The following is a 144,179-nucleotide window of genomic DNA, read 5'->3' on the forward strand; positions in this document are numbered from 1 at the left end:
ATTCCTCTGACCATCGTATTGACGATGAAACACAGAAATTGAATCGGAATTAAATACAAAAGGCACAATGCCGACTTAAGAGCAAGAAAAGTGACTCTTCTTACTGTCTATGTTTTGATCCATTCCTGTGACACTAGTTATAGATTCCGATGCTTCACTTCAGGTTTACTGTATCCCTCTGACCTTCTTATTGACGATGAAACACAGAAATAACATCGGAGTTAAATACAAAAGGCATAACGCCGACTTAAGTACAAGAAAACTGACTCTTCTTACAGTCTATGATTTGATCCATTCCTGTGACACTAGTTATAGATTCCGATGCTTCACTTCAGGTTTACTGTATCCCTCTAACCTTCTTATTGACGATGAAACACAGATATTGCATCGGAATTAAATACAAATGGCACAATGACGACTTAAGTACAAGAAAAGTGACTGTTCTTACTGTCTATGTTTTTAACCATTCATGTGACACTAGATATAGATTCCGATGCTTCACTTCAGGTATACTGTATCCCTCTGAAAATCATGTTGACGATGAAACACAGAAATTGCATCGGAGTTAAATACAAAAGGCACAATGCCGACTTAAGTACAAGAAAACTGACTCTCCTTACTGTCTATGTTTGAACCATTCATGTGACACTAGTTATAGATTCGGATGCTTCAATGCAGGTTTACTGTATCCCTCTGACCTTGTTATTAACGATGTAACACAGAAATTGCATCGGAATGAAATACAAAAGGCACAATGCCGACTAAGTACAAGAAAACTGACTCTTCTTACTGTCTATGTTTAGAACCATTCCTGTGACACTAGTTATAGATTCCGATGCTTAACTTCAGGTTTACTGTATCCCTCTGACCTTCTTATTGACGATGAAACACAGAAATAACATCGGAGTTAAATACAAAAGGCATAACGCCGACTTAAGTACAAGAAAACTGACTCTTCTTACAGTCTATGATTTGATCCATTCCTGTGACACTAGTTATAGATTCCGATGCTTCACTTCAGGTTTACTGTATCCCTCTAACCTTCTTATTGACGATGAAACACAGATATTGCATCGGAATTAAATACAAATGGCACAATGACGACTTAAGAACAAGAAAAGTGACTGTTCTTACTGTCTATGTTTTGAACCATTCATGTGACACTAGTTATAGATTCCGATGCTTCACTTCAGGTATACTGTATCCCTCTGAATATCATGTTGACGATGAAACACAGAAATTGCATCGGAGTTAAATACCAAAGGCACAATGCCGACTTAAGTACAAGAAAACTGACTCTCCTTAATGTCTATGTTTGAACCATTCATGTGACACTAGTTATAGATTCGGATGCTTCAATGCAGGTTTACTGTATCCCTCTGACCTTGTTATTAACGATGTAACACAGAAATTGCATCGGAATGAAATACAAAAGGCACAATGCCGACTTAAGTACAAGAAAACTGACTCTTCTTACTGTCTATGTTTTGAACCATTCCTGTGACACTAGTTATAGATTCCGATGCTTAACTTCAGGTTTACTGTATCCCTCTGACCTTCTTATTGACGATGAAACACAGAAATAACATCGGAGTTAAATACAAAAGGCATAACGCCGACTTAAGTACAAGAAAACTGACTCTTCTTACACTCTATGTTTTGATCCATTCCTGTGACACTAGTTATAGATTCCGATGCTTCACTTCAGGTTTACTGTATCCCTCTAACCTTCTTATTGACGATGAAACACAGATATTGCATCGGAATTAAATACAAATGGCACAATGACGACTTAAGTACAAGAAAAGTGACTGTTCTTACTGTCTATGTTTTGAACCATTCATGTGACACTAGTTATAGATTCCGATGCTTCACTTCAGGTATACTGTATCCCTCTGAAAATCATGTTGACGATGAAACACAGAAATTGCATCGGAGTTAAATACAAAAGGCACAATGCCGACTTAAGTACAAGAAAACGGACTCTGCTTACTGTCTATGCTTTGAACTATTCCAGTGACACTAGTTATAGATTCCGATGCTTCACTTCAGGTTTACTGTATCCCTCTGACATTCTTATTGACGATGAAACACAGCAATTGCATCGGAATTAAATACAAAAGGCACAATGCCGACTTAAGTACAAGATAACTGACTCTTCTTACTGTCTATGTTTTGAACCATTCATGTGACACTAGTTATAGATTCCGATGCTTCACTTCAGGTTTACTGTATCCCTCTGACCATCTTATTGACGATGAAACACAGAAATTGCATCGGAATTAAATACAAAAGGCACAATGCCGACTAAAGAACAAGAAAACTGACTCTTCTTGCTGTCTATGTTTTGAACCATTCATGTGGCACTAGTTATAGATTCCGATGCTTCACTTCTGATTTACTGTATCCCTCTGACCTTTTTATTGACGATGAATCAGTGAAATGGCATCGGAATTAAATACAAAAGGCACAATGCCGACTTAAGTACATGAAAACTGACTCTTCTTACTCTCTATGTTTTGAACTATTCATGTGACACTAATTATAGATTCCGATGCTTCACTTCAGGTTTACTGTATCCCTCTGACCTTCTTATTGTCTATGAAACACCCAAATTGCATCGGAATTAAATACAAAAGGCACAATGCCGACTTATGTACGTGAAAACTGACTCCTCTTACTGTTTATGTTTGAACCATTCATGTGAGACTAGTTATAGATTCCGATGCTTCACTTCAGATTTATTGTATCCCTCTGACCTTCTTATTGACGATGAAACACAGAAATTGCATCGGAATTAATTACAAAAGGCACAATGCCGACTTAAGTACATGAAAACTGACTCTTCCTACTGTCTATGTTTGAACTATTCCTGTGACACTACTTATTGATCCGATGATTCACTTCAGGTTTACTGTATCCCTCTGACCTTCTTATTGACGATGTAACACAGAAATTGCATCGGAATTAAATACAAAAGGCACAATGCCGACTTAAGTACAAGAAAACTGACTCTTCTTACTGTCTATGTTTTGAACCATTCATGTGGCACTAGTTATAGATTCCGATGCTTCACTTCAGGTTTCCTGTATCCCTCTGACATTTTTATTGACGATGAAACACAGAAATTGCATCGGAATTGAATACAAAAGGCACAATGCCGACTTAAGTACAAGAAAACTGACACCTCTTACTATTTATGTTTGAACCGTTCATGTGACACTAGTTATAGGTTCCGATGCTTCACTTCAGATTTACTATATCCCTCTGACCTTCTTATTGACGATGAAACACAGAAATTGCATCGCAATTAAATACAAAAGGCACAATGCCGACTTAAGTACAAGAAAACTGACTCTTCTTACTGTCTATGTTTGAACCATTCCTGTGACACTACTTATTGATTCCGATGATTTACTTCAGGTTTACTGTATCCCTCAGACCTTCTTATTGACGATGAAACACAGATATTGCATCGGAATTAAATACAAAAGGCACAATGCCGACTTAAGTACAAGAAGACTGACTCTTCTAACTGTCTATGTTTTGAACCATTCCGGTGACACTAGATTCCAATGCTTCACTTCAGGTTTACTCTATCCCTCTGACCTTCTTATTGACGATAAAACACAGAAATTGCATCGGAATTAAATACAAAAAGCACAATGCCGACTTAAGTACAAGAAAACTGACCCTTCTTACTGTCTATGTTTGGAACCATTCATGTGACAAAAGTTATAGCTTCCGATGCTTCACTTCAGGATTACTGTATCCATCATACCTTCTTATTGACGATGAAACATAGAAATTGCATCGGATTTAAATACAAAAGGTACAATGCCGACTGATGTACAAGAAAACTGACTCTTCTTACTGTCTATGTTGGAACCATTCATGTGACACCAGTTATAGACTCCGATGCTTCACTTCAGGTTTACTGTATCCCTCTGACCTTCTTATTGACGATGTAACACAGAAATTGCATCGGAATGAAACACAAAAGGCACAATAGCGACTTAAGTACATGAAAACTGACTCTTCTTACTGCCTATGTTTTGAGCCATTCCTGTGACACTAGTTATAGATTCCGATGCTTCACTTCAGGTTTACTGTATCCCTCTGACCTTCTTATTGATGATGAAACACAGATATAACATCGGAGTTAAATACAAATGGCACAACGCCGACTTAAGTACAAGAAAACTGACTCTTCTTACGGTCTATGTTTTGAACCATTCCTGTGACACTAGTTATAGATTCCGATGCTTCACTTCAGGTTTACTGTATTCCTCTGACCTTCTTATTGGCGATGAAACACAGAAATTGCATCGGAATGAAATAAAAAAGGCACAATGCCGTCTTAAGTACAAGAATACTAACTCTTCTTACTGTCTATGATTTGATCCATTCATGTGACACTAGGTATAGATTCCGATGCTTCACTTCAGGTTTAGTGTATCCCTCTGACCTTCTTATTGACGATGAAACATAGAAATTGCATTGGAAATAAATAGAAAAGGAACAATGCCGACTTAAGTACAAGAAATTCTGACTCTTCTTACTGTCTATGTTTTGAACCATTCTTGTGACACTAGATATAGATTCCGATGCTTCACTTCAGGTTTACTGTATCCCTCTGACCTTCTTGTTGACGATGAAACGCAGAATTCGCATCGGAATTAAAGACAAAAGGCACAATGCCGACTTAAGTACAAGAAAACTGACTCTTCTTACTGTCTATGTTTTCAACCATTCATGTGACACTAGTTATAGCTTCCGATGCTTCAGTTCAGGATTACTGTATCGATCAGACCTTCTTATTGAAGATGAAGCACAGAAATTGCATCGGAATTAAATACAAAAGGCACAATGCCGACATATGCACAAGAAAACTGACACTTCTTACTGTCTATGTTTGAACCACTCATGTGACACTAGTTATAGATTCCGATGCTTCACCTCAGGTTTACTGTATCCCTCTGACCTTCTTATTGACGATGAAACACAGAAATTGCAACGTAATTAAATACAAAATGCACAATGCCGACTTAAGAACAAGAAAACTGACTCTTCTTACAGTCTATGTTTTGAACCATTCCTGTGACACTAGTTATAGATTCCGATGCTTCACTTCAGGTTTTCTGTATCCCTCTGACCTTCTTATTGACGATGAAACACAGAAATTGCATCGGAATTAAATACAAAAGGCACAAAGCCGACTTAAGTACAAGAAAACTGACTCTTCTCACTGTCTATGTTTGAACCATTACTGTGACACTACTTATTGATTCCGATGATTCACTTCAGGTTTACTGTATCCCTCTGACCTTATTGACGATGTAACACAGAAATTGCATCGGAATTAAATACAAAAGGCAAAATGCCGACTTAAGTACAAGAACACTGACTCTTCTTACTGTCTATGTTTTGATCCATTCCTGTGACACTAGTTATAGATTCCGATGCTTCACTTCAGGTTTACTGTATCCCTCTGACCTTCTTATTGACGATGAAACACAGAAATAACATCGGAGTTAAATACAAAAGGCACAACGCCGACTTAAGTACAAGAAAACTGACTCTTCTTACAGTCTATGTTTTGATCATTCCTGAGACACTAGTTATAGATTCCGATGCTTCACTTCAGGTTTACTGTATTCCTCTGACCTTCTTATTGGCGATGTAACACAGGAAATTGCAACGGAATTAAATACAAAATGCACAATGCCGACTTAAGAACAAGAAAACTGACTCTTCGTACAGTCTATGTTTTGAACCATTCCTGTGACACTAGTTATAGATTCCGATGTTTCAATTCAGGTTTTCTGTATCCCTCTGACCTTCTTATTGACGATGAAACACAGAAATTGCATCGGAATTAAATACAAAAGGCACAATGCCGACTTAAGTACAGTAAAACTGACTCTTCTTACTCTCTATGCTTTGAACCATTCATGTGACACTAGTTATAGCTTCCGATGCTTCAGTTCAGTATTACTGTATCGATCAGACCTTCTTATTGAAGATCAAGCACACAAATTGCATCGGAATTAAATACAAAAGGCACAATGCTGACTTATGTACAAGAAAACTGACTCTTCTTACTGTCTATGTTTGAACCACTCATGTGACACTAGTTATAGATTCCGATGCTTCACCTCAGGTTTACTGTATCCCTCTGACCTTCTTATTGACGATGAAACACAGAAATTGCAACGGAATTAAATACAAAATACACAATGCCGACTTAAGAACAAGAAAACTGACTCTTCTTATAGTCTATGTTTTGAACCATTCCTGTGACACTAGTTATAGATTCCGATGTTTCACTTCAGGTTTTCTGTATACCTCTGACCTTCTTATTGACGATGAAACACAGAAATTGCATCGGAATTAAATACAAAAGGCACAATGCCGACTTAAGTACAATAAAACTGACTCTTCTTACTCTCCATGCTTTGAACCATTCATGTGACACTAATTGTAGATGCCGATGCATCACTTCAGATTAACTGTATCCCTCTGACCTTCTTATTGTCGAAGAAACACAGAAATTGCATTGGAATTAAATACAAAAGGAACAATGCCGACTTAAGTACAAGAAAACTGACTCTTCTTACTGTCTATGTTTGAACCATTCCTGTGACACTAGTTATTGATTCCGATGCTTCACTTCAGGTTTACTGTATCCCTCTGACCTTCTTATTGACAATGTAACACAGAAATTGCATCGGAATTAAATACAAAAGGCACAATGACGACTTCAGTACAAGAAAACTGACTCTTCTTACTGTCTATATTTTGAACCATTTCTGTGAAACTAGTTATAGATTCTGATGCTTCGCTTCAGGTTCACTGTACCCCTCTGACCATCTTATTGACGATGAAACACAGACATTGCATCGGAGTTAAATATAAAAGGCACAACGCCGACTTAAGTACAAGAAAACTGACTCTTCTTACTGTCTATGTTTTCAACCATTCATGTGACACTAGTTATAGCTTCCGATGCTTCAGTTCAGGATTACTGTATCGATCAGACCTTCTTATTGAAGATGAAGCACAGAAATTGCATCGGAATTAAATACAAAAGGCACAATGCCGACATATGTACAAGAAAACTGAGACTTCTTACTGTCTATGTTTGAACCACTCATGTGACACTAGTTATAGATTCCGATGCTTCACCTCAGGTTTACTGTATCCCTCTGACCTTCTTATTGACGATGAAACACAGAAATTGCAACGTAATTAAATACAAAATGCACAATGCCGACTTAAGAACAAGAAAACTGACTCTTCTTACAGTCTATGTTTTGAACCATTCCTGTGACACTAGTTATAGATTCCGATGCTTCACTTCAGGTTTTCTGTATCCCTCTGACCTTCTTATTGACGATGAAACACAGAAATTGCATCGGAATTAAATACAAAAGGCACAAAGCCGACTTAAGTACAAGAAAACTGACTCTTCTCACTGTCTATGTTTGAACCATTACTGTGACACTACTTATAGATTACGAAGATTCACTTCAGGTTTACTGTATCCCTCTGACCTTATTGACGATGTAACACAGAAATTGCATCGGAATTAAATACAAAAGGCAAAATGCCGACTTAAGTACAAGAACACTGACTCTTCTTACTGTCTATGTTTTGATCCATTCCTGTGACACTAGTTATGGATTCCGATGCTTCACTTCAGGTTTACTGTATCCCTCTGACCTTCTTATTGACGATGAAACACAGAAATAACATCGGAGTTAAATACAAAAGGCACAACGCCGACTTAAGTACAAGAAAACTGACTCTTCTTACAGTCTATGTTTTGAACCATTCCTGAGACACTAGTTATGAATTCCGATGCTTCACTTCAGGTTTACTGTATTCCTCTGACCTTCTTATTGGCGATGAAACACAGAAATTGCAACGGAATTAAATACAAAATGCACAATGCCGACTTAAGAACAAGAAAACTGACTCTTCCTACAGTCTATGTTTTGAACCATTCCTGTGACACTAGTTATAGATTCCGATGTTTCAATTCAGGTTTTGTGTATCCCTCTGACCTTCTTATTGACGATGAAACACAGAAATTGCATCGGAATTAAATACAAAAGGCACAATGCCGACTTAAGTACAGTAAAACTGACTCTTCTTACTCTCTATGCTTTGAACCATTCATGTGACACTAGTTATAGCTTCCGATGCTTCAGTTCAGGATTACTGTATCGATCAGACCTTCTTATTGAAGATCAAGCACAGAAATTGCATCGGAATTAAATACAAAAGGCACAATGCTGACTTATGTACAAGAAAACTGACTCTTCTTACTGTCTATGTTTGAACCACTCATGTGACACTAGTTATAGATTCCGATGCTTCACCTCAGGTTTACTGTATCCCTCTGACCTTCTTATTGACGATGAAACACAAAAATTTGCAACGGAATTAAATACAAAATGCACAATGCCGACTTAAGAACAAGAAAACTGACTCTTCTTATAGTCTATGTTTTGAACCATTCCTGTGACACTAGTTATAGATTCCGATGTTTCACTTCAGGTTTTCTGTATCCCTCTGACCTTCTTATTGACGATGAAACACAGAAATTGCATCGGAATTAAATACAAAAGGCACAATGCCTACTTAAGTACAATAAAACTGACTCTTCTTACTCTCTATGCTTTGAACCATTCATGTGACACTAATTGTAGATGCCGACGCATCACTTCAGATTAACTGTATCCCTCTGACCTTCTTATTGTCGAAGAAACACAGAAATTGCATTGGAATTAAATACAAAAGGAACAATGCCGACTTAAGTACAAGAAAACTGACTCTTCTTACTGTCTATGTTTGAACCATTCCTGTGACACTAGTTATTGATTCCGATGCTTCACTTCAGGTTTACTGTATCCCTCTGACCTTCTTATTGACAATGTAACACAGAAATTGCATCGGAATTAAATACAAAAGACTCAATGACGACTTCAGTACAAGAAAACTGACTCTTCTTACAGTCTATATTTTGAACCATTTCTGTGACACTAGTTATAGATTCTGATGCTTCGCTTCAGGTTTACTGTACCCCTCTGACCTTCTTATTGACGATGAAACACAGAAATTGCATCGGAGTTAAATATAAAAGGCACAACGCCGACTTAAGTACAAGAAAACTGACTCCTCTTACTGTCTATGGTTTGAACCATTCCTGTGACACTAGTTTTAGATTCCGATGCTTCACTTCAGGTTTACTGTATCCCTCTGACCTTCTTATTGACGATGAAACACAGAAATTGCATCGGAATTAAATACAAAAGCACAATGCCGACTTAAGTACAAGAAAACTGACTCTTCTTACTGTCTATGTTTTGAACCATTCATGTGGCACTAGTTATAGAGTCCGATGCTTCACTTCTGGTTTACTGTATCCCTCTGACATTTTTGTTGACGATGAATCACAGAAATTGCATCGGAATTAAATACAAAAGGCACAATGCCGACTTAAGTACAAGAAAACTGACTCCTCTTACTGTTTATGTTTGAACCATTCATGTGACACTAGTTATAGATTCCGATGCTTCACTTCAGATTTACTGTATCCCTCTGACCTTCTTATTGACGATGAAACACAGAAATTGCATCGGAATTAAATACAAAAGGCACAAAGCCGACTTAAGTACAAGAAAACTGACTCTTCTTACTGTCTATGTTTGAACCATTACTGTGACACTACTTATTGATTCCGATGATTCACTTCAGGTTTACTGTATCCCTCTGACCTTATTGACGATGTAACACAGAAATTGCATCGGAATTAAATACAAAAGGCAAAATGCCGACTTAAGTACAAGAACACTGACTCTTCTTACTGTCTATGTTTTGATCCATTCCTGTGACACTAGTTATAGATTCCGATGCTTCACTTCAGGTTTACTGTATCCCTCTGACCTTCTTATTGACTATGAAACACAGAAATAACATCGGAGTTAAATACAAAAGGCACAACGCCGACTTAAGTACAAGAAAACTGACTCTTCTTACAGTCTATGTTTTGAACCATTCCTGAGACACTAGTTATAGATTCCGATGCTTCACTTCAGGTTTACTGTATTCCTCTGACCTTCTTATTGGCGATGAAACACAGAAATTGAATCGGAATGATATACAAAAGGCACAATGCCGTCTTAAGTACAAGAAAACTGACACTTCTTACTGTCTATGTTTTGAACCATTCCTGTGACACTAGATATAGATTCCGATGCTTCACTTCAGGTTTACTGTATCCCTCTGACCTTCTTGTTGACGATGAAACGCAGAATTCGCATCGGAATTAAAGACAAAAAGCACAATGCCGACTTAAGTACAAGAAAACTGACTCTTCTTACTGTCTATGTTTGAACCATTCCTGTGACACTAGTTATTGATTCCGATGCTTCACTTCAGGTTTACTGTATCCGTCTGACCTTCTTATTGACAATGTAACACAGAAATTGCATCGGAATTAAATACAAAAGGCACAATGACGACTTCAGTACAAGAAAACTGACTCTTCTTACTGTCTATATTTTGAACCATTTCTGTGACACTAGTTATAGATTCTGATGCTTCGCTTCAGGTTCACTGTACCCCTCTGACCTTCTTATTGACGATGAAACACAGAAATTGCATCGGAGTTAAATATAAAAGGCACAACGCCGACTTAAGTACAAGAAAACTGACTCTTCTTACTGTCTATGTTTTCAACCATTCATGTGACACTAGTTATAGCTTCCGATGCTTCAGTTCAGGATTACTGTATCGATCAGACCTTCTTATTGAAGATGAAGCACAGAAATTGCATCGGAATTAAATACAAAAGGCACAATGCCGACATATGTACAAGAAAACTGACACTTCTTACTGTCTATGTTTGAACCACTCATGTGACACTAGTTATAGATTCCGATGCTTCACCTCAGGTTTACTGTATCCCTCTGACCTTCTTATTGACGATGAAACACAGAAATTGCAACGTAATTAAATACAAAATGCACAATGCCGACTTAAGAACAAGAAAACTGACTCTTCTTACAGTCTATGCTTTGAACCATTCCTGAGACACTAGTTATAGATTCCGATGCTTCACTTCAGGTTTACTGTATCCCTCTGACCTTCTTGTTGACGATGAAACGCAGAATTCGCATCGGAATTAAAGACAAAAAGCACAATGCCGACTTAAGCACAAGAAAACTGACTCTTCTTACTGTCTATGTTTGAACCATTCCTGTGACACTAGTTATTGATTCCGATGCTTCACTTCAGGTTTACTGTATCCGTCTGACCTTCTTATTGACAATGTAACACAGAAATTGCATCGGAATTAAATACAAAAGGCACAATGACGACTTCAGTACAAGAAAACTGACTCTTCTTACTGTCTATATTTTGAACCATTTCTGTGACACTAGTTATAGATTCTGATGCTTCGCTTCAGGTTCACTGTACCCCTCTGACCTTCTTATTGACGATGAAACACAGAAATTGCATCGGAATTAAATACAAAAGGCACAAAGCCGACTTAAGTACAAGAAAACTGACTCTTCTCACTGTCTATGTTTGAACCATTACTGTGACACTACTTATTGATTCCGATGATGCACTTCAGGTTTACTGTATCCCTCTGACCTTATTGACGATGTAACACAGAAATTGCATCGGAATTAAATACAAAAGGCAAAATGCCGACTTAAGTACAAGAACACTGACTCTTCTTACTGTCTATGTTTTGATCCATTCCTGTGACACTGGTTATGGATTCCGATGCTTCACTTCAGGTTTACTGTATCCCTCTGACCTTCTTATTGCCGATGAAACACAGAAATAACATCGGAGTTAAATACAAAAGGAACAACGACGACTTAAGTACAAGAAAACTGACTCTTCTTACAGTCTATGTTTTGAACCATTCCTGAGACACTAGTTATAGATTCCGATGCTTCACTTCAGGTTTACTGTATTCCTCTGACCTTCTTATTGGCGATGAAACACAGAAATTGCAACGGAATTAAATACAAAATGCACAATGCCGACTTAAGAACAAGAAAACTGACTCTTCCTACAGTCTATGTTTTGAACCATTCCTGTGACACTAGTTATAGATTCCGATGTTTCAATTCAGGTTTTGTGTATCCCTCTGACCTTCTTGTTGACGATGAAACACAGAAATTGCATCGGAATTAAATACAAAAGGCACAATGCCGACTTAAGTACAGTAAAACTGACTCTTCTTACTCTCTATGCTTTGAACCATTCATGTGACACTAGTTATAGCTTCCGATGCTTCAGTTCAGGATTACTGTATCGAACAGACCTTCTTATTGAAGATCAAGCACAGAAATTGCATCGGAATTAAATACAAAAGGCACAATGCTGACTTATGTACAAGAAAACTGACTCTTCTTACTGTCTATGTTTGAGCCACTCATGTGACACTAGTTATAGATTCCGATGCTTCACCTCAGGTTTACTGTATCCCTCTGACCTTCTTATTGACGATGAAACACAGAAATTGCAACGGAATTAAATACAAAATGCACAATGCCGACTTAAGAACAAGAAAACTGACTCTTCTTATAGTCTATGTTTTGAACCATTCCTGTGACACTAGTTATAGATTCCGATGTTTCACTTCAGGTTTTCTGTATCCCTCTGACCTTCTTATTGACGATGAAACACAGAAATTGCATCGGAATTAAATACAAAAGGCACAATGCCTACTTAAGTACAATAAAACTGACTCTTCTTACTGTCTATGCTTTGAACCATTCATGTGACACTAATTGTAGATGCCGACGCATCACTACAGATTACCTGTATCCCTCTGACCTTCTTATTGTCGAAGAAACACAGAAATTGCATTGGAATTAAATACAAAAGGAACAATGCCGACTTAAGTACAAGAAAACTGACTCTTCTTACTGTCTATGTTTGAACCATTCCTGTGACACTAGTTATTGATTCCGATGCTTCACTTCTGGTTTACTGTATCCCTCTGACCTTCTTATTGACAATGTAACACAGAAATTGCATCGGAATTAAATACAAAAGGCACAATGACGACTTCAGTACAAGAAATCTGACTCTTCTTACTGTCTATATTTTGAACCATTTCTGTGACACTAGTTATAGATTCTGATGCTTCGCTTCAGGTTTACTGTACCCCTCTGACCTTCTTATTGACGATGAAACACAGAAATTGCACCGGAGTTAAATATAAAAGGCACAACGCCGACTTAAGTACAAGAAAACTGACTCCTCTTACTGTCTATGGTTTGAACCATTCCTGTGACACTAGTTTTAGATTCCGATGCTTCACTTCAGGTTTACTGTATCCCTCTGACCTTCTTATTGACGATGAAACACAGAAATTGCATCGGAATTAAATACAAAAGCACAATGCCGACTTAAGTACAAGAAAACTGACTCTTCTTACTGTCTATGTTTTGAACCATTCATGTGGCACTAGTTATAGATTCCGATGCTTCACTTCTGGTTTACTGTATCCCTCTGACATTTTTGTTGACGATGAAACACAGAAATTGCATCGGAATTAAATACAAAAGGCACAATGCCGACTTAAGTACAAGAAAACTGACTCCTCTTACTGTTTATGTTTGAACCATTCATGTGACACTAGTTATAGATTCCGATGCTTCACTTCAGATTTACTGTATCCCTCTGACCTTCTTATTGACGATGAAACACAGAAATTGCATCGGAATTAAATACAAAAGGCACAAAGCCGACTTAAGTACAAGAAAACTGACTCTTCTTACTGTCTATGTTTGAACCATTACTGTGACACTACTTATTGATTCCGATGATTCACTTCAGGTTTACTGTATCCCTCTGACCTTATTGACGATGTAACACAGAAATTGCATCGGAATTAAATACAAAAGGCAAAATGCCGACTTAAGTACAAGAACACTGACTCTTCTTACTGTCTATGTTTTGATCCATTCCTGTGACACTAGTTATAGATTCCGATGCTTCACTTCAGGTTTACTGTATCCCTCTGACCTTCTTATTGACGATGAAACACAGAAATAACATCGGAGTTAAATACAAAAGGCACAACGCCGACTTAAGTACAAGAAAACTGACTCTTCTTACAGTCTATGTTTTGAACCATTCCTGAGACACTAGTTATAGATTCCGATGTTTCACTTCAGGTTTTCTGTATCCCTCTGACCTTCTTATTGACGATGAAACACAGAAATTGCATCGGAATTAAATACAAAAGGCACAATGCCTACTTAAGTACAATAAAACTGACTCTTCTTACTCTCTATGCTTTGAACCATTCATGTGACACTAATTGTAGATGCCGACGCATCACTTCAGATTAACTGTATCCCTCTGACCTTCTTATTGTCGAAGAAACATAGAAATTGCATTGGAATTAAATACAAAAGGAACAATGCCGACTTAAGTACAAGAAAACTGACTCTTCTTACTGTCTATGTTTGAACCATTCCTGTGACACTAGTTATTGATTCCGATGCTTCACTTCAGGTTTACTGTATCCCTCTGACCTTCTTATTGACAATGTAACACAGAAATTGCATCGGAATTAAAGACAAAAAGCACAATGCCGACTTAAGTACAAGAAAACTGACTCTTCTTACTGTCTATGTTTTCAACCATTCATGTGACACTAGTTATAGCATCCGATGCTTCAGTTCAGGATTACTGTATCGATCAGACCTTCTTATTGAAGATCAAGCACAGAAAATGCATCGTAATTAAATACAAAAGGCACAATGCCGAATTATGTACAAGAAAACTGACTCTTCTTACTGTCTATGTTTGAACCTCTCATGTGACACTAGTTATAGATTCCGATGCTTCACCTCAGGTTTACTGTATCCCTCTGACCTTCTTATTGACGATGAAACACAGAAATTGCAACGGAATTAAATACAAAATGCACAATGCCGACTTAAGTACAAGAAAACTGACTCTTCTTACAGTCTATGATTTGAACGAGTCCTGTGACACTAGTTATAGATTCCGACGCTTCACTTCAGGTTTTCTGTATCCCTCTGACCTTCATATTGACGATGAAACACAGAAATTGCATCGGAATTAAATACAAAAGGCACAATGCCGACTTAAGTACAAGAAAACTGACTCTTCTTACTCTCTATGTTTTGAACCATTCATGTGACACTAATTGTAGATGCCGATGCATCACTTCAGGTTAACTGTATCCCTCTGACCTTCTTATTGTCGATGAAACACTGAAATTGCATTGGAATTAAATACAAAAGGAACAATGCCGACTTATGTACAAGAAAACTGACTCTTCTTACTGTCTATGTTTGAACCACTCCTGTGACACTAGTTATTGATTCCGATGCTTCACTTCAGGTTTACTGTATCCCTCTGACCTTCTTATTGACAATGTAACACAGAAATTGCATCGGAATTAAATACAAAAGGCACAATGCCAACTTAAGTACAAGAAAACTGACTCTTCTTACTTTCCATATTTTGAACCATTCCTGTGACACTAGTTATAGATTCTGATGCTTCACTTCAGGTTTACTGTACCCCTCTGACCTTCTTATTGACGATGAAACACAGAAATTGCATCGGAGTTAAATACAAAAGGCACAACGCCGACTTAAGTACAAGAAAACTGACTCCTCTTACTGTCTATGTTATGAACCATTCCTGTGACACTAGTTTTAGATTCCGATGCTTCACTTCAGGTTTACTGTATCCCTCTGACCTTCTTATTGACGATGAAACACAGAAATTGAATCGGAATTAAATACAAAAGGCACAATGCCGACTTAAGTACAAGAAGACTGACTCTTCTAACTGTCTATGTTTTGAACCATTCCTGTGACACTAGATTCCGATGCTTCACTTCAGGTTTACTCTATCCCTCTGACCTTCTTATTGACGATGAAACACAATCATTGCATCGGAATTAAATACAAAAGGCACAATGCCGAGTTAAGGACAAGAAAAGTGACTCTTCTAACTGTCTATGTTTTGAACCATTCATGTGGCACTAGTTATAGATTCCGATGCTTCACTTCTGGTTTACTGTATCCCTCTGACATTTTTATTGACGATGAAACACAGAAATTGCATCGGAATTAAATACAAAAGGCACAATGCCGACTTAAGTTCAAGAAAACTGACTCCTCTTACTGTTTTTGTTTGAACCATTCATGTGACACTAGTTATAGATTCCGATGCTTCACTTCAGATTTACTGTATCCCTCTGACCTTCTTATTGACGATGAAACACAGAAATTGCATCGGAATTAAATACAAAAGGCAAAATGCCGACTTAAGTACAAGAAAACTGACTCTTCTAACTGTCTATGTTTTGAAACATTCCTGTGACACTAGTTATAGATTCCGATGCTTCACTTCAGGTTTACTGTATCCCTCTGACCTTCTTATTGACGATGAAACATAGAAATTGCATCGGAATTAAATAGAAATGGAATAATGCCGACTTAAGTACAAGAAAACTGACTCTTCTTACTGTCTATGATTTGAACCATTCCTGTGACATAAGTTATAGATTCCGATGCTTCACATCATGTTTACTGTATCCCTCTGACCTTCTTATTAAAGATGAAACACAGATATTGCATCGGAATTAAATACAAAAGGCACAATGCCGACTTAAGTACAAGAAGACTGACTCTTCTAACTATCTATGTTTTGAACCATTCCTGTGACACTAGATTCCGATGCTTCACTTCAGGTTTACTTTATCCCTCTGACCTTCTTATTGACGATAAAACACAGAAATTGCATCGGAATTAAATACAAATAGCACAATGCCGACTTAAGTACAAGAAAACTGACTCTTCTTACTGTCTATGTTTTGACCCACTCATGTGACACAAGTTATAGCTTCCGATGCTTCACTTAAGGATTACTGTATCCATCAGACTTTCTTATTGGCGATGAAACACAGAAATTGCATCGGATTTAAATACAAAAGGCACAATGCCGACTTATGTACAAGAAAACTGACTCTTCTTACTGTCTATGTTTGAACCATTCATGTGACACTAGTTATAGACTCCGATGCTTCACTTCAGGTTTACTGTATCCCTCTGACCTTCTTATTGACGATGTAACACAGAAATTGCATCGGAATGAAATACAAAAGGCACAATGCCGACTTAAGTACGAGAAAACTGACTCTTCTTACTGCATATGTTTTGAACCATTCCAGTGACACTAGTTATAGATTCCGATGCTTCACTTCAGGTTTACTGTATCCCTCTGACCTTCTTATTGACGACGAAATACAGATATAACATCGGAGTTAAATACAAAAGGCTCATCGCCGACTTAAGTACAAGAAAACTGACTGTTCTTAGTGTCTATATTTTGAACCATTCCTGTGACACTAGTTATAGATTCCGATGCTTCACTTCAGGTTTTCTGTATCCCTCTGACCTTCTTATTGACGATGAAACACAGAAATTGCATCGGAATTTAATACAATAGGCACAATGCCGACTTAAGTACAAGAAAACTGACTCTTCTTACTCTCTATGTTTTGAACCATTCATGTGACACTAATTGTAGATGCCGATGCTTAACTTCAGGTTAACTGTATTACTCTGACCTTCTTATTGTCGATGAAACACAGAAATTGCATCGGAATTAAATACAAAAGGCACAATGCCGACTTAAGTACAAGAAAACTGACTCTTCTTACAGTCTATGTTTTGATCCATTCCTGTGACACTAGGTATGGATTCCGATGCTTCACTTCAGGTTTACTGTATCCCTCTGACCTTCTTGTTCACGATGAAACGCAGAATTTGCATCGGAATTAAATACAAAAAGCACAATGCCGACTTAAGTACAAAAAAACTGACTCTTCTTACTGTCTATGTTTTGAACTATTCATGTGACACTAGTTATAGCTTCCGATGCTTCACTTCAGGATTACTGTATCGATCAGACCTTCTTATTGACGATGAAGCACGGAAATTGCATCGGAATTAAATACAAAAGGCACAATGCCGACTTATGTACAAGAAAACTGACTCTTCTTACTGTCTATGTTTGAACCACTCATGTGACACTACTTATAGATTCCGATGCTTCACCTCAGGTTTACTGTATCCCTCTGACCTTCTTATTGACGATGAAACACAGAAATTGCAACGGAATTAAATACAAAATGCACAATGTCGACTTAAGTACAAGAAAACTGTCTCTTCTTACAGTCTATGTTTTGAACCATTCCCGTGACACTAGTTATAGATTCCGATGCTTCACTTCAGGTTTTCTGTATCCCTCTGACCTTCTTATTGACGATGAAACACGGAAATTGCATGGGAATTAAATACAAAAGGCGCAATGCCGACTTAAGTACAAGAAAACTGACTCTTCTTACTCTCTATGTTTTAAACTATTCATGTGAGACTAATTGTAGATGCCGATGCTTCACTTCAGGTTAACTGTATCACTCTGACCTTCTTATTGTCGATGAAACACAGAAAATGCATCGGAATTAAATACAAAAGGAACAATGCCGACTTAAGTACAAGAAAACGGACTCTTCTTACTGTCTATGTTTGAACCATTCCTGTGACACTAGTTATTGATTCCGATGCTTCACTTTAGGTTTACTGTATCCCTCTGACCTTGTTATTGAGGATGTAACACAGAAATTGCATCGGAATTAAATTCAAAAGGCACAATGCCGACTTAAGTACAAGAAAACTGACTCTTCTTACTGTCTATACTTTGAACCATTCCTGTGACACTATTAATAGATTCCGATGCTTTACTTCAGGTTTACTGTATTCCTCTGGCCATCTTATTGACGATGAAACAAAGATATTGCATCGGAAATTAAATACAAATGGCACAATGACGACTTAAGTACAAGAAAACAAACTCTTTTTAGTACCTACGTTTTGAACCATTACTGTGACACTAGTTATAGATTCCGATGCTTCACTTCAGGTTTACTGTATTCCTCTGACTTTCTTATAGACCATGAAACACAGATATTGCATCGGAATTAAATACAAAAGGCACAATGCCGACTTAAGTACAAGAAAACTGACTCTTCTTACTGTGTATGTTTTGATCCATTCCTGTGACACTAGTTATAGATTCCGATGATTCACTTCGGGTTTACTGTATCCCTCTGAGCGTCTTATTGACGATGAAACATAGAAATGGCATCGGAATTAAATAGAAAAGGAACAATGCCGACTTAAGTACAAGAAAACTGACTCTTCTTACTGTCTATGTTTTGAACCATTCCTGTGACACTAGTTATAGATTCCGATGCTTCACTTCAGGTTGACTGTATCCCTCTGACCTTCTTATTGAAGATGAAACACAGATATTGCATCGGAATTAAATACAAAAGGCACAATGCCGACTTAAGTACAAGAAAACTGACACTTCCTTTTGTCAATGTTTTGAAGCATTCCTATGACACTAGTTATAGATTCCGATGCTTCACTTCAGGTTTACTGTATCCCTCTGACATTCGTATTGACGATGAAACACAGAAATTTCATCGGAATTATATACAAAAGGCACAATGTCGACTTAAGTACAAGAAAACTGACTCTTCTTACTGTCTATGTTTGAACCATTCCTGTGACACTACTTATTGATTCCGATGATTCACTTCAGGTTTACTGTATCCCTCTGACCTTATTGACGATGTAACACAGAAATTGCATCGGAATTAAATACAAAAGGCAAAATGCCGACTTAAGTACAAGAAAACTGACTCTTCTTACTGTCTATGTTTTGAAACATTCCTGTGACACTAGTTATAGATTCCGATGCTTCACTTCAGGTTTACTGTATCCCTCTGACCTTCTTATTGACGATGAAACATAGAAATTGCATCGGAATTAAATAGAAAAGGAATAATGCCGACTTAAGTACAAGAAAACTGACTCTTCTTACTGTCTATGATTTGAACCATTCCTGTGACATAAGTTATAGATTCCGATGCTTCACTTCATGTTTACTGTATCCCTCTGACCTTCTTATTAAAGATGAAACACAGATATTGCATCGGAATTAAATACAAAAGGCACAATGCCGACTTAAGTACAAGAAGACTGACTCTTCCAACTGTCTATGTTTTGAACCATTCCTGTGACACTAGATTCCGATGCTTCACTTCAGGTTTACTTTATCCCTCTGACCTTCTTATTGACGATAAAACACAGAAATTGCATCGGAATTAAATACAAATAGCACAATGCCGACTTAAGTACAAGATAACTGACTCTTCTTACTGTCTATGTTTTGACCCATTCATGTGACACAAGTTATAGCTTCCGATGCTTCACTTAAGGATTACTGTATCCATCAGACTTTCTTATTGGCGATGAAACACAGAAATTGCATCGGATTTAAATACAAAAGGCACAATGCCGACTTATGTACAAGAAAACTGACTCTTCTTACTGTCTATCTTTGAACCATTCATGTGACACTAGTTATAGACTCCGATGCTTCACTTCAGGTTTACTGTATCCCTCTGACCTTCTTATTGACGATGTAACACAGAAATTGCAACGGAATGAAATACAAAAGGCACAATGCCGACTTAAGTACAAGAAAACTTACTCTTCTTACTGCCTATGTTTTGAACCATTCCAGTGACACTAGTTATAGATTCCGATGCTTCACTTCAGGTTTACTGTATCCCTCTGACCTTCTTATTGACGACGAAATACAGATATAACATCGGAGTTAAATACAAAAGGCACAACGCTGACTTAAGTACAAGAAAACTGACTGTTCTTACTGTCTATATTTTGAACCATTCCTGTGACACTAGTTATAGATTCCGATGCTTCACTTCAGGTTTTCTGTATCCCTCTGACCTTCTTATTGACGATGAAACACAGAAATTGCATCGGAATTAAATACAAAAGGCACAATGCCAACTTAAGTACAAGAAAACTGACTCTTCTTACTCTCTATGTTTTGAACCATTCATGTGACACTAATTGTAGATGCCGATGCTTAACTTCAGGTTAACTGTATCACTCTGACCTTCTTATTGTCGATGAAACACAGAAATTGCATCGGAATTAAATACAAAAGGCACAATGCCGACTTAAGTACAAGAAAACTGACTCTTCTTACAGTCTATGTTTTGATCCATTCCTGTGACACTAGGTATGGATTCCGATGCTTCACTTCAGGTTTACTGTATCCCTCTGACCTTCTTGTTCACGATGAAACGCAGAATTTGCATCGGAATTAAATACAAAAAGCACAATGCCGACTTAAGTACAAGAAAACTGACTCTTCTTACTGTCTATGTTTTGAACCATTCATGTGACACTAGTTATAGCTTCCGATGCTTCACTTCAGGATTACTGTATCGATCAGACCTTCTTATTGACGAAGAAGCACGGAAATTGCATCGGAATTAAATACAAAAGGCACAATGCCGACTTATGTACAAGAAAACTGACTCATCTTACTGTCTATGTTTGAACCACTCATGTGACACTACTTATAGATTCCGATGCTTCACCTCAGGTTTACTGTATCCCTCTGACCTTCTTATTGACGATGAAACACAGAAATTGCAACGGAATTAAATACAAAATGCACAATGTCGACTTAAGTACAAGAAAACTGTCTCTTCTTACAGTCTATGTTTTGAACCATTCCCGTGACACTAGTTATAGATTCCGACGCTTCACTTCAGGTTTTCTGTATCCCTCTGACCTTCTTATTGACGATGAAACACGGAAATTGCATGGGAATTAAATACAAAAGGCGCAATGCCGACTTAAGTACAAGAAAACTGACTCTTCTTACTCTCTATGTTTTAAACTATTCATGTGAGACTAATTGTAGATGCCGATGCTTCACTTCAGATTAACTGTATCACTCTGACCTTCTTATTGTCGATGAAACACAGAAATTGCATCGGAATTAAATACAAAAGGAACAATGCCGACTTAAGTAAAAGAAAACGGACTCTTCTTACTGTCTATGTTTGAACCATTCTTGTGACACTAGTTATTGATTCCGATGCTGCACTTTAGGTTTACTGTATCCCTCTGACCTTGTTATTGACGATGTAACACAGATATTGCATCGGAATTAAATTCAAAAGGCACAATGCCGACTTAAGTACAAGAAAACTGACTCTTCTTACTGTGTATGTTTTGATCCATTCCTGTGACACTAGTTATAGATTCCGATGATTCACTTCGGGTTTACTGTACCCCTCTGAGCGTCTTATTGACGATGAAACATAGAAATTGCATCGGAATTAAATAGAAAAGGAACAATGCCGACTTAAGTACAAGAAAACTGACTCTTCTTACTGTCTATGTTTTGAACCATTCCTGTGACACTAGTTATAGATTCCGATGCTTCACTTCAGGTTGACTGTATCCCTCTGACCTTCTTATTGAAGATGAAACACAGATATTGCATTGGAATTAAATACAAAAGGCACAATGCCGACTTAAGTACAAGAAAACTGACTCTTCCTACTGTCAATGTTTTGAAGCATTCCTATGACACTAGTTATAGATTCCGATGCTTCACTTCAGGTTTACTGTATCCCTCTGACATTCTTATTGACGATGAAACACAGAAATTTCATCGGAATTATATACAAAAGGCACAATGTCGACTTAAGTACAAGAAAACTGACTCTTCTTACTGTCTATGTTTTCAACCATTCCTGTGACACTAGTTATAGATTCCAATGCTTCCCTTTCGTTTTACTGCATCCCTTTGACCTTCTTATTGACGATGAAACACAGAAATTTCATCGGAATTAAATACAAAAGTCACAATGTCGACTAAAGTACAAGAAAACTGACTCTTCTTACTGTCTATGTTTTGAACCATTCCTGTGACACTACATATAGATTCCGATGCTTCACTTCAGGTTTACTGTATCCCTCTGACCTTCTTATTGACGATGAAACGCAGAAATCACATCGGAATTAAATACAAAAAGCACAATGCCTACTTAAGTACATGAAAACTGACTCTTCTTACTGTCTATGTATTGAACCATTCCTGTGACACTAGTTATAGATTCCGATGCTTCACTTCAGGTTTACTGTGTCCCTCTGACCTTCTTATTGACGATGAAAAACAGAAATTGCATCGGAATTTATTACAAAGGGACAATGCCGACTTAAGTACAAGAAAACTGACTCTTCTTACTCTCTATGTTTTGAACCATTCATGTGATACTGATTATAGTTTCCGATGCATCACTTAAGGTTTACTGTATCCCTCTGACCTTCTTATTGTCGATGAAACAGGGAAATTGCATCGGAATTAAATACAAAAGGCACAATGCTGACTTATGTACAAGAAAACTGATTCATCTTACTGTCTATGTTTGAACCATTCATGTGACACTAGTTATAGATTCCAATGCTTCACTTTAGTTTTACTGTATCCCTCTGACCTTCTTATTGATGATGAAACACAGAAATAGCATCGGAATTAAATACAAAAGGTTCAATGCCGACTTAAGTACAAGTAAACTGACTCTTCTCACTGTCAATGTTCGAACCATTCCTGTGACTCTAGTTATTGATTCCGATGCTTCACTTCAGGTTTACTGTATTCCTCTGACTTTCTTATAGACCATGAAACACAGATATTGCATCGGAATTAAATACAAAAGGTACAATGCGGACTTAAGTGCAAGAAAACTGACTCTTCTTACTGTGTATGTTTTGATCCATTCCTGTGACACTAGTTATAGATTCCTATGCTTCACTTCAGGTTGACTGTATCCCTCTGACCTTCTTATTGAAGATGAAACACAGATATTGCATCGGAATTAAATACAAAAGGCACAATGCCGACTTAAGTACAAGAAAACTGACTCTTCCTACTGTCAATGTTTTGAACCATTCCTATGACACTAGTTATAGATTCCGATGCTTCACTTCAGGTTTACTGTATCCCTCTGACATTCTTATTGACGATGAAACACAGAAATTTCATCGGAATTATATACAAAAGGCAAAATGTCGACTTAAGTACAAGAAAACTGACTCTTCTTACTGTCTATGTTTTCAACCATTCCTGTGACACTAGTTATAGATTCCGATGCTTCACCTCAGGTTAACTGTATCCCTCTGACATTCTTATTGAAGATGAAACACAGATATTGCATCGGAATTAAATACAAAAGACACAATGCCGACTAAAGTACAAGAAAACTGACTCTTCTCACTGTCTATGTTTTGAACCATTCATGTGACACTAGTTATAGATTCCAATGCTTCACTTCAGGTTTACTGTATCCCTTTGACCTTCTTATTGACGATGAAACACAGAAATTTCATCGGAATTAAATACAAAAGTCACAATGTCGACTTAAGTACAAGAAAACTGACTCTTCTTACTGTCTATGTTTTGAACCATTCCTGTGACACTACATATAGATTCCGATGCTTCACTTCAGGTTTACTGTATCCCTCTGACCATCTTATTGACGATGAAACGCAGAAATCACATCGGAATTAAATACAAAAAGCACAATGCCTATTTAAGTACATGAAAACTGACTCTTCTTACTGTATATGTATTGAACCATTCCTGTGACACTAGTTATAGATTCCGATGCTTCACTTCAGGTTTACTGTGTCCCTCTGACATTCTTATTGAAGATGAAACACAGATATTGCATCGGAATTAAATACAAAAGACACAATGCCGACTAAAGTACAAGAAAACTGACTCTTCTAGCTGTCTATGTTTTGAACCATTCATGTGACACTAGTTATAGATTCCAATGTTTCACTTCAGGTTTACTGTATCCCTTTGACCTTCTTATTGACGATGAAACACAGAAATTGCATCGGAATTAATTACAAAAGGCACAATGCCGACTTAAGTACATGAAAACTGACTCTTCCTACTGTCTATGTTTTGAACCATTCCTTTGATACTAGTTATAGATTCCGATGCTTCACCTCCGGATTACTGTATCCCTCTGACCTTCTTATTGACGATGAAACACAGAAATTGCATCGGAATTAAATACAAAAGGCACAATGCCGACTTAAGTACATGAAAACTGACTCTTCTTACTGTCTATGTTTTCAACCATTCCTGTGACACTAGTTATAGATTCCGATGCTTCACCGCAGGTTAACTGTATCCCTCTGACATTCTTATTGAAGATGAAACACAGATATTGCATCGTAATTTAATACAAAAGGCACAATGCCGACTTAAGTACAAGAAAACTGACTCTTCTCACAGTCTATGTTTTGAACCATTCATGTGACACTAGTTATGGATTCCGATGCTTCACTTCAGGTTTACTGTATCCCTTTGACCTTCTTATTGACGATGAAACACAGAAATTGCATCGGAATTAAATACAAAAGGCACAATGCCGACTTAAATGCAAGAAAACTGACTCTTCTTACTGTTTATGTTTTGCACCACTCCTGTGACACTAGTTATAGATTCCGATGCTTCACTTCAGGTTTACTCTATCCCTCTGACCTTCTTATTGAAGATGAAACGCAGAAATTGCATTGGAATTAAATACAAATGGCACAATGCCGACTTAAGTACAAGAAAACTGACTCTTCTTACTGTCTATGATAGAACCATTCCTGTGATACTAGTTATAGAATCCAATGCTTCACTTCAGGTTTACTGTATCCTTCTGACCTTCTTATTGACGATGAAACACAGAAATTTCATCGGAATTAAATACAAATGGCACAATGCCAACTTAAGTACAGGATAACTATCTCTTCTTACTGTCTATGATTTGAACCATTCCTGTGACACTAGTTATAGATTCCGATGCTTCACCTCAGGTTTTCTGTATCCCTCTGACCTTCTTATTGACGATGAAACACAGAATTTGCATCGGAATTAGATACAATAGGCACAGCGCCACCTTAAGTACAAGATAACTGACTCTTCTTACTGTCTATATTATGAACCTTTCATGTGACACAAGTTATAGATTCAGATGCTTCACTTTAGGTTTACTGTATCCCTCTGAACTTCTTATTGACGATGAAACACAGAAATTGCATCGGAATTAAATACAAAAGGCCCAATGCCGACTTAAGTACAAGAAAACTGACTCTTCTTACTGTCTATGTTTTTAACCATTCATGTTACACTAGTTATAGATTCCGATGCTTCACTTCAGGTTTACTGTATCCCTCTGACCTTTTTATTGACGATGAAACACAGAAATTGCATCGGAATTAAATACAAAAGGCCCAATGCCGACTTAAGTACAAGAAAACTGACTCTTCTTACTGTCTATGTTTTGAACCATTCCTGTGATACTAGTTATAGATTCCGATTCTTCACTTCAAGTTTACTATATCCCTCTGACCTTCTTATTGAAGATGAAACACAGAAATTTCATCGGAATTAAATACAAAGGGCACAATGCCGACTTAAGTACAAGAAAACTAACTCTTCTTACTCTCTATGTTTTGAACCATTCATGTGACACTGATATAGTTTCCGATGCTTCACTTAAGGTTTACTGTATCCCTCTGACCTTCTTATTGTCGATGAAACAGAGAAATTGCATCGGAATTAAATACTAAAGGCACAATGCCGACTTATGTACAAGATAACTGACTCATCTTACTGTCTATGTTTGAACCATTCATGTGACACTAGTTATAGATTCCGATGCTTCACTTCAGTTTTATAGTATCCCTCTGACCTTCTTATTGACGATGAAACACAGAAATAGCATCGGAATTAAATACAAAAGGCTCAATGCCGACTTAAGTACAAGAAAACTGACTCTTCTCACTGTCAATGTTTGAACCATTCCTGTGACACTAGTTATTGATTCCGATGCTTCACTTCAGGTTTACTGTATCCCTCTGACCTTCTTAATGACGATGAAACACAGAAATGTCATCGGAATTAAATACAAAAGATACAATGCCGACTTAAGTACAAGAAAATTATCTCTTCTTACTGTCTATGTTTTCAACCATTCCTGTGACACTAGTTATAGATTCCGATGCTTCACCTCAGGTTTACTGTATCCCTATGACCTTCTTATTGAAGATGAAACACAGATATTGCATCGGAATTAAATACAAAAGGCACAATGCCGACTTAAGTACAAGAAAACTGACTCTTCTTACTGTCTATGTTTTGAACCATTCCTGTGACACTAGTTATAGATTCCGATGCTTCACTTCAGTTTTATAGGATCCCTCTGACATTCTTATTGATGATGAAAGACAGAAATAGCATCGGAATTAAATACAAAAGGCTCAATGCCGACTTAAGTACAAGAAAACTGACTGTTCTCACTGTCAATGTTTAAACCATTCCTGTGACACTAGTTACAGATTCCGATGCTTCACCTCAGGTTTACTGTATCCCTATGACCTTCTTATTAAAGATGAAACACAGATATTGCATCGGAATTAAATACAAAAGGCACAATGCCGACTTAAGTACAAGAAAACTGACTCTTCTTACTGTTATGATTTGAACCATTCCTGTGACACTAGTAATAGATTCCGATGCTTCACATCAGGTTTACTGTATCCCTCCGACCTTCTTATTGACGATGAAACACAGAAATTGCATCGGAATTAAATAAAAAAGGCCCAATGCCGACTTAAGTACAGGAAAACTGACTCTTCTTAGTGTCTATGTTTTTAACCATTCATGTTACACTAGTTATAGATTCCGATGCTTCACTTCAGGTTTACTGTATCCCTCTGACCTTTTTATTGACGATGAAACACAGAAATTGCATCGGAATTAAATAGAAAAGGCACAATGCAGACTTAAGTACCAGAAAACTGACTCTTCTTACTGTCTATGTTTTGAACCATTCCTGTGACACAAGTTATAGATTCCGATTCTTCAGTTCAAGTTTACTATATCCCTCTGACCTTCTTATTGACGATGAAACACAGAAATTGCATCGGAATTAAATACAAAGGGCACAATGCCGACTTAAGTACAAGAAAACTGACTCTTCTTACTCTCTATGTTTTGAACCATTCATGTGACACTAATTATAGTTTCCGATGCTTCACTTAAGGTTTACTGTATCCCTCTGACCTTTTTATTGTCGATGAAACAGAGAAATTGCATCGGAATTAAATACAAAAGGCACAATGCCGACTTATGTACAAGAAAACTGACTCATCTTACTATCTATGTTTGAACCATTCATGTGACACTAGTTATAGATTCCGATGCTTCACTTCAGTTTTATAGGATCCCTCTGACCTTCTTATTGATGATGAAAGACAGAAATAGCATCGGAATTAAATACAAAAGGCTCAATGCCGACTTAAGTACAAGAAAACTGACTGTTCACACTGTCAATGTTTAAACCATTCCTGTGACACTTGTTATATATTCCGTTGCTTCACTTCAGGTTTACTGTATCCCTCTGACCTTCTTATTGACGATGAAACACAGAGAATTCATCGGAGTTAAATACAAAAGGCACAATGCCGACTAAAGTACAAGAAAACTGACTCTTCTTACTGTCTATGTTTTGAACCATTCCTGTGACACTAGTTATAGATTCCGATGCTTCACTTCAGGTTTATTGTATCCGTCTGACCTTCTTATTGACGATGAAACACAGAAATTGCATCGGAAGTAAATACAAAAGGCTAAATGCCGACTTAAGTACAAGAAATCTGACTCTTCTTACTGTCTATGTTTTAACCATTCATGTGCACTAGTTATACATTCCGATGCTTCACTTCAGGTTTACTGTATCCCTCTGACCTTTTTATTGACGATGAAACACAGAAATTGCATCGGAATTAAATACAAAAGGCACAATGCCGACTTAAGTACAAGAAAACTGACTCTTCTTGCTGTCTATGTTTTGAACCATTCCTGATACACTAGTTATAGATTCCGATTCTTCACTTCATGTTTACTATATCCTTCAGACCTTCTTATTGACGATGAAACACAGAAATTGCATCGGAATTAAATACAAAAGGCACAATGCCGACGTAAGTACAAGAAAACTGACTCTTCTTACTCTCTATGTTTTGAACCATTAATGTGACACTAATTATGGTTTCCAATGCTTCACTTAAGGTTTACTGTATCCCTCTGACCTTCTTATTGTCGATGAAACAGGGAAATTGCATCGGAATTAAATACAAAAGGCACAATGCTGACTTATGTACAAGAAAACTGATTCATCTTACTGTCTATGTTTGAACCATTCATGTGACACTAGTTATAGATTCCAATGCTTCACTTTAGTTTTACTGTATCCCTCTGACCTTCTTATTGATGATGAAACACAGAAATAGCATCGGAATTAAATACAAAAGGTTCAATGCCGACTTAAGTACAAGTAAACTGACTCTTCTCACTGTCAATGTTCGAACCATTCCTGTGACTCTAGTTATTGATTCCGATGCTTCACTTCAGGTTTACTGTATCCCTCTGACCTTCTTATTGACGATGAAACGCAGAAATTGCATCGGAATTAATTACAAAAGGCACAATGCCGACTTAAGTACAAGAAAACTGACTCTTCTTACTGTCTATGTTTTGGACCATTCCTGTGACACTAGTTATAGATTCCCATTCTTCACTTCAAGTTTACTATATCCCTCTGACCTTCTTATTGACGATGAAACACAGAAATTTCATCGGAATTATATACAAAAGGCACAATGTCGACTTAAGTACAAGAAAAGTGACTCTTCTTACTCTCTATGTTTTGAACCATTCATGTGACACTGATATAGTATCCGATGCTTCACTTAAGGTTAACTGTATCCCTCTGACCTTCTTATTGTCGATGAAACAGAGAAATTGCATCGGAATTAAATACAAAAGGCACAATGCCGACTTATGTACAAGATAACTGACTCATCTTACTGTCAATGTTTGAACCATTCATGTGACACTAGTTATAGATTCCGATGCTTCACTTCAGTTTTATAGTATCCCTCTGACCTTCTTATTGACAATGAATCACAGAAATAGCATCGGAATTAAATACAAAAGGCTCAATGCCGACTTAAGTACAAGAAAACTATCTCTTCTTACTGTCTATGTTTTCAACCATTCCTGTGGCACTAGTTATAGATACCGATGCTTCACCTCAGGTTTACTGTATCCCTATGACCTTCTTATTGAAGATGAAACACAGATATTGCATCGGAATTAAATACAAAAGGGTCAATGCCGACTTAAGTACAAGAAAACTGAATCTTCTTACTGTTATGTTTTGAACCATTCCTGTGACACTAGTTATAGATTCCGATGCTTCACTTCAGGTTTACTGTATCCATCTGACCTTCTTATTGACGATGAAACACAGAAATTTCATCGGAATTAAATACAAAAGGCACAATGCCGACTTAAGTACAAGAAAACTATCTCTTCTTACTGTCTATGTTTTCAACCATTCCTGTGGCACTAGTTATAGATTCCGATGCTTCACCTCAGGTTTACTGTATCCCTATGACCTTCTTATTGAAGATGAAACACAGATATTGCATCGGAATTAAATACAAAAGGCACAATGCCGACTTAAGTACAAGAAAACTGACTGTTCTTACTGTTATGTTTTGAACCATTCCTGTGACACTAGTTATAGATTCCGATGCTTCACTTCAGGTTTACTGTATCCCTCTGACCTTCTTATTGACGATGAAACACAGATATTGCATCGGAATTAATTACAAAAGGACAATGCCGACTTAAGTACAAGAAAACTGACTCTTCCTACAGTCTATGTTTTGAACCATTCCTGTGACACTAGTTATAGATTCCGATGCTTCACCTCAGGATTACTGTATCCCTCTGACCTTCTTATTGACGATGAAACACAGAAATTGCAATGGAATTAAATACAAAAGGCTCAATGCCGACTTAAGTACAAGAAAACTGACTCTTCTTACTGTCTGTGTTTTGATCCATTCCTGTGACACTAGTTAAAGATTCCGATGCTTCAATTCAGGTTTACTGTATCCCTCTGACCTTCTTATTGATGATGAAACACAGAATTTGCATCGGAATTAAATTCAATAGGCACAATGCCGACTTAAGTACAAGATAACGGACTCTTCGTACTGTCTATATTATGAACCATTCAAGTGACACTAGTTATAGATTCCGATGCTTCACTTCAGGTTAACTGTATCCCTCTGACCTTCTTATTGACGATGAAACACAGAAATTGCATCGGAATTAAATACAAAAGGTTCAATGCCGACTTAAGTACAAGAAAACTGACTCTTCTCACTGTCAATGTTTGAACCATTCCTGTGACACTAGTGATTGATTCCGATGCTTCACTTCAGGTTTACTGTATCCATCTGAGCTTCTTATTGACGATGAAACACAGAAATTGCATCGGAAGTAAATACAAAAGGCTAAATGCCGACTTAAGTACAAGAAAACTAGCTCTTCTTACTGTCTATGTTTTTAACCATTCAAGTGCACTAGTTATACATTCCGATGCTTCACTTCAGGTTTACTGTATCCCTCTGACCTTCTTATTGACGATGAAACACAGAAATTGCAGCGGAATTAAATACAAAAGGCACAATGCCGACGTAAGTACAAGAAAACTGACTCTTCTTACTCTCTATGTTTTGAACCATTAATGTGACACTAATTAAGGTTTCCGATGCTTCACTTAAGGTTTACTGTATCCCTCTGACCTTCTTATTGTCAATGAAACAGGGAAATTGCATCGGAATTAAATACAAAAGGCACAATGCCGACTTATGTACAAGAAAACTGATTCATCTTACTGTCTATGTTTGAACCATTCATGTGACACTAGTTATAGATTCCGATGCTTCACTTCAGTTTTACTGTATCCCTCTGACCTTCATATTGACGATGAAACACAGAAATAGCATCGGAATTAAATACAAAAGGTTCAATGCCGACTTAAGTACAAGAAAACTGACTCTTCTCACTGTCAATGTTTGAACCATTCCTGTGACACTAGTTATTGATTCCGATGCTTCACTTCAGGTTTACAGTATCCCTCTGGCCTTCTTATTGACGATGAAACGCAGAAATTGCATCGGAATTAGTTACAAAAGGCACAATGCCGACTTAAGTACAAGAAAACTGACTCTTCTTACTGTCTATGTTTTGAACCAATCCTGTGACACTAGTTATAGATTCCGATGCTTCGCTTCAGGTTTTCTGTACCTCTCTGACCTGCATATTGACGATGAAACACAGAGAATGCATCGGAGTTAAATACAAAAGGCACAATGCCGACTTAAGTACAAGAAAACTCACGCTTCTTACAGTCTACGTTTTGAACCATTCCTGTGACACTAGTTATAGATTCCGATGCTTCCCTTCAGGTTTACTGTAATCCTCTGACCTTCTTATTGACCATGAAACACAGATATTGCATCGGAATTATATACAAGAGGCACAATGCCGACTTAAGTACAAGAAAACTGACTCTTCTTACTGTCTATGTTTTGAACCAATCCTGTGACACTAGTTATAGATTCCGATGCTTCGCTTCAGGTTTTCTGTACCTCTCTGACCTTCATATTGACGATGAAACACAGAGAATGCATCGGAGTTAAATACAAAAGGCACAATGCCGACTTAAGTACAAGAAAACTCACTCTTCTTACAGTCTATGTTTTGAACCATTCCTGTGACACTAATTATAGATTCCGATGCTTCACTTCAGGTTTACTGTATCCCCCTGACCTTTTTATTGGCGATGAAACACAGAAATTGCTTCGGAATTAAATACAAAAAGCACAATGCCGACTTAAGTACAAGAAAACTGACTCCTCTTACTGTCTATGATTTGAACCATTGCTGTGACACTAATTATAGATTCCGATTCTTCAATTCAAGTTTACTGTATCTCTCTGACCTTCTTATTGACGATGAAACACAGAGAATGCATTGGAGTTATATACAAAAGGCACAATGCCGACTTAAGTACAAGAAAACTGACTCTTCTTACAGTCTATGTTTTGAACCATTCCTGTGACACTAGTTAGAGATTCCGATGCTTCACTTCAGGTTTACTGTATCCTTCTGACCTTCTTATTGACGATGAAACACAGAAATTGCATCGGAATTAAATTCATATGGCACAATGACGACTTAAGTAAAAGAAAACTGACTCTTCTTACTGTCTATGTTTGAACCATTCCTGTGACACCAGTTATAGATTCCGATGCTTCACTTCAGGTTTACTGTACTCCTCCGACCTTCTTACTGACGATGAAACACAGAAATTGTTTCGGAATTAAATACAAAAGGCACAATGCCGACTTAAGTACAAGAAAACTATCTCTTCTTACTGTCTATGTTTTCAACCATTCCTGTGACACTAGTTATAGATTCCGATGCTTCACCTCAGGTTTACTGTATCCCTATGACCTTCTTATTGAGGATGAAACACAGATATTGCATCGGAATTAAAAACAAAAGGCACAATAACGACTTAAGTACAAGCAAAAATGACTCTTCTTACTGTCTATGTTTTGAACCATTCCTGTGACACTAGTTATAGATTCCGATGCTTCACTTCAGGTTTACTGTATCCCTCTGAAATTCTTATTGACGATGAAACACAGAAATTGCATCGGAATTAATTACAAAAGGACAATGCCGATTTAAGTACAAGAAAACTGACTCTTCCTACAATCTATGTTTTGAACCATTCCTGTGACACTAGTTATAGATTACGATGCTTCACCTCAGGATTACTGCATCCCTCTGACCTTCTTATTGACGATGAAACAGAGAAATTGCATCGGAATTACATACAAAAGGCACAATGCCTATTTATGTACAAGAAAACTGACTCTTCTTACTGTCTATGTTTGAACCATTCATGTGACACTAGTTATAGATTCCGATGTTTCACCTCAGGTTTACTGTATCCCTCTGACCTTCTTATTGAAGGTGAAACACAGAAATTGCATCGGAAGTAAATACAAAAGTCACAATGCCGAATTAAGTACAAGAAATCTGACTCTTCTTACTGTCTATGTTTGAACCATTCCTGTGACACTAGTTATAGATTCCGATGCTTCACTTCAGGTTTACTGTATCCCTCTGACCTTTTTATTGACGATGAAACACAGAAATTGCATCGGAATTAAATACTAAAGTCACAATGCCGACTTAAGTACAAGAAAACTGACTCTTCCTACAGTCTATGTTTTGAACCATTCCTGTGACACTAGTCATAGATTCCGATGCTTCACTTCAGGTTTACTGTAACCCTCTGACCTTTTTATTGACGATGAATCACAGAAATTGCATCGGAATTAAATACAAAAGGCATAATGCCGACTTAAGTACAAGAAAACTGACTCTTCTTAAAGTCTATGTCTTGAACCATTCCTGTGACACTAGTTATAGATTCCGATTCATCACTTCAAGATTACTATATCCCTCTAACCTTCTTATTGACGATGAAACAGAGAAATTGCATCGGATTTAAATACAAAAGGTACAATGCCGACTTAAGTACAAGGAATCTGACTCTTCTTACTCTCTATGCTTTGAACCATTCATGTGACACTAATTATAGTTTCCGATGCATCACTTAAGGTTTACTGTATTCCTCTGACCTTCTTATTGTCGATGAAACAGAGAAATTGCATCGGAATTAAATACAAAAGGCACAATTCCGACTTATGTAGAAGTAAACTGTCTCATCTTACTCTCTATGTTCGAACCATTCATGTGACACTAGTTATAGATTCCGATTCTTCACTTCAGGTTTACTGTATCCCTCTGACCTTCTTATTGACGATGAAACAGAGAAATTGCATCGGAATGAAATACAAAAGTCACAATGCCGACTTAAGTACAAGAAAACTGACTCTTCTTACTGTCTATGTTTTGAACCATTCCTGTGACACTAATTATAGTTCCGATGCTTCACTTAAAGTTTAATGTATCCATCTGACCCTATTGTCGATGAAACAGAGAAATTGCATCGGAATTAAATACAAAAGGCACAATGCCTATTTATGTACAAGAAAACTGACTCTTCTTACTGTCTATGTTTGAACCATTCATGTGACACTAGTTATAGATTCCGATGCTTCACCTCAGATTTGCTGTATCCCTCTGACCTTCTTATTGAAGATGAAACACAGATATTGCATCGGAATTAAATACAAAAGGCACAATAACGACTTAAGTACAAGAAAACTGACTCTTCTTACTGTCTATGTTTTGAACCATTCCTGTGACACTAGTTATAGATTCCGATGCTTCACTTCAGGTTTACTGTATCCCTCTGAAATTCTTATTGACGATGAAACACAGAAATTGCATCGGAATTAATTACAAAAGGACAATGCCGATTTAAGTACAAGAAAACTGACTCTTCCTACAATCTATGTTTTGAACCATTCCTGTGACACTAGTTATAGATTACGATGCTTCACCTCAGGATTACTGTATCCTTCTGACCTTCTTATTGACGATGAAACATAGAAATTGCAACGGAATTAAATACAAAAGGCACAATGCCGACTTAAGTACAAGAAAACTAACCCTTCTTACTGTCTATGTTTTGAACCATTCCTGTGACCCTAGTTATAGATTCCGATGCTTCACTTCAAGTTTACTGTATTCCTCTGACCTTTTTATTGACGATGAAACACAGAAATTGCATCGGAATTAAATACAAAAGTCACAATGCCGACTTAAGTACAAGAAATCTGACTCTTCTTACTGTCTATGTTTTGAACCATTCCTGTGACAATCATTATAGTTCCGATGCTTCACTTAAAGTTTAATGTATCCATCTGACCCTATTGTCGATGAAACAGAGAAATTGCATCGGAATTAAATACAAAAGGCACAATGCCTATTTAGGTACAAGAAAACTGACTCTTCTTACTGTCTATGTTTGAACCATTCATGTGACACTAGTTATAGATTCCGATGTTTCACCTCAGGTTTACTGTATCCCTCTGACCTTCTTATTGAAGGTGAAACACAGAAATTGCATCGGAAGTAAATACAAAAGTCACAATGCCGAATTAAGTACAAGAAAAAAGACTCTTCTTACTGTCTATGTTTGAACCATTCGTGTGACACTAGTTATAGATTCCGATGCTTCACTTCAGGTTTACTGTATCCCTCTGACCTTTTTATTGACGATGAAACACAGAAATTGCATTGGAATTAAATACAAAAGTCACAATGCCGACTTAAGTACAAGAAAACTGACTCTTCTTACTGTCTATGTTTTGAACCATTCCTGTGACACTAATTATAGTTCCGATGCTTCACTTAAAGTTTAATGTATCCATCTGACCCTATTCTCGATGAAACAGAGAAATTGCATCGGAATTAAATACAAAAGGCACAATGCCTATTTATGTACAAGAAAACTGACTCTTCTTACTGTCTATGTTTGAACCATTCATGTGACACTAGTTATAGATTCCGATGCTTCACCTCAGGTTTACTGTATCCCTCTGACCTTCTTATTGAAGATGAAACACAGATATTGCATCGGAAGTAAATACAAAAGGCACAATGCCGACTTAAGTACAAGAAAACTGACTCTTCTTACTGTCTATGTTTGAACCATTCCTGTGACACTAGTTATTGATTCCGATGCTTCACTTCAGGTTCACTGTATCCCTCTGACCTTCTTATTGACGATGAAACACAGAAACAGCATCGGAATTAATTACAAAAGGACAATGCCGACTTAAGTACAAGAAAACTGACTCTTCCTACAGTCTATGTTTTGAACCATTCCTGTGACACTAGTTATAGATTCCGATGCTTCACTTCAGGTTTACTGTAACCCTCTGACCTTTTTATTGACGATGAATCACAGAAATTGCATCGGAATTAAATACAAAAGGCATAATGCCGACTTAAGTACAAGAAAACTGACTCTTCTTACTGTCTATGTCTTGAACCATTCCTGTGACACTAGTTATAGATTCCGATTCTTCACTTCAAAATTACTATATCCCTCTAACCTTCTTATTGACGATGAAACAGAGAAATTGCATCGGATTTAAATACAAAAGGTACAATGCCGACTTAAGTACAAGGAATCTGACTCTTCTTACTCTCTATGCTTTGAACCATTCATGTGACACTAATTATAGTTTCCGATGCATCACTTAAGGTTTACTGTATTCCTCTGACCTTCTTATTGTCGATGAAACAGAGAAATTGCATCGGAATTAAATACAAAAGGCACAATTCCGACTTATGTAGAAGTAAACTGTCTCATCTTACTGTCTATGATTGAACCATTCCTGTGACACTAGTTATAGATTCCGATGCTTCACTTCAGGTTTACTGTATCCCTCTGACCTTCTTATTGGCGACGAAACACAGAAATTTCATCGGAATTAAATACAAAAGGCACAATGCCGACTTAAGTACAAGAAAACTGACTCTTCTTAATGTCTATGTTTTGAATCATTCCTGTGACACTAATTATAGATTCCGATGCTTCACTTCAGGTTTACTGTATCCCTCTGACCTTCTTATTGACGATGAAACACAGAAATTGCACCGGAATTAATTACAAAAGGACAATGCCCACTTAAGTACAAGAAAACTGACTCTTCCTACAGTCTATGTTTTGAACCATTCCTGTGACACTAGTTATAGATTCCGATGCTTCACCTCAGGATTACTGGATCCCTCTGACCTTCTTATTGACGATGAAACACAGAAATTGCAACGGAATTAAATACAAAAGGCACAATGCCGACTTAAACACAAGAAAACTAACCCATCTTACTGTCTATGTTTTTAACCATTCCTGTGACCCTAGTTATAGATTCCGATGCTTCACTTCAGGTTTCGTGTATCTCTCTGACCTTCTTATTGACGATGAAACACAGAAATGGCATCGGAATTAAATACAAAAGGCTCAATGCCGACTTAAGTACAAGAAAACTGACTCTTCTCGCTGTCAATGTTTGAACCATTCCTGTGACACTAGTTATTGATTCCGATGCTTCACTTCAGGTTTACTGTATCCCTCTGACCTTTTTATTGACGATGAAACACAGAAATTGCATCGGAATTAAATACAAAAGGCACAATGCCGACTTAAGTACAAGAAAACTGACTCTTCTTACTGTCTATGTTTTGAACCATTCCTGTGACACTAATTATAGTTCCGATGCTTCACTTAAAGTTTAATGTATCCATCTGACCTTATTGTCGATGAAACAGAGAAATTGCATCGGAATTAAATACAAAAGGCACAATGCCTATTTATGTACAAGAAAACAGACTCTTCTTACTGTCTATGTTTGAACCATTAATGTGACACTAGTTATAGATTCCGATGCTTCACCTCAGGTTTACTGTATCCCTCTGACCTTCTTATTGAAGATGCAACACAGATATTGCATCGGAATTAAATACAAAAGGCACAATGCCGACTTAAGTACAAGAAAACTGACTCTTCTTACTGTCTATGTTTGAACCATTCCTGTGACAGTAGTTATAGATTCCGATGCTTCACTTCAGGTTTACTGTATCCCTCAGACCTTCTTATTGACGATGAAACACAGAAATTGCATCGGAATTAATTACAAAAGGACAATGCCGACTTAAGTACAAGAAAACTGGCTCTTCTTACTCTCTATGTTTTGAACCATTCATGTGACACTAATTATTGTTTCCGATGCTTCACTTAAGGTTTACTGTATCCCTCTGACCTTCTTATTGTCGATGAAACAGAGAAAATGCATCGGAATTAAATACAAAGGGCACAATGCCGACTTATGTACAAGTAAACTGTCTCATCTTACTGTCTATGTTTGAACCATTCATGTGACACTAGTTATAGATTCCGATGCTTCACTTCAGTTTTATAGTATCCCTCTGACCTTCTTATTCACGATGAAACACAGAAATAGCATCGGAATTAAATACAAAAGGCTCAATGCCGACTTAAGTACAAGAAAACTGACTCTTCTCACTGTCAATGTTTGAACCATTCCTGTGACACCAAATATTGATTCCGATGCTTCACTTCAAGTTTACTGTATCCCTCTGACCTTCTTATTGACGATGAAACACAGAAAATGCATCGGAATTATATACAAAAGGCACAATGCCGACTTAAGTACAAGAAAACTGACTCTTCTTACTGTCTATGTTTTGTACCATTCCTGTGACACTAGTTATAGATTCCGATGCTTCACTTCAGGTTTACTGTATCCCTCTGACCTTCTTATTGACGATGAAACACAGAGAATGCATCGGAGGTAAATGCAAAAGGCACAATGCCGACTTAAGTACAAGAAAACTGACTCTTCTTACTCTCTATGTTTTGAACCATTCATGTGACACTAATTATAGTTTCCGATGCTTCACTTAAGGTTTACTGTATCCCTCTGACCTTCTTATTGTCGATGAAACAGAGACATTGCATCGGAATTAAATACAAAAGGCACAATGTCGACTTACGTACAAGAAAACTGCCTCATCTTACTGTCTATGTTTGAACCATTCATGTGACACTAGTTATAGATTCCGATGGTTCACTTCAGTTTTATAGTATCCCTCTGACATTCTTATTGACGATGAAACACAGAAATAGCATCGGAATTAAATACAAAAGGCTCAATGCCGACTTAAGTACAAGAAAACTGACTCTTCTCACTGTCAATATTTGAACCATTCCTGTGACACTAGTTATTGATTCCGATGCTTCACTTGAGGTTTACTGTATCCCTCTGACCTTCTTATTGACGATGAAACACAGAAATACCATAGAAATTAAATACAAAAGGCACAATGCAGACTTAAGTACAAGAAAACGGACTCTTCTTACTGTCTATGTTTTGAACCTTTCCTGTGACACTAGTTATAGATTCAGATGCTTCACTTGCGGTTTACTGTATCCCTCTGACCTTCTTATTGACGATGAAACACAGAAATTGCATCAGAATTGAATACAATAGGCACAATGCCGACTTAAGTACAACAAAACTGACTCTTCTTACAGTCTATGTTTTGAACCATTCATGTGACACTATTTATAGATTCCGATGCTTTACTTCAGGTTTACTGTATCCCTCTGACCTTCTTATTGACGATGAAACACAGATATTGCATCGGAAATTAAATACAAATGGCACAATGACGACTTAAGTACAAGAAAAATAACTCTTCTTAGTGTCTATGTTTGAACCATTCCTGTGACACTAGTTATAGATTCCGATGCTTCACCTCAGTATTACTGTATCCCCCTGACCTTCTTATTGACGATGAAACACAGAAATTGCAACGGAATTAAATACAAAAGGCACAATGCCGACTTAAGTACAAGAAAACTGACTCATCTTACTGTCTATGTTTTGAACTATTCCTGTGACACTAGTTATAGATTCCGATGCTTCACTTCAGGTTTGCTGTATCCCTCTGACGTTTTTATTGACGATGAAACACAGAAATTTCATCGGAATTAAATACAAAAGGCACAATGCCGACTTAAGTACAAGAAAACTGACTCTTCTTACTGTCTATGTTTTGAACCATTCCTGTGACACTAGTTATAGATTCCGATTCTTCACTTCATGTTTACTATATCCCTCTGACCTTCTTATTGACGATGAAACACAGAAATTGCATCGGAATTAAATACAAAAGGCACAATGCCGACTTATGTACAAGAAAACTGCCTCATCTTACTGTCTATGTTTGAACCATTCATGTGACACTAGTTATAGATTCCGATGGTTCACTTCAGTTTTATTGTATCCCTCTGACATTCTTATTGACGATGAAACACAGAAATAGCATCGGAATTAAATACAAAAGGCTCAATGCCGACTTAAGTACAAGAAAACTGACTCTTCTCACTGTCAATGTTTGAACCATTCCTGTGACACTAGTTATTGATTCCGATGCTTCACTTGAGGTTTACTGTATCCCTCTGACCTTCTTATTGACGATGAAACACAGAAATAGCATAGAAATTAAATACAAAAGGCACAATGCCGACTTAAGTACAAGAAAACTGACTCTTCTTACTGTCTATGTTTTGAAACATTCCTGTGACACTAGTTATAGATTCCGATGCTTCACTTCAGGTTTACTGTATCCCTCTGACCTTTTTATTGACGATGAAACACAGAAATTGCATCGGAATTAAATACAAAAGGCACAATGCCGACTTAAGTACAAGAAAACTGACTCTTCTTACTGTCTATGTCTTAAACCATTCCTGTGACACTAGTTATAGATTCCGATTCTTCACTTCAAGATTACTATATCCCTCTGACCTTCATATTGACGATGAAACACAGAAATTGCATCGGAATTAAATACAAAAGGCACAATGCCGACTTAAGTACAAGAAAACTGACTCTTCTTACTCTCTATGTTTTGAACCATTCATGTGACACTAATTATAGATTCCGATGCTTCACTTCAGGTTTACTGTAACCCTCTGACCTTCTTATTGACGATGAAACATAGAAATTGCATCAGAATGAAATACAATAGGCACAATGCCGACTTAAGTACAAGAAAACTGACTCTACTTACAGTCTATGCTTTGAACCATTCATGTGACACTATTTATAGATTCCGATGCTTTACTTCAGGTTTACTGTATCCCTCTGACCTTTTTATTGTCGATGAAACACAGAAATTGCATCGGAATCAAATACAAAAGGCACAATGCCGACTTAAGTTCAAGAAAACTGACTCTTCTTACAGTCTATGTCTTAAACCATTCCTGTGACACTAGTTATAGATTCCGAATCTTCACTTCAAGATTACTATATCCCTCTGACCTTCTTATTGAAGATGAAACACAGATATTGCATCGGAATTAAATACAAAAGGCACAATGCCGACTTAAGTACAAGAAAACTGACTCTTCTTACTCTCTATGTTTTGAACCATTCATGTGACACTAATTATAGTTTCCGGATCTTCACTTAAGGTTTACTGTATCCCTCTGACCTTCTTATTGTCGATGAAACAGAGAAAATGCATTGGAATTAAATACAAAAGGCACAATGCCGACTCATGTACAAGTAAACTGTCTCATCTTACTGTCTATGTTTGAACCATTCATGTGACACTAGTTATAGATTCCGAAGCTTCACTTCAGTTTTATAGTATCCCTCTGACCTTCTTATTCACGATGAAACACAGAAATAGCATCGGAATTAAATACAAAAGGCTCAATGCCGACTTAAGTACAAGAAAACTGACTCATCTCACTGTCAATGTTTGAACCATTCCTGTGACACCAATTATTGATTCCGATGCTTCACTTGAGGTTTACTGTATCCCTCTGACCTTCTTATTGACGATGAAACACAGAAATACCATAGAAATTAAATACAAAAGGCACAATGCCGACTTAAGTACAAGAAAACTGACTCTTCTTACTGTCTATGTTTTGAACCTTTCCTGTGACACTAGTTATAGATTCAGATGCTTCACTTGCGGTTTACTGTATCCCTCTGACCTTCTTATTGACGATGAAACACAGAAATTGCATCAGAATTGAATACAATAGGCACAATGCCGACTTAAGTACAACAAAACTGACTCTTCTTACAGTCTATGTTTTGAACCATTCATGTGACACTATTTATAGATTCCGATGCTTTACTTCAGGTTTACTGTATCCCTCTGACCTTCTTATTGACGATGAAACACAGATATTGCATCGGAAATTAAATACAAATGGCACAATGACGACTTAAGTACAAGAAAAATAACTCTTCTTAGTGTCTATGTTTGAACCATTCCTGTGACACTAGTTATAGATTCCGATGCTTCACTTCAGGTTTACTGTATCCCTCTGACCTTCTTATTGACGATGAAACACAGAAATTGCATCGGAATTAATTACAAAACGACAATGCCGAATTAAGTACAAGAAAACTGACTCTTCCTACAGTCTATGTTTTGAACCAATCCTGTGACACTAGTTATAGATTCCGATGCTTCACCTCAGGATTACTGTATCCCTCTGACCTTCTTATTGACGATGAAACACAGAAATTGCAACGGAATTAAATACAAAAGGCACAATGCCGACTTAAGTACAAGAAAACTGACTCATCTTACTGTCTATGTTTTGAACTATTCCTGTGACACTAGTTATAGATTCCGATGCTTCACTTCAGGTTTACTGTATCCCTCTGACGTTTTTATTGACGATGAAACACAGAAATTGCATCGGAATGAAATACAAAAGGCACAATGCCGACTTAAGTACAAGAAAACTGACTCTTCTTACTGTCTATGTTTTGAACCATTCCTGTGACACTAGTTATAGATTCCGATTCTTCACTTCATGTTTACTAAATCCCTCTGACCTTCTTATTGACGATGAAACACAGAAATTGCATCGGAATTAAATACAAAAGGCACAATGCCGACTTAAGTACAAGAAAACTGACTCTTCTTACTCTCTATGTTTTGAACCATTCATGTGACACTAATTATAGTGTCCGATGCTTCACTTAAGGTTTACTGTATCCCTCTGACCTTCTTATTGTCGATGAAACAGAGACATTGCATCGGAATTAAATACAAAAGGCACAATGTCGACTTATGTACAAGAAAACTGCCTCATCTTACTGTCTATGTTTGAACCATTCATGTGACACTAGTTATAGATTCCGATGGTTCACTTCAGTTTTATAGTATCCCTCTGACATTCTTATTGACGATGAAACACAGAAATAGCATCGGAATTAAATACAAAAGGCTCAATGCCGACTTAAGTACAAGAAAACTGACTCTTCTCACTGTCAATGTTTGAACCATTCCTGTGACACTAGTTATTGATTCCGATGCTTCACTTGAGGTTTACTGTATCCCTCTGACCTTCTTATTGACGATGAAACACAGAAATAGCATAGAAATTAAATACAAAAGGCACAATGCCGACTTAAGTACAAGAAAACTGACTCTTCTTACTCTCTATGTTTTGAACCATTCATGTGACACTAATTATAGATTCCGATGCTTCACTTAAGGTTTACTGTATCCCTCTGACCTTCTTATTGACGATGAAACATAGAAATTGCATCAGAATTAAATACAATAGACACAATGCCGACTTAAGTACAAGAAAACTGACTCTACTTACAGTCTATGTTTTGAACCATTCATGTGGCACTATTTATAGATTCCGATGCTTTACTTCAGGTTTACTGTATCCCTCTGACCTTTTTATTGTCGATGAAACACAGAAATTGCATCGGAATCAAATACAAAAGGCACAATGCCGACTTAAGTTCAAGAAAACTGACTCTTCTTACAGTCTATGTCTTAAACCATTCCTGTGACACTAGTTATAGATTCCGATTCTTCACTTCAAGATTACTATATCCCTCTGACCTTCTTATTGAAGATGAAACACAGATATTGCATCGGAATTAAATACAAAAGGCACAATGCCGACTTAAGTACAAGAAAACTGACTCTTCCCACTGTCTATGTTTTGAACCATTCCTTGTGACACTAGTTATAGATTCCGATGCTTCACTTCAGGTTTACTGTAACCCTCTGACCTTTTTATTGACGATGAAACACAGAAATTGCATCGGAATTAAATACAAAAGGCACAATGCCGACTTAAGTACAAGAAAACTGACTCTTCTTACTCTCTATGTTTTGAACCATTCATGTGACACTAATTATAGTTTCCGATGCTTCACTTAAGGTTTACTGTATCCCTCTGACCTTCTTATTGTCGATGAATCAGAGAAAATGCATTGGAATTAAATACAAAAGGTACAATGCCGACTTATGTACAAGTAAACTGTCTCATCTTACTGTCTATGTTTGAACCATTCATGTGACACTAGTTATAGATTCCGAAGCTTCACTTCAGTTTTATAGTATCCCTCTGACCTTCTTATTCACGATGAAACACAGAAATAGCATCGGAATTAAATACAAAAGGCTCAATGCCGACTTAAGTACAAGAAAACTGACTCATCTCACTGTCAATGTTTGAACCATTCCTGTGACACCAATTATTGATTCCGATGCTTCACTTCAGGTTTACTGTATCCCTCTGACCTTCTTATTGACGATGAAACACAGAGAATGCATCGGAATTATATACAAAAGGCACAATGCCGACTTAAGTACAAGAAAACTGACTCTTCTTACTGTCTATGTTTTGAACCATTCCTGTGACACTAGTTATAGATTCCGATGCTTCACTTCACGTTTACTGTATCCCTCTGACCTTCTTATTGACGATGAAATACAGAGAATGCATCGGAGTTAAATACAAAAGGCACAATGCCGACTTAAGTACAAGAAAACTGACTCTTCTTACTGTCTATGTTTTGAACCTTTCCTGTGACACTAGTTATAGATTCAGATGCTTCACTTCAGGTTTACTGTATCCCTCTGACCTTCTTATTGACGATGAAACACAGAAATTGCATCAGAATTAAATACAATAGGCACAATGACGACTTAAGTACAAGAAAACTGACTCTTCTTACAGTCTATGTTTTGAACCATTCCTGTGACACTATTTATAGATTCCGATGCTTTACTTCAGGTTTACTGTATCCCTCTGACCTTCTTATTGACGATGAAACACAGATATTGCATCGGAAATTAAATACAAATGGCACAATGACGACATAAGTACAAGAAAAGTAACTCTTCTTAGTGTCTATGTTTTGAACCATTCCTGTGACACTAGTTATAGATTCCGATGCTTCACTTCAGGTTTACTGTATCCCTCTGACCGTCTTATTGACGATGAAACACAGAAATTGCATCGTAATTAATTACAAAAGGACAATGCCGAATTAAGTACAAGAAAACTGACTCTTCCTACAGTCTATGTTTTGAACCAATCCTTGACACTAGTTATAGATTCCGATGCTTCACCTCAGGATTACTGTATCCCTCTGACCTTCTTATTGACGATGAAACACAGAAATTGCAACGGAATTAAATACAAAAGGCACAATGCCGACTTAAGTACAAGAAAACTGACTCATCTTACTGTCGATGTTTTGAACCATTCATGTGACACTAGTTATTGATTCCAATGCTTCACTTGAGGTTCACTGTATCTCTCTGACCTTCTTATTGACGATGAAACACAGAAATAGCATAGGAATTAAATACAAAAGGCACAATGCCGACTTAAGTACAAGAAAACTGACTCTTCTTCCTGTCTATGTTTTGAACCATTCCTGTGACACTAGTTATAGATTCCGATGCTTCACTTCAGGTTTACTGTATCCCTCTGACCTTCTTATTGACGATGAAACATAGAAATTGCATCAGAATTAAATACAATAGGCACAATGCCGACTTAAGTACAAGAAAACTGACTCTTCTTACAGTCTATGCTTTGAACCATTCATGTGACACTATTTATAGATTCCGATGCTTCACTTCAGTTTTATAGTATCCCTCTGCCCTTCTTATTGACGATGAAACACAGAAATAGCATCGGAATTAAATACAAAAGGCTCAATGCCGACTTAAGTACAAGAAAACTGACTCGTCTCACTGTCAATGTTTGAACCATTCCTGTGACACCAATTATTGATTCCGATGCTTCACCTCATTTTTACTGTATCCCTCTGACCTTCTTATTGACGATGAAACACAGAAATGCATCGGAATTAAATACAAAAGGCACAATGCCGACTTAAGTACAAGAAAACTGACTCTTCTTACTGTCTATGTTTTGAACCATTCCTGTGACACTAGTTATAGATTCCGATGATTCACTTCAGGTTTACTGTATCCCTCTGACCGTCTTATTGACAATGAAACATAAAAATTGCATCGGAATTAAATAGAAAAGGAACAATGCCGACTTAAGTACAAGAAAACTGACTCTTCTTACTGTCTATGTTTTGAACCAATTCTGTGACACTAGTTATAGATTCCGATGCTTCACTTCAGGTTTACTGTATCTCTCTGACCTTCTTGTTGACGATGAAACATAGAAATTGCATCAGAATTAAATACAATAGGCACAATGCCGACTTAAGTACAAGAAAACTGACTCTTCTTACAGTCTATGCTTTGAACCATTCATGTGACACTATTTATAGATTCCGATGCTTCACTTCAGTTTTATAGTATCCCTCTGCCCTTCTTATTGACGATGAAACACAGAAATAGCATCGGAATTAAATACAAAAGGCTCAATGCCGACTTAAATACAAGAATACTGACTCTTCTTACTGTCTATGTTTTGAACCATTCCTGTGACACTAGTTATAGATTCCGATGCTTCACTTCTGGTTTACTGTATCCCTCTGACCTTCTTATTGACGATGAAACACAGAGAATGCATCGGAGTTAAATACAAAAGGCACAATGCCGACTTAAGTACAAGTAAACTGACTCTTCTTACTGTCTATGTTTTGAACCATTCCTGTGACACTAGTTATAGATTCTGATGCTTCACTTCAGGTTTACTGTATCCCTCTGACCTTCTTATTGACGATGAAACACAGAAATTGCATCAGAATTAAATACAATAGGCACAATGCCGACTTAAGTACAAGAAAACTGACTCTTCTCACAGTCTATGTTTTGAACCATTCATATGACACTATTTATAGATTCCGATGCATTACTTCAGGTTTACTGTATCCCTCTGATCTTCTTATTGACGATGAAACACAGATATTGCATCGAAAATTAAATACAAATGGCACAATGACGACTTAAGTACAAGAAAAATAACTCTTCTTAGTGTCTATGTTTTGAACCATTCCTGTGACACTAGTTATAGATTCCGATGCTTCACTTCAGGTTTACTGTATCCCTCTGACCTTCTTATTTACGATGAAACACAGAAATTGCATCGGAATTAATTACAAATGGACAATGCCGACTTAAGTACAAGAAAACTGACTCTTCCTACAGTCTATGTTTTGAACCAATCCTGTGACACTAGTGATAGATTCCGATGCTTCACCTCAGGATTACTGTATCCCTCTGACCTTCTTATTGACGATGAAACACAGAAAATGCAACGGAATTTAATACAAAAGGCACAATGCCGACTTAAGTACAAGAAAACTGACTCTTCTTACTGTTTATGTTTTGAACCATTCCTGTGACACTAGTTATAGATTCCGATGCTTCACTTCAGGTTTACTGTATCCCTCTGACGTTTTTATTGACGATGAAACACAGAAATTGCTTCGGAATTAATTACAAAAGGCACAATGCCGACTTAAGTACAAGAAAACTGACTCTTCTTACTGTCTATGTTTGAACCATTCCTGTGACACTAGTTATAGATTCCGATGCTTCACTTCAGGTTTACTGTATCCCTCTGACCTTCTTATTGTCGATGAAACACAGACATTGCATCAGAATTAAATACAATAGGCACAATGCCGACTTAAGTACAAGAAAACTGACTCTTCTTACAGTCTATGCTTTGAACCATTCATGTGACACTATTTATAGATTCCGATGCTTCACTTCAGCTTTACTGTATCCCTCTGGCCTTCTTATTGACGATGAAACACAGATATTGCATCGGAAATTAAATACAAATGGCACAATGACGACTTAAGTACAAGAAAACTAACTCTTCTTAGTGTCTACGTTTTGAACTATTCCTGTGACACTAGTTATAGATTCCAATGCTTCACTTCAGGTCTACTGTATTCCTCTGACCTTCTTATTGATAATGAAACACAGATATTGCATCGGAATTAAATACAATAGGCACAGTGCCGACTTAAGTACAAGAAAGCTGACTCTTCTTACTGTCTATGTTTTGATCCATTCCTGTGACACTAGTTATAGATTCCGATGATTCACTTCAGGTTTACTGTATCCCTCTGACCGTCTTATTGACGATGAAACATAAAAATTGCATCGGAATTAAATAGAAAAGGAACAATGCCGACTTAAGTACAAGAAAACTGACTCTTCTTACTGTCTATGTTTTGAACCATTTCTGTGACACTAGTTATAGATTCCGATGCTTCACTTCAGGTTTACTGTATCCCTCTGACCTACTTATTGAAGATGAAACACAGATATTGCATCGGAATTAAATACAAAAGGCACAATGCCGACTTAAGTACAAGAAACTGACTCTTCTTACTGTCTATGTTTGAACCATTTCTGTGACACTAGTTATAGATTCCGATGCTTCACTTGAGGTTTTCTGTATCCCTCTGACCTTCTTATTCACGATGAAACACAGTAATTCCATCGGAATTAAGTACAAAAGGCACAATGACGACTTAAGTACAAGAGAACTGACTCTTCTTACTGTCTATGTTTTGAACCATTCCTCTGACACTAGATATATATTCCGATGCTTCACTTCAGGTTTACTGTATACCGCTGACCTTCTTATTGACGATGAAGCGCAGAAATCGCATTGCAATTAAATACAAAAAGCACAATGCCGACTTAAGTCCAAGAAAAGTGACTCTTCTTACATTCTATGTTTTGAACCATTCATGTGACACTAGTTATAGATTCCGATGCTTTACTTCAGGTTTACTGTATCCCTCTGACCTTCTTATTGACGATGAAACACAGAAATTGCAACGGAATTAAATTCAAAAGGCACAATGCCGACTTATGTACAAGAAAACTGACTCTTCTTACTGTCTATGTTTGAACCATTCATGTGACACTAGTTATAGATTCCGATGCTTCACTTCAGGTTTACTGTATTCCTCTGACCTTCTTATTGACAATGAAACGCAGAAGTTGCATCGGAATTAAATACAAAAGGCTCAATGCCGACTTAAGTACAAGAAAACTGACTCTTCTTACTGTCAATGTATGAACCATTCCTGTGACACTAGTTACTGATTCCGATGCATCACTTCAGGTTTACTGTATCCCTCTGACCTTCTTATTGACGATGAAACACAGAAATTGCATCGGAATTAAATACAAAAAGCACAATGCAGACTTAAGTACAAGTAAACTGACTCTACTTACTGCCTATGTTTTGAACCATTCCTGTGACACTAGTTTTGGATTCCGATGCTTCACTTCAGGTTTACTGTATCCCTCTAACCTTCTTATTGACGATGAAACACAGAAATTGAATCGGAATTAATTACAAAAGGACAATGCGGAATTAAGTACAAGAAAACTGACTCTTCTTACTGTCTATGTTTTGAACCTTTCCTATGACACTAGTTATAGATTCCGATGCTTCACTTGAGGTTTTCTGTATCCCTCTGACCTTCTTATTGACGATGAAACACAGAAATTGCAACGGAATTAAATACAAAAGGCACAATGCCGACTTAAGTACAAGAAAACTGACTCATCTTACTGTCTATGTTTTGAACCATTCCTGTGACACTAGTTATAGATTCCGATTCTTCACTTCATGTTTACTATATCCCTCTGACCTTCTTGTTAACGATGAAACACAGAAATTGCATCGGAATTAAATAAAAAGGCACAATGCCGACTTAAGTACAAGAAAACTGACTCTTCTTACTCTCTATGTTTTGAACCATTCATGTGACACTAATTATAGTTTCCAATGCTTCACTTAAGTTTCACTGTATTCCTCTGACCTTCTTATTGTCGAAGAAACAGAGACATTGCATCGGAATTAAATACAAAAGGCACAATGTCGACTTATGTACAAGAAAACTGACTCATCTTACTGTCAATGTTTGAACCATTCCTGTGACACTAGTTATAGATTCCGATGCTTCACTTCAGGTTTACTGTATCCCTCTGACCTTCTTATTGACGATGAAACACAGAAAATGCATCGGAATTAAATACAAAAGGCACAATGCCGACTTAAGTACAAGAAAATTGACTCTTCTTACTGTCTATGATTTGAACCATACCAGTGACACTAGTTATAGATTCCGATGCTTCACTTCTGGTTTACTGTATCCCTCTGACATTCTTATTGACGATGAAACACAGAGAATGCATCGGAGTTAAATACAAAAGGCACAATGCCGACTTAAGTACAAGAAAACTGACTCTTCTTACTGTCTATGTTTTGAACCATTCCTGTGACACTAGTTATAGATTCAGATGCTTCACTTCAGGTTTACTGTATCCCTTCTGACCTTCTTATTGACGATGAAACATAGAAATTGCATCAGAATTAAATACAATAGGCACAATGCCGTCTTAAGTACAAGAAAACTGACCCTTCTTACAGTCTATGTTTTGAACCATTCATGTGTCACTATTTATAGATTCCGATGCTTTACTTCAGGTTTACTGTATCCCTCTGACCTTTTTATTGACGATGAAACACAGAAATTGCATCGGAATTAAATACAAAATGCACAATGCCGACTTAAGTACAAGAAAACTGACTCATCTTACTCTCTATGTTTTGAACCATTCATGTGACACTAATTATAGTTTCCGATGCTTCACTTAAGGTTTACTGTATCCCTCTGACCTTCTTATTGTAGATGAAACAGAGAAATTGCATCGGAATTAAATACAAAAGGCACAATGCCGACTTATGTACAAGTAAACTGTCTCATCTTACTGTCTATGTTTGAACCATTCATGTGACACTAGTTATAGATTCCGATGCTTCACTTCAGTTTTATAGTATCCCTCTGACCTTCTTATTGACGATGAAACACAGAAATAGCATCAGAATTAAATACAAAAGGCTCAATGCCGACCTAAGTACAAGGAAACTGACTCTTCTCACTGTCAATGTTTGAACCATTCCTGTGACACCAATTATTGATTCCGATGCTTCACTTCAGGTTTACTGTATCCCTCTGACCTTCTTATTGACGATGAAACACAGAAAATGCATCGGAATTATATACTAAAGGCACAATGCCGACTTAAGTACAAGAAAATTGACTCTTCTTACTGTCTATGTTTTGAACCATACCAGTGACACTAGTTATAGATTCCGATGCTTCACTTCTGGTTTACTGTATCCCTCTGACCTTCTTATTGACGATGAAACACAGAGAATGCATCGGAGTTAAATACAAAAGGCACAATGCCGACTTAAGTACAAGTAAACTGACTCTTCTTACTGTCTATGTTTTGAACCATTCCTGTGACACTAGTTATAGATTCCGATGCTTCACTTCAGGTTTACTGTATCCCTCTGACCTTCTTATTGACGATGAAACACAGAAATTGCATCAGAAATAAATACAATAGGCACAATGCCGACTTAAGTACAAGAAAACTGACTCTTCTTACAGTCTATGTTTTGAACCATTCATGTGACACTATTTATAGATTCCGATGCATTACTTCAGGTTTGCTGTATCCCTCTGACCTTCTTATTGACGATGAAACACAGATATTGCATCGGATATTAAATACAAATGGCACAATGACGACTTAAGTACAAGAAAAATAACTCTTCTTAGTTTCTATGTTTTGAACCATCCTGTGACACTAGTTATAGATTCCGATGCTTCACTTCAGGTTTACTGTATCCCTCTGACGATTTTATTGACGATGAAACGCAGAAATTGCATCGGAATTAAATACAAAAGGCACAATGCCGACTTAAGTACAAGAAAACTGACTCTTCTTACTGTCTATGTTTTGTACCATTCCTGTGACACTAGTTATAGATTCCGATTCTTCACTTCATGTTTACTATATCCCTCTGACCTTCTTATTGACGATGAAACACAGAAATTGCATCGGAATAAAATACAAAAGGCACAATGCCGACTTAAGTACAAGAAAACTGACTCTTCTTACTCTCTACGTTTTGAACCATTCATGTGACACTAATTATAGTTTCCGATGCTTCACTTAAGGTTTACTGTATCCCTCTGACCTTCTTATTGTCGATGAAACAGAGACATTGCATCGGAATTAAATACAAAAGGCACAATGCCGACTTATGTACAAGAAAACTGACTCATTTTACTGTCTATGTTTGAACCATTCATGTGACACTAGTTATAGATTCCGATGCTTCACTTCAGTTTTATAGTTTCCCTCTGACATTCGTATTGACCATGAAACACAGAAATAGCATCGGAATTAAATACAAATGGCTCAATGCCGACTTAAGTACAAGAAAACTGACTCTTCTTACTGTCTATGTTTTGAACCATTCATGTGACACTAGTTATAGATTCCGATGCTTCACTTCAGGTTTACTGTATCCCTCTGACCTTCTTATCGACGATGAAACACAGAGAATGCATCGGAGTTTAATACAAAAGGCACAATGCCGACTTAAGTACAAGAAAACTGACTCTTCTTACTGTCTATGTTTTGAACCATTCCTGTGACACTAGTTATAGATTCCGATGCTTCACTTCAGGTTTACTGTATCCCTCTGACCTTCTTATTGACGATGAAACACACAAATTGCCTCAGAATTAAATACAATAGGCACAATGCCGACTTAAGTACAAGAAAACTGACTCTTCTTACAGTCTATCCTTTGAACCATTCATGTGACACTATTTATAGATTCCGATGCTTTACTTCAGGTTTACTGTATCCCTCTGGCCTTCTTATTGACGATGAAATACAGATATTGCATTGGAAATTAAATACAAATGGCACAATGACGACTTAAGTACAAGAAAACTAACTCTTCTTAGTGTCTACGTTTTGAACCATTCCTGTGACACTAGTTATAGATTCCAATGCTTCACTTCAGGTCTACTGTATTCCTCTGACCTTCTTATTGACCATGAAACACAGATATTGCATCGGAAATAAATACAAAAGGCACAATGCCGACTTAAGTACAAGAAAGCTGACTCTTCTTACTGTCTATGTTTTGATCCATTCCTGTGACACTAGTTATAGATTCCGATGATTCACTTCAGGTTTACTGTATCCCTCTGACCGTCTTATTGACGATGAAACATAGAAATTGCATCGGAATTAAATAGAAAAGGAACAATGCCGACTTAAGTACAAGAAAACTGACTCTTCTTACTGTCTATGTTTTGCACCATTCCTGTTACACTAGTTATAGATTCCGATGCTTCACTTCAGGTTTACTGTATCCCTCTGACCTTCTTATTGAAGATGAAATACAGATATTGCATCGGAATTAAATACGAAAGGCACAATGCCGACTTAAGTACAAGAACCTGACTCTTCTTACTGTATATGTTTTGAACCATTCCTGTGACACTAGTTATAGATTCCGATGCTTCACTTGAGGTTTTCTGTATCCCTCTGACCTTCTTATTGACGATGAAACACAGTAATTCCATCGGAATTAAATACAAAAGGCACAATGACGACTAAAGTACAAGAGAACTGACTCTTCTTACTGTCTATGATTTGAACCATTCCTCTGACACTAGATATAGATTCCGATGCTTCACTTCAGGTTTACTGTATCCCTCTGACCTTCTTATTGACGATGAAACGCAGAAATTGCATCGGAATTAAATACAAAAGGCTCAATGCCGTCTTAAGTACAAGAAAACTGCCTCTTCTTACTGTCAATGTTTGAACCATTCCTGTGACACTAGTTATTGATTCCGATGCATCACTTCAGGTTTACTGTATAACTCTGACCTTCTTATTGGCGATGAAACACAGAAATTGCAACGGAATTAAATACAAAAGGCTCAATGCCGACTTAAGTACAAGAAAACTGACTCTTCTTACAGTCTATGCTTTGAACCATTCATGTGACACTATTTATAGATTCCGATGCTTTACTTCAGGTTTACTGTATCCCTCTGACCTTCTTATTGACGATGAAACACAGAAATTCCATCGGAATTAAATACAAAAGGCTCAATGACGACTTAAGTACAAGAGAACTGACTGTTCTTACTGTCTATGTTTTGAACCATTCCTGTGACACTAGATATAGATTCCGATGCTTCACTTCAGGTTTTCTGTATTTCTCTGACCTTCTTATTGACGATGAAACGCAGAAATCGCATTGGAATTAAATACAAAAAGCACAATGCCAAGTTAAGTACAAGAAAACTGACTCTTCTTATTTTCTATGTTTTGAACCATTCATGTGACACTAGTTATAGCTTCCGATGCTTCACTTCAGGTTTACTGTATCCATCAGACCTTCTTATTGACGATGAAACACAGAAATTGCATCGGAATTAAATACAAAAGGCACAATGCCGACTTATGTACAAGAAAACTGACTCTTCTCACTGTCTATGTTTGAACCATTCATGTGACACTAGTTATAGATTCCGATGCTTCACTTCAGGTTTACTGTATCCCTCTGACATTCTTATTCACGATGAAACGCAGAAATTGCTTCGGAATTAAATACAGAAGGCACAATGCCGACTTAAGTACAAGAAAACTGACTCTTCTTACTGTCTATGATAGAACCATTCCTGTGACACTAGTTATAGATTCCGATGCTTCACTTCAGGTTTACTGTATCCCTCTAACCTTCTTATTGACGATGAAACACAGAAATTTCATCGGAATTAAATACAAAAGGCACAATGCCGACTTAAGTACAAGAAAACTGACTCTTCTTACTGTCCATGTTTTCAACCATTCCTGTGACACTAGTTATAGATTCCGATGCTTCACTTCAGGTTTACTGTATCCCTCTGACCTTCTTATTGACGATGAAACACAGTAATTCCATCGGAATTAAATACAAAAGGCACAATGACGACTGAAGTACAAGAGAACTGACTCTTCTTACTGTCTATGTTTTGAACCATTCCTCTGACACTAGATATAGATTCCGATGCTACACTTCAGGTTTACTGTATACCTCTGACCTTCTTATTGGCGATGAAACACAGAAATTGCAACGGAATTAAATACAAAAGGCACAATGCCGACTTATGTACAAGAAAACTGACTCTTCTTACTGTCAATGTTTGAACCATTCATGTGACACTAGTTATAGATTCCGATGCTTCACTTCAGGTTTACTGTATCCCTCTGACCTTCTTATTGACGATGAAACGCAGAAATTGCATCGGAATTAAATACAAAAGGCTCAATGCCGACTTAAGTACAAGAAAACTGACTCTTCTAACTGTCAATGTTTGAACCATTCCTGTGACACTAGTTATTGATTCCGATGCATCACTTCAGGTTTACTGGATCCCTCTGACCTTCTTATTGACGATGAAACACAGAAATTGCATCGGAATTAAATACAAAAAGCACAATGCCGACTTAAGTACAAGAAAACTGATCTTCTGACTGTCTATGTTTTGAACCATTCCTGTGACACTAGTTATAGATTCAGATGCATTACTTCAGGTGTACTGTATCCCTCTGATCTACTTATTGACGATGAAACACAGAAATTGCATCAGAATTAAATACAATAGGCACAATGCCGACTTAAGTACAAGAAAACTGACTCTTCTTACAGTCTATGCTTTGAACCATTCATGTGACACTATTTATAGATTCCGATGCTTTACTTCAGGTTTACTGTATCCCTCTGACCTTCTTATAGACGACGAAACACAGATATTGCATTAGAAATTAAATACAAAAGGCACAATGCCGACTTAAGTACAAGAAAACTGACTCTTCTTACTCTCTATGTTTTGAAAAATTCATGTGACACTAATTATAGTTTCCGATGCTTCACTTAAGGTTTACTGTATCCCTCTGACCTTCTTATTGACGATGAAACACACAAATTGCCTCAGAATTAAATACAATAGGCACAATGCCGACTTAAGTACAAGAAAACTGACTCTTCTTACAGTCTATCCTTTGAACCATTCATGTGACACTATTTATAGATTCCGATGCTTTACTTCAGGTTTACTGTATCCCTCTGGCCTTCTTATTGACGATGAAATACAGATATTGCATTGGAAATTAAATACAAATGGCACAATGACGACTTAAGTACAAGAAAACTAACTCTTCTTAGTGTCTACGTTTTGAACCATTCCTGTGACACTAGTTATAGATTCCAATGCTTCACTTCAGGTCTACTGTATTCCTCTGACCTTCTTATTGACCATGAAACACAGATATTGCATCGGAAATAAATACAAAAGGCACAATGCCGACTTAAGTACAAGAAAGCTGACTCTTCTTACTGTCTATGTTTTGATCCATTCCTATGACACTAGTTATAGATTCCGATGATTCACTTCAGGTTTACTGTATCCCTCTGACCGTCTTATTGACGATGAAACATAGAAATTGCATCGGAATTAAATAGAAAAGGAACAATGCCGACTTAAGTACAAGAAAACTGACTCTTCTTACTGTCTATGTTTTGCACCATTCCTGTTACACTAGTTATAGATTCCGATGCTTCACTTCAGGTTTACTGTATCCCTCTGACCTTCTTATTGAAGATGAAATACAGATATTGCATCGGAATTAAATACGAAAGGCACAATGCCGACTTAAGTACAAGAACCTGACTCTTCTTACTGTCTATGTTTTGAACCATTCCTGTGACACTAGTTATAGATTCCGATGCTTCACTTGAGGTTTTCTGTATCCCTCTGACCTTCTTATTGACGATGAAACACAGTAATTCCATCGGAATTAAATACAAAAGGCACAATGACGACTAAAGTACAAGAGAACTGACTCTTCTTACTGTCTATGATTTGAACCATTCCTCTGACACTAGATATAGATTCCGATGCTTCACTTCAGGTTTACTGTATCCCTCTGACCTTCTTATTGACGATGAAACGCAGAAATTGCATCGGAATTAAATACAAAAGGCTCAATGCCGTCTTAAGTACAAGAAAACTGCCTCTTCTTACTGTCAATGTTTGAACCATTCCTGTGACACTAGTTATTGATTCCGATGCATCACTTCAGGTTTACTGTATAACTCTGACCTTCTTATTGGCGATGAAACACAGAAATTGCAACGGAATTAAATACAAAAGGCTCAATGCCGACTTAAGTACAAGAAAACTGACTCTTCTTACAGTCTATGCTTTGAACCATTCATGTGACACTATTTATAGATTCCGATGCTTTACTTCAGGTTTACTGTATCCCTCTGACCTTCTTATTGACGATGAAACACAGAAATTCCATCGGAATTAAATACAAAAGGCTCAATGACGACTTAAGTACAAGAGAACTGACTGTTCTTACTGTCTATGTTTTGAACCATTCCTGTGACACTAGATATAGATTCCGATGCTTCACTTCAGGTTTTCTGTATTTCTCTGACCTTCTTATTGACGATGAAACGCAGAAATCGCATTGGAATTAAATACAAAAAGCACAATGCCAAGTTAAGTACAAGAAAACTGACTCTTCTTATTTTCTATGTTTTGAACCATTCATGTGACACTAGTTATAGCTTCCGATGCTTCACTTCAGGTTTACTGTATCCATCAGACCTTCTTATTGACGATGAAACACAGAAATTGCATCGGAATTAAATACAAAAGGCACAATGCCGACTTATGTACAAGAAAACTGACTCTTCTCACTGTCTATGTTTGAACCATTCATGTGACACTAGTTATAGATTCCGATGCTTCACTTCAGGTTTACTGTATCCCTCTGACATTCTTATTCACGATGAAACGCAGAAATTGCTTCGGAATTAAATACAGAAGGCACAATGCCGACTTAAGTACAAGAAAACTGACTCTTCTTACTGTCTATGATAGAACCATTCCTGTGACACTAGTTATAGATTCCGATGCTTCACTTCAGGTTTACTGTATCCCTCTAACCTTCTTATTGACGATGAAACACAGAAATTTCATCGGAATTAAATACAAAAGGCACAATGCCGACTTAAGTACAAGAAAACTGACTCTTCTTACTGTCCATGTTTTCAACCATTCCTGTGACACTAGTTATAGATTCCGATGCTTCACTTCAGGTTTACTGTATCCCTCTGACCTTCTTATTGACGATGAAACACAGTAATTCCATCGGAATTAAATACAAAAGGCACAATGACGACTAAAGTACAAGAGAACTGACTCTTCTTACTGTCTATGTTTTGAACCATTCCTCTGACACTAGATATAGATTCCGATGCTACACTTCAGGTTTACTGTATACCTCTGACCTTCTTATTGGCGATGAAACACAGAAATTGCAACGGAATTAAATACAAAAGGCACAATGCCGACTTATGTACAAGAAAACTGACTCTTCTTACTGTCAATGTTTGAACCATTCATGTGACACTAGTTATAGATTCCGATGCTTCACTTCAGGTTTACTGTATCCCTCTGACCTTCTTATTGACGATGAAACGCAGAAATTGCATCGGAATTAAATACAAAAGGCTCAATGCCGACTTAAGTACAAGAAAACTGACTCTTCTAACTGTCAATGTTTGAACCATTCCTGTGACACTAGTTATTGATTCCGATGCATCACTTCAGGTTTACTGGATCCCTCTGACCTTCTTATTGACGATGAAACACAGAAATTGCATCGGAATTAAATACAAAAAGCACAATGCCGACTTAAGTACAAGAAAACTGATCTTCTGACTGTCTATGTTTTGAACCATTCCTGTGACACTAGTTATAGATTCAGATGCATTACTTCAGGTGTACTGTATCCCTCTGATCTACTTATTGACGATGAAACACAGAAATTGCATCAGAATTAAATACAATAGGCACAATGCCGACTTAAGTACAAGAAAACTGACTCTTCTTACAGTCTATGCTTTGAACCATTCATGTGACACTATTTATAGATTCCGATGCTTTACTTCAGGTTTACTGTATCCCTCTGACCTTCTTATAGACGATGAAACACAGATATTGCATTAGAAATTAAATACAAAAGGCACAATGCCGACTTAAGTACAAGAAAACTGACTCTTCTTACTCTCTATGTTTTGAAAAATTCATGTGACACTAATTATAGTTTCCGATGCTTCACTTAAGGTTTACTGTATCCCTCTGACCTTCTTATTGTCGATGAATCAGAGAAATTGCATCGGAATTAAATACAAAAGGCACAATGCCGACTTATGTACAAGAGAACTGACTCATCTTACTGTCTATGTTTGAACCATTCATGTGACACTGGTTATAGATTCCGATGCTTCACTTCGGTTTTATAGTATCCCTCTGACCTTCTTATTGACGATGAAACACAGAAATAGCATCGGAATTAAATACAAAAGGCTCAATGCCGACTTAAGTACAAGAGAACTGACTCTTCTCACTGTCAATGTTTGAACCATTCCTGTGACACTAGTTATTGATTCCGATGCTTCACTTCAGGTTTACTGTATCTCACTGACCTTCTTATTGACCATGAAACACAGATATTGCATCGGAATTAAATACAAAAAGTACAAGAATACTGACTCTTCTTACTGTCTATGTTTTGATCCATTCCTGAGACACTAGTTATAGATTCCGATGATTCACTGCAGGTTTACTGTATCCCTCTGACCGTCTTATTGACGATGAAACATAGAAATTGCATCGGAATTAAATAGAAAAGGAACAATGCCGACTTAAGTAAAAGAAAACTGACTCTTCTTACTGTCTATGTTTTGAACCATTCCTGTGACACTAGTTATTGATTCCGATGCTTCACTTCAGGTTTACTGTATCACAATGACCTTCTTATTGAAGATGAAACACAGATATTGCATCGGAATTAAATACAAAAGGCACAATTCCGACTTAAGTACAAGAAAACTGACTCTTCGTACTGTCTATGTTTTGAACCATTCCTGTGACACTAGTTATAGATTCCGATGCTTCACTTCAGGTTTACTGTATCCCTCTGACCTTCTTATTGACGATGAAAAACAGAAATTCCAACGGAATTAAATACAAAAGGCTCAATGACGACTTAAGTACAAGGGAACTGACTCTTCTTACTGTCTATGTTTTGAACCATTCCTGTGACACTAGATATAGATTCCGATGCTTCACTTCAGGTTTACTGTATCCCTCTGACCTTCTTATTGACGATGAAACGCAGAAATCGCATTGGAATTAAATACAAAAAGCACAATGCAAAGTTAAGTACAAGAAAACTGTCTCTTCTTATTTTCTATGTTTTGAACCATTCATGTGACACTAGTTATAGCTTCCGATGCTTCACTTCAGGTTTACTGTATCCATCAGACCTTCTTATTGACGATGAAACACAGAAATTGCATCGGAATTAAATACAAAAGGCACAATGCCGACTTATGTACAAGAAAACTGACTCTTCTCACTGTCTATGTTTGAACCATTCATGTGACACTAGTTATAGATTCCGATGCTTCACTTCAGGTTTACTGTATCCCTCTAACCTTCTTATTGACGATGGAACACAGAAATTTCATCGGAATTAAATACAAAAGGCACAATGCCGACTTAAGTACAAGAAAACTGACTCTTCTTACTGTCTATGTTTTGAACCATTCCTGTGACACTAGTTATAGATTCCGATGATTCACTTCAGGTTTACTGTATCCCTCTGACCGTCTTATTGACGATGAAACATAAAAATTGCATCGGAATTAAATAGAAAAGGAACAATGCCGACTTAAGTACAAGAAAACTGACTCTTCTTACTGTCTATGTTTTGAACCATTTCTGTGACACTAGTTATAGATTCCGATGCTTCACTTCAGGTTTACTGTATCTCTCTGACCTTCTTATTGACGATGAAACATAGAAATTGCATCAGAATTAAATACAATAGGCACAATGCTGACTTAAGTACAAGAAAACTGACTCTTCTTACAGTCTATGCTTTGAACCATTCATGTGACACTATTTATAGATTCCGATGCTTCACTTCAGTTTTATAGTATCCCTCTGCCCTTCTTATTGACGATGAAACACAGAAATAGCATCGGAATTAAATACAAAAGGCTCAATGCCGACTTAAGTACAAGAAAACTGACTCGTCTCACTGTCAATGTTTGAACCATTCCTGTGACACCAATTATTGATTCCGATGCTTCACCTCAGATTTACTGTATCCCTCTGACCTTCTTATTGACGATGAAACACAGAAATCCATCGGAATTAAATACAAAAGGCACAATGCCGACTTAAGTACAAGAAAACTGACTCTTCTTACTGTCTATGTTTTGAACCATTCCTGTGACACTAGTTATAGAGTCCGATGCTTCACTTCTGGTTTACTGTATCCCTCTGACCTTCTTATTGACGATGAAACACAGAGAATGCATCGGAGTTAAATACAAAAGGCACAATGCCGACTTAAGTACAAGTAAACTGACTCTTCTTACTGTCTATGTTTTGAACCTTTCCTGTGACACTAGTTATTGATTCCGATGCTTCACTTCAGGTTTGCTGTATCCCTCTGACCTTCTTATTGACGATGAAACACAGAAATTGCATCAGAATTAAATACAATAGGCACAATGCCGACTTAAGTACAAGAAAACTGACTCTTCTCACAGTCTATGTTTTGAACCATTCATGTGACACTATTTATAGATTCCGATGCATTACTTCAGGTTTACTGTATCCCTCTGATCTTCTTATTGACGATGAAACACAGATATTGCATCGAAAATTAAATACAAATGGCACAATGACGACTTAAGTACAAGAAAAATAACTCTTCTTAGTGTCTATGTTTTCAACCATTCCTGTGACACTAGTTATAGATTCCGATGCTTCACTTCAGGTTTACTGTATCCCTCTGACCTTCCTATTTACGATGAAACACAGAAATTGCATCGGAATTAATTACAAATGGACAATGCCGACTTAAGTACAAGAAAACTGACTCTTCCTACAGTCTATGTTTTGAACCAATCCTGTGACACTAGTGATAGATTCCGATGCTTCACCTCAGGATTACTGTATCCCTCTGACCTTCTTATTGACGATGAAACACAGAAATTGCAACGGAATTAAATACAAAAGGCACAATGCCGACTTAAGTACAAGAAAACTGACTCTTCTTACTGTTTATGTTTTGAACCATTCCTGTGACACTAGTTATAGATTCCGATGATTCACTTCAGGTTTACTGTATCCCTCTGACCGTCTTATTGACGATGAAACATAAAAATTGCATCGCAATTAAATAGAAAAGGAACAATGCCGACTTAAGTACAAGAAAACTGACTCTTCTTACTGTCTATGTTTTGAACCATTTCTGTGACACTAGTTATTGATTCCGATGCTTCACTTCAGGTTTACTGTATCCCTCTGCCCTACTTATTGAAGATGAAACACAGATATTGCATCGGAATTAAATACAAAAGGCACAATGCCGACCTAAGTACAACAAACTGACTCTTCTTACTGTCTATGTTTGAACCATTTCTGTGACACTAGTTATAGATTCCGATGCTTCACTTGAGGTTTTCTGTATCCCTCTGACCTTCTTATTGACGATGAAACTCAGTAATTCCATCGGAATTAAGTACAAAAGGCACAATGACGACTTAAGTACAAGAGAACTGACTCTTCTTACTGTCTATGTTTTGAACCATTCCTCTGACACTAGATATATATTCCGATGCTTCACTTCAGGTTTACTGTATACCGCTGACCTTCTTATTGACGATGAAGCGCAGAAATCGCATTGCAATTAAATACAAAAAGCACAATGCCGACTTAAGTCCAAGAAAAGTGACTCTTCTTACATTCTATGTTTTGAACCATTCATGTGACACTAGTTATAGATTCCGATGCTTTACTTCAGGTTTACTGTATCCCTCTGACCTTCTTATTGACGATGAAACACAGAAATTGCAACGGAATTAAATTCAAAAGGCACAATGCCGACTTATGTACAAGAAAACTGACTCTTCTTACTGTCTATGTTTGAACCATTCATGTGACACTAGTTATAGATTCCGATGCTTCACTTCAGGTTTACTGTATTCCTCTGACCTTCTTATTGACGATGAAACGCAGAAGTTGCATCGGAATTAAGTACAAAAGCCTCAATGCCGACTTAAGTACAAGAAAACTGACTCTTCTTACTGTCAATGTATGAACCATTCCTGTGACACTAGTTACTGATTCAGATGCATCACTTCAGGTTTACTGTATCCCTCTGACCTTCTTATTGACGATGAAACACAGAAATTGCATCGGAATTAAATACAAAAAGCACAATGCAGACTTAAGTACAAGAAAACTGACTCTACTTACTGTCTATGTTTTGAACCATTCCTGTGACACTAGTTTTGGATTCCGATGCTTCACTTCAGGTTTACTGTATCCCTCTAACCTTCTTATTGACGATGAAACACAGAAATTGAATCGGAATTAATTACAAAAGGACAATGCGGAATTAAGTACAAGAAAACTGACTCTTCTTAGTGTCTATGTTTTGAACCTTTCCTGTGACACTAGTTATAGATTCCGATGCTTCACTTGAGGTTTTCTGTATCCCTCTGACCTTCTTATTGACGATGAAACACAGAAATTGCAACGGAATTAAATACAAAAGGCACAATGCCGACTTAAGTACAAGAAAACTGACTCATCTTACTGTCTATGTTTTGAACCATTCCTGTGACACTAGTTATAGATTCTGATGCTTCACTTCTGGTTTACTGTATCCCTCTGACGTTTTTATTGACGATGAAACACAGAAATTGCATCGGAATTAAATACAAAAGGCACAATGCCGACTTAAGTACAAGAAAACTGACCCTTCTTACTGTCTATGTTTTGAACCATTCCTGTGACACTAGTTATAGATTCCGATTCTTCACTTCATGTTTACTATATCCCTCTGACCTTCTTGTTAACGATGAAACACAGAAATTGCATCGGAATTAAATAAAAAGGCACAATGCCGACTTAAGTACAAGAAAACTGACTCTTCTTACTCTCTATGTTTTGAACCATTCATGTGACACTAATTATAGTTTCCAATGCTTCACTTAAGGTTCACTGTATCCCTCTGACCTTCTTATTGTCGAAGAAACAGAGACATTGCATCGGAATTAAATACATAAGGCACAATGTCGACTTATGTACAAGAAAACTGACTCATCTTACTGTCTATGTTTGAACCATTCATGTGACACTAGTTATAGATTCCGATGCTTCACTTCAGTTTTATAGTATCCCTCTGACATTCTTATTGACGATGAAACACAGAAATAGCATCGGAATTAAATACAAAAGGCTCAATGCCGACTTCATTACAAGAAAACTGACTCTTCTCACTGTCAATGTTTGAACCATTCCTGTGACACTAGTTATTGATTCCGATGCTTCACTTGAGGTTTACTGTATCCCTCTGACCTTCTTATTGACGATGAAACACAGAAATAGCATCGGAATTAAATACAAAAGGCACAATGCCGACTTAAGTACAAGAAAACTGACTCTTCTTACTGTCTATGTTTTGAACCATTCCTGTGACACTAGTTATAGATTCCGATGCTTCACTTCAGGTTTACTGTATCCCTCTGACCTTCTTATTGACAATGAAACACAGAGAATGCATCGGAGTTAAATACAAAAGGCACAATGCCGACTTAAGTACAAGAAAACTGACTCTTCTTACTGTCTATGTTTTGAACCATTCCTGTGACACTAGTTATAGATTCAGATGCTTCACTTCAGGTTTACAGTATCCCTTCTGACATTCTTATTGACGATGAAACATAGAAATTGCATCAGAATTAAATACAATAGGCACAAAGCCGACTTAAGTACAAGAAAACTGACCCTTCTTACAGTCTATGTTTTGAACCATTCATGTGTCACTATTTATAGATTCCGATGCTTTACTTCAGGTTTACTGTATCCCTCTGACCTTTTTATTGACGATGAAACACAGAAATTGCATCGGAATTAAATACAAAATGCACAATGCCGACTTAAGTACAAGAAAACTGACTCATCTTACTCTCTATGTTTTGAACCATTCATGTGACACTAATTATAGTTTCCGATGCTTCACTTAAGGTTTACTGTATCCCTCTGACCTTCTTATTGTCGATGAAACAGAGAAATTGCATCGGAATTAAATACAAAAGGCACAATGCCGTCTTATGTACAAGTAAACTGTCTCTTCTTACTGTCTATGTTTGAACCATTCATGTGACACTAGTTATAGATTCCGATGCTTCACTTCTGGTTTACTGTATCCCTCTGACCTTCTTATTGACGATGAAACACAGAGAATGCATCGGAGTTAAATACAAAAGGCACAATGCCGACTTAAGTACAAGTAAACTGACTCTTCTTACTCTCTATGTTTTGAACCATTCATGTGACACTAATTATAGTTTCCGATGCTTCACTTAAGGTTTACTGTATCCCTCTGACCTTCTTATTGTCGATGAAACAGAGACATTGCATCGGAATTAAATACAAAAGGCACAATGCCGACTTATGTACAAGAAAACTGACTCATTTTACTGTCTATGTTTGAACCATTCATGTGACACTAGTTATAGATTCCGATGCTTCACTTCAGTTTTATAGTTTCCCTCTGACATTCGTATTGACCATGAAACACAGAAATAGCATCGGAATTAAATACAAAAGGCTCAATGCCGACTTAAGTACAAGAAAACTGACTCTTCTTACTGTCTATGTTTTGAACCATTCCTGTGACACTAGTTATAGATTCCGATGCTTCACTTCAGGTTTACTGTATCCCTCTGACCTTCTTATCGACGATGAAACACAGAGAATGCATCGGAGTTAAATTCAAAAGGCACAATGCCGACTTAAGTACAAGAAAACTGACTCTTCTTACTGTCTATGTTTTGAACCATTCCTGTGACACTTGTTATAGATTCCGATGCTTCACTTCAGGTTTACTGTATCCCTCTGACCTTCTTATTGACGATGAAACACAGAAATTGCCTCAGAATTAAATACAATAGGCACAATGCCGACTTAAGTACAAGAAAACTGACTCTTCTTACAGTCTATCCTTTGAACCATTCATGTGACACTATTTATAGATTCCGATGCTTTACTTCAGGTTTACTGTATCCCTCTGGCCTTCCTATTGACGATGAAACACAGATATTGCATTGGAAATTAAATACAAATGGCACAATGACGACTTAAGTACAAGAAAACTAACTCTTCTTAGTGTCTACGTTTTGAACCATTCCTGTGACACTAGTTATAGATTCCAATGCTTCACTTCAGGTCTACTGTATTCCTCTGACCTTCTTATTGACCATGAAACACAGATATTGCATCGGAATTAAATACAAAAGACACAATGCCGACTTAAGTACAAGAAAGCTGACTCTTCTTACTGTCTATGTTTTGATCCATTCCTGTGACACTAGTTATAGATTCCGATGATTCACTTCAGGTTTACTGTATCCCTCTGACCGTCTTATTGACGATGAAACATAGAAATTGCATCGGAATGAAATAGAAAAGGAACAATGCCGACTTAAGTACAAGAAAACTGACTCTTCTTACTGTCTATGTTTTGAACCATTCCTGTGACACTAGTTATAGATTCCGATGCTTCACTTCAGGTTTACTGTATCCCTCTGACCTTCTTATTGAAGATGAAATACAGATATTGCATCGGAATTAAATACAAAAGGCACAATGCCGACTTAAGTACAAGAACCTGACTCTTCTTACTGTCTATGTTTTGAACCATTCCTGTGACACTAGTTATAGATTCCGATGCTTCACTTGAGGTTTTCTGTATCCCTCTGACCTTCTTATTGACGATGAAACACAGTAATTCCATCGGAATTAAATACAAAAGGCACAATGACGACTAAAGTACAAGAGAACTGACTCTTCTTACTGTCTATGATTTGAACCATTCCTCTGACACTAGATATAGATTCCGATGCTTCACTTCAGGTTTACTGTATCCCTCTGACCTTCTTATTGACGATGAAACGCAGAAATTGCATCGGAATTAAATACAAAAGGCTCAATGCCGTCTTAAGTACAAGAAAACTGACTCTTCTTACTGTCAATGTTTGAACCATTCCTGTGACACTAGTTATTGATTCCGATGCATCACTTCAGGTTTACTGTATAACTCTGACCTTCTTATTGGCGATGAAACACAGAAATTGCAACGGAATTAAATACAAAAGGCTCAATGCCGACTTAAGTACAAGAAAACTGACTCTTCTTACAGTCTATGTTTTGAAAAATTCATGTGACACTAATTATAGTTTCCGATGCTTCACTTAAGGTTTACTGTATCCCTCTGACCTTCTTATTGTCGATGAAACAGAGAAATTGCATCGGAATTAAATACAAAAGGCACAATGCCGACTTATGTACAAGAAAACTGACTCATCTTACTGTCTATGTTTGAACCATTCATGTGACACTGGTTATAGATTCCGATGCTTCACTTCTGTTTTATAGTATCCCTCTGACCTTCTTATTGACGATGAAACACAGAAATTGCATCGGAATTAAATACAAAAGGCTCAATGCCGACTTAAGTACAAGAAAACTGACTCTTCTCACTGTCAATGTTTGAACCATTCCTGTGACACTAGTTATTGATTCCGATGCTTCACTTCAGGTTTCCTGTATCTCATTGACCTTCTTATTGACCATGAAACACAGATATTGCATCGGAATTAAATACAAAAAGTACAAGAATATTGACTCTTCTTACTGTCTATGTTTTGATCCAATCCTGAGACACTAGTTATAGATTCCGATGATTCACTGCAGGTTTACTGTATCCCTCTGACCGTCTTATTGACGATGAAACATAGAAATTGCATTGGAATTAAATAGAAAAGGAACAATGCCGACTTAAGTACAAGAAAACTGAGTCTTCTTACTGTCTATGTTTTGAACCATTCCTGTGACAGTAGTTATAGATTCCGATGCTTCACTTCAGGTTTACTGTATCTCACTGACCTTCTTATTGAAGATGAAACAAAGATATTGGATCCGAATTAAATACAAAAGGCTCAATGCCGACTTAAGTACAAGAAAACTGACTCTTCTTACTGTCTATGTTTTGAACCATTCCTGTGACACTAGTTATAGATTCCGATGCTTCACTTCAGGTTTACTGTATCCCTCTGACCTTCTTATTGACGATGAAACACAGAAATTCCATCGGAATTAAATACAAAAGGCTCAATGACGACTTAAGTACAAGAGAACTGACTGTTCTTACTGTCTATGTTTTAAACCATTCCTGTGACACTAGATATAGATTCCGATGCTTCACTTCAGGTTTTCTGTATTTCTCTGACCTTCTTATTGACGATGAAACGCAGAAATCGCATTGGAATTAAATACAAAAGGCTCAATGCCGACTTAAGTACAAGAAAACTGACTCTTCTTACACTCTATGTTTTGAAAAATTCATGTGACACTAATTATAGTTTCCGATGCTTCACTTAAGGTTTACTGTATCCCTCTGACCTTCTTATTGTCGATGAAACAGAGAAATTGCATCGGAATTAAATACAAAAGGCACAATGCCGACTTATGTACAAGAAAACTGACTCATCTTACTGTCTATGTTTGAACCATTCATGTGACACTGGTTATAGATTCCGATGCTTCACTTCTGTTTTATAGTATCCCTCTGACCTTCTTATTGACGATGAAACACAGAAATTGCATCGGAATTAAATACAAAAGGCTCAATGCCGACTTAAGTACAAGAAAACTGACTCTTCTCACTGTCAATGTTTGAACCATTCCTGTGACACTAGTTATTGATTCCGATGCATCACTTCAGGTTTACTGTATAACTCTGACCTTCTTATTGGCGATGAAACACAGAAATTGCAACGGAATTAAATACAAAAGGCTCAATGCCGACTTAAGTACAAGAAAACTGACTCTTCTTACAGTCTATGCTTTGAACCATTCATGTGACACTATTTATAGATTCTGATGCTTTACTTCAGGTTTACTGTATCCCTCTGACCTTCTTATAGACGATGAAACACAGATATTGCATTAGAAATTAAATACAAAAGGCACAATGCCGACTTAAGTACAAGAAAACTGACTCTTCTTACACTCTATGTTTTGAAAAATTCATGTGACACTAATTATAGTTTCCGATGCTTCACTTAAGGTTTACTGTATCCCTCTGACCTTCTTATTGTCGATGAAACAGAGAAATTGCATCGGAATTAAATACAAAAGGCACAATGCCGACTTATGTACAAGAAAACTGACTCATCTTACTGTCTATGTTTGAACCATTCATGTGACACTGGTTATAGATTCCGATGCTTCACTTCTGTTTTATAGTATCCCTCTGACCTTCTTATTGACGATGAAACACAGAAATTGCATCGGAATTAAATACAAAAGGCTCAATGCCGACTTAAGTACAAGAAAACTGACTCTTCTCACTGTCAATGTTTGAACCATTCCTGTGACACTAGTTATTGATTCCGATGCTTCACTTCAGGTTTCCTGTATCTCATTGACCTTCTTATTGACCATGAAACACAGATATTGCATCGGAATTAAATACAAAAAGTACAAGAATATTGACTCTTCTTACTGTCTATGTTTTGATCCAATCCTGAGACACTAGTTATAGATTCCGATGATTCACTGCAGGTTTACTGTATCCCTCTGACCGTCTTATTGACGATGAAACATAGAAATTGCATTGGAATTAAATAGAAAAGGAACAATGCCGACTTAAGTACAAGAAAACTGAGTCTTCTTACTGTCTATGTTTTGAACCATTCCTGTGACAGTAGTTATAGATTCCGATGCTTCACTTCAGGTTTACTGTATCTCACTGACCTTCTTATTGAAGATGAAACAAAGATATTGGATCCGAATTAAATACAAAAGGCTCAATGCCGACTTAAGTACAAGAAAACTGACTCTTCTTACTGTCTATGTTTTGAACCATTCCTGTGACACTAGTTATAGATTCCGATGCTTCACTTCAGGTTTACTGTATCCCTCTGACCTTCTTATTGACGATGAAACACAGAAATTCCATCGGAATTAAATACAAAAGGCTCAATGACGACTTAAGTACAAGAGAACTGACTGTTCTTACTGTCTATGTTTTAAACCATTCCTGTGACACTAGATATAGATTCCGATGCTTCACTTCAGGTTTTCTGTATTTCTCTGACCTTCTTATTGACGATGAAACGCAGAAATCGCATTGGAATTAAATACAAAAAGCACAATGCCAAGTTAAGTACAAGAAAACTGACTCTTCTTATTTTCTATGTTTTGAACCATTCATGTGACACTAGTTATAGCTTCCGATGCTTCACTTCAGGTTTACTGTATCCATCAGACCTTCTTATTGACGATGAAACACAGAAATTGCATCGGAATTAAATACAAAAGGCACAATGCCGACTTATGTACAAGAAAACTGACTCTTCTCACTGTCTATGTTTGAACCATTCATGTGACACTAGTTATAGATTCCGATGCTTCACTTCAGGTTTACTGTATCCCTCTGACATTCTTATTCACGATGAAACGCAGAAATTGCTTCGGAATTAAATACAGAAGGCACAATGCCGACTTAAGTACAAGAAAACTGACTCTTCTTACTGTCTATGATAGAACCATTCCTGTGACACTAGTTATAGATTCCGATGCTTCACTTCAGGTTTACTGTATCCCTCTAACCTTCTTATTGACGATGAAACACAGAAATTTCATCGGAATTAAATACAAAAGGCACAATGCCGACTTAAGTACAAGAAAACTGACTCTTCTTACTGTCCATGCTTTCAACCATTCCTGTGACACTAGTTATAGATTCCGATGCTTCACCTCAGGTTTACTGTATCCCTCTGACATTCTTATTGAAGATGAAACACAGATATTGCATCGGAATTAAATACAAAAGGCACAATGCCGACTTAAGTACAAGAAAACTGACTCTTCTCACTGTCTATGTTGTGAACCATTCATGTGACACTAGTTATAGATTCCGATGCTTCACTTCAGGTTTACTGTATCCCTCTGACCTTCTTATTGACGATGAAACACAGTAATTCCATCGGAATTAAATACAAAAGGCACAATGACGACTAAAGTACAAGAGAACTGACTCTTCTTACTGTCTATGTTTTGAACCATTCCTCTGACACTAGATATAGATTCCGATGCTACACTTCAGGTTTACTGTATACCTCTGACCTTCTTATTGGCGATGAAACACAGAAATTGCAACGGAATTAAATACAAAAGGCACAATGCCGACTTATGTACAAGAAAACTGACTCTTCTTACTGTCTATGTTTGAACCATTCATGTGACACTAGTTATAGATTCCGATGCTTCACTTCAGGTTTACTGTATCCCTCTGACCTGCTTATTGACGATGAAACGCAGAAATTGCATCGGAATTAAATACAAAAGGCTCAATGCCGACTTAAGTACAAGAAAACTGACTCTTCTTACTGTCAATGTTTGAACCATTCCTGTGACACTAGTTATTGATTCCGATGCATCACTTCAGGTTTACTGGATCCCTCTGACCTTCTTATTGACGATGAAACACAGAAATTGCATCGGAATTAAATACAAAAAGCACAATGCCGACTTAAGTACAAGAAAACTGATCTTGTGACTGTCTATGTTTTGAACCATTCCTGTGACACTAGTTATAGATTCAGATGCATTACTTCAGGTTTACTGTATCCCTCTGATCTTCTTATTGACGATGAAACACAGAAATTGCATCAGAATTAAATACAATAGGCACAATGCCGACTTAAGTACAAGAAAACTGACTCTTCTTACAGTCTATGCTTTGAACCATTCATGTGACACTATTTATAGATTCCGATGCTTTACTTCAGGTTTACTGTATCCCTCTGACCTTCTTATGGACGATGAAACACAGATATTGCATTAGAAATTAAATACAAAAGGCACAATGCCGACTTAAGTACAAGAAAACTGACTCTTCTTACTCTCTATGTTTTGAAAAATTCATGTGACACTAATTATAGTTTCCGATGCTTCACTTAAGGTTTACTGTATCCCTCTGACCTTCTTATTGTCGATGAATCAGAGAAATCGCATCGGAATTAAATACAAAAGGCACAATGCCGACTTATGTACAAGAGAACTGACTCATCTTACTGTCTATGTTTGAACCATTCATGTGACACTGGTTATAGATTCCGATGCTTCACTTCGGTTTTATAGTATCCCTCTGACCTTCTTATCGACGATGAAACACAGAAATAGCATCGGAATTAAATACAAAAGGCTCAATGCCGACTTAAGTACAAGAAAACTGACTCTTCTCACTGTCAATGTTTGAACCATTCCTGTGACACTAGTTATTGATTCCGATGCTTCACTTCAGGTTTACTGTATCTCACTGACCTTCTTATTGACCATGAAACACAGATATTGCATCGGAATTAAATACAAAAAGTACAAGAATACTGACTCTTCTTACTGTCTATGTTTTGATCCATTCCTGAGACACTAGTTATAGATTCCGATGATTCACTGCAGGTTTACTGTATCCCTCTGACCGTCTTATTGACGATGAAACATAGAAATTGCATCGGAATTAAATAGAAAAGGAACAATGCCGACTTAAGTAAAAGAAAACTGACTCTTCTTACTGTCTATGTTTTGAACCATTCCTGTGACACTAGTTATTGATTCCGATGCTTCACTTCAGGTTTACTGTATCACAATGACCTTCTTATTGAAGATGAAACACAGATATTGCATCGGAATTAAATACAAAAGGCACAATTCCGACTTAAGTACAAGAAAACTGACTCTTCTTACTGTCTATGTTTTGAACCATTCCTGTGACACTAGTTATAGATTCCGATGCTTCACTTCAGGTTTACTGTATCCCTCTGACCTTCTTATTGACGATGAAACACAGAAATTCCATCGGAATTAAATACAAAAGGCTCAATGACGACTTAAGTACAAGAGAACTGACTCTTCTTACTGTCTATGTTTTGAACCATTCCTGTGACACTAGATATAGATTCCGATGCTTCACTTCAGGTTTACTGTATCCCTCTGACCTTCTTATTGACGATGAAACGCAGAAATCGCATTGGAATTAAATACAAAAAGCACAATGCAAAGTTAAGTACAAGAAAACTGACTCTTCTTATTTTCTATGTTTTGAACCATTCATGTGACACTAGTTATAGCTTCCGATGCTTCACTTCAGGTTTACTGTATCCATCAGACCTTCTTATTGACGATGAAACACAGAAATTGCATCGGAATTAAATACAAAAGGCACAATGCCGACTTATGTACAAGAAAACTGACTCTTCTCACTGTCTATGTTTGAACCATTCATGTGACACTAGTTATAGATTCCGATGCTTCACTTCAGGTTTACTGTATCCCTCTGACCTTCTTATTCACGATGAAACGCAGAAGTTGCTTCGGAATTAAATACAGAAGACACAATGCCGACTTAAGTACAAGAAAACTGACTCTTCTTACTGTCTATGATAGAACCATTCCTGTGACACTAGTTATAGATTCCGATGCTTCACTTCAGGTTTACTGTATCCCTCTAACCTTCTTATTGACGATGGAACACAGAAATTTCATCGGAATTAAATACAAAAGGCACAATGCCGACTTAAGTACAAGAAAACTGACTCTTCTTACTGTCCATGTTTTCAACCATTCCTGTGACACTAGTTATAGATTCCGATGCTTTACCTCAGGTTTACTGTATCCCTCTGACATTCTTATTGAAGATGAAACACAGATATTGCATCGGAATTAAATACAAAAGGCACAATGCCGACTTAAGTACAAGAAAACTGACTCTTCTCACTGTCTATGTTGTGAACCATTCATGTGACACTAGTTATAGATTCCGATGCTTCACTTCAGGTTTACTGTATCCCTCTGACCATCTTATTGACGATGAAACACAGAAATTGCATCGGAATTAAATACAAAAGGCACAATGCCGACTTAAGTACAAGAAAACTGACTCTTCTTACTGTCTATGATTTGAACCATTCCTGTGACACTACATATAGATTCCGATACTTCAATTCAGGTTTACTGTATCCCTCTGACCTTCTTATTGACGATGAAACGCAGAAATCACATCGGAATTAAATACAAAAAGCACAATGCCGACTTAAGTACATGAAAACTGACTCTTCATACTGTCTATGTATTGAACCATTCCTGTGACACTAGTTATAGATTCAGATGCTTCACTTCAGGTTTACTGTATCCCTCTGACCTTCTTATTGACGATGAAACACAGAAATTGCAACGGAATTAATTACAAAAGGCACAATGCCGACTTAAGTAAATGAAAACTGACTCTTAATACTGTCTATGTTTTTAACCATTCCTGTGATACTGGTTATAGATTCCGATGCTTCACCTCAGGATTACTGTATCCCTCTGACCGTGTAATTGACGATGAAACACAGAAATTGCAACGGAATTAAATACAAAAGGCACAATGCTGACTTAAATACAAGAAAACTGACTCTTCTTACTGTTTATGTTTTGCACCACTCCTGTGACACTAGTTATAGATTCCGATACTTCACTTCAGGTTTACTGTATCCCTCTGACCTTCTTATTGACGATAGAACACAGAAATTGCATCGGAATTAAATACAAAAGGCCCAATGCCGACCTAAGAACAAGAAAACTGACTCTTCTTACTGTCTATGTTTTTAACCATTCATGTGACACTAGTTATAGATTGCGATGTCTCACTTCAGGTTTACTGTATCCCTCTGACCTTCTTATTGACGATGAAACACAGAAATTGCATCGGAATTAATTACAAAAGGCACAATGCCGACTTAAGTACATGAAAACTGACTCTTCCTACTGTCTATGTTTTTAACCATTCCTGTGACACTAGTTATAGATTCCGATGCTTCACCTTAGGATTACTGTATCCCTCTGACCTTCTTATTGACGATGAAACACAGAAATTGCAACGGATTTAATACAAAAGGCACAATGCCGACTTAAATACAAGAAAACTGACTCTTCTTACTGTTTATGTTTGCACCACTCCTGTGACACTAGTTATAGATTCCGATGCTTCACTTCAGGTTTACTGTATCCCTCTGACCTTCTTATTGACGATGAAACACAGAAATTGCATCGGAATTAACTACAAAAGGACAATGCCGACTTAAGTACAAGAAAACTGACTCTTCTTACTGTCTATGTTTTGAACCATTCCTGTGACACTAGTTATAGATTCCGATTCTTCACTTCAGGTTTACTGTATACCTCTGACCTTCTTATTGTCGATGAACTAGAGAAATTGCATCGGAATTAAATACAAAAGGCACAATACCTATTTATGTACAAGAAAACTGACTCTTCTTACTGTCTATGTTTGAACCATTCATGTGACACTAGTTATAGATTCCGATGCTTCACTTCAGGTTTACTGTATCACTCTGACCTTCTTATTGATGATGAAACGCAGAAATTGCATCGGAATTAAATACAAAACGCACAATGCCGACTTAAGAACAAGAAAACTGACTCTTCTTACTGTCTATGATTGAACCATTCCTGTGACACTAGTTATAGATTCCGATGCTTCACTTCAGGTTTACTGTATCCCTCTGACCTTCTTATTGACGATGAAACACAGAAATTTCATCGGAATTAAATACAAAAGGCACAATGCCGACTTAAGTACAAGAAAACTATCTCTTCTTACTGTCTATGTTTTCAACCATTCCTGTGACACTAGTTATAGGTTCCGATGCATCACCTCCGGTTTACTGTATCCCTCTGGCCTTCTTATTGACAACGAAATACCGAAATTGCATCGGAATTAATTACAAATGGACAATGCCGACTTAGGTACAGGAAAACTGACTCTTCCAACAGTCTATGTTTTGAACCATTTCTGTGACACTAGTTATAGATTCCGATGCTTTACTTCAGGTTCACTGTATCCCTCTGACATTCTTATTGACGATGAAACACAGAAATTGCATCAGAATTAAATACAATAGGCACAATGCCGACTTAAGTACAAGAAAACTGACTCTTCTTACAGTCTATGTTTTGAACCATTCTTGTGACACTATTTATAGATTCCGATGCTTTACTTCAGGTTTACTGTATCCCTCTGACCTTCTTATTGACGATGAAACACAGATATTGCATCGGAATTAAATACAAAAGGCACAATACCGACTTAAGTACAAGAAAACTGACTCTTCTTATTGTCTATGTTTTGATCCATTCCTGTGACACTAGTTATAGATTCCGATGATTCACTTCAGGTTTACTGTATGTCTCTGACCGTCTTATTGACGATGAAACATAGAAATTGCATCGGAATTAAATAGAAAAGGAACAATGCCGACTTAAGTACAAGAAAACTGACTCTTCTTATTGTCTATGTTTTGATCCATTCCTGTGACACTAGTTATAGATTCCGATGATTCACTTCAGGTTTACTGTATCCCTCTGACCGTCTTATTGACGATGAAACATAGAAATTGCATCGGAATTAAATAGAAAAGGAACAATGCCGACTTAAGTACAAGAAAACTGACGCTTCTTACTCTCCATGTTTTGAACCATTCATGTGACACTAGTTATAGATTCCGATGCTTCACTTCGGGTTTACTGTATCCCTTTGACCATCTTATTGACGATGAAACACAGAAATTGCATCGGAATTAAATACAAAAGACACAATGCCGACTTAAGTACAAGAAAACTGACTCTTCTTACTGTCTATGATTTGAACCATTCCTGTGACACTACATATAGATTCCGATGCTTCACTTCAGGTTTACTGTATCCCTCTGACCTTCTTATTGACGATGAAACGCAGAAATCACATCGGAATTAAATACAAAAAGCACAATGCCGACTTAAGTACATGAAAACTGACTCATCTTACTGTCTATGTATTGAACCATTCCTGTGACACTAGTTATAGATTCAGATGCTTCACTTCAGGTTTACTGTATCCCTCTGACCTTCTTAATGACGATGAAACGAACAAATTGCATCGGAATTATTTACAAAAGGCACAATGCCGACTTATGTACATGAAAACTGACTCTTCCTACTGTCTATGTTTTGAACCATTCCTGTGACACTAGTTATAGATTCTGATGCTTCACTTCAGGTTTACTGTATCCCTCTGACCTTCTTATTGACGATGAAACACAGAAATTGCATCAGAATTAAATACAATAGGCACAATGCCGACTTAAGTACATGAAAACTGACTCTTCTTACAATCTATGTTTTTGACCATTCATGTGACACTATTTATAGATTCCGATGCTTTACTTCAGGTTTACTGTATCCCTCTGACCTTCTTATTGACGATGAAACACAGATATTGCATCGGAAATTAAATACAAATGGCACAATGACGACTTAAGTACAAGAAAACTAACTCTTCATAGTGTCTACGTTTTGAACTATTCCTGTGACACTAGTTATAGATGCCGATGCTTCCCTTCAGGTTTACTGTATTCCTCTGAACTTCTTATTGACCATGAAACACAGATATTTCATCGGAATTAAATACAAAAGGCACAATGCCGACTTAGGTACAAGAAAACTATCTCTTCTTACTGTCTATGTTTTCAACCATTCCTGTGACACTACTTATAGATTCCGATGCTTCACTTCAGGTTTACTGTATCCCTCTGACCTTCTTATTGACGATGAAACGCAGAAATCACATCGGAATTAAATACAAAAAGCACAATGCCGACTTAAGTACATGAAAACTGACTCATCTTACTGTCTATGTATTGAACCATTCCTGTGACACTAGTTATAGATTCCGATGCTTCACTTCAGGTTTACTGTATCCCTCTGACCTTCTTATTGACGATGAAACACAGAAATTGCAACGGAATTAAATACAAAAGGCACAATGCAGACTTAAGTACAAGAAAACTAACCCTTCTTACTGTCTATGCTATGAACCATTCCTGTGACCCTAGTTATAGATTCTGATGCTTCACTTCAGGTTTCGTGTATCCCTCTGACCTTCTTATTGACGATGAAACACAGAAATAGCATCGGAATTTAATACAAAAGGCACAATGCCGACTTAAGTACAAGAAAACTGACTCTTCTCACTGTGAATGTTTGAACCATTCCTGTGACACTAGTTATTGATTCCGATGCTTCACTTCAGGTTTACTGTATCCCTCTGACCTTTTTATTGACGATGAAACACAGAAATTGCATCGGAATTAAATACAAAAGGCACAATGCCGACTTAAGTACAAGAAAACTGACTCTTCTTACTGTTTTGAACCATTCCTGTGACACTAATTATAGTTCCGATGCTTCACTTAAAGTTTACTGTATCCATCTGACCTTATTGTCGATGAAACAGAGAAATTGCATCGGAATTAAATACAAAAGGCACAATGCCTATTTATGTACAAGAAAACTGACTCTTCTTACTGTCTATGTTTGAACCATTCATGTGACACTAATTATAGATTCCGATGCTTCACTTCAGGTTTACTGTATCCCTCTGACCTTCTTATTGACGATGAAACACAGATATTGCATCGGAATTAAATACAAAAGGCACAATGCCGACTTACGTACAAGAAAACTGACTCTTCTTACTGTCTATGTTTTGAACCATTCCTGTGACACTAGTTATAGATTCCGATGCTTCACTTCAGGTTTACTATATCCCTCTGACCTTCTTATTGACGATGAAACATAGAAATTGCATCGGAATTAATTACAAAAGGACAATGCCGACTTAAGTACAAGAAAACTGACTCTTCCTACAGTCTATGTTTTGAACCATTCCTGTGACACTAGTTATAGATTCCGATGCTTCACTTCAGGTTTACTGTAACCCTCTGACCTTTTTATTGACGATGAAACACAGAAATTGAATCGGAATTAAATTCAAAAGGCACAATGCTGACTTAAGTACAAGAAAACTGACTCTTCTTACTGTCTATGTCTTGAACCATTCCTGTGACACTAGTTATAGATTCCGATTCTTCACTTCAAGATTACTATATCCCTCTGACCTTCTTATTGACGATGAAACACAGAAATTGCATCGGAATTAAATACAAAAGGCACAATGAAGACTTAAGTACAAGAAAACTGACTCTCCTTACTCTCTATGTTTTGAACCATTCATGTGACACTAATTATAGTTTCCGATGCTTCACTTAAGGTTTACTGTATCCCTCTGACCGACTTATTGTCAATGAAACAGAGAAATTGCATCGGAATTAAATATAAAAGGCACAATTCCGACTTATGTACAAGTAAACTGTCTCATCTTACTGTCTATGTTTGAACTATTCATGTGACACTAGTTATAGATTCCGATGCTTCACTTCAGTTACATAGCATCCCTCTGACCTTCTTATTGACGATGAAAGACAGATATAGCATCGGAATTAAATACAAAAGGCTCAATGCCGACTTAAGTACAAGAAAACTGACTCTTCTCACTGTCAATGTTTGAACCATTCCTGTGACACCAATTATTGATTCCGATGCTTCACTTCAGGTTTACTGTATCCCTCTGACCTTCTTATTGACGATGAAACACAGAAAATGCATCGGAATTAAATACAAAAGGCTCAATGCCGACTTTAGTACAAGAAACTGACTGTTCTTACTGTCTATGTTTTGAACCATTCCTGTGACACTAGTTATAGATTCCGATGCTTCACTTCAGGTTTACTGTATCCCTCTGATCTTCTTATTGACGATGAAACACAGAGAATGCATCGGAGTTAAATACAATAGGCAAAATGCCGACTTAAGTACAAGAAAACTGACTCTTCCTACAGTCTATGTTTTGAACCATTCCTGTGACACTAGTTATAGATTCCGATGCTTCACTTCAGGTTTACTGTAACCCTCTGACCTTTTTATTGACGATGAAACACAGAAATTGCATCGGAATTAAATACAAAAGGCACAATGCCGACTTAAGTACAAGAAAACTGACTCTTCTTACTGTCTATGTCTTGAACCATTCCTGTGACACTAGTTATAGATTCCGATTCTTCACTTCAAGATTATTATATCCCTCTGACCTTCTTATTGACGATGAAACACAGAAATTGCATCGGAATTAAATGCAAAAGGCACAATGCCGACTAAAGTACAAGAAAACTGACTCTTCTTACTCTCTATGTTTTGAACCATTCATGTGACACTATTTATAGTTTCCGATGCTTCACTTAAGGTTTACTGTATCCCTCTGACCTTCTTATTGTCGATGAAACAGAGAAATTGCATCGGAATTAAATACAAAAGGCACAATGCCGACTTATGTACAAGTAAACTGTCTCATCTTACTGTCAATGTTTGAACCATTCATGTGACACTAGTTATAGATTCCGATGCTTCACTTCAGTTTTATAGTATCCCACTGACCTTCTTATTGACGATGAAACACGGAAATAGCATCGGAATTAAATACAAAAGGCTCAATGCCGACTAAAGTACAAGAAAACTGACTCTTCTCACTGTCAATGTTTGAAACATTCCTCTGACACCAATTATTGATTCCGATGCTTCACTTCAGGTTTACTGGATCCCTCTGACCTTCTTATTGACGATGAAACACAGAAAATGCATCGGAATTAAATACAAAAGGCACAATGCCGACTTAAGTACAAGAAAACTGACTCTTCTTACTGTCTATGTTTTGACCATTCCTGTGACACTAGTTATAGATTCCGATGCTTCACTTCATGTTTACTGTATCCCTCTGACTTTGTTATTGACGATGAAACGAAGAAATTGCATCGGAATTAATTACAAAAGGCACAATGCCGACTTATGTACATGAAAACTGACTCTTCCTACTGTCTATGTTTTGAACCATTCCTGTGACACTAGTTATAGATTCCGATGCTTCACTTCAGGTTTACTGTATCCCTCTGACCTTCTTATTGACGATGAAACACAGAAATTGCATCAGAATTAAATACAATAGGCACAATGCCGACTTAAGTACAAGAAAACTGACTCTTCTTACAGTCTATGTTTTGAACCATTCATGTGACACTATTTATAGATTCCGATGCTTTACTTCAGGATTACTGTATCCCTCTGACCTTCTTATTGACGATGAAACACAGATATTGCATCGGAAATTAAATACAAATGGCACAATGACGACTTAAGTACAAGAAAACTAACTCTTCTTAGTGTCTACGTTTTGAACCATTCCTGTGACACTAGTTACAGATTCCGATGCTTCCCTTCAGGTTTACTGTATTCCTCTGACCTACTTATTGACCATGAAACACAGATATTGCATCGGAATTAAATACAAAAGGCACAATGCCGACTTAAGTACAAGAAAACTGACTCTTCTTATTGTCTATGTTTTGATCCATTCCTGTGACACTAGTTATAGATTCGGATGATTCACTTCAGGTTTACTGTATCCCTCTGACCGTCTTATTGACGATGAAACATAGAAATTGCATCGGAATTAAATAGAAAAGGAACAATGCCGACTTAAGTACAAGAAAACTGACTCTTCTTACTGTCTATGTTTTGAACCATTCCTGTGACACTAGTTATAGATTCCGATGCTTCACTTCAGGTTTACTGTATCCCTCAGACCTTCTTATTGAAGATGAAACACAGATATTGCATCGGAATTAAATACAAAAGGCACAATGCCGTTTTAAGTAGAAGAAACCTGACTCTTCTTACTGTCTATGTTTTGTACCATTCCTGTGACACTACTTATAGATTCCAATGCTTCACTTGAGGTTTACTGTATCCCTCTGACCTACTTATTGGCGATGAAACTCAGAAATTCCATCGGAATTAAATACAATAGGCACAATGACAACTTAAGTACAAGAGAACTGACTCTTCTTACTGACTATGTTTTGAACCATTCCTGTGAAACAAGATATAGATTCCGATGCTTCACTTCAGGTTTACTGTATCCCTCAGACCTTCTTATTGACGATGAATTGCAGAAATCGCATTGGAATTAAATACAAAAAGCACAATGCCGACTTAAGTACAAGAAAACTGACTCTTCTTACTTTCTATGTTTTGAACCATTCATGTGACACTAGTTATAGATTCCGATGCTTCACTTCAGGTTTACTGTATCCATCAGACCTTCTTATTGACGATGAAACACAGAAATTGCATCGGAATTAAATACAAAAGGCACAATGCCGACTTATGTACAAGAAAACTGACTTTTCTTACTGTCTATGTTTGAACCATTCATGTGACACTAGTTATAGCTTCCGATGCTTCACTTCAGGTTTACTGTATCCCTCTGACCTTCTTATTGACGATGAAACGCAGAAATTGCATCGGAATTAAATACAAAAGGCACAATGCCGATTTAAGTACAAGAAAACTGACTCTTCTTACTGTCTATGATTGAACCATTCCTGTGACACTAGTTATAGATTCCGATGCTTCACTTCAGGTTTACTGTATCCCTCTGACCTTCTTATTGACGATGAAACACAGAAATTTCATCGGAATTAAATACGAAAGGCACAATGCCGACTTAAGTACAAGAATACTGACTCTTCTTACTCTCTATGTTTTGAACCATTCATGTGACACTAATTATAGTTTCCGATGCTTCACTTAAGGTTTACTGTATCCCTCTGACATTCTTATTGAAGATGAAACACAGATATTGCATCGGAACTAAATACAAAAGGCACAAAGCCGACTTAAGTACAAGAAAACTGACTCTTCTCACTGTCTATGTTTTGAACTATTCATGTGACACTAGTTATAGATTCCGATGCTTCACTTCAGGTTTACAGTATCCCTTTGACCTTCTTATTGACGATGAAACACAGAAATTGCATCGGAATTAAATACAAATGGCACAATGCCGACTTAAGTACAAGAAAACTGACTCTTCTTACTGTCTATGTTTTGAACCATTCCTGTGACACTAGTTATAGATTCCGATGCTTCACTTCAGGTTTACTGTATCCCTCTGACCTTCTTATTGACGATGAAACACTGAGAATGCATCGGAGTTAAAAAAAAAGGCACAATGACGAGTTAAGTACAAGAAAACTGACTCTTCTTACTGTCTATGTTTTGAACCATTCCTGTGACACTAGTTATAGATTCCGATGCTTCACTTCAGGTTTACTGTAGCCATCAGACCTCTTATTGACGATGAAACACAGAAATTGCATCGGAATTAAATACAAAAGGCACAATGCCGACTTATGTACAAGAAAACTGACTCTTCTTACTGTCTATGATAGAACCTTTCCTGTGACACTAGTTATAGATTCCGATGCTTCACTTCAGGTTTACTGTATCCCTCTGACCTTCTTATTGACGATGAAACGCAGAAATCACATCGGAATTAAATACAAACAGCACAATGCCGACTTAAGTACATGAAAACTGACTCTTCTTATTGTCTATGTATTGAACCATTCCTGTGACACTAGTTATAGATTCAGATGCTTCACTTCAGGTTTACTGTATCCCTCTGACCTTCTTATTGACGATGAAACACAGAAATTGCATCGGAATTAATTACAAAAGCCACAATGCCGACTTAAGTACATGAAAACTGACTCTTCCTACTGTCTATGTTTTTAACCATTCCTGTGATACTAGTTATAGATTTCGATGCTTCACCTCAGGATTACTGTATCCCTCTGACCTTCTTATTGACGATGAAACACAGAAATTGCAACGGAATTAAATACAAAAGGCACCATGCCGACTTAAATACAAGAAAACTGACTCTTCTTACTATTTATGTTTTGCACCACTCCTGTGACACTAGTTATAGATTCCGATGCTTCACTTCAGGTTTACTGTATCCCTCTGACCTTCTTATTGACGATGAAACACAGAAAGTGCATCGTAATTAACTACAAAAGGACAATGCCGAGTTAAGTACAAGAAAACTGACTCTTCTCACTGTCAATGTTTGAACCATTCCTGTGACACTAGTTATTGATTCCGATGCTTCACTTGAGGTTTACTGCATTCCTCTGACCTTCTTATTGACGATGAAACACAGAAATTGCATTGGAATTAAATACAAAAGGCACAATGCCGACTTAAGTACAAGAAAACTGACTCTTCTTACTGTCTATGTTTTCAACCATTCCTGTGACACTAGTTATAGATTCCGATGCTTCACTTCAAGTTTACTGTATCCCTCTGACCTTCTTATTGACGATGATACACAGAGAATGCATCGGAGTTAAATACAAAAGGCACAATGGCGACTTAAGTACAAGAAAACTGACTCTTCTTACTGTCTATGTTTTGAACCATTCATGTGACACTATTTATAGATTCCGATGCATAACTTCAGGTTCACTGTATCCCTCTGACCTTCTTATTGACAATGAAACACAGAAATTGCATCGGAATTAATTACAAAAGGACAATGCCGACTTAGGTACAGGAAAACTGACTCTTCCAACAGTCTATGTTTGAACCATTTCTGTGACTAGTTATAGATTCCGATGCTTCACCTCAGGATTAGTGTGTCCCTCTGACCTTCTTATTGACGATGAAACACAGAAATTACAACGGAATTAAATACAAAAGGCACAAAGCCGACTTAAGTACAAGAAAACTGACTCTTCTTACTGTCTATGTTTTGAACCATTCCTGTAACACTGGTTATAGATTCCGATGCTTCACTTCAGGTTTACTGCATCCCTCTGACCTTCTTATTGACGATGAAACACAGAAATTGTATAAGAAATAAATACAATAGGCACAATGCCGACTTAAGTACAAGAAAACTGACCCTTCTTACAGTCTATGTTTTGAACCATTCATGTGACACTATTTATAGATTCCGATGCTTTACTTCAGTTTTACTGTATCCCTCTGACCTTCTTATTGACGATGAGACACAGATATTGCATCGGAAATTAAATACAAAAGGCACAATGCCGACTTAAGTACAAGAAAACTGACTCTTCTTACTCTCTATGCTTTGAACCATTCATGTGACACTAATTATAGTTTCCGCTGCTTCACTTAAGGTTTACTGTATCCCTCTGACCTTCTTATTGTCGATGAAACAGAGAAATTGCATCGGAATTAAATACAAAAGGCACAATGCCGAATTATGTACAAGATAACTGACTCATCTTACTGTCTATGTTTGAACCATTCATGTGACACTAGTTATAGATTCCGATGCTTCACTACAGGTTTACTGTATCCCTCTGACCTTCGTATTGACGATGAAACGCAGAAATTGCATCGGAATTAAATAAAAAAGGCACAATGCCGACTTAAGTACAAGGAAACTGACTTTTCTTATTGTCTATGTTTTGATCCATTCCTGTGACACTAGTTATAGATTCCGATGATTCACTTCAGGTTTACTGTATACCTCTGACCGTCTTATTGACGACGAAACATAGAAATTGCGTCGGAATTAAATAGAAAAGGAACAATGCCGACTTAAGTACAAGAAAACTGACTCTTCTTACTGTCTATGTTTTGAACCATTCCTGTAACACTTGTTATAGATTCCGATGCTTCACTTCAGGTTTACTGTATCCCTCAGACCTTCTTATTGAAGATGAAACATGTATATTGCATCGGAATTAAATACAAAAGGCACAATGCCGACTTAAGTACAAGAAAACTGACTCTTCTTACTGTCTATGTTTTGAACCATTCCTGTGACACTAGTTATAGATACCAATGCTTCACTTGAGGTTTACTGTATCCCTCTGACCTTCATATTGACGATGAAACTCAGAAATTCCATCGGAATTAAATACAAAAGGCACAATGACGACTTAAGTTCAAGAGAACTGACTCTTCTTACTGACTATGTTTTGAACCATTCCTGTGACACTAGATATAGATTCCGATGCTTCACTTCAGGTTTACTGTATCCCTCTGACCTTCTTATTGACGATGAACCGCAGAAATCGCATTGGAATTAAATACAAAAAGCACAATGCCGACTTAAGTACATGAAAACTGACTCTTCTTACTTTCTCTGTTTTGAACCATTCATGTGACACTAGTTATAGCTTCCGATGCTTCACTTCAGGTTTACTGTATCCATCAGACCTTCTTATTGACGATGAAACACAGAAATTGCAACGGAATTAAATACAAAAGGAACAATGCCGACTTATGTACAAGAAAACTGACTCTTCTTACTGTCTATGTTTGAACCATTCATGTGACAGTAGTTATAGATTCCGATGCTTCACTTCAGGTTTACTGTATCCCTCTGACCTTCTTATTGACGATGAAACGCAGAAATTGCATCGGAATTAAATAAAAAAAAGCACAATGCCGACTTAAGTACAAGAAAACTGACTCTTCTTACTGTCTATGATTGAACCATTCCTGTGACACTAGTTATAGATTCCGATGATTCACTTCAGGTTTACTGTATCCCTCTGACCGTCTTATTGACGATGAAACATAGAAATTGCATCGGAATTAAATAGAAAAGTAACAATGCCGTCTTAAGTACAAGAAAACTGACGCTTCTTACTGTCTATGTTTTGAACCATTCCTGTGACACTAGTTATAGATTCCGATGCTTCACTTCAGGTTTACTGTATCCCTCAGACTTTCTTATTGAAGATGAAACACAGATATTGCATCGGATTTAAATACAAAAGGCACAATGCCGATTTAAGTACAAGAAAACTGACTCTTCTTACTGTCTATGCTTTGTACCATTCCTGTGACACTACTTATAGATTCCAATGCTTCACTTGAGGTTTACTGTATCCTTCTGACCTTCTTATTGGCGATGAAACTCAGAAATTCCATCGGAATTAAATACGAAAGGCACAATGACGACTTAGGTACAAGAGAACTGACTGTTCTTACTGACTATGTTTTGAACCATTCCTGTGACACTAGATATAGATTCCGATGCTCCACTTCAGGTTTACTGTATCCCTCTGACCTTCTTATTGACGATGAACCGCAGAAATCACATTGGAATTAAATACAAAAAGCACAATGCCGACTTATGTACAAGAAAACTGACTCTTCTTACTTTCTATGCTTTGAACCATTCATGTGACACTAGTTATAGATTCCGATGCTTCACTTCAGGTTTACTGTATCCATCAGACCTTCTTATTGATGATGAAACACAGAAATTGCATCGGAATTAAATACAAAAGGATCAATGCCGACTTATGTACAAGAAAACTGACTCTTCTTACTGTCTATGTTCGAACCATTCATGTGACACTAGTTACAGATTCCGATGCTTCACTTCAGGTTTACTGTATCCCTCTGACCTTCTTATTGACGATGAAACGCAGAAATTGCATCGGAATTAAATACAAAAGGCACAATGCCGACTTAAGTACAAGAAAACTGACTCTTCTTATTGTCTATGTTTTGATCCATTCCTGTGACACTAGTTATAGATTCCGATGATTCACTTCAGGTTCACTGTATCCCTCTGACCGTCTTATTGACGATGAAACATAGAAATTGCATCGGAATTAAATAGAAAAGGAACAATGCCGACTTAAGTACAAGAAAACTGACTCTTCTTACTGTCTATGTTTTGAACCATTCCTGTGACACTAGTTATAGCTTCCGATGTTTCACTTCAGGTTTACTGTATCCATCAGACCTTCTTATTGACGATGAAACACAGAAATAGCAACGGAATTAAATACAAAAGGCACAATGACGACTTCAGTTCAAGAGAACTGACTCTTCTTACTGACTATGTTTGAACCATTCCTGTGACACTAGATATAGATTCCGATGCTTCACTTCAGGTTTACTGTATCCCTCTGACCTTCTTATTGACGATGAACCGCAGAAATCGCATTGGAATTAAATACAAAAAGCACAATGCCGACTTAAGTACAAGAAAACTGACTCTTCTTACTTTCTATGTTTTGAACCATTCATGTGACACTAGTTATAGCTTCCGATGCTTCACTTCAGGTTTACTGTATCCATCAGACCTTCTTATTGACGATGAAACACAGAAATTGCAACGGAATTAAATACAAAAGGCACAATGCCGACTTATGTACAAGAAAACTGACTCTTCTTACTGTCTATATTTGAACCATTCATGTGACACTAGTTATAGATTCCGATGCTTCACTTCAGGTTTACTGTATCCCTCTGACCTTCTTATTGACGATGAAACGCAGAAATTGCATCGGAATTAAATAAAAAATGCACAATGCCGACTTAAGTACAAGAAAACTGACTCTTCTTACTGTCTATGATTGAACCATTCCTGTGACACTAGTTATAGATTCCGATCCTTCACTTCAGGTTTACTGTATCCCTCTGACCTTCTTATGGACGATGAAACACAGATATTTCATCGAATTAAATACGAAAGCCACAATGCCGACTTAAGTACAAGAAAACTGACTCTTCTTACTCTCTATGTTTTGAACCCTTCATGTGACACTAATTATAGTTTCCGATGCTTCACTAAAGGTTTACTCTATCCCCTCTGACCTTCTTATTGACGATGAAACGAAGAAATTGCATCGGAATTAATTACAAAAGGCACAATGCCGACTTATGTACATGAAAACTGACTCTTCCTACTGTCTATGTTTTGAACCATTCCTGTGATACTAGATATAGATTCCGTTGCTTCACCTCAGGATTACTGTATCCCTCTGACCTTCTTATTGACGATGGAACACAGAAATTGCAACGAATCTAAATACAAAAGGCACAATGCCGACTTAAGTGCAAGAAAACTGACTCTTCTTACTGTCTAAGTTTAGAACCACTCTGTGACACTAGTTATAGATTCCGATGCTACACTTCAGGTTTACTGTATCCCTCTGACCTTCTTATTGACGATGAAACACTGAGAATGAATCGGAGTTAAAAAAAAAAGGCACAATGACGACTTAAGTACAAGAAAACTGACTCTTCTTACTGTCTATGCTTTGAACCATTCCTGTGACACTAGTTATAGCTTCCGATGCTTCACTTCAGGTTTACTGTATCCATCAGACCTCTTATTGACGATGAAACGCAGAAATTGCATCGGAAATAAATACAAAAGGCACAATGCCGACTTATGTACAAGAAAACTGACTCTTCTTACTGTCTATGTTTGAACCATTCATGTGACACAAGTTATAGATTCCGATGCTTCACTTCAGGTTTACTGTATCTCTCTGACCTTCTTATTGACGATGAAACGCAGAAATTGCATCGGAATCAAATACAAAAGGCACAATGCCTACTTAAGTACAAGAAAACTGACTCTTCTTACTGTCTATGATAGAACCATTCCTGTGACACTAGTTATAGATTCCGATGCTTCAATTCAGGTTTACTGTTTCCCTCTGACCTTCTTATTGACGATAAAACACAGAAATTTCATCGGAATTAAATACAAAAGGCACAATGCCGACTTAAGTACAAGAAAACTGACTCTTCTTACTGTCCATGCTTTCAACCATTCCTGTGACACTAGTAATAGATTCCGATGCTTCACCTCAGGTTAACTGTATCCCTCTGACATTCTTATTGAAGATGAAAAACAGATATTGCATCGGAATTAAATACAAAAGCCACAATGTCGACTTAAGTACAAGAAAACTGACTCTTCTCACTGTCTATGTTTTGAACCATTCCTGTGACACAAGTTATAGATTCCGATGCTTCACTTCAGGTTTACTGTATCCCTTTGAACTCCTTATTGACGATGAAACACAGAAATTGCATCGGAATTAAATACAAAAGGCACAATGCCGACTTAAGTACAAGAAAACTGACTCTTCTTACTGTCTATGATTTGAACCAGTCCTGTGACACTACATATAGATTCCGATGCATCACTTCAGGTTTACTGTATCCCTCTGACCGTCTTATTGACGATGAAACGCAGAAATCACATCGGAATTAAATACAAAAAGCACAATGCCGACTTAAGTACATGAAAACTGACTCTTCTTACTGTCTATGTATTGAACCATTCCTGTGACACTAGTTATAGATTCAGATGCTTCACTTCAGGTTTACTGTATCCCTCTGACCTTCTTGTTGACGATGAAACACAGAAATTGCATCGGAATTAATTACAAAAGGCACAATGCCGACTTAAGTACATGATAACTGACTCTTCCTACTGTCTATGTTTTTAACCATTCCTGTGATAGTAGTTATAGATTTCGATGCTTCACCTCAGGATTACTGTATCCCTCTGACCTTCTTATTGACGATGAAACACAGATATTGCAACGGAATTAAATACAAAAGGCACAATGCCGACTTAAATACAAGAAAACTGACTCTTCTTACTATTTATGTTTTGCACCACTCCTGTGACACTATTTATAGATTCCGATGCTTCACTTCAGGTTTACTGTATCCCTCTGACCTTCTTATTGACGATGAAACACAGAAAGTGCATCGTAATTAACTACAAAAGGACAATGCCGACTTAAGTACAAGAAAACTGACTCTTCTCACTGTCAATGTTTGAACCATTACTGTGACACTAGTTATTGATTCCGATGCTTCACTTGAGGTTTACTGTATCCCTCTGACCTTCTTATTGACGATGAAACACAGAAATTGCATCGGAATTAAATACAAAAGGCACAATGCCGACTTAAGTTCAAGAAAACTGACTCTTCCTACTGTCTATGTTTTGAACCATTCCTGAGACACTAGTTATAGATTCCGATGCTTCACTTCAGGTTTACTGTATCCCTCTGACCTTCTTATTGACGATGAAACACAGAGAATGCATCGGAGTTAAATACAAAAGTCACAATGCCGACTTAAGTACATGAAAACTGACTCTTCTTACTGTCTATGTTTTGAACCATTCCTGTGACACTAGTTATAGATTCCGATGCCTCACTTCAGGTTTACTGTATCCCCTCTGACCTTCTTATTGACGATGAAACACAGAAATTGCATCAGAATTAATTACAATAGGCACAATGCCGACTTAAGTACAAGAAAACTGACTCTTCTTACAGTCTATGTTTGAACCATTCATGTGACACTATTTATATATTCCGATGCATTACTTCAGGTTTACTGTATCCCTCTGACCTTCTTATTGACAATGAAACATAGATTTTGCATCGGAAATTAAATACAAATGGCACAATGACGACTTAAGTACAAGAAAACAAACTCTCTTAGTGTCGACGTTTTGAACCATTCCTGTGACACTAGTTATAGATTCCGATGCTTCCCTTCAGGTTTACTGTACTCCTCTGACCTTCTTATTGACGATGAAACATAGAAATTGCATCGTAATTAAATAGAAAACGAAACAATGCCGACTTAAGTACAAGAAAACTGACTCTTCTTACTGTCTATGTTTTGAACCATTCCTGTGACACTAGTTATAGATACCGATGCTTCACTTCAGGTTTACTGTATCTCTGACCTTCTTATTGAAGATGAAACACAGATATTGCATCGGAATTAAATACAAAAGGCACAATGCCGACTTAAGTACAAGAAAACTGACTCTTCTTACTGTCTATGTTTTGAACCATTCATGTGACACTATTTATAGATTCCGATGCTTTACTTCAGTTTTACTGTATCCCTCTGACCTCCTTATTGACGATGAAACACAGAAATTGCATCGGAATTAAATACAAAAGGCACAATGCCGACTTAAGTACAAGAAAACTGACTCTTCTTACTGTCTATGTTTTGAACCATTCCTGTGACACTACATATAGATTCCGATGCTTCACTTCAGGTTTACTGTATCCCTCTGACCTTCTTATTGATGATGAAACGCAGAAATCACATCGGAATTAAATACAAAAAGCACAATGCCGACTTAAGTACATGAAAACTGACTCTTCTTACCGTCTATGTATTGAACCATTCCTGTGACAGTAGTTATAGATTCTGATGCTTCACTTCAGGTTTACTGTATCCCTCTGACCTTCTTATTGACGATGAAGCACAGAAATTGCATCGGAATTAATTACAAAAGGCACAATGCCGACTTAAGTACATGAAAACTGACTCTTCCTACTGTCTATGTTATGAACCATTCATGTGACACTAGTTATAGATTCCGATGCTTCTCTTCAGGTTTACTGTATCTCTCTGACCTTCTTATTGTCGATGAAACACAGAAATTGCATCGGAATTAAATACAAAAGGCCCAATGCCGACTTAAGTACAAGAAAACTGACTCTTCTTACTGTCTATGTTTTTAACCATTCATGTGACACTAGTTATAGATTGCGATGTCTCACTTCAGGTTTACTGTATCCCTCTGACCTTTTTATTGACGATGAAACACAGAAATTGCATCGGAATTAATACAAAAGGCACAATGCCGACTTAAGTACAAGAAAACAGACTCTTCTTACTGTCTATGATTGAACCATTCCTGTGACACTAGTTATAGATTCCGATGCTTCAATTCAGGTTAACTGTATCCCTCTGACCTTCTTATTGACGATGAAACACAGATATTGCATCGGAAATTAAAGACAAAAGGCACAATGCCGACTTAAGTACAAGAAAACTGACTCTTCTTACTCTCTATTCTTTGAAACATTCATGTGACACTAATTATAGTTTCCGCTGCTTCACTTAAGGTTTACTGTATCCCTCTGACCTTCTTATTGTCGATGAAACAGAGAGATTGCATCGGAATTAAATACAAAAGGCACAATGCCGAATTATGTACAAGAAAACTGACTCATCTAACTGTCTATGTTTGAACTATTCATGTGACACTAGTTATAGCTTCCGATGCTTCACTTCACTTTTATAGTATCCCTCTGACCTTCTTATTGACGATGATACACTGAAATAGCATCGGAATTAAATACAAAAGGCTCAATGCCGACTTAAGTACAAGTAAACTGACTCTTCTCACTATCAATGTTTGAACCATTCCTGTGACACTAGTTATTGATTCACATGCTTCACTTCAGGTTTACTGTATCCCTCTGACCTTCTTATTGACGATGAAACACACAAATTGCATCGGAATTAAATACAAAAGGCACAATGATGACTTATGAACAACAAAACTGACTCTTCTTACTGTCTACGTTTTAATCCATTCATGTGACACTAGTTACACATTCCGATGCTTTACTACAGGTTTACTGTATCCCTCTGACCTTCTTATTGACCATGAAACACAGAAATTGCATCGGAATTAATTACAAAAGGACAATGCCGACTTAGGTACAGGAAAACTGACTCTTCCAACAGTCTCTGTTTTGAACCATTCCTGTGACACTAGTTATAGATTCCAATGCTTCACTTGAGATTTACTGTATCCCTCTGACCTTCTTTTTGACGATGAAACTCAGAAATTCCATCGGAATTAAATACAAAAAGCACAATGACGACTTAAGTACAAGAGAACTGACTCTTCTTACTGACTATGTTTTGAACCATTCCTGTGACACTAGATATAGATTCCGATGCTTCACTTCAGCTTTACAGTATCCCTCTGACCTTCTTATTGACGATGAACCGCAGAAATCGCATCGGAATTAAATACAAAAAGCACAATGCCGACTTAAGTACATGAAAACTGACTTCTTACTTTCTATATTTTGAACCATCCATGTGACCCTAGTTATAGCTTCCGATGCTTCACTTCAGGTTTACTGTATCCCTTTGACATTCTTCTTGAAGATGAAACACAGATATTGCATCGGAATTAAATACAAAAGGCACAATGCCGACTTAAGTACAAGAAAACTGACTCTTCTCACTGTCTATGTTTTGAACCATTCATGTGACACTAGTTATAGATTCCGAAGCTTCACTTCAGTTTTACTGTATCCCTTTGACCTTCTTATTGACGATGAAACGCAGAAATCACTTCGGAATTACATACAAAAAGCACAATGCCGACTTAAGTACATGAAAACTGACTCTTCTTACTGTCTATGTATTGAACCATTCCTGTGACACTAGTTATAGATTCAGATGCTTCACTTCAGGTTTACTGTATCCATCAGACATTCTTATTGACGATGAAACACAGAAATTGCATCGGAATTAAATACAAAAGGCACAATGATGACTTATGAACAACAAAACTGACTCTTCTTACTGTCCACGTTTTAATCCATTCATGTGACACTAGTTACACATTCCGATGCTTTACTACAGGTTTACTGTATCCCTCTGACCTTCTTATTGACCATGAAACACAGAAATTGCATCGGAATTAATTACAAAAGGACAATGCCGACTTAGGTACAGGAGAACTGACTCTTCCAACAGTCTCTGTTTTGAACCATTTCTGTGACACTAGTTATAGATTTCGATGCTTTACCTCAGGATTAGTGTATCCCTCTGACCTTCTTATTGACGATGAAACACAGAAATTACAACGGAATTAAATACAAAACGCACAATGCCGACTTAAGTACAAGAAAACTGACTCTTCTTACTGTCTATGATTGAACCGTTCCTGTGACACTAGTTATAGATTCCGATGCTTCACTTCAGGTTAACTGTATCCCTCTGACCTTCTTATTGACGATGCAACACAGAAATTTCATCGGAATTAAATACAAAAGGCACATTGCCGACTTAAGTACAAGAAAACTATCTCTTCTTACTGTCTATGTTTTCAACCATTCCTGTGACACTAGTTATAGATTCCGATGGTTCACTTCAGGTTTACTGCATCCCTCTGACCTTCTTATTGACGATGAAACACAGAAATTGTATCAGAATTAAATACAATAGGCACAATGCCGACTTAAGTACAAGAAAACTGACCCTTCTTACAGTCTATGTTTTGAACCATTCATGTGACACTATTTATAGATTCCGATGCTTTACTTCAGGTTTACTGTATCCCTCTGACCTTCTTATTGACGATGAAACACAGATATTGCATCGGAAGTAAATACAAAAGGCACAATGCCGAATTATGTACAAGAAAACTGACTCATATAACTGTGTGTTTGAACCATTCATGTGACACTAGTTATACATTCCGATGCTTTACTCCAGGTTTACTGTATCCCTCTGACATTCTTATTGAAGACGAAACGCAGAATTGCATCGGAATTTAATCCAAAACGCACAATGCCGACATAAGTACAAGAAAACTGACTCTTCTTGCTGTCTATGATTGAACCATTCCTGTGACACTAGTTATAGATTCCGATGCTTCACTTCAGGTTTACTGTATCCCTCTGACCGTCTTATAGACGATGAAACCTAGAAATTGCATCGGAATTAAATAGAAAAGGAACAATTCCGACTTAAGTACAAGAAAACTGACTCTTCTTACTGTCTATGTTTTGAACCATTCCTGTGACACTAGTTATAGATTCCGATGCTTCACTTCAGGTTTACTGTATCCCTCTGAACTTCTTATTGAAGATGAAACACAGATATTGCATCGGAATTAAATAGAAAAGGCACAATGCCGACTTAAGTACAAGAAAACTGACTCTTCTTACTGTCTATGTTTTGAACCATTCCTGTGACACTAGTTATAGATTCCAATGCTTCACTTGAGACTTACTGTATCCCTCTGACCTTCTTTTTGACGATGAAACTCAGAAATTCCATCGGAATTAAATACAAAAAGCACAATGACGACTTAAGTACAAGAGAACTGACTCTTCTTACTGACTATGTTTTGAACCATTCCTGTGACACTAGATATAGATTCCGATGCTTCACTTCAGGTTTACAGTATCCCTCTGACCTTCTTATTGACGATGAACCGCAGAAATCGCATCGGAATTAAATACAAAAAGCACAATGCCGACTTAAGTACAAGAAAACTGACTTCTTACTTTCTATATTTTGAACCATCCATGTGACCCTAGTTATAGCTTCCGATGCTTCACTTCAGGTTTACTGTATCCCTTTGACATTCTTCTTGAAGATGAAACACAGATATTGCATCGGAATTAAATACAAAAGGCACAATGCCGACTTAAGTACAAGAAAACTGACTCTTCTCACTGTCTATGTTTTGAACCATTCATGTGACACTAGTTATATATTCCGATGCTTCACTTCAGGTTTACTGTATCCCTTTGACCTTCTTATTGACGATGAAACACAGAAATTGCATCGGAATTAAATACAAAAGGCACAATGCTGACTTAAGTACATGAAAACTGACTCTTCTTACTGTCTATGTATTGAACCATTCCTGTGACACTAGTTATAGATTCAGATGCTTCACTTCAGGTTTACTGTATCCCTCTTACCTTCTTATTGACGATGAAACACAGAAATTGCATCGGAATTAATTACGAAAGGCACAATGCCGACTTAACTACATGAAAACTGACTCTTCCTACTGTCTATGTTTTTAACCATTCCTGTGATACTAGTTATAGATTTCGATGCTTCACCTCAGGATTACTGTATCCCTCGGACCTTCTTATTGACGATGAAACACAGAAATTGCAAGGAAATTATATACAAAAGGCACAATGCCGACTTAAATACAAGAAAACTGACTCTTCTTACTATTTATGTTTTGCACCACTCCTGTGACACTAGTTATAGATTCCGATGCTCCACTTCAGGTTTACTGTATCCCTCTGACCTTCTTATTGACGATGAAACACAGAAAATGCATCGTAATTAACTACAAAAGGACAATGCCGACTTAAGTCTAAGAAAACTGACTCTTCTTACTGTCTATGTTTTGAACCATTCCTGTGACACTAGTTATAGATTCCGATGCTTCACTTCAGGTTTACTGCATCCCTCTGACCTTCTTATTGACGAAGAAACACAGAAATTGCATCGGAATTTAATACAATAGGCACAATGCCGACTTAAGTACAAGATAACTGACTCATCTTACTGTCTATGTTATGAACCATTCATGTAACACTAGTTATAGATTCCGAAGCTTCACTTCAGGTTTACTGTATCCCTTTGACCTTGTTATTGACGATGAAACGCAGAAATCACTTCGGAATTAAATACAAAAAGCACAATGCCGACTTAAGTACATGAAAACTGACTCTTCTTACTGTCTATGTATTGAACCATTCCTGTGACACTAGTTATAGATTCAGATGCTTCACTTCAGGTTTACTGTATCCATCAGGCATTCTTATTGACGATGAAACACAGAAATTGCATCGGAATTAAATACAAAGGGCACAATGCCGACTTATGTACAAGATAACTGACTCTTCTTACTGTCTATGTTATGAACCATTCATGTAACACTAGTTATAGATTCCGAAGCTTCACTTCAGGTTTACTGTATCCCTTTGACCTTCTTATTGACGATGAAACGCAGAAATCACTTCGGAATTAAATACAAAAAGCACAATGCCGACTTAAGTACATGAAAACTGACTCTTCTTACTGTCTATGTATTGAACCATTCCTGTGACACTAGTTATAGATTCAGATGCTTCACTTCAGGTTTACTGTATCCATCAGACATTCTTATTGACGATGAAACACAGAAATTGCATCGGAATTAAATACAAAAGGCACAATGCCGACTTATGTACAAGAAAACTGACTCTTCTTACTGTCTATGATAGAACCATTCCTGTGACACTAGTTATAGATTCCGATGCTTCACTTCAGATTTACCGTATCCCTCTTACCTTCTTATTGACGATGAAACACAGAAATTGCATCGGAATTAATTACAAAAGGCACAATGCCGACTTAAGTACATGAAAACTGACTCTTCCTACTGTCTATGTTTTTAACCATTCCTGTGATACTAGTTATAGATTTCGATGCTTCACCTCAGGATTACTGTATCCCTCTGACCTTCTTATTGACGATGAAACACAGAAATTGCGAGGGAATTAAATACAAAAGGCACAATGCCGACTTAAATACAAGAAAACTGACTCTTCTTACTATTTATGTTTTGCACCACTCCTGTGACACTAGTTATAGATTCCGATGCTTCACTTCAGGTTTACTGTATCCCTCTGACCTTCTTATTGACGATGAAACACAGAGAGTGCATCGTAATTAACTACAAAAGGACAATGCCGACTTAAGTACAAGAAAACTGACTCTTCTTACTGTCTATGTTTTGAACCATTCCTGTGACACTAGTTATAGATTCCGATGCTTCACTTCAGGTTTACTGCATCGCTCTGACCTTCTTATTGACGAAGAAACACAGAAATTGCATCGGAATTAAATACAATAGGCACAATGCCGACTTAAGTACAAGATAACTGACTCTTCTTACTGTCTATGTTATGAACCATTCATGTAACACTAGTTATAGATTCCGATGCTTCTCTTCAGCTTTACTGTATCTCTCTGACCTTCATATTGACGATGAAACACAGGAATTGCATCGGAATTAAATACAAAAGGCTCAATGCCGACTTAAGTACAAGAAAACTGACTCTTCTCACTGTCTATGTTTTGAACCATTCATGTGACACTAGTTATATATTCCGATGCTTCACTTCAGGTTTACTGTATCCCTTTGACCTTCTTATTGACGATGAAACACAGAAATTGCATCGGAATAAAATACAAAAGGCACAATGCTGACTTAAGTACATGAAAACTGACTCTTCTTACTGTCTATGTATTGAACCATTCCTGTGACACTAGTTATAGATTCAGATGCTTCACTTCAGGTTTACTGTATCCCTCTGACCTTTTTATTGACGATGAAACACAGAAATTGCATCGGAATTAAATACAAAAGGCACAATGCCGACTTAAGTACAAGAAAACTGACTCTTCTTACTGACTATGTTTTGAACCAATCCTGTGACACTAGTTATAGATTCCGATTCTTCACTTTAGATTTACTGTATCCCTCTGACCTTCTTATTGACGATGAAACACAGAAATTGCATCGGAATTAAATACAATTGCACAATGCCAACTTAAGTACAAGAACACTGACTCTTCTCACACTCTATGTTTTGAACCATTCATGTGACACTAATTATAGTTCCGATGCTTCACTTAAAGTTTACTGTATCCCTCTGACCTTCTTATTGTCGATGAAACAGAGAAATTGCATCGGAATTAAATACAAAAGGTACAATGCCTATTTATGTACAAGGAGACTGACTCTTCTTACTGTCTATGTTTGAACCATTCATGTGACACTAGTTATAGATTCCGATGCTTCACTTCAGGTTTACTGTATCTCTCTGACCTTCTTATTGAAGATGAAACGCAGAAATTGCATCGGTATTAAATACAAAACGCAGAATGCCGACTTAATTACAAGAAAACTGACTCTACCTGCAGTCTATGATTTGAACCATTCCTGTGACACTAGTTATAGATTCCGATGCTTCACCTCAGGATTAATGTATCCCTCTGACCTTCTTATTGAAGATGAAACACAGAAATTGCAACGGAATTAAATACAAAAGGCACAATGCCGACTTAAGTACAAGAAAACTGACTCTTCTTGCTGTCTATGTTTTGAGCCATTCCTGTGACACTGGTTATAGATTCCGATGCTTCACTTCAGGTTTACTGCATCCCTCTGACCTTCTTATTGACGATGAAACACAGAAATTGCTTCAGAAGTAAATACAATAGGCACAATGCCGACTTAAGTACAAGAAAACTGACTCTTCTTACAGTCTATGTTTTGAACCATTCATGTGACACTATTTTTAGATTCCGATGCTTTACTTCAGGTATACTGTATCCCTCTGACGTTCTTATTGACGATATACCGCAGAAATCGCATTGGAATTAAATACAAAAAGCACAATGCCGACTTAAGTACAAGAAAAGTAACTCTTCTTACTTTCTATATTTTGAACCATTCATGTGACACTAGTTATAGCTTCCGATGCTTCACTTCAGGTTTACTGTATCCATCAGACCTTCTTACTGACTATGAAACACAGAAATTGCATCGGAATTAAATACAAAAGGCACAATGCCGACTTATGTACAAGAAAACTGACTCTTCTTACTGTCTATGTTTGAACCATTCATGTGACACTAGTTATAGATTCCGATGCTTCACTTCAGGTTTACTGTATTCCTCTGACCTTCTTATTGACGATGAAACGCAGAAATTGCATCGGAATTAAATACAAAAGGCACAATGGAGACTTAAGTACAAGAAAACTGACTCTTCTTACTGTCAATGATTGAACCATTCCTGTGACACTAGTTATAGATTCCGATGCTTCACTTCAGGTTTACTGTATCCCTCTGACCTTCTTATTGACGATGAAACACAGAAATTTCATCGGAATTAAATACGAAAAGCACAATGCCGACTTAAGTACAAGAAAACTGACTCTTCTTACTCTCTATGTTTTGAACCATTCATGTGACACTAATTATAGTTTCCGATGCTTCACTTAAGGTTTAGTGTATCCCTCTGACATTCTTATTGAAGATGAAACACAGATATTGCATCGGAATTAAATACAAAAGGCACAATGCCGACTTAAGTACAAGAAAACTGACTCTTCTCACTGTCTATGTTTTGAACCATTCATGTGACACTAGTTATAGATTCCGATGCTTCACTTCAGGTTTACTGTATCCCTTTGACCTTCTTATTGACGATGAAACACAGAAATTGCATCGGAATTAAATACAAAAGGCAAAATGCCGACTTAAGTACAAGAAAACTGACTCTTCTTACTGTCTATGATTTGAACCATTCCTGTGACACTACATATAGATTCAGATGCTTCACTTCAGGTTTGCTGTATCCCTCTGACCTTCTTATTGACGATAAAACGCAGTAATCACATCGGAATTAAATACAAAAAGCACAATGCCGACTTATGTACAAGAAAACTGACTCTTCTTACTGTCTATGTTTGAACCATTCATGTGACACTAGTTATAGATTCCGATGCTTCACTTCAGGTTTACTGTATTCCTCTGACCTTCTTATTGACGATGAAACGCAGAAATTTCATCAAAATTAAATACGAAAGGCACAATGCCGACTTAAGTACAAGAAAACTGACTCTTCTTACTCTCTATGTTTTGAACCATTCATGTGACACTAATTATAGTTTCCGATGCTTCACTTAAGGTTTAGTGTATCCCTCTGACATTCTTATTGAAGATGAAACACAGATATTGCATCGGAATTAAATACAAAAGGCACAATGCCGACTTAAGTACAAGAAAACTGACTCTTCTCACTGTCTATGTTTTGAACCATTCATGTGACACTAGTTATAGATTCCGATGCTTCACTTCAGGTTTACTGTATCCCTTTGACCTTCTTATTGACGATGAAACACAGAAATTGCATCGGAATTAAATACAAAAGGCCCAATGCCGACTTAAGTACAAGAAAACTGACTCTTCTTACCGTCTATGTTTTTAACCATTCATGTGACACTAGTTACATATTGCGATGTCTCACTTCAGGTTTACTGTATCCCTAGGACCTTTTTATTGACGATGAAACACAGAAATTGCATCGGAATTAAATACAAAAGGCACAATGCCGACTTAAGTACAAGAAAACTGACTCATCTTATGGTCTATGTTTGAACCATTCATGTGACACAAGTTATAGATTCCGATGCTTCCCTTCAGATTTACTGTATCCCTCTGACCTTCTTATTGACAATCAAACGCAGAAATTGCATCGGAATTAAATACAAAAGGCACAATGCCGACTTAAGTACAAGAAAACTGACTCTTCTTACTATCTATGATAGAACCATTCCTGTGACACTAGTTATAGATTCCGATGCTTCACTTCTGATTTACTGTATCCCTCTGACCTTCTTATTGAAGATGAAACACCGATATTGCATCGGAATTAAATACAATAGGCACAATGCCGACTTAAGTACAAGATAACTGACTCTTCTTAATGTCTATGTTATGAACCATTCATGTGTAACTAGTTATAGATTCCGATGCTTCTCTTCAGGTTTACTGTATCTCTCTGACCTTCTTATTGACTATGAAACACAGAAATTGCATCGGAATTAAATACAAAAGGCCCAATGCCGACTTAAGTACAAGAAAACTGACTCTTCTTACCGTCTATGTTTTTAACCATTCATGTGACACTAGTTACATATTGCGATGTCTCACTTCAGGTTTACTGTATCCCTAGGACCTTTTTATTGACGATGAAACACAGAAATTGCATCGGAATTAAATACAAAAGGCACAATGCCGACTTAAGTACAAGAAAACTGACTCTTCTTACTGTCTATGTTTTGAACCATTCCTGTGACACTAGTTATAGATTCCGATTCTTCACTTCAGGTTTACTGTATCCCTCTGACCTTCTTATTGACGATGAAACTCAGAAATTGCATCGGAATTAAATATAAAAGGCACAATGCCAACTTAAGTACAAGAAAACTGACTCTTCTTACACTCTATGTTTTGTAACATTCATGTGACACTAATTATAGTTCTGATGCTTCACTTAAAGTTTACTGTAACCCTCTGACCTTCTTATTGTCGATGAAACAGAGAAATAGCATCGGAATTAAATACAAAAGGTACAATGCCTATTTATGTACAAGAAAACTGACTCTTCTTACTGTCTATGTTTGAACCATTCATGTGACACTAGTTATAGATTCCGATGCTTCACTTCAGGTTTACTGTATCCCTCTGACCTTCTTATTGAAGATGAAACGCAGAAATTGCATCGGAATTAAATACAAAACGCACAATGCCGACTTAAGTACAAGAAAACAATCTCTTCTTACTGTCTATGTTTTCAACCATTCCTGTGACACTAGTTATAGATTCCGATGCTTCACCTCAGATTTACTGTATCCCTCTGAACTTTTTATTGAAGATGAAACACAGATATTGCATCGGAATTTAATACAAAAGGCACAATGCCGACTTAAGTACAAGAAAACTGATTCTTCTTGCTGTCTATGTTTTGAACCATTCCTGTGACACTAGTTATGGATTCCGATGCTTCACTTCAGGTTTACTGTATCTCTCTGACCTTCTTATTGACGTTGAAACACAGATATTGCATCGGAAATTAAATACAAAATGCACAATGCCGACTTAAGTACAAGAAAACCGACTCCTCTTACTCTCTATGCTTCAACCATTCATGTGACACTAATTATAGTTTCCGCTGCTTCACTTAAGGTTTACTGTATCCCTCGGACCTTCTTATTGTCGATGAAACAGATACATTGCATCGGAATTAAATACAAAAGGCACAATGCCGAATTATGTACAAGAAAACTGACTCTTCTTACTGTCTATGTTTGAACCATTCATGTGACACTAGTTATAGATTCCGATGCTTCACCTCAGGATTAATGTATCCCTTTGACCTTATTGACGATGAAAAACAGAAATTGCATTCGAATTAAATTCAAATGGCACAATGACGACTTAAGTACAAGAAAACTAACTCTTCTTAGTGTCTACGTTTTGAGCCATTCCTGTGACACTGGTTATAGATTCCGATGCTTCACTTCAGGTTTACTGTATTCCTCTGACCTTCTTATTGACGATGGAACGCAGAAATTGCATCGGAAATTAAATACAAAAGGCACAATGCCGACTTAAGTACAAGAAAACGGACTCTTCTTACTGTCTATGATTTGAACCATTCCTGTGACACTAGTTATAGATTCCGATGCTTCACTTCAGGTTTACTGTATCCCTCTGACCTTCTTATTGAAGATGAAATACAGATATTGCATCGGAATTAAATACAAAAGGCACAATGACGACTTAGGTACAAGAGAACTGACCCTACTTACTGACTATGTTTTGAACCATTCCTGTGACACTAGATATAGATTCCGATGCTTCACTTCAGGTTTACAGTATCCCTCTGACCTTCTTATTGACGATGAACCGCAGAAATCGCATTGCAATTAAATACAAAAAGCACAATGCCGACTTAAGTACAAGAAAACTGACTATTCTTACTTTCTATATTTTGAACCATTCATGTGACACTAGTTATAGCTTCCGATGCTTCACTTCAGGTTTACTGTATCCATCAGACCTTCTTATTGACGATGAAACACAGAAATTGCATCGGAATTAATTACAAGAGGCACAATGCCGACTTATGTACAAGAAAACTGACTCTTCTTACTGTCTATGTTTGAACCATTCATGTGACACTAGTTATAGATTCCGATGCTTCACTTCAGGTTTACTGTATTCCTCTGACCTTCTTATTGACGATGGAACGCAGAAATTGCATCGGAAATTAAATACAAAAGGCACAATGCCGACTTAAGTACAAGAAAACTGACTCTTCTTACTGTCAATGATTGAACCATTCCTGTGACACTAGTTATAGATTCCGATGCTTCACTTCAGGTTTACTGTATCCCTCTGACCGTCTTATTGACGATGAAACACAGAAATTTCATCGGAATTAAATACGAAAGGCACAATGCCGACTTAAGTAAAAGAAAACTGACTCTTCTTACTCTCTATGTTTTGAAAAATTCATGTGACACTAATTATAGTTTCCGATGCTTCACTTAAGGTTTACTGTATCCCTCTGACATTCTTATTGAAGATGAAACACAGATATTGCATCGAAATTAAATACAAAAGGCACAATGCCGACTTAAGTACAAGAAAACTGACTCTTCTCACTGTCTATGATTTGAACCATTCATGTGACACTAGCTATAGATTCCGATGCTTTACTTCAGGTTTACTGTATCCCTTTGACCTTCTTATTGACGATGAAACACAGAAATTGCATCGGAATTAAATACAAAAGGCACAATGCCGACTTAAGTACAAGAAAACTGACTCTTCTTACTGTCTATGATTTGAACCATTCCTGTGTCACTACATATAGATTCCGATGCTTCACTTCAGGTTTGCTGTATCCCTCTGACCTTCTTATTGACGATGAAACGCAGAAATCACATCGGAATTAAATACAAAAAGCACAATGCCGACTTAAGTACATGAAAACTGACTCCTCTTACTGTCTATGTATTGAACCATTCCTGTGACACTAGTTATAGATTCAGATGCTTCACTTCAGGTTTACTGTATCCCTCTGACCTTCTTATTGACGATGAAACGAAGAAATTGCATCGGAATTAATTACAAAAGGCACAATGCCGACTTATGTACATGAAAACTGACTCTTCCTACTGTCTATGTTTTGAACCATTCCTGTGATACTAGATATAGATTCCGATGTTTCACCTCAGGTTTACTGTATCCCTCTGACCTTCTTATTGTCGATGAAACACAGAAATTGCAACGAAATTAATAACCAAAGGCACAATGCAGACTTAAGTACAAGAAAACTGGCTCTTCTTACTGTCTATGTTTTGAACCATTCCTGTGACACTAGTTATAGATTCCGATGCTCCAGTTCAGGTTTACTGTATCCCTCTGACCTTCTTATTAACGATGAAACACAGAGAATGCATCGGAGTGTAAAAAAAAGCCACAATGCCGACTTAAGTACAAGAAAACTGACTCTTCTTACTGTCTATGTTTTGAACCATTCCTGTGACACTAGTTATAGCTTCCGATGCTTCACTTCAGGTTTACTGTATCCATCAGACCTTCTTATTGACGATGAAACAGAGAAATTGCATCGGAATTAAATACAAAAGGTACAATGCCTATTTATGTACAAGAAAACTGACTCTTCTTACTGTCTATGTTTGAACCATTCATGTGACACTAGTTATAGATTCCGATGCTTCACTTCAGGTTTACTGTATCCCTCTGACCTTCTTATTGAAGATGAAACGCAGAAATTGCATCGGAATTAAATACAAAACGCAGAATGCCGACTTAAGTACAAGAAAACTGACTCTTCTTACTGTCTATGCTTTCAACCATTCCTGTGACACTAATTATAGATTCCGATGCTTCACCTCAGGTTTACTGTATCCCTCTGACCTTTTAATTGAAGATGAAACACAGATATTGCATCGGAAATTAAATACAAAAGGCACAATGCCGACTTAAGTACAAGAAAACTGACTCTTCTTACACTCTATGCTTCAACCATTCATGTGGCACTAATTATAGTTTCCGCTGCTTCACTTAAGGTTTACTGTATGCCTCTGCCCTTCTGATTGTCGATGAAACAGAGAAATTGCATCGGAATTAAATGCAAATGGCACAATGCCGACTTAAGTACAAGAAAACTGACTCTTCTTACTGTCTGTGTTTTGAACCATTGATGTGACACTAGTTATAGATTCCGATGATTCACTTCATTTTTACAGTATCCCTCTGACCGTCTTATTGACGATGAAACATAGAAATTGCATCGGAATTAAATAGAAAAGGAACAATGCCGACTTAAGTACAAGAAAACTGACTCTTCTTACAGTCTATGTTTTGAACCATTTCTGTGACACTAGTTATAGATTCCGATGCTTCACTTCAGGTTTACTGTATCCCTCTGACCTTCTTATTGAAAATGAAACACAGACATTGCATCGGAATTAAATACAAAAGGCACAATGCCGACTTAAGTACAAGAAAACTGACTCTTCTTACTGTCTATGTTTTGAACCATTCCTGTGACACTAGTTATAGAATCCAATGCTTCACTTGAGGTTTACTGTATCCCTCTGACCTTCTTATTGCCGATGAAACTCAGAAATTCCATCGGAATTAAATACAAAAGGCCCAATGCCGACTTAAGTACTAGAGAACTGACTATTCTTACTGTCTATGTTTTTAACCATTCATGTGACACTAGTTATAGATTGCGATGTCGCACTTCAGTTTTACTGTATCCCTCTGACCTTTTTATTGACGATGAAACACAGAAATTGCATCGGTATTAAATACAAAAGGCACAATGCCGACTTAAGTACAAGAAAACTGACTCATCTTACTGTCTATGTTTTGAACCATTCCTGTGACACTAGTTATAGGCTCCGATGCTTCCCTTCAGGTGTACTGTATCCCTCTGACCTTCTTATTGACAATGCAACACAGAAATTGCATCGGAATTAATTACAAAAGACTATGCCAACTTAGGTACAAGAAAACTGACTCTTCCAACAGTCTATGATTTGAACCATTCCTGTGACACTAGTTACAGATTCCGATGCTTCACCTCAGGATTAATGTATCCCTCTGACCTTCTTATTGACGATCAAACACAGAAATTGCAACGGAATTAAATACAAAAGGCACAATGCCGACTTAAGTACAAGAAAACTGACTCTTCTCACTGTCTATGTTTTGAGCCATTCCTGTGACACTAGTTATAGATTCCGATGCTTCACTTCAGGTTTACTGCATCCCTCTGACCTTCTTATTGACGATGAAACACAGAAATTGCATCAGAAGTAAATACAATAGGCACAATGCCGATTTAAGTACAAGAAAACTGACACTTCTTACAGTCTATGTTTTGAACCTTTCATGTGACACTATTTATAGATTCCGATGCTTTACTTCAGGTATACTGTGTCACTCAGACCTTCTTATTGACGATGAAACACAGATATTGCATCGGAAATTAAATACAAAAGGCACAATGCCGACTTAAGTACAAGAAAACTGACTCTTCTTAGACTCTATGCTTCAACCATTCATGTGGCACTAATTATAGTTTCCGCTGCTTCACTTAAGGTTTACTGTATGCCTCTGCCCTTCTGATTGTCGATGAAACAGAGAAATTGCATCGGAATTAAATGCAAATGGCACAATGCCGACTTAAGTGCAAGAAAACTGACTCTTCTTACTGTCTGTGTTTTGAACCATTGATGTGACACTAGTTATAGATTCCGATGATTCACTTCATTTTTACAGTATCCCTCTGACCGTCTTATTGACGATGAAACATAGAAATTGCATCGGAATTAAATAGAAAAGGAACAATGCCGACTTAAGTACAAGAAAACTGACTCTTCTTACAGTCTATGTTTTGAACCATTTCTGTGACACTAGTTATAGATTCCGATGCTTCACTTCAGGTTTACTGTATCCCTCTGACCTTCTTATTGAAAATGAAACACAGACATTGCATCGGAATTAAATACAAAAGGCACAATGCCGACTTAAGTACAAGAAAACTGACTCTTCTTACTGTCTATGTTTTGAACCATTCCTGTGACACTAGTTATAGAATCCAATGCTTCACTTGAGGTTTACTGTATCCCTCTGACCTTCTTATTGCCGATGAAACTCAGAAATTCCATCGGAATTAAATACAAAAGGCACAATGACGACTTAAGTACAAGAGAACTGACTCTTCTTACTGACCATGTTTGAACCATTCCTGTGACACTAGATATAGATTCCGATGCTTCACTTCAGGTTTACAGTATCCCTCTGACCTTCTTATTGACGATGAACCGCAGAAATCGTATTGGAATTAAATACAAAAAGGACAATGCCGACTTAAGTACAAGAAAACTGACTCTTCTTACTTTCTATATTTTGAGCCATTCATGTGACACTAGTTATAGCTTCCGATGCTTCACTTCACGTTTACTGTATCCATCAGACCTTCTTATTGACGATGAAACACAGAAATTGCATCGGAATTAAATACAAAAGGCACAATGCCGACTTAAGTACAAGAAAACTGACTCTTCTTTCTGTCTATGATTTGAACCATTCCTCTGACACTACATACAGATTCCGATGCTTCACTTCAGGTTTGCTGTATCCCTCTGACCTTCTTATTGACGATGAAACGCAGAAATCATATCCGAATTAAATACAAAAAGCACAATGCCGACTTAAGTACATGAAAACTGACTCTTCTTACTGTCTATGTATTGAACCATTCCTGCGACACTAGTTATAGATTCAGATGCTTCACTTCAGGTTTACTGTATCCCTCTGACCTTCTTATTGACGATGAAACGAAGAAATTGCATCGGAATTAATTACAAAAAGCATAATGCCGACCTATGTACATGAAAACTGACTCTTCCTACTGTCTATGTTTTGAACCATTCCTGTGATACTAGATATAGATTCCGATGCTTCACCTCAGGATTACTGTATCCCTCTGACCTTCTTATTGACGATGAAACACAGAAATTGCAACGAAATTAAATACAAAAGGCACTATGCAGACTTAAGTACAAGAAAACTGGATCTTCTTACTGTCTATGTTTTGAACCATTCCTGTGACACTAGTTATAGATTCCGATGCTTCACTTCAGGTTTACTGTTCCCTCTGACCTTCTTATTAACGATGAAACACAGAGAATGCATTGGAGTTAAAAAAAAAGGCACAATGCCGACTTAAGTACAAGAAAACTGACTCTTCTTACTGTCTATGATTTGAACCATTACCTGTGACACTAGTTATAGCTTCCGATGCTTCACTTCAGGTTTACTGTATCCATCAGACCTTCTTATTGACGATGAAACACTGAAATTGCATCGGAATTAAATACAAAAGGCACAATGCCGACTTATGTACAAGAAAACTGACTCATCTTACTGTCTATGTTTGAACCATTCATGTGACACAAGTTATAGATTCCGATGCTTCACTTCAGATTTACTGTATCCCTCTGACCTTCTTATTGACGATGAAACGCAGAAATTGCATCGGAATTAAATACAAAAGACACAATGCCGACTTAAGTACAAGAAAACTGACTCTTCTTACTGTCTATGATAGAAACATTCCTGTGACACTAGTTATAGATTCCGATGCTTCACTTCAGGTTCACTGTATCCCTCTGACCTTCTTATTGACGATGAAACACAGAAAATTCATCGTAATTAAATACAAAAGGCACAATGCCGACTTAAGTACAAGAAAACTGACTCTTCTTACTGTCCATGTTTTCAACCATTCCTGTGACACTAGTTATAGATTCCGATGCTTCACCTCAGGTTTACTGTATCCCTCTGACATTCTTATTGAAGATGAAACACCGATATTGCATCGGAATTAAATACAAAAGGCACAATGCCGACTTAAGTACAAGAAAACTGACTCTTCTCACTGTCTATGTTTTGAACCATTCATGTGACACTAGTTATAGATTCCGATGCTTCACTTCAGGTTTACTGTATCCCTTTGACCTTCTTATTGACGATGAAACACAGAAATTGCATCGGAATTAAATACAAAAGGCACAATGCCGACTCAAGTACATGAAAACTGACACTTCTTGCTGTCTATGTTTGAACCATTCCTGTGACACTAGTTATAGATTCAGATGCTTCACTTCAGGTTTACTGTATCCCTCTGACCTTCTTATTGACGATGAAACACAGAAATTGCATCGGAATTAATTACAAAAGGCACAATGCCGACTTAAGTACATGAAAACTGACTCTTCCTACTGTCTATGTTTTTAACCATTCCTGTGATACTAGTTATAGATTTCGATGCTTCACCTCAGGATTACTGTATCCCTCTGACCTTCTTATTGACGATGAAACACAGAAACTGCAACGGAATTAAATACAAAAGGCACAATGCCGACTTAAATACAAGATAACTGACTCTTCTTACTATTTATGTTTTGCACCCCTCCTGTGACACTAGTTATAGATTCCGATGCTTCACTTCAGGTTTACTGTATCCCTCTGACCTTCTTATTGACGATGAAACACAGAAAGTGCATCGTAATTAACTACAAAAGGAAAATGCCGACTTAAGTACAAGAAAACTGACTCTTCTTACTGTCTATGTTTTGAACCATTCCTGTGACACTAGTTCTAGATTCCGATGCTTCACTTCAGGTTTACTGCATCCCTCTGACCTTCTTATTGACGAAGAAATACAGAAATTGCATCGGAATTAAATACAATAGGCACAATGCCGACTTAAGTACAAGAAAACTGACTCTTCTTACTGTCTATGTTTTGAACCATTCCTGTGACACTAGTTATAGATTCCGATTCTTCACTTCAGATTTACTGTATCCCTCTGACCGTCTTATTGACGATGAAACACAGAAATTGCATCGGAATTAAATACAAAAGGCACAATGCCAACTTAAGTACAAGGAAACTGACTCTTCTTACACTCTATGTTATGAACCATTCATGTGACACTAATTATAGTTCCGATGCTTCACTTAAGGTTTACTGTATCCCTCTGACCTTCTTATTGTCGATGAAACAGAGAAATTGCATCGGAATTAAATACAAAAGGTACAATGCCTATTTATGTACAAGAAAACTGACTCTTCTTACTCTCTATGCTTCATCCATTCATGTGGCACTAATTATAGTTTCCGCTGCTTCACTTAAGGTTTACTGTATGCCTCTGACCTTCTGATTGTCGATGAAACAGAGCAATTGAATCGGAATTAAATGCAAAAGGCACGATGCCGACTTAAGTACAAGAAAACTGACTCTTCTTACTGTCTGTGTTTTGATCCATTGATGTGACACTAATTATAGCTTCCGATGCTTCACTTAAGGATTACTGTATCCCTCTGACATTCTTATTGAAGATGAAACACAGATATTGCATCGGAATTAAATACAAAAGGCACAATGCCGACTTAAGTACAAGAAAACTGACTCTTCCCACTGTCTATGTTTTGAACCATTCATTTGACACTAGTTATAGATTCCGATGCTTCACTTCAGGTTTACTGTATCCCTTTGACCTTCTTATTGACGATGAAACGAAGAAATTGCATCGGAATTAATTACAAAAAGCACAATGCCGACTTATGTACATGAAAACTGACTCTTCCTACTGTCTATGTTTTGAACCATTCCTGTGATACTAGATATAAATTCCGATGCTTCACCTCAGGATTACTGTATCCCTCTGACCTTCTTATTGACGATGAAACACAGAAATTGCAACGAAATTAAATACAAAAGGCACTATGCAGACTTAAGTACAAGAAAACTGGATCTTCTTACTGTCTATGTTTTAACCATTCATGTGACACTAGTTATAGATTCCGATGCTTCACTTCAGGTTTACTGTATCCCTTTGACCTTCTTATTGACGATGAAACACAGAAATTGCATCGGAATTAAATACAAAAGGCACAATGCCGACTCAAGTACATGAAAACTGACACTTCTTACTGTCTATGTTTGAACCATTCCTGTGACACTAGTTATAGATTCAGATGCTTCACTTCAGGTTTACTGTATCCATCAGACCTTCTCATTGACGATGAAACACAGAAATTGCATCGGAATTAAATACAAAAGGCACAATGCCGACTTATGTACAAGAAAACTGACTCTTCTTACTGTCTATGTTTGAACCATTCATGTGACACTAGTTATAGATTCCGATGCTTCACTTCATGTTTACTGTATTCCTCTGACCTTCTTATTGACGATGAAACGCAGAAATTGCATCGGAATTAAATACAAAAGGCACAATGCCGACTTAAGTACAAGAAAACGGACTCTTCTTACTGTCAAAGATTGAACCATTCCTGTGACACTAGTTATAGATTCCGATGCTTCATTTCAGGTTTACTGTATCCCTCTGACCTTCTTATTGACGATGAAACACAGAAATTTCATCGGAATTAAATACGAAAGGCACAATGCCGACTTAAGTACAAGAAAACCGACTCTTCTTATTCTCTATGTTTTGAACCATTCATGTGACAATAATTATAGTTTCCGATGCTTCACTTAAGGATTACTGTATCCCTCTGACATTCTTATTGAAGAAGAAGCACAGATATTGCATCGGAATTAAATACAAAAGGCACAATGCCGACTTAAGTACAAGAAAACTGACTCTTCTCACTGTCTATGTTTTGAACCATTCATGTGACACTAGTTATAGATTCCGATGCTTCACTTCAGGTTTACTGTATCCCTTTGACCTTCTTATTGACGATGAAACACAGAAATTGCATCGGAATTAAATACAAAAGGCACAATGCCGACTTAAGTACAAGAAAACTGACTCTTCTTTCTGTCTATGATTTGAACCATTCCTGTGACACTACATATAGATTCCGATGCTTCACTTCAGGTTTGCTGTATCCCTCTGACCTTCTTATTGACGATGAAACGCAGAAATCACATCGGAATTAAATACAAAAAGCACAATGCCGACTTAAGTACATGAAAACTGACTCTTCTTACTGTCTATGTATTGAACCACTCCTGCGACACTAGTTATAGATTCAGATGCTTCACTTCAGGTTTACTGTATCCCTCTGACCTTCTTATTGACGATGAAACGAAGTAATTTCATCGGAATTAATTACAAAAAGCACAATGCCGACTTATGTACATGAAAACTGACTGTTCCTACTGTCTATGCTTTGAACCATTCCTGTGATACTAGATATAGATTCCGATGTTTCACCTCAGGTTTACTGTATCCCTCTGACCTTCTTATTGACGATGAAACACAGAAATTGCAACGAAATTAATAACAAAAGGCACAATGCAGACTTAAGTACAAGAAAACTGGCTCTTCTTACTGTCTATGTTTTGAACCATTCCTGTGACACTAGTTATAGATTCCGATGCTTCAGTTCAGGTTTACTGTATCACTCTGACCTTCTTATTAACGATGAAACACAGAGAATGCATCGGAGTGTAAAAAAAAAGCCACAATGCCGACTTAAGTACAAGAAAACTGACTCTTCTTGCTGTCTATGTTTTGAACCATTCCTGTGACACTAGTTATAGGCTCCGATGCTTCCCTTCAGGTTTACTGTATCCCTCTGACCTTCTTATTGACAATGCAACACAGAAATTGCATCGGAATTAATTACAAAAGGACAATGCCGACTTAGGTACAAGAAAACTGACTCTTCTTACAGTCTATGATTTGAACCATTCCTGTGACACTAGTTATAGATTCCGATGCTTCACCTCAGGATTAATGTATCCCTCTGACCTTCTTATTGACGATCAAACACAGAAATTGCAACGGAATTAAATACAAAAGGCACAATGCCGACTTAAGTACAAGAAAACTGACTCTTCTCACTGTCTATGTTTTGAGCCATTCCTGTGACACTAGTTATAGATTCCGATGCTTCACTTCAGGTTTACTGCATCCCTCTGACCTTCTTATTGACGATGAAACACAGAAATTGCATCAGAAGTAAATACAATAGGCACAATGCCGACTTAAGTACAAGAAAACTGACACATCTTACAGTCTATGTTTTGAACCTTTCATGTGACACTATTTATAGATTCCGATGCTTTACTTCAGGTATACTGTATCACTCAGACCTTCTTATTGACGATGAAACACAGATATTGCATCGGAAATTAAATACAAAAGGCACAATGCCGACTTAAGTACAAGAAAACTGACTCTTCTTACTCTCTATGCTTCAACCATTCATGTGGCACTAATTATAGTTTCCGCTGCTTCACTTAAGGTTTACTGTATGCCTCTGACCTTCTGATTGTCGATGAAACAGAGAAATTGCATCGGAATTAAATGCAAATGGCACAATGCCGACTTAAGTACAAGAAAACTGACTCTTCTTACTGTCTGTGTTTTGATCCATTGATGTGACACTAGTTATTGATTCCGATGATTTACTTCAGGTTTACAGTATCCCTCTGACCGTCTTATTGACGATGAAACATAGAAATTGCATCGGAATTAAATAGAAAAGGAACAATGCCGACTTAAGTACAAGAAAACTGACTCTTCTTACTGTCTATGTTTTGAACCATTTCTGTGACACTAGTTATAGATTCCGATGCTTCACTTCAGGTTTACTGTATCCCTCTGACCTTCTTATTGAAAATGAAACACAGACATTGCATCGGAATTAAATACAAAAGGCACAATGCCGACTTAAGTACAAGAAAACTGACTCTTCTTACTGTCTATGTTTTGAACCATTCCTGTGACACTAGTTATAGATTCCAATGCTTCACTTGAGGTTTACTGTATCCCTCTGACCTTCTTATTGACGATGAAACTCAGAAATTCCATCGGAATTAAATACAAAAGGCACAATGACGACTTAAGTAAAAGAGAACTGACTCTTCTTACTGACCATGTTTGAACCATTCCTGTGACACTAGATATAGATTCCGATGCTTCACTTCAGGTTTACAGTATCCCTCTGACCTTCTTATTGACGATGAACCGCAGAAATCGCATTGGAATTAAATACAAAAAGGGCAATGCCGACTTAAGTACAAGAAAACTGACTCTTCTTACTTTCTTTATTTTGTGCCATTCATGTGACACTAGTTATAGCTTCCGATGCTTCACTTCACGTTTACTGTATCCATCAGACCTTCTTATTGACGATGAAACACAGAAATTGCATCGGAATTAAATACAAAAGGCACAATGCCGACTTATGTACAAGAAAACTGACTCATCTTACTGTCTATGTTTGAACCATTCATGTGACACTAGTTATAGATTCCGATGCTTCACTTCATGTTTACTGTATTCCTCTGACCTTCTTATTGACGATGAAACGCAGAAATTGCATCGGAATTAAATACAAAAGGCACAATGCCGACTTAAGTACATGAAAACTGACTCTTCTTACTCTCTATGTTTTGAACCATTCATGTGACACTAATTATAGTTTCCGATGCTTCACTTAAGGATTACTGTATCCCTCTGACATTCTTATTGAAGATGAAACACAGATATTGCATCGGAATTAAATACAAAAGGCACAATGCCGACTTAAGTACAAGAAAACTGACTCTTCTTTCTGTCTATGATTTGAATCATTCCTGTGACACTACATATAGATTCCGATGCTTCACTTCAGGTTTGCTGTATCCCCCTGACCTTCTTATTGACGATGAAACGCAGAAATCACATCCGAATTAAATACAAAAAGCACAATGCCGACTTAAGTACATGAAAACTGACTCTTCTTACTGTCTATGTATTGAACCATTCCTGCGACACTAGTTATAGATTCAGATGCTTCACTTCAGGTTTACTGTATCCCTCTGACCTTCTTATTGACGATGAAACGAAGAAATTGCATCGGAATTAATTACAAAAAGCACAATGCCGACCTATGTACATGAAAACTGACTCTTCCTACTGTCTATGTTTTGAACCATTCCTGTGATACTAGATATAGATTCCGATGCTTCACCTCAGGATTACTGTATCCCTCTGACCTTCTTATTGACGATGAAACACAGAAATTGCAACGAAATTAAATACAAAAGGCACTATGCAGACTTAAGTACAAGAAAACTGGATCTTCTTACTGTCTATGTTTTGAACCATTCCTGTGACACTAGTTATAGATTCCGATGCTTCACTTCAGGTTTACTGTATCCCTCTGACCTTCTTATTAACGATGAAACACAGAGAATGCATTGGAGTTAAAAAAAAAAGGCACAATGCCGACTTAAGTACAAGAAAACTGACTCTTCTTACTGTCTATGTTTTGAACCATTCCTGTGACACTAGTTATAGCTTCCGATGCTTCACTTCAGGTTTACTGTATCCATCAGACCTTCTTATTGACGATGAAACACTGAAATTGCATCGCAATTAAATACAAAAGGCACAATGCCGACTTATGTACAAGAAAACTGACTCATCTTACTGTCTATGTTTGAACCATTCATGTGACACAAGTTATAGATTCCGATGCTTCACTTCAGATTTACTGTATCCCTCTGACCTTCTTATTGACGATGAAACGCAGAAATTGCATCGGAATTAAATACAAAAGACACAATGCCGACTTAAGTACAAGAAAACTGACTCTTCTTACTGTCTATGATAGAAACATTCCTGTGACACTAGTTATAGATTCCGATGCTTCACTTCAGGTTTACTGTATCCCTCTGACCTTCTTATTGACGATGAAACACAGAAAATTCATCGTAATTAAATACAAAAGGCACAATGCCGACTTAAGTACAAGAAAACTGACTCTTCTTACTGTCCATGTTTTCAACCATTCCTGTGACACTAGTTATAGATTCCGAAGCTTCACCTCAGGTTTACTGTATCCCTCTGAAATTCTTATTGAAGATGAAACACCGATATTGCATCGGAATTAAATACAAAAGGCCCAATGCCGACTTAAGTACAAGAAAACTGACTCTTCTCACTGTCTATGTTTTGAACCATTCATGTGACACTAGTTATAGATTCCGATGCTTCACTTCAGGTTTACTGTATCCCTTTAACCTTCTTATTGACGATGAAAGACAGAAATTGCATCGGAATTAAATACAAAAGGCACAATGCCGACTCAAGTACATGAAAACTGACACTTCTTACTGTCTATGTTTGAACCATTCCTGTGACACTAGTTATAGATTCAGATGCTTCACTTCAGGTTTACTGTATCCCTCTGACCTTCTTATTGACGATGAAACACAGAAATTGCATCGGAATTAATTACAAAAGGCACAATGCCGACTTAAGTACATGAAAACTGACTCTTCCTACTGTCTATGTTTTTAACCATTCCTGTGATACTAGTTATAGATTTCGATGCTTCACCTCAGGATTACTGTATCCCTCTGACCGTCTTATTGACGATGAAACACAGAAACTGCAACGGAATTAAATACAAAAGGCACAATGCCGACTTAAATACAAGATAACTGACTCTTCTTACTATTTATGTTTTGCACCCCTCCTGTGACACTAGTTATAGATTCCGATGCTTCACTTCAGGTTTACTGTATCCCTCTGACCTTCTTATTGACGATGAAACACAGAGAGTGCATCGTAATTAACTACAAAAGGACAATGCCGACTTAAGTACAAGAAAACTGACTCTTCTTACTGTCTATGTTTTGAACCATTCCTGTGACACTAGTTATAGATTCCGATGCTTCACTTCAGGTTTACTGCATCCCTCAGACCTTCTTATTGACGAAGAAACACAGAAATTGCATCGGAATTAAATACAATAGGCACAATGCAGACTTAAGTACAAGAAAACTGACTCTTCTTACAGTCTATGTTTTGAACCATTCATGTGACACTATTTATAGATTCCGATGCTTTACTTCAGGTATACTGTATCACTCTGACCTTCTTGTTGACGATGAAACACAGATATTGCATCGGAAATTAAATACAAAAGGCACAATGCCGACTTAAGTACAAGAAAACTGACTCTTCTTACTCTCTATGCTTCAACCATTCATGTGGCACTAATTATAGTTTCCGCTGCTTCACTTAAGGTTTACTGTATGCCTCTGACCTTCTGATTGTCGATGAAACAGAGAAATGGAATCGGAATTAAATGCAAAAGGCACGATGCCGACTTAAGTACAAGATAACTGACTCTTCTTACTGTCTGTGTTTTGATCCATTGATGTGACACTAATTATAGTTTCCGATGCTTCACTTAAGGATTACTGTATCCCTCTGACATTCTTATTGAAGATGAAACACAGATATTGCATCGGAATTAAATACAAAAGGCACAATGCCGACTTAAGTACAAGAAAACTGACTCTTCTCACTGTCTATGTTTTGAACCATTCATGTGACACTAGTTATAGATTCCGATGCTTCACTTCAGGTTTACTGTATCCCTCTGACCTTCTTATTGACGATGAAACACAGATATTGCATCGGAATTAAATACAAAAGGCACAATGCCGACTTAAGTACAAGAAAACTGACTCTTCTCACTGTCTATGTTTTGAACCATTGATTTGACACTAGTTATTGATTCCGATGCTTCACTTCAGGTTTACTGTATCCCTTTGACCTTCTTATTGACGATGAAACACAGAAATTGCATCGCAATTATATACAAAAGGCACAATGCCGACTTAAGTACAAGAAAACTGACTCTTCTTTCTGTCTATGATTTGAACCATTCCTGTGACACTACATATAGATTCCGATGCTTCACTTCAGGTTTACTGTATCCCTCTGACCTTCTTATTGCCGATGAAACGAAGAAATTGCATCGGAATTAATTACAAAAAGCACAATGCCGACTTATGTACATGAAAACTGACTCTTCCTACTGTCTATGTTTTGAACCATTCCTGTGATACTAGATATAAATTCCGATGCTTCACCTCAGGATTACTGTATCCCTCTGACCTTCTTATTGACGATGAAACACAGAAATTGCAACGAAATTAAATACAAAAGGCACTATGCAGACTTAAGTACTAGAAAACTGGATCTTCTTACTGTCTATGTTTTAACCATTCATGTGACACTAGTTATAGATTCCGATGCTTCACTTTAGGTTTACTGTATCCCTTTGACCTTCTTATTGACGATGAAACACAGAAATTGCATCGGAATTAAATACAAAAGGCACAATGCCGACTCAAGTACATGAAAACTGACACTTCTTACTGTCTATGTTTGAACCATTCCTGTGACACTAGTTATAGATTCAGATGCTTCACTTCAGGTTTACTGTATCCATCAGACCTTCTCATTGACGATGAAACACAGAAATTGCATCGGAATTAAATACAAAAAGCACAATGCCGACTTATGTACAAGAAAACTGACTCTTCTTACTATCCATGTTTGAACCATTCATGTGACACTAGTTATAGATTCCGATGCTTCACTACATGTTTACTGTATTCCTCTGACCTTCTTATTGACGATGAAACGCAGAAATTGCATCGGAATTAAATACAAAAGGCACAATGCCGACTTAAGTACAAGAAAACGGACTCTTCTTACTGTCAATGATTGACCCATTCCTGTGACACTAGTTATAGATTCCGATGCTTCATTTCAGGTTTACTGTATCCCTCTGACCTTCTTATTGACGATGAAACACAGACATCTCATCGGAATTAAATACGAAAGGCACAATGCCGACTTAAGTACAAGAAAACTGACTCTTCTTATTCTCTATGTTTTGAACCATTCATGTGACAATAATTATAGTTTCCGATGCTTCACTTAAGGATTACTGTATCCCTCTGACATTCTTATTGAAGATGAAACACAGATATTGCATCGGAATTAAATACAAAAGGCACAATGCCGACTTAAGTACAAGAAAACTGACTCGTCTCACTGTCTATGTTTTGAACCATTCATGTGACACTAGTTATAGATTCCGATGCTTCACTTCAGGTTTACTGTATCCCTTTGACCTTCTTATTGACGATGAAACACAGAAATTGCATCGGAATTAAATCCAAAAGCACAATGCCGACTTAAGTACAAGAAAAGTGACTCTTCTTTCTGTCTATGATTTGAACCATTCCTGTGACACTACATATAGATTCCGATGCTTCACTTCAGGTTTGCTGTATCCCTCTGACCTTCTTATTGACGATGAAACGCAGAAATCACATCGGAATTAAATACAAAAAGCACAATGCCGACTTAAGTACATGAAAACTGACTCTTCTTACTGTCTATGTATTGAACCACTCCTGCGACACTAGTTATAGATTCAGATGCTTCACTTCAGGTTTACTGTATCCCTCTGACCTTCTTATTGACGATGAAACGAAGAAATTGCATCGGAATTAATTACAAAAAGCACAATGCCGACTTATGTACATGAAAACTGACTCTTCCTACTGTCTATGATTTGAACCATTCCTGTGATACTAGATATAGATTACGATGCTTCACCTCAGGATTACTGTATCCCTCTGACCTTCTTATTGACGATGAAACACAGAAATTGCAACGAAATTAAATACAAAAGGCACTATGCAGACTTAAGTACAAGAAAACTGGATCTTCTTACTGTCTATGTTTTGAACCATTCCTGTGACACTAGTTATAGATTCCGATGCTTCACTTCAGGTTTACTGTATCCCTCTGACCTTCTTATTAACGATGCAACACAGAGAATGCATTGGAGTTAAACAAAAAGGCACAATGCCGACTTAAGTACAAGAAAACTGACTCTTCATACTGTCTATGTTTTGAACCATTCCTGTGACACTAGTTATAGCTTCCGATGCTTCACTTCAGGTTTACTGTATCCATCAGACCTTCTTATTGACGATGAAACACAGAAAATTCATCGTAATTAAATACAAAAGGCACAATGCCGACTTAAGTACAAGAAAACTGACTCTTCTTACTGTCCATGTTTTCAACCATTCCTGTGACACTAGTTATAGATTCCGATGCTTCACCTCAGGTTTACTGTATCCCTCTGACATTCTTACTGAAGATGAAACACAGATATTGCATCGGAATTAAATACAAAGGGCACAATGCCGACTTAAGTACAAGAAAACTGACTCTTCTCACTGTCTATGTTTTGAACCATTCATGTGACACTAGTTATAGATTGCGATGCTTCACTTCAGGTTTACTGTATCCCTTTGACCTTCTTATTGACGATGAAACACAGAAATTGCATCGGAATTAAATACAAAAGGCGCAATGCCGACTCAAGTTAATGAAAACTGACACTTCTTACTGTCTATGTTTGAACCATTCCTGTGACACTAGTTATAGATTCAGATGCTTCACTTCAGGTTTACTGTATCCCTCTGACCTTCTTATTGACGATGAAACACAGAAATTGCATCGGAATTAATTACAAAAGGCACAATGCCGACTTAAGTACATGAAAACTGACTCTTCCTACTGTCTATGTTTTTAACCATTCCTGTGATACTAGTTATAGATTTCGATGCTTCACCTCAGGATTACTGTATCCCTCTGACCTTCTTATTGACGATGAAACACAGAAACTGCAACGGAATTAAATACAAAAGGCACAATGCCGACTTAAATACATGATAACTGACTCTTCTTACTATTTATGTTTTGCACCACTCCTGTGACACTAGTTATAGATTCCGATGCTTCACTTCAGGTTTACTGTATCCCTCTGACCTTCTTATTGACGATGAAACACAGAAAGTGCATCGTAATTAACTACAAAAGGACAATGCCGACTTAAGTACAAGAAAACTGACTCTTCTTACTGTCTATGATTTGAACCATTCCTGTGACACTAGTTATAGATTCTGATGCTTCACTTCAGGTTTACTGCATCCCTCTGACCTTCTTATTGACGAAGAAGGACAGAAATTGCATCGGAATTAAATACAATAGGCACAATGCCGACTTAAGTACAAGAAAACTGACTCTTCTTACTGTCTATGTTTTGAACCATTCCTGTGACACTAGTTATAGATTCCGATTCTTCACTTCAGATTTACTGTATCCCTCTGACCGTCTTATTGACGATGAAACACAGAAATTGCATCGGAATTAAATACAAAAGGCACAATGCCAACTTAAGTACAAGGAAACTGACTCTTCTTACTGTCTATGTTTGAACCATTCATGTGACACTAGTTATAGATTCCGATGCTTCACTTCAGTTTTATAGTATCCCTCTGACCTTCTTATTGACGATGAAACACAGAAATAGCATCGGAATTAAATACAAAAGGCTCCATGCCGACTTAAGTACAAGAAAACTGACTCTTCTCACTGTCAATGTTTGAACCATTCCTTTGACACTAGTTATTGATTCCGAAGCTTCACTTCAGGTATACTGTATCCCTCTGACCTTCTTATTGACGATGAAACACAGAAATTGCATCGGAATTAAATAGAAAAGGCACAATGCCGACTTAAGTACAAGAAAACTGACTCTTCTTACTGTCTATGTTTTGAACAATTCCTGTCACACTAGTTATAGATTCCGATGCTTCACTTCAGGTTTACTGTATCCCTCTGACCTTCTTATTGACGATGAAACACAGAGAATGCATGGGAGTTAAAAAAAAGGCACAATGCTGACTTAAGAACAAGAAAACTGACTCTTCTTACTATCTATGTTTTGAACCATTCCTGTGACACTAGTTATAGATTCCGATGCTTCACTTCAGGTTTACTGTATCCCTCTGACCTTCTTATTGACGATGAAACACAGAAATTGCATCAGAATTAAATACAATAGGCACAATGCCGACTTAAGTACAAGAAAACTGACTCTTCTTACAGTCTATGTTTAGAACCATTCATGTGACACTATTTATAGATTCCGATGCTTTACTTCAGGTTTACTGTATCCCTCTGACCGTCTTATTGACGATTAAACATAGAAATTGCATCGGAATTAAATAGAAAAGGAACAATGCCGACTTAAGTACAAGAAAACTGACTCTTCTTACTGTCTATGTTTTGAACCATTCCTGTAACACTAGTTATAAATTCCGATGCTTCACTTCAGGTTTACTGTATCCCTCTGACCTTCTTATCGAAGATGAAACACAGATATTGCACCGGAATTAAATACAAAAGGCACAATGCCGATTTAAGTAGAAGAAAACTGACTCTTTTTACTGTATATGATTAGAACCATTCCTGTGACACTAGTTATAGATTGCGATGTATCACTTCAGGTTTACTGTATCCCTCTGACCTTCTTATTGACGATGAAACACAGAAATTTCATCGGAATTAAATACAAAAGGCACAATTCCGACTTAAGTACAAGAAAACTATCTCTTCTTACTGTCTATGATTTGAACCATTCCTGTGACACTAGTTATAGATTCCGATGCTTCACCTCTGGTTTACTGTTTCCCTCTGACCTTTTTATTGAAGATGAAACACAGATATTGCATCGGAATTAAATACAAAAGGCACAATGCCTACTTAAGTACAAGAAAACTGACTCTTCTCACTGTCTATGTTTTGAACCATTCCTGTGACACTAGTTATAGATTCCGATGCTTCACTTCAGGTTTCCTGTATCCCTCTGACCTTCTTATTGAGGATGAAACCCAGAAATCGCATTGGAATTAAATACAAAAAGCACAATGCCGACTTAAGTACAAGAAAACTGACTCTTCTTACAGTCTATGTTTTGAACCATTCATGTGACAGTATTTATAGATTCCGATGCTTTACTTAAGGTTTACTGTATCCCTCTGACCTTCTTATTGACGATGAAACACAGATATTGCATCGGAAATTAAATACAAAAGGCACAATGCCGACTAAAGTACAAGAAAACTGACTCTTCTTACTCTCTATGCTTCAACCATTCATGTGACACTTATTATAGTATCCGCTGCATCACTTAAGGTTTACTATATCCCTCTGACCTTCTTATTGTCGATGAAACAGAGAAATTGCATCGGAATTAAATACAAAAGGCACAATGCCGAATTATGTACAAGAAAACTGACTCTTCTCACTGTCTATGTTTTGAAAAACTCCTGTGACTCTAGTTATAGATTCCGATGCTTCACTTGAGGTTTACTGTATCCCTCTGACCTTCTTATTGACGATGAAACTCAGAAATTCCATCGGAATTAAATACAAAAGGCACAATGACGACTTAAGAACAAGAGAACTGACTCTTCTTACTGTCTATGTTTTGAACCATTCCTGTGACACTAGATATAGATTCCGATGCTTCACTTCAGGTTTCCTGTATCCCTCTGACCTTCTTATTGAGGATGAAACCCAGAAATCGCATTGGAATTAAATACAAAAAGCACAATGCCGACTTAAGTACAAGAAAACTGACTCTTCTTACTTTCTATGTTTTGAACCATTCAAGTGACACTAGTTATAGTTTCCGATGCTTCACTTCAGGTTTACTGTATCCCTCTGACCTTCGTATTGACGATGAAACGCAGAAATCACATCGGAATTAAATACAAAAAGCACAATGCCGACTTAAGTACATGAAAACTGACTCTTCTTACTGTCTATGTATTGAACCATTCCTGTGACACTAGTTATTGATTCAGATGCTTCACTTCAGGTTTACTGTATTCCTCTGACCTTCTTATTGACCATGAAACAAAGATATTGCATCGGAATTAAATACAAAAGGCACAATGCCGACTTAAGTACAAGAAAACTGACTCTTCTTACTGTCTATGTTTTGAACCATTCCTGTGACACTAGATATAGATTCCGATGCTTCACTTCAGGTTTACTGTATCCCTCTGACCTTCGTATTGACGATGAAACACAGAAATTTCATCGGAATTAAATACGAAAGGCACAATGCCGACTTAAGTACAAGAAAACTGACTCTTCTTACTCTCTATGTTTTGAACCATTCATGTGACACTAATTATAGTTTCTGATGCTTCACTTAAGGTTTACTGTATCCCTCTGACATTCTTATTGAAGATGAAACACAGATGTTGCATCGGAATTAAATACAAATGGCACAATGCCGACTTAAAAACAAGAAAACTGACTCTTCTCACTGTATATGTTTTGAACAATTCCTGTGACACTACATATAGATTCCGATGCTTCACCTCAGGATTACTGTATCCCTCTGACCTTCTTATTGACGATGAAACACAGAAATTGCAACGAAATTAAATACAAAAGTCACAATGCTGACTGAAATACAAGAAAACTGACTCTTCTTACTGTTAGTGTTTTGCACCACTCCTGTGACACTAGTTATAGATTCCAATGCTTCACTTCAGGTTTACTGTATCCCTCTGACCTTCTTATTGACGATGAAACACAGAAATTGCATTAGAATTAAATACAATAGGCACAATGCCGACTTAAGTACAAGAAAACTGACTCTTCTTACAGTCTATGATTTGAACCATTCATGTGACACTATTTATGGATTCCGATACTTTACTTAAGGTTCACTGTATCCCTCTGAACTTCTTATTGACGATGAAACACAGATATTGCATCGGAAATTAAATACAAATGGCACAATGACGACTTAAGTACAAGAAAACTAACTCTTCTTAGTGTCTACGTTTTGAACCAATCCTGTGACAGTAGTTACAGATTCCGATGCTTCCCTTCAGGTTTACTGTATTTCTCTGACCTTCTTATTGACCATGAAACACAGATATTGCATCGGAATTAAATACAAAAGGCACAATGCCGACTTAAGTACAAGAAAACTGACTCTTCTTACTGTCTATGATTTGATCCATTCCTGTGTCACTAGTTATAGATTCCGATGATTCACCTCATGCTTACTGTATCCCTCTGACCGTCTTATTGACGATGAAACATAGAAATTGCATCGGAATTAAATAGAAAAGGAACAATGCCGACTTAAGTACAAGAAAACTGACTCTTCTTACTGTCTTTGTTTTGAACCATTCCTGTGACACTAGTTATAGATTCCGATGTTTCACTTCAGGTTTACTGTATCCCTCTGACCTTCTTATTGAAGATGAAACACCGATATTGCATCGGAATTAAATACAAAAGGCACAATGCCGACTTAAGTACAAGAAAACTGACTCTTCTTACTGTCTATGTTTTGAACCATTCCTGTGACTCTAGTTATAGATTCCGATGCTTCACTTGAGGTTTACTGTATCCCTCTGACCTTCTTATTGACGATGAAACTCAGAAATTCCATCGGAATTAAATACAAAAAGCACAGTGACGACTTAAGAACAAGAGAACTGACTCTTCTTACTGTCTATGTTTTGAACCATTCCTGTGACACTAGATATAGATTCCGATGCTTCACTTCAGGTTTACTGTATCCCTTTGACCTTCTTATTGACGATGAAACACAGAAATTTCATCGGAATTAAATACGAAAGGCACAATGCCGACTTAAGTACATGAAAACTGACTCTTCTTACTGTCTATGTATTGAACCATTCCTGTGACACTAGTTATAGATTCAGATGCTTCACATCAGGTTTACTGTATCCCTCTGACCTTCTTATTGACGATGAAACGCAGAAATTGCATCGGAATTAAATACAAAAGGCACAATGCCGACTTAAGTACAAGAAAACTGACTCTTCTTACTGTCAATGATTGAACCATTCTGGTGACACTAGTTATAGATTCCGATGCTTAACTTCAGGTTTACTGTATCCCTTTGACCTTCTTATTGACGATGAAACACAGAAATTGCATCGGAATTAAATACAAAAGGCACAATGCCGACTTATGAACAAGAAAACTGACTCATCTTACTGTCTATGTATTGAACCATTCCTGTGACACTAGATATAGATTCCGATGCTTCACTTCAGGTTTACTGTATCCCTTTGACCTTCTTATTGACGATGAAACACAGAAATTTCATCGGAATTAAATACGAAAGGCACAATGCCGACTTAAGTACATGAAAACTGACTCTTCTTACTGTCTATGTATTGAACCATTCCTGTGACACTAGTTATAGATTCAGATGCTTCACATCAGGTTTACTGTATCCCTCTGACCTTATTGACGATGAAACGCAGAAATTGCATCGGAATTAAATACAAAAGGCACAATGCCGACTTAAGTACAAGAAAACTGACTCTACTTACTGTCAATGATTGAACCATTCCTGTGACACTAGTTATAGATTCCGATGCTTCACTTCAGGTTTACTGTATCCCTCTGACCTTCTTATTGACGATAAAAAAAAGAAATTTCATCGGAATTAAATACGAAAGGCACAATGCCGACTTAAATACAAGAAAACTGACTCTTCTTACAGTCTATGTTTTGAACCATTCATGTGACACTATTTATAGATTCCGATGCTTTGCTTCAGGTATACTGTATCACTCTGACCTTCTTATTGACGATGAAACACAGATATTGCATCGGAATTAAATACAAAAGGCACAATGCCGACTTAAGTACAAGAAAACTGACTCTTCTTACTGTCTATGTTTTGAACCATTCCTGTCACACTAGTTATAGATTCCGATGCTTCACTTCAGGTTTACTGTATCCCTCTGACCTTTTTATTGAAGATGAAACACAGATATTGCATCGGAATTTAATACAAAAGGCACAATGCCGACTTAAGTACAAGAAAACTGACTCTTCTTGCTGTCTATGTTTTGAACCATTCCTGTGACACTACTTATAGACTCCGATGCTTCACTTCAGGTTTACTGTACCCCTCTGACCTTTTTATTGAAGATGAAACACAGATATTGCATCGGAATTTAATACAAAAGGCACAATGCCGACTTAAGTACAAGAAAACTGACTCTTCTTGCTGTCTATGTTTTGAACCATTCCTGTGACACTAGTTATAGACTCCGATGCTTCACTTCAGGTTTACTGTATCCCTCTGACCTTCTTATTGACAATGAAACACAGAAATTGCATCGGAATTAATTACAAAAGGACAATGCCGACTTAGGTACAAGAAAACTGACTCTTCCAACAGTCTATGATTTGAACCATTCCTGTGACACTAGTTATAGATTCCGATGCTTCACCTCAGGATTAATGTATCCCTCTGACCTTCTTATTGACGATGAAACACAGAAATTGCAACGGAATTAAATACAAAAGGCACAATGCCGACTTAAGTACAAGAAAACTGACTCTTCTTACTGTCTATGTTTGAACCATTCCTGTGACACTAGTTATAGATTCCGATGCTTCACTTCAGGTTTACTGTATCCCTCTGACATTCTTATCGACGATGAAACACAGAAATTGCATCAGAATTAAATACAATAAGCACAATGCCGACTTAAGTACAAGAAAACTGACTCTTCTTACAGTCTATGTTTTGAACCATTCATGTGACACTATTTATAGATTCCGATGCTTTACTTCAGGTATACTGTATCACTCTGACCTTCTTATTGACGAAGAAACACAGATATTGCATCGGAATTAAATACAAAAGGCACAATGCCGACTTAAGTACAAGAAAACTGACTCTTCTTACTGTCTATGTTTTGAACCATTCCTGTCACACTAGTTATAGATTCCGATGCTTCACTTCAGGTTTACTGTATCCCTCTGACCTTCTTATTGACGATGAAACACAGAGAATGCATGGGAGTTAAAAAAAAGGCACAATGCCGACTTAAGAACAAGAAAACTGACTCTTCTTACTGTCTATGTTTGAACCATTCCTGTGACACTAGTTATAGATTCCGATGCTTCACTTCAGGTTTACTGTATCCCTCTGACAATCTTATCGACGATGAAACACAGAAATTGCATCAGACGTAAATACAATAGGCACAATGCCGACTTAAGTACAAGAAAACTGACTCTTCTTACTTTCTATGTTTTGAACCATTCCTGTAACACTAGTTATAAATTCCGATGCTTCACGTCAGGTTTACTGTATCCCTCTGACCTTCTTATTGAAGATGAAACACAGATATTGCATCGGAATTAAATACAAAAGGCACAATGCCGACTGAAGTACAAGAAAACTGACTCTTCTTACTGTCTATGATTGAACCATTCCTGAGAAACTAGTTATAGATTCCGATGCTTCACTTCAGGTTTACTGTATCCCTCTGACCTTCTTATTGACGATGAAACACAGAAATTTCATCGGAATTGAATACAAAAGGCACAATGCCGACTTAAGTACAAGAAAACTATCTCTTCTTACTGTCTATGTTTTCAACCATTCCTGTGACACTAGTTATAGATTCCGATGTTTCACCTCAGGTTTACTGTATCCCTCTGACCTTTTTATTGAAGATGAAACACAGATATTGCATCGGAATTTAATACAAAAGGCACAATGCCGACTTAAGTACAAGAAAACTGACTCTTCTTGCTGTCTATGTTTTGAACCATTCCTGTGACACTAGTTATAGACTCCGATGCTTCACTTCAGGTTTACTGTATCCCTCAGTCCTTTTTATTGAAGATGAAACACAGATATTGCATCGGAATTAAATACAAAAGGCACAATGCCGACTTAGGTACAAGAAAACTGACTCTTCCAACAGTCTATGATTTGAACCATTCCTGTGACACTAGTTATAGATTCCGATGCTTCACTTCAGGTTTACTGTATCCCTCTGACATTCTTATCGACGATGAAACACAGAAATTGCATCAGAATTAAATACAATAGGCACAATGCCGACTTAAGTACAACAAAACTGACTCTTCTTACAGTCTATGTTTTGAACCATTCATGTGACACTATTTATAGATTCCGATGCTTTACTTCAGGTATAATGTATCACTCTGACCTTCTTATTGACGATGAAACACAGATATTGCATCGGAATTAAATACAAAAGGCACAATGCCGACTTAAGTACAAGAAAACTGACTCTTCTTACTGTCTATGTTTTGAACCATTCCTGTCACACTAGTTATAGATTCCGATGCTTCACTTCAGGTTTACTGTATCCCTCTGACCTTCTTATTGACGATGAAACACAGAGAATGCATGGGAGTTAAAACAAAGGCACAATGCCGACTTAAGTACAAGAAAACTGACTCTTCTTACAGTCTATGTTTTGAACCATTCATGTGACACTATTTATAGATTCCGATGCTTTACTTCAGGTTTACTGTATCCCTCTGACCTTCTTATTGACGATGAAACACAGATATAGCATCGGAAATTAAATACAAATGGCACAATGACGACTTAAGTACAAGAAAACAAGCATTTCTTAGTGTCTACGATTTGAACCATTCCTGTGACACTAGTTATAGATTCCGATGCTTCCCTTCAGGTTTACTGTATTCCTCTGACCTTCTTATTGACCATGAAACACAGATATTGCATCGGAATTAAATACAAAAGGCACAATGCCGACTTAAGTACAAGAAAACTGACTCTTCTTACTGTCTATGTTTTGATCCATTCCTGTGACACTAGTTATAGATTCCGATGATTCACTTCAGGTTTACTGTATCCCTCTGACCGTCTTATTGACGATGAAACATAGAAATTGCATCGGAATTAAATAGAAAAGGTACAATGCCGACTTTAGTACAAGAAAACTGACTCTTCTTACTGTCTATGTTTTGAACCATTCCTGTGACTCTAGTTATAGATTCCGATGCTTCACTTGAGGTTTACTGTATCCCTCTGACCTTCTTATTGACGATGAAACTCAGAAATTCCATCGGAATTAAATACAAAAAGCACAGTGACGACTTAAGGACAAGAGAACTGACTCTTCTTACTGTCTATGTTTTGAACCATTCCTGTGACACTAGATATAGATTCCGATGCTTCACTTCAGGTTTACTGTATCCCTCTGACCTTCTTATTGACGATGAAACGCAGAAATTGCATCGGAATTAAATACAAAAGGCACAATGCCGACTTAAGTACAAGAAAACTGACTCTTCTTACTGTCAATGATTGAACCATTCATGTGACACTAGTTATAGATTCCGATGCTTAACTTCAGGTTTACTGTATCCCTTTGACCTTCTTATTGACGATGAAACACAGAAATTCCATCGGAATTAAATACAAAAGGCACAATGCCGACTTATGAACAAGAAAACTGACTCATCTTACTGTCTATGTATTGAACCATTCCTGTGACACTAGTTATAGATTCAAATGCTTCACATCAGGTTTACTGTATCCCTCTGACCTTCTTATTGACGATGAAACGAAGAAATTGCATCGGAATTAATTACAAAAGGCACAATGCCGACTTATGTACATGAAAACTGACTCTTCCTACTGTCTATGTTTTGAACCATTCCTGTGATACTAGATATAGATTCCGATGCTTCACCTCAGGATTACTGTATCCCTCTCACCATCTTATTGACGATGAAACACAGAAATTGCAACGAAATTAAATACAAAAGGCACAATGCAGACTTTAGTACAAGAAAACTGGCTCTTCTTACTCTCTATGTTTTGAACCATTCCTGTGACACTAGTTATAGATTCCGATGCTTCACTTCAGGTTTACTGTATCCCTCTGACCTTCTTATTAACGATGAAACACAGAGAATGCATCGGAGTTAAAAAAAAAGGCACAATGCCGACTTAAGTACAAGAAAACTGACTCTTCTTACTGTCTATGTTTTGAACGATTCCTGTGACACTAGTTATAGATTCCGATGCTTAACTTCAGGTTTACTGTATCCCTTTGACCTTCTTATTGACGATGAAACACAGAAATTGCATCGGAATTAAATACAAAAGGCACAATGCCGACTTATGTACAAGAAAACTGACTCATCTTACTGTCTATGTATTGAACCATTCCTGTGACACTAGTTATAGATTCAGATGCTTCACATCAGGTTTACTGTATCCCTCTGACCGTCTTATTGACGATGAAACGCAGAAATTGCATCGGAATTAAATACAAAAGGCACAATGCCGACTTAAGTACAAGAAAACTGAGTCTTCTTACTGTCAATGATTGAACCATTCCTGTGACACTAGTTATAGATTCCGATGCTTCACTTCAGGTTTACTGTATCCCTCTGACCTTCTTATTGACGATAAAACACAGAAATTTCATCGGAAATAAATACGAAAGGCACAATTCCGACTTAAGTACAAGAAAACTGACTCTTCTTACTCTCTATGTTTTGAACCATTCATGTGACACTAATTATAGTTTCCGATGCTTCACTTAAGGTTTACAGTATCCCTCTGACATTCTTATTGAAGATGAAACACTGATATTGCATTGGAATTAAATACAAAAGGCACAATGCCGACTTAAGTACAAGAAAACTGACTCTTCTTACGGTCTATGATTTGAACCATTCCTGTGACACTACATATAGCTTCCGATGCTTCACTTCAGGTTTGCTGTATCCCTCTGACCTTCTTATTGACGATGAAACGCAGAAATCACATCGGAATTAAATACAAAAAGCACAATGCCGACTTAAGTACATGAAAACTGACTCTTCTTACTGTCTATGTATTGAACCATTCCTGTGACACTAGTTATAGATTCAGATGCTTCACTTCAGGTTTACTGTATACCTCTGACCTTCTTATTGACGATGAAACGAAGAAATTGCATCGGAATTAATTACAAAAGGCACAATGCCGACTTATGTACATGAAAACTGACTCTTCCTACTGTCTATGTTTTGAAACATTCCTGTGATACTAGATATAGATTCCGATGCTTCACCTCAGGATTACTGTATCCCTCTGACCTTCTTATTGACGATGAAACACAGAAATTGCAACGAAGTTAAATACAAAAGGCACAATGCAGACTTTAGTACAAGAAAACTGGCTCTTCTTACTCTCTATGTTTTGAACCATTCCTGTGACACTAGTTATAGATTCCGATGCTTCACTTCAGGTTTACTGTATTCTTCTGACCTTATTAACGATGAAACACAGAGAATGCATCGGAGTTAAAAAAAAAGGCACAATGCCGACTTAAGTACAAGAATACTGACTCTTCTTACTGTCTATGTTTTGAACGATTCCTTTGACACTAGTTATAGCTTCCGATGCTTCACTTCAGGTTTACTGTATCCATCAGACCTTCTTATTGACGATGAAACACAGATATTGCATCGGAATTAAATACAAAAGGCACAATGCCGACTTATGTACAAGTAAACTGACTCATCTTACTGTCTATGTTTGAACCATTCATGTGACACAAGTTATAGATTCCGATGCTTCACTTCAGATTTACTGTATCCCTCTGACCTTCTTATTGACGATGAAACGCAGAAATTGCATCGGAATTAAATACAAAAGGCACAATGCCGACTTAAGTACAAGAAAACTGACTCTTCTCACTGTCTATGTTTTGAACAATTCATGTGACACTAGTTATAGATTCCGATGCTTCACTTCATTTTTACTGTATCCCTTTGACCTTCTTATTGACGATGAAACACAGAATTGCATCGGAATTAAATACAAAAGGCACAATGCCGACTCAAGTACATGAAAACTGACTCTTCTTACTGTATATGTATTGAACCATTCCTGTGACACTAGTTATAGATTCAGATGCTTCACTTCAGGTTTACTGTATCCCTCTGACCTTCTCATTGACGATGAAACACAGAAATTGCATCGGAATTAATTACAAAAGGCACTATGCCGACTTAAGTACATGAAAACTGAGTCTTCCTACTGTCTATGTTTTTAACCATTCCTGTGATACCAGTTATAGATTTCGATGCTTCACCTCAGGATTACTGTATCCCTCTGACCTTCTTATTGACGATGAAACACAGATATTGCAACGGAATTAAACACAAAAGGCACAATGCCGACTTAAATACAAGAAAACTGACTCTTCTTACAGTCTATGTTTTGAACCATTCATGTGACACTATTTATAGATTCCGATGCTTTACTTCAGGTATACTGTATCACTCTGACCTTCTTATTGACGATGAAACACAGATATTGCATCGGAATTAAATACAAAAGGCACAATGCCGACTTAAGTACAAGAAAACTGACTCTTCTTACTGTCTATGTTTTGAACCATTCCTGTCACACTAGTTATAGATTCCGATGCCTCACTTCAGGTTTACTGTATCCCTCTGACCTTTTTATTGAAGATGAAACACAGATATTGCATCGGAATTTAATACAAAAGGCACAATGCCGACTTAAGTACAAGAAAACTGACTCTTCTTGCTATCTATGTTTTGAACCATTCCTGTGACACTAGTTATAGACTCCGATGCTTCACTTCAGGTTTACTGTATCCCTCTGACCTTTTTATTGAAGATGAAACACAGATATTGCATCGGAATTTAATACAAAAGGCACAATGCCGACTTAAGTACAAGAAAACTGACTCTTCTTGCTGTCTATGATTTGAACCATTCCTGTGACACTAGTTATAGACTCCGATGCTTCACTTCAGGTTTACTGTATCCCTCTGACCTTCTTATTGACAATGAAACACAGAAATTGCATCGGAATTAATTACAAAAGGACAATGCCGACTTAGGTACAAGAAAACTGACTCTTCCAACAGTCTATGATTTGAACCATTCCTGTGACACTAGTTATAGATTCCGATGCTTCACCTCAGGATTAATGTATCCCTCTGACCTTCTTATTGACGATGAAACACAGAAATTGCAACGGAATTAAATACAAAAGGCACAATGCCGACTTAAGTACAAGAAAACTGACTCTTCTTACTGTCTATGTTTTGAACCATTCCTGTCACACTAGTTATAGATTCCGATGCTTCACTTCAGGTTTATTGTATCCCTCTGACCTTCTTATTGACGATGAAACACAGAGAATGCATGGGAGTTAAAAAAAAGGCACAATGCCGACTTAAGAACAAGAAAACTGACTCTTCTTACTGTCTATGTTTGAACCATTCCTGTGACACTAGTTATAGATTCCGATGCTTCACTTCAGGTTTACTGTATCCCTCTGACATTCTTATCGACGATGAAACACAGAAATTGCATCAGAATTAAATACAATAAGCACAATGCCGACTTAAGTACAAGAAAACTGACTCTTCTTACAGTCTATGTTTTGAACCATTCATGTGACACTATTTATAGATTCCGATGCTTTACTTCAGGTATACTGTATCACTCTGACCTTCTTATTGACGATGAAACACAGATATTGCATCGGAATTAAATACAAAAGGCACAATGCCGACTTAAGTACAAGAAAACTGACTCTTCTTACTGTCTATGTTTTGAACCATTCCTGTCACACTAGTTATAGATTCCGATGCTTCACTTCAGGTTTACTGTATCCCTCTGACCTTCTTATTGACGATGAAACACAGGGAATGCATGGGAGTTAAAAAAAAGGCACAATGCCGGCTTAAGAACAAGAAAACTGACTCTTCTTACTGTCTATGTTTGAACCATTCCTGTGACACTAGTTATAGATTCCGATGCTTCACTTCAGGTTTACTGTATCCCTCTGACAATCTTATCGACGATGAAACACAGAAATTGCATCAGAATTAAATACAATAGGCACAATGCCGACTTAAGTACAAGAAAACTACCTCTTCTTACTTTCTATGTTTTGAACCATTCCTGTAACACTAGTTATAAATTCCGATGCTTCACGTCAGGTTTACTGTATCCCTCTGACCTTCTTATTGAAGATGAAACACAGATATTGCATCGGAATTAAATACAAAAGGCACAATGCCGACTTAAGTACAAGAAAACTGACTCTTCTTACTGTCTATGATTGAACCATTCCTGTGACACTAGTTATAGATTCCGATGCTTCACTTCAGGTTTACTGTATCCCTCTGACCTTCTTATTGACGATGAAACACAGAAATTTCATCGGAATTGAATACAAAAGGCACAATGCCGACTTAAGTACAAGAAAACTATCTCTTCTTACTGTCTATGTTTTCAACCATTCCTGTGACACTAGTTATAGATTCCGATGTTTCACCTCAGGTTTACTGTATCCCTCTGACCTTTTTATTGAAGATGAAACACAGATATTGCATAGGAATTTAATACAAAAGGCACAATGCCGACTTAAGTACAAGAAAACTGACTCTTCTTGCTGTCTATGTTTTGAACCATTCCTGTGACACTAGTTATAGACTCCGATGCTTCACTTCAGGTTTACTGTATCCCTCTGACCTTTTTATTGAAGATGAAACACAGATATTGCATCGGAATTAAATACAAAAGGCACAATGCCGACTTAGGTACAAGAAAACTGACTCTTCCAACAGTCTATGATTTGAACCATTCCTGTGACACTAGTTATAGATTCCGATGCTTCACTTCAGGTTTACTGTATCCCTCTGACATTCTTATCGACGATGAAACACAGAAATTGCATCAGAATTAAATACAATAGGCACAATGCCGACTTAAGTACAACAAAACTGACTCTTCTTACAGTCTATGTTTTGAACCATTCATGTGACACTATTTACATATTCCGATGCTTTACTTCAGGTATAATGTATCACTCTGACCTTCTTATTGACGATGAAACACAGATATTGCATCGGAATTAAATACAAAAGGCACAATGCCGACTTAAGTACAAGAAAACTGACTCTTCTTACTGTCTATGTTTTGAACCATTCCTGTCACACTAGTTATAGATTCCGATGCTTCACTTCAGGTTTACTGTATCCCTCTGACCTTCTTATTGACGATGAAACACAGAGAATGCATGGGAGTTAAAAAAAAGGCACAATGCCGACTTAAGAACAAGAAAACTGACTCTCCTTACTGTCTATGTTTGAACCATTCCTGTGACACTAGTTATAGATTCCGATGCTTCACTTCAGGTTTACTGTATCCCTCTGACATTCTTATCGACGATGAAACACAGAAATTGCATCAGAATTAAATACAATAGGCACAATGCCGACTTAAGTACAAGAAAACTGACTCTTCTTACAGTCTATGTTTTGAACCATTCATGTGACACTATTTATAGATTCCGATGCTTTACTTCAGGTTTACTGTATCCCTCTGACCTTCTTATTGACGATGAAACACAGATATAGCATCGGAAATTAAATACAAATGGCACAATGACGACTTGAGTACAAGAAAACTAGCATTTCTTAGTGTCTACGATTTGAACCATTCCTGTGACACTAGTTATAGATTCCGATGCTTCCCTTCAGGTTTACTGTATTCCTCTGACCTTCTTATTGACCATGAAACACAGATATTGCAACGGAATTAAATACAAAAGGCACAATGCCGACTTAAGTACAAGAAAACTGACTCTTCTTGCTTTCTATGTTTTGAACCATTCCTGTAACACTAGTTATAAATTCCGATGCTTCACGTCAGGTTTACTGTATCCCTCTGACCTTCTTATTGAAGATGAAACACAGATATTGCACCGGAATTAAATACAATAGGCACAATGCCGACTTAAGTACAAGAAAACTGACTCTTCTTACTGTCTATGTTTTGAACCATTCCTGTGACACTAGTTATAGATTCCGATTCTTCACTTCTGATTTACTGTATCCCTCTGACCTTCTTATTGACGATGAAACACAGAAATTGCATCGGAATTAAATACAAAACGCACAATGCCAACTTAAGTACAAGAAAACTGACTCTTCTTACACTCTATGTTTTGAACCATTCATGTGACGCTAATTATAGTTCCGATGCTTCACTTAAAGTTTACTGTATCCCTCTGACCTTCTTATTGAAGATGAAACGCAGAAATTGCGTCGGAATTAAATACAAAACGCACAATGCCGACATAAGTACAAGAAAACTGACTCTTCTTACTGTCTATGATTGAACCATTCGTGTGACACTAGTTATAGATTCCGATGCTTCACTTCAGGTTTACTGTATCCCTCAGACCTTCTTATTGAAGATGAAACGCAGAAATTGCGTCGGAATTAAATACAAAACGCACAATGCCGACATAAGTACAAGAAAACTGACTCTTCTTACTGTCTATGATTGAACCATTCGTGTGACACTAGTTATAGATTCCGATGCTTCAGTTCAGGTTTACTGTATCCCTCTGACCTTCTTATTGTCGATGAAACAGAGAAATTGCATCGGAATTAAATACAAAAGGCACAATGCCGAATTATGTACAAGAAAACTGACTCATCTTACTGTCTATGTTTGAACCATTCATGTGACACTAGTTATAGATTCCGATGCTTCACTTCAGTTTTATAGTATCCCTCTGACCTTCTTATTGACGATCAAACACAGAAATAGCATCGGAATTAAACACAAAAGGCTCAATGCCGACTTAAAAACAAGAAAACTGACTCTTCTCACTGTCAATGTTTGAACCATTCCTTTGACACTAGTTATTGATTCCGAAGCTTCACTTCAGGTATACTGTATCCCTCTGAACTTCTTATTGACGATGAAACACAGAAATTGCATCGGAATTAAATACAAAAGTCACAATGCCGACATAAGTACAAGATAACTGACTCTTCTTACTGTCTATGATTTGAACCATTCCTGTCACACTAGTTATAGATTCCGATGCTTCACTTCAGGTTTGCTGTATCCCTCTGACCTTCTTATTGACGATGAAACACAGAGAATGCATGGGAGTTAAAAAAAAGGCACAATGCCGACTTAAGAACAAGAAAACTGACTCTTCTTACTGTCTATGTTTGAACCATTCCTGTGACACTAGTTATAGATTCCGATGCTTCACTTCAGGTTTACTGTATCCCTCTGACATTCTTATTGACGATGAAACACAGAAATTGCATCAGAATTAAATACAATAGGCACAATGCCGACTTAAGTACAAGATAACTGACTCTTCTTACAGTCTATGTTTTGAACCATTCATGTGACACTAATTATAGTTTCGATGCTTCACTTAAAGTTTACTGTATCCCTCTGACCTTCTTATTGTCGATGAAACAGAGAAATTGCATCGGAATTAAATACAAAAGGTACAATGCCTATTTATGTACAAGAAAACTGACTCTTCTTGCTGTCTATGTTTGAACCATTCATGTGACACTAGTTACAGATTCCGATGCTTCACTTCAGGTTACTGAATCCCTCTGACCTTCTTATTGAAGATGAAACGCAGAAATTGCATCGGAATTAAATACAAAACGCACAATGCCGACTTAAGTACAAGAAAACTGGCTCTTCTTACTGTCTATGATTGAACCATTCATGTGACACTAGTTATAGATTCCGATGCTTCACTTCAGGTTACTGTATCCCTCTGACCTTTTTATTGAAGATGAAACACAGATATTGCATCGGAATTAAATATAAAAGGCACAATGCCGACTTAAGTACAAGAAAACTGACTCTTCTTGCTGTCTATGTTTTGAACCATTCCTGTGACAATAGTTATAGTTTCCGATGCTTCACTTCCGGTTTACTGTATCCCTCTGACCTTCTTATTGACAATGTAACACAGAAATTGCATCGGAATTAATTACAAAAGGCACAATGCCGACTTAAGTACAAGAAAACTGACTCTTCTTACTGTCTATGTTTTGATCCATTCCTGTGTCACTAGTTATAGATTCCGATGATTCACCTCATGTTTACTGTATCCCTCTGACCGTCTTATTGACGATGAAACATAGAAATTGCATCGGAATTAAATAGAAAAGGAACAATGCCGACTTAAGTACAAGAAAACTGACTCTTCTTACTGTCTTTGTTTTAAACCATTCCTGTGACACTAGTTATAGATTCCGATGCTTCACTTCAGGTTTACTGTATCCCTCTGACCTTCTTATTGAAGATGAAACACAGATATTGCATCGGAATTAAATACAAAAGGCACAATGCCGACTTAAGTACAAGAAAACTGACTCTTCTTGCTGTCTATGTTTTGAACCATTCCTGTGACACTAGTTATAGTTTCCGATGCTTCACTTCAGGTTTACTGTATCCCTCTGACCTTCTTATTGACAATGTAACACAGAAATTGCATCGGAATTAATTACAAAAGGACAATGCCGACTTAGGTACAAGAAAACTGACTCTTCTTACTGTCTATGTTTTGAGCCATTCCTGTGACACTAGTTATAGATTCCGATGCTTCACTTCAGGTTTACTGCATCCCTCTTACCTTCTTATTGACGATGAAACACAGAAATTGCATCAGAATTAAATACATTAGGCACAACGCCGACTTAAGTACAAGAAAACTGACTCTTCTTACAGTCTATGTTTTGAACCATTCATGTGACAGTATTTATAGATTCCGATGCTTTACTTCAGGTTTACTGTATCCCTCTGACCTTCTTATTGACAATGAAACACAGATATTGCATCGGAAATTAAATACAAAAGGCACAATCCCAACTGTAGTACTAGAAAACTGACTCTTCTTACTTTCTATGCTTCAACCATTCATGTGACACTTATTATAGTTTCCGCTGCTTCACTTAAGGTTTACTGTATCCCTCTGACCTTCTTATTGTCGATGAAACAGAGAAATTGCATCGGAATTAAATACAAAAGGCACAATGCCGAATTATGTACAAGAAAACTGACTCATCTTACTGTCTATGATTGAACCATTCATGTGACACTAGTTATAGACTCCGATGCTTCACTTCAGTTTTATAGTATCCCTCTGACCTTCTTATTGACGATGAAACACAGAAATAGCATCGGAATTAAATACAAAAGGCTCAATGCCAACTTAAGTACAAGAAAACTGACTCTTCTCACTGTCAATGTTTGAACCTTTCCTGTGACACTAGTTATTGATTCCGATGCTTCACTTGAGGTATACTGTATCCCTCTGACCTTCTTATTGACGATGAAACACAGAAATTGCATCGGAATTAAATACAAAAGGCACAATGCCGATTTAAGTACAAGAAAACTGACTCTTCTTACTGTCTATGTTTTGAACCATTCCTGTCACACTAGTTATAGTTTCCGATGCTTCCCTTCAGGTTTACTGTATTCCTCTGACCTTCTTATTGACCATGAAACACAGATATTGCATCGGAATTAAATACAAAAGGCACAATGACGTCTTAAGTACAAGAGAACTGACTCTTCTTACTGTCTATGTTTTGAACCATTCCTGTGAAACTAGATATAGATTCCGATGGTTCACTTCAGGTTTACTGTATCCCTCTGACCTTCTTATCGACGATGAAACGCAGAAATTGCATCGGAATTAAATACAAAAGGCACAATGCAGACTTCAGTACAAGAAAACTGACTCTACTTACTGTCAATGATTGAACCATTCCTGTGACACTAGTTATAGATTCCGATGCATCACTTCAGGTTTACTGTATCCCTCTGACCTTCGTATTGTCGATGAAACACAGAAATTTCATCGGAATTAAATACGAAAGGCACAATGCCGACTTGAGTACAAGAAAACTGACTCTTCTTACTCTCTATGTTTTGAACCATTCATGTGACACTAATTATAGTGTCCGATGCTTCACTTAAGGTTTACTGTATCCCTCCGACATTCTTATTGAAGATGAAACACCGATATTGCATCGGAATTAAATAGAAAAGGCACAATGCCGACTTAAGTACAAGAAAACTGATTCTTCTTACTGTCTATGTTTGAACCATTCCTGTGACACTAGTTATAGATTCAGATGCTTCACTTCAGGTTTACTGTATCTCTCTGACCTTCTTATTGACGATGAAACGCAGAATTGCATTGGAATTAATTACAAAAGGCACAATGCCGACTTAAGTACAAGAAAACTGACTCTTCTTACAGTCTATGTTTTGAACCATTCATGTGACACTATTTACAGATTCCGATGCTTTACTTCAGGATTACTGTAGTACTCTGACCTTCTTATTTACGATGAAACACAGATATTGCATCGGAAATTAAATACAAATGGCACAATGACGACTTAAGTACAAGAAAACTAACTCTTCTTAGTGTCTACATTTTGAACCATTCCTGTGACACTAGTTATAGATTCCGATGCTTCCCTTCAGGTTTACTGTATTCCTCTGACCTTCTTATTGACCATGAAACACAGATATTGCATCGGAATTAAATACAAAAGGCACAATGCCGACGTAAGTACAAGAGAACTGACTCTTCTTACTGTCTATGTTTTGAACCATTCCTGTGAGACTAGTTATAGTTTCCGATGCTTCACTTGAGGTTTACTGTATCCCTCAGACCTTCTTATTGACGATGAAACTCAGAAATTCCATCGGAATTAAATACAAAAGGCACAATGACGTCTTAAGTACAAGAGAACTGACTCTTCTTACTGTCTATGTTTTGAACCATATCTGTGACACTAGATTTAGATTCCGATGGTTCACTTCAGGTTTACTGTATCCCTCTGACCTTCTTATCGACGATGATACGCAGAGATTGCATCGGAATTAAATACAAAAGGCACAATGCAGACTTCAGTACAAGAAAACTGACTCTTCTTACTGTCTATGATTGAACCATTCCTGTGACACTAGTTATAGATTCCGATGCTTCACTTAAGGTTTACTGTATCCCTCTGACATTCTTATTAAAGATGAAACACAGATATTGCATCGGAATTAAATACAAAAGGCACAATGCCGACTTAAGTACAAGAAAACTGACTCTTCTCACTGTCTATGTTTTGAACCATTCCTGTGACACTACATATAGATTCCGATGCTTCCCTTCAGGTTTACTGTATTCCTCTGACCTTCTTATTGACCATGAAACACAGATATTGCATCGGAATTAAATACAAAAGGCACAATGCCGACTTAAGTACAAGAAAACTGACTCTTCTTACTGTCTATGTTTTGAACCATTCCTGTGAGACTAGTTATAGTTTCCGATGCTTCACTTGAGGTTTACTGTATCCCTCAGACCTTCTTATTGACGATGAAACGCAGAAATTGCATCGGAATAAATTACAAAAGGCACAACGCCGACTTAAGTACATGAAAACTGACTCTTCTTACTGTTTATGTTTTGCACCACTCCTGTGACACTAGTTATAGATTCCAATGCTTCACTTCAGGTTTACTGTATCCCTCTGACATTCTTATTGACGATGAAACACAGAAATTGCATCAGAATTAAATACAATAGCCACAATGCCGACTTAAGTACAAGAAAACTGACTCTATTTACAGTCTATGTTTTGAACCATTCATGTGACACTAGTTATAGATTCCGATGCTTCACTTCAGGTTTACTGTATCCCTCTGACTTTTTATTGACGATGAAACACAGAAATTGCATCGGAATTAAATACAAAAGGCACAATGCCGACTTAAGTACATGAAAACTGACTCTTCTTACTGCCTATGATTGAACCATTCCTGTGACACTAGTCATAGATTCCGATGCTTCACTTCAGGTTTACTGTATCCCTCTGACCTTCTTATTGACGATGAAACACAGAAATTTCATCGGAATTAAATACGAGAGGCACAATGCCGACATAAGTACAAGAGAACTTACTCTTCTTACTCTCTATGTTTTGAACCATTCATGT

This window comes from Schistocerca serialis, chromosome 11, assembly GCF_023864345.2.
Source record: "Schistocerca serialis cubense isolate TAMUIC-IGC-003099 chromosome 11, iqSchSeri2.2, whole genome shotgun sequence".
NCBI classification, from domain to species: Eukaryota; Metazoa; Arthropoda; class Insecta; order Orthoptera; family Acrididae; genus Schistocerca; species Schistocerca serialis.